Source organism: Camellia sinensis, chromosome 1, assembly GCF_055761805.1.
Source record: "Camellia sinensis isolate YWXY chromosome 1, ASM5576180v1, whole genome shotgun sequence".
Lineage (NCBI taxonomy): Eukaryota > Viridiplantae > Streptophyta > Magnoliopsida > Ericales > Theaceae > Camellia > Camellia sinensis.
The window spans coordinates 20,514,302-20,658,480 of NC_138961.1; the positions used below are offsets into that span (position 1 = coordinate 20,514,302).

At 37.4% G+C, this 144,179-nt stretch overlaps 4 protein-coding genes, 2 long non-coding RNA genes and 1 pseudogene across 11 annotated transcripts; 1 reads left to right on the plus strand and 6 right to left on the minus strand.

Annotated features, from left to right (window-relative positions):
• Positions 1-32,737: 32,737 nt before the first annotated feature.
• LOC145792399 (uncharacterized) lies at positions 32,738-42,273 on the minus strand. The gene is made up of 3 exons (XR_014331802.1): positions 41,779-42,273; positions 39,850-40,532; positions 32,738-33,993 (listed from the first exon to the last, which is right to left on the minus strand). It is a non-coding gene; the product is annotated as an uncharacterized LOC145792399 (long non-coding RNA).
• Positions 42,274-43,943: 1,670 nt separating this feature from the next.
• On the minus strand, positions 43,944-44,483 carry LOC145822413 (uncharacterized). The gene is made up of 2 exons (XM_082919388.1): positions 44,297-44,483; positions 43,944-44,140 (listed from the first exon to the last, which is right to left on the minus strand). Exons 1-2 carry the CDS (start codon positions 44,481-44,483, stop codon positions 43,944-43,946), a joined length of 384 nt encoding a protein of 127 aa, XP_082775514.1.
• A 21,217-nt stretch (positions 44,484-65,700) lies between these two features.
• On the minus strand, positions 65,701-79,489 carry LOC114302844 (protein NUCLEAR FUSION DEFECTIVE 4-like; annotated as a pseudogene). Its single transcript, XR_014327661.1, has 2 exons — positions 77,760-79,489; positions 65,701-66,213 (listed from the first exon to the last, which is right to left on the minus strand). The product of XR_014327661.1 is annotated as a protein NUCLEAR FUSION DEFECTIVE 4-like (transcript).
• A 12,055-nt stretch (positions 79,490-91,544) lies between these two features.
• LOC114267501 (inositol diphosphatase DSP1) lies at positions 91,545-92,743 on the minus strand. Its single transcript, XM_082866535.1, has 3 exons — positions 92,509-92,743; positions 92,280-92,373; positions 91,545-91,670 (listed from the first exon to the last, which is right to left on the minus strand). Exons 1-3 carry the CDS (start codon positions 92,727-92,729, stop codon positions 91,560-91,562), a joined length of 426 nt encoding a protein of 141 aa, XP_082722661.1. The 5' UTR covers positions 92,730-92,743; the 3' UTR covers positions 91,545-91,559.
• A 17,448-nt stretch (positions 92,744-110,191) lies between these two features.
• On the plus strand, positions 110,192-113,094 carry LOC114321140 (uncharacterized). 5 transcript variants are annotated; one of them, XR_014327666.1, is made up of 7 exons: positions 110,229-110,679; positions 110,798-110,931; positions 111,017-111,107; positions 111,196-111,381; positions 111,632-111,733; positions 111,843-112,006; positions 112,705-113,094. XR_014327666.1 is itself a non-coding variant. In XM_082866553.1 (6 exons), exons 2-6 carry the CDS (start codon positions 110,906-110,908, stop codon positions 111,865-111,867), a joined length of 456 nt encoding a protein of 151 aa, XP_082722679.1. In that variant the 5' UTR covers positions 110,547-110,679; positions 110,798-110,905; the 3' UTR covers positions 111,868-112,112. The 5 variants fall into 5 exon arrangements, 1 of the variants encoding a protein (XP_082722679.1); XR_014327665.1 differs by having other exon boundaries at positions 110,235-110,679; positions 111,817-112,006; XR_014327664.1 differs by having other exon boundaries at positions 110,192-110,931; positions 111,817-112,006.
• A 3,451-nt stretch (positions 113,095-116,545) lies between these two features.
• On the minus strand, positions 116,546-118,748 carry LOC114321197 (protein NUCLEAR FUSION DEFECTIVE 4). The gene has a single exon (XM_028268345.2). The coding sequence runs from the start codon at positions 118,572-118,574 to the stop codon at positions 116,760-116,762; it is 1,815 nt and encodes a 604-aa protein (XP_028124146.2). The 5' UTR covers positions 118,575-118,748; the 3' UTR covers positions 116,546-116,759.
• A 15,174-nt stretch (positions 118,749-133,922) lies between these two features.
• On the minus strand, positions 133,923-136,131 carry LOC145789592 (uncharacterized). The gene is made up of 3 exons (XR_014327683.1): positions 135,572-136,131; positions 134,653-134,694; positions 133,923-134,308 (listed from the first exon to the last, which is right to left on the minus strand). It is a non-coding gene; the product is annotated as an uncharacterized LOC145789592 (long non-coding RNA).
• Positions 136,132-144,179: the final 8,048 nt, after the last annotated feature.

Genomic DNA, 144,179 nt, shown 5'->3' on the forward strand with positions numbered 1-144,179 from the left:
CAGATTCCGGCGGAGGTAGAGTTACGGCTGCCAACATCAGGGGAAAGGCCGTCTACTGTAAGGCCAAGGGAATTTTCCCTGTACGAGGAGGCGCTAAAAGGAGGGCTGAGGCTGCCACTGCTTCAAGTGGTGGTTGACGTGCTAAATCGCCTGGAGGTAGCGCGGGGGCAATTGATGCCCAATGCGTGGAAGATTCTGCTGGCCTGTGTGAGTGCGTGGCCTAAGGCGAATGGGGGGGAGGCCATGACGATAGACGAGTTCTTCTCGTGTTACAAGGCGTCGGGGCAGCAAGAAACTTGGGTCACCCTACAGGCGGTGATGGGGAGGGGGTTGGTGGCAGGGCTGCCTACGTCGATCAAGGGGTGGCGGCCACGGTGGTTCTTCGTGGCAGTTAATGGGGGGATGGGTGTACGCACCATCTGGAAGGTGCCAACCCGGTCGATGGAGTCGAGACTAGGGGCGGTGGCGGAAGAGAGGGTGAAGAGAGTGAAGGAGTGGAGAGAGAGAGAGAAGGTCAAATGGGACGATCTTGTCCAGCCGTCTGCACTGTTTGAGGCGGGGCTGGGACCGCAGCCGAAAGGTGGAGACCTCGGCCGGGCGGAGTTGAAGGAGAGGAGGAGAGCGCAGGAGGTAAAGGACCGAGCCGTTATGGCAAGGCCAAGAAGTTGATGGAGGCGCAGAGGGACCGACCGCCTCAACCGATCGCGCGGGAGAGGATCTGACCGCGTCCCAGGCCGTTGGGGAAAAAAGACTTAAGCAGCTTTGAGCCGCGGCCGCCGCCTGTAGACCATGTAAAAGAAAAGGCCAGAAAGGGGGTGGAGCCTCTGAAAAAGAAGAAGAAGAAGAGGAGTGCCCCAGAGGAAGCTGCAGAGGAGTCTGGGGCCAAGAGGGCGAAGGTGGCCCCAACGGAGGTGGAGGTCCCTGTGGCAAAGGACGCCCCAGAGGTGGTGGAGATCATCCCGATGGTGGAGGTTGTGGAGATTGCTCCACCAGTGCAAGTGGAGGCTGGGGTGAGTGAGGCGGCGCCGAGCGGAGGGGAACAGGTCCAGAAGAGGCCTGACTCCCAGGAAGGAGGGGTTCGTCTGGCCACGGCGATTTATCACGCGCGCGCAGTGGCTGGAAGGTTGGAGGGAGAAGAAGGCCCAACCAGGGCGGGGGCAGACCGCCTGGTGAAGATTGTGAAGGAGGGAGCTCTGCGCGCGGCATCTGGGTATAATGAGGCCGACCTGCTGAGGGGGTTATGCTCCGCCCAAATGGAGGTAACTACCTTGGCGGGGGCCCTTCTTAGGAAGGCTGGGGCTGCCAAGTTGAAGGCTGAGGAGGCCAGGGCCCAGTTGGCCAAATTAAAGAAGGATAGCGCCGACTGGAAGACTGCCCATGCCGATCTGCCAGCAGTCAAGTTGGAACTGGAGGACACACGCTGTAAGGTTGTGTCGCTAGAGTTCCAACTGGCTGGTGAACAGAAAAAGTTGGAAGAGTCTAAGAGGGCCTGCGCCGTGGCAATCGAGCGGCATGAAGAGGCCATGACCAGCAATGAAGAGCTGGTCAGGCAAATGGATGAAGCGGACTTCAGAATTGGAGATCTGTTGAAGGAGTTGGGGGAGGAGCGTGCCAAAGCAGAGGAGGAGAAGGGGAGGCTTCTGAGGGAGTGAGAGATGGAGAAGGCGAAGGCGGCGGCGGAGCTGGAGAGTCTGAGGAAGGGGGTGGAAGAGGAGAGGGCGACGACGGCTGCTGAAAGGGGGGCCCTGCAAAGGGAGCTGAACGAGGAGAGGGCGAAGGCGGCGTCTGAAAAGGCGGCCTACCCTGATCTATGCGTCGTAGCAGTAGAGCAATATAAAGGGTCCCCCGAATTTCAGATGGTGGTGGATGCTGCTGTCGCCAGGAGTCTGGCAAGTCAGGAGTCTGGGGGGGTGGGCCCATCAAGGAAGACTGCTGGAGGTAGGACAGAGGCAGAGGCGATTGAAAGGTTCCAGCAGCCAGACTTCTATAAGCACGAAATGGGCGAGTTCTGGGACAGCGGTTGGAAAATGTTCAAGCGCAGAGCTGAAGAGCTGTTCCCACACTTGGACCTTAGTAGTATGACAATAGGCGAAGATGATGTGGCCCAGACTCCCCTGGACGAAGGCGTTGAAGAAGAGGATCTGGCATCTAGCGAGGAGGAGTAGCCAAGGAGAAGAAAGACTGGGCGTGCTCTGTGTTTGTTTGTTTGTTTTTTTTTTTTTTTTTTTGTTTGTTTTTTTTTTTTTTTTTTAACTTGTAAACACATTGTAAAGGAGTGAATGAATGAAGGTATGGAGAATTTAACTGTAATGAAGTTGTGTACAAAGATTATTTAATTGTAATGGATGAATGTATAGCCAGTTGAATTTTGTGTATTGTGCTTATGTGGCCAGCATGAATGAAATGTTGTAACTAAAACTGGTCATAAAGATTGGGTCAATAAAAATATTGTGCAACGTGAGAGTTATACAAGTTAAAAAATTGAGAGTTAAAACTGGAGTTGTATGAAAATATTGTCAATAAGAATTTGTCATAAAATATTGTCAATAAAAATAATGCGATTAAAATATTGGTCATAAATTAGCCAACGTGAGAGTTAAAACTGGTCATAAAATATTGTCAATAAAAATAATGCGATTGGAGTTGTATGAAAATTGAAAAGATAATGGAAAAATTGGAGTAAGAGGCAGGTTGTAAATTGTAACAAAATAGTTGGCGAATAATCTGATCAGTAAATGTAATACGTGAGAGTATATGGAGAATTTAAGTAGGTAAAGACGTGGTCCTGGAACTGTGAAGAAGCTTCAGAATGTGACTAAGTGTTGAAAATGTGGTGCTGCTTGGTGTTGAAGTGCTCAGTCAGGCTGAGGCTGTTGAAATGCTCGGTCTGGCTGAGGCCTTTGAAGTGCTCGGTCTGCCGAGGCTTTGGAGTGCTCAGTCTGGCTGAGGCTTTTGAAGTGCTCGGTCTGGCCGAGGCTTTGAAGTGCTCGGTCTGGCCGAGGCTTTTGAAGTGCTCAGTCTGGCCGAGGCTTTTAAGTGCTCAGTCTGGCGGAGGCTTTTGAAGTGCTCGGTCTGCCGAGGCCTTTGAAGTGCTCGGTCTGGCAGAGGCTTTTGAAGTGCTCGGTCTGGCCGAGGCTTTGAAGTGCTCGGTCTGGCCGAGGCTTTTGAAGTGCTCGGTCTGGCCGAGGCTTTTAAGTGCTCAGTCTGGCGGAGGCTTTTGAAGTGCTCGGTCTGCCGAGGCCTTTGAAGTGCTCGGTCTGGCCGAGGCTTTTGAAGTGCTCGGTCTGGCCGAGGCTTTTGAAGTGCTCGGTCTGGCCGAGGCTTTGAAGTGCTCAGTCTGGCCGAGGCTTTTGAAGTGCTCGGTCTGGCCGAGGCTTTGAAGTGCTGCAAGTGAAAAAGTTATGGGAGCGACATAGAGACAGTTGAATTATGAAAACCGAAATCACCAGGCGGAGTTTGCATTATGTATAGAAAGGGAAATACAACGATATTGTCAATACAAAAGTACAAATTATTGATAGTAACGCTTCAAATGTTCCGCATTCCAGGGATGGGGCAAGTCTCAGCCTTCCATGTCTTGAAGTCGGTAAGTGCCTGGTCGTGGTCGGGTCTTCACAACGTAGGGGCCCTCCCATTTTGCTGCCAGTTTACCCTTGGTTGGATTCTTTGTAGCAAGAGTCACTTCTCGTAAGACGAGGTCCCCTACGGAGAACTCTCGTGGTCGGACTCGGCGGTTGTAGTGTGTTCTCATTTTCTGCTGGTACGAAGCCGATCTGACAGCAGCGGTCTCTCTGAGCTCTTCGATGAGGTCCAATTCTGTTCGGTGGAGTTCTTCGGCTGCGGCCAGATCCGGATGTAAAATCCTAGGGGTGGGCAAGCCGACTTCTACCGGAATAACCGCCTCAGCGCCATATGTTAAGCGAAAAGGGGTTTCACCAGTGGGAGTGCGAGCGGTGGTTCGGTAAGCCCAGAGTACATTTGGCAGTTCCTCAGCCCAAAGGCCTTTAGCAGCTTCGAGCTTGGTTTTGATGATTTTCAGAAGGGAACGGTTGGTGACCTCAACTTGGCCGTTTGCTTGGGGGTGACCGGGGGAGGAGAAGCACGGTTGGATGTGGAGATCTGCACAAAATTTTCTGTACTTTGCGTTATCGAATTGTTTGCCATTGTCAGAGATAATGGCTTGAGGGATGCCAAATCGGCAAATGATCGATTGCCAGATAAACCTGGTGGTGTTCCGCTCGGTGATTGTGGCAAGGGGTTCAGCCTCGACCCACTTGGTGAAGTAATCAATGGCAACGATCGCGAACTTGGTCTGACCTCGACCGGTGGAAAGCGGACCGACCAGGTCGATCTCCCACTTGGCAAACGGATAAGGGCTGCATAGTGTGATTAACTCTGTGGGGGGGCGTAAGGGATGTTGGCGAACCGTTGACATTTATCGCATTTGAGCACGAAGTCGGTCGCATCCTGATTGAGAGTTGGCCAAAAGTACCCAGTACGGAGTATCTTCTGGGCAAGGGACCTGCCTCATGAGTAATTACCACAAATCCCCTCATGGATCTCCTGCATTACGTAAGTTGCTTGCGCCGGATTGAGGCACCGTAGATATGGCCGGGAGAAGCCGCGTTTGTACAATATATCGTCGACAATGACGTAATTGGACGCTCGGGATCGGACTTTGGAAGCCTGCTGCTGGTCATCTGGGAGTACTCCTGTGGTCAAGAATAGGAGGATGTCGGATGCCCAAGGGATAGGTTCATTTTGAATGTATTGTACAGCTTGTAGATCGGGTGAAACGGCCGGGTGGTGTAGCTATTCAATGCGGACATCCTGGCTGAGAGTAGGATGATCAGCAGAGGCCAACTGAGCCATCTCATCTGCTTTGGAGTTTTCTGCCCGAGGAATATGCCTGATGTGGAAGGTATTGAAGAGGCGAGCAAGGGGGAGTGCCAGGTCTCTGTAAGCTCGCATCGTGTCGTCCTTGGCATCAAAGTCCCCCGTCATCTAACCGACGACGAGTTGGGAGTCGCTGAAAACTCGGAGATGGCTGACCCCTATGTCCTTGGCGATGCGGAGTCCTGCTATTAATGCCTGATACTCGACTTCATTGTTGCTTGCTTCAAACAAGAGACGGAGGGCACATTTGAAGAAGCCGTCCTCAGGAGAGGTGAGGATGAGGCCGGCACCGCTTCCTTCTCTTCGGGACGATCCGTCGACATTAAGAGTCCAAGAATGAGGATCTTCTGGCTCTGTTGGAGTTGGTAGGGGCGGAGGTGTTGTGGTCGGGGTCGGCTTGGTGAACTCCATGATGAAGTCAGCTACGGCCTGCCCCTTAATTGCTGTTCGAGGGCGGTAAGAGATGTCGAACTGGCTGAGTTCTACGGACCACTGCATCAGTCTACCTGAGAGTTCTGGTTGCTGCATGACCTTCTTCAGGGGTTGGTCGGTGAGGACCACAATGGAATGAGCTTGGAAGTATGGGCGGAGTCGTCTGGAGGCAATGACCAAGGCCAGGGACAGTTTTTCCAGCAAGGGGTAGTTCTGCTCCGCGCCCCTGAGAACCCGACTGATGTAATAGACCGGCCGTTGGATTAAGCCATCTTCTCTGAGGAGAGCTGCACTGACTGCGGTTTCCGATACCGCTAGGTAGAGGAAGAGGGGTTCGCCCGTGATTGCTTGGGAGAGAAGGGGGGGTTGGCCATGTACTGCTTTAACTGTTGGAAAGCCTCTTCGGATTCAGCTGTCCATTCAAAAGTCTTCCGAAGAACTTTGAAGAAGGGCAAGCACTTATCTGTCGCACGGGAGAGGAACCGGTTGAGGGCCGCCACTCGGCCCGTGAGTCTCTGGACTTCTTTGACCGTCCTAGGCGACTGCATCTCAACCAAGGCCTTGATCTTCTCAGGGTTAGCTTCGATGCCGCGCTGACTGACCATAAAGCCCAAAAATTTGCCGGACCCTACGCCAAAGGCGCACTTCTCTGGGTTGAGTTTCATCTGGTACTTGCGCAAAGTAGCGAAGGTCTCACGTAAGTCAGCAAGGTGATCGGAGGAGTATTTGCTTTTGACTAGCATGTCGTTGACGTAGACTTCCATATTCCGACCTATTTGGTGGTGGAAAACGGCGTTAACCAGCCGCTGATAAGTGGCCCCAGCATTCTTCAATCCGAACGGCATTACACAGTAGTGGTAGGTACCTCGGTCGGTGATAAATGATGTGTGCTCCTGGTCGGATGTGTGCATCAGAATTTGGTTGTACCCAGAGAAGGCATCCATGAAGCTGAGCATTTGATGACCGGCCGTGGCGTCGACCAGCAAATCTATGCGGGGAAGGGGGTAGCTGTCTTTGGGGCAAGCTCGGTTCAGGTCAGAGTAGTCGACACAGAGCCGCCATTTGCCATTGTGTTTGCGGATGAGGACCACGTTGGACAACCACATAGGATAGTCCACATTTTTGATGAATTGGGCCTCGAGGAGTTTGTCAACTTCGGCGGCTATGAGGGTGTTTCGCTCCGGGTGGAAAATGCGTTGCTTCTGGCGGTGGGGTCGAAAGTGGGGCTCGATGCTGAGGTGATGGGTTATGAAGTAGGGGTCGATGCCTGGCATGTCAGAATGGGTCCAGGCGAATACATCTCTGTGCTCGGTCAGTAGAGCAGTGAGGTCGGCCTTGACTTGGGAAGGTAATTGGCTGCCAATCTTGGCGGTTCTGATTGGGTTGGTGGGATAAATGTTAATTTCAATAAGTTCCTCTACAGGTTCACCTCTGACCAGCTCGTCCTCATCTCGGACGTCAAGCCCTTTGATGATCATGGCCTCTTTTAACTTGACTTCCTTGAGCGAGGCGACATAACACTCCCTGGCCACGGTCTGCTCTCCTTTGACAGTGTCGACACCGATATCGGTAGGAAATTTGATGGCAAGATGATATGTAGATGTGATGGCTTGGAAGGCGTTGAGGGCTGTACGGCCGAGGATGATGTTGTAAGCAGAGGGGCAGTCGACCACAAGAAAGGTGAACAACTTAGTGGTCTGCTGGGGGTGCTCGCCAATGGTGATAGATAGATCGATGGAACCGATGGAGGTAATGCGGTCGCCGGTGAAGCCGACCAGAGGGGTTTGGAGAGGAGACAGACTCTCTTCCTCAATCTTGAGCTGGCGGAAGCAATTGAGGAAGATAATGTCTGAAGAGCTGCCGTTGTCTACGAGGACTCGTCTGACTTTGTAGTTGGAGAGGATGGTGGAAATGACAAAGGGGTCTTCATGTGGGTAACGGACTCCTGTACAGTCAGTGTCGGTGAAGGTGATGGGTTCGATCCATTGTTTTGACTGTTTGGGAGGTCGGTCCACCGTCACCACTGCTTTGTCTGAGCCTTGTCTGATTTTTCTGAGTTCTGCCTTCTGAGCTGAGCGGGATGCCCCCCCGCAAGCAAGGCCCCCCGAAATGACTCTGATTTCTCCGACTGGTGGAGGGGGATTGCCCGGAGGCCGAGGCTGTGGTGGCGGGCGATCGTGGCCTTCGTTTGGTGGGGCTTGATTGCGGGGTGGTGTGCGTCGCCGATTGTTCTTGGGAAGGTCAGTTCTTTGCCTTTGTGCGGGGTGGGGGTCTGTGAATCGGCTGAGGCGGCCTTGGCGGATGAAGGTCTCGACCTGGTCTTTGAGGTTGATGCACTCGTCGGTAGTATGGCCATGGTCTTGGTGGAAGCGGCAGTATTTGGACTGATCCTTCCGGGTGGAAGGGTTTCTGGACGGTAGGGGCCACTTGAGGGGGTAGTCCCGCTGGATTTGATTGAGGACGTGCTCCATGGGGGAGTTGAGAGGTGTGTACCGCTCAAACCGACCGGGTGGTCTGGTCGGAGTCGGCCGGTCGGTTCGGGGGGGTCGGTCATTATAATGGGGTGTTTGGCTATTATACTGGGCGGTTCTGGGCTCGGAGTCTTTCCTCTTGTCTCTGGAGGTCGGATTTTTAGGGGTCGGCTCTTGCCGAGCGGCCAGGGAATCTTCAGCATTCATGTATTTCTGGGCTTTGGATAGTAGAGCTGCCATGGTGGTTGGAGGGTTTTTGGAGAGGGAGAAAAGGAAATCAGACGACCGCAGGCCGGCCATGAAAGCGGTGAGGATGACCTTATCGTCATTCTCCGCTACTTGAAGGGCTTCGGTGTTGAACCGGGTGACAAAGCTGCGGAGCGACTCCCCCTCGGTCTGACGAATGTTAAGGAGCTGGGTGGCTGGGCGTCTCTGACGCTGGGCTCCAATAAAGTGGCTCAGGAAGGAGTCACTGAGGTGTTGAAAGGTGGAGACGGAGTCCGCCGGGAGTTGGCTAAACCACAGCCGAGCTGATCCCTTCAGTGTCACTGGAAAAGCTCGGCACATGATCTCGTCAGGGAAAGCATAGAGGATCATGAGGGTGCGGTAGGATTCCAGATGGTCGACTGGGTCCGTCGTGCCATCGAAGGAGTCAACGGTAGGCATCTTGAACTTGGCAGGCAATGGTTTGTCGCGGATGAAGGCAACAAAAGGCGAGTTGGTGGTGACTGAGGGCTTGTGCTGAATGTTCTGCATGACCCCTTGTAGTTGGAGTTTCATAGCTCGGATTTCAGCGTCCCAGAGGGGAATGTTGTCGCCATGGTCGGTTAATGGAGGCTGGACACTGCTAGCTTCCCCCTCAGGAGCCAGTGCTGCGACTGGCGGGCGTGGAGGTGGGGGTGGTAGGTTTTCATGTTGGGAAGGAAGGGGCTGCGAGCCTTCTGGGTTAGGCGGAGGGGGTTGTGGAGCAGTACGGCCTGGGGTTATTCCTTGGTTGGGTGGGATATTTGGAGGTGGAACGGGGGGGTTTCTCTGGAGTAACGCATTGATCAGGGCCTGGTTTTGCTCTGCCATGCGGTTAATGCTGTTGGTGAGCTCGATGATATATTGTGGTGGGTTAGTTGGGTGGGAAGGATCTGTTTGGTGATCGGCGGCGTTGTGGTGAGAAGCCATGGACCTAGTCGTGACCATACACCTGAACGGGCAAGAGGGAAAGGTGATGGTGAGAGGGGAGGGCTCCGGCGGTAGTGAACACAACTAGCGCACGGATAAACCACTAAGTTCCCACAGACGGCGCCAACTGATGATACAGGCCGTCCCGAGTGGATGGGTCAGGCTAGCCCAGGTTCTTCAGGTTCTGGTTTCGGGTGGTGATTCCGTCAAATGACCTGCAAGCAAGTCCAAAGGGGAACGGGGCAATCCCCCAGTAAACCCTCCGGCGAGAGAATTAGTAGAAGGAAGACAGGAAAATGTAGCGAAGAAGATGGAGAAATGAAAAGCTTAACTTTATTCTTGTGCTTCTCTTGTTGCTTATATCCTTTGGTAATCATTTCACTGTCTTTTGTGACGTGCCCCCCTTTTCGCCGAAAGCCTGTGCCGTAGCTTACCTTGTACAGGGTGAGGGGGCTCTGTTCCGACGGGGAGGTGTTGTCGTAATAAATGCTGTGATGGGCTGCATTAATGGTGATGTGTTGTGGCAATAACTCTTCAGATCTTTGTCTGCTGATGTGGCCTGTGTCTCATCTGTCATGTGTCCGAATGCCCTTGGGTGATACAGTCCAGGTGGACTCCAGCTGTCCTGGGCTTTGCCAATTAAGTTATGCTACGGGTCCGAGGTGATGGGTTCGGGACGGTTTGCCGTGGGCTGTATGCCTCGTGGGCCTGTCCATGTCAAAAATAAATTATATTTATGATCTTTAAATTATGAGTTACATTTTAATTTGGCATTTTAAGTTTTAATTTTATCAATTTTGTCTTTGAAAATTCTATTTTGAATCAATTCGACTTAATTTTAAACAAATCATCTAAATAATTAACGGAATTATAATAAAATACACGCATATTTTTTTTTTTTTTGCGTTCATTTTGTCCCTAACATTTAGTTTTTTAAGTTTGGTGACAGAATATTAATAAAATAAAATTGATAAAATTAAAATTTTAAAGACTATAATGACACAATATATATATTTAGAGACCATAGTTTTAATTCATAATTATTTAACTCGAATTGAAAATTTTAAAGATGAAATTAACAAAATTAAATTTTAAAATATAAAATTGATATAATAAATATATATATATATATATATATATTAAGGACACTAGTCTACGTTATCCTTCACAATGTCTAATTAAAATGGAGAAAATTATAAATCAGTGAAATAGTGAAAAAAAAATGTTTGAATTTTTATGATGGTGTGTAGTTTTTTTTTTTTTTGTATACATAATCCTTCTTGTAACTAGTGCAATTTTTTCATGTCTATTAGAGTTGTACCATAAAAGATTTCATTCATAATATAATAATTTTTTACAGTACCATTTAGCTTGTTTGGTTTTGATTTCCAAAAAAACACTTTTCAAAAAAATTTACTTTTTTATTTTTCATATTTTTTTGTTTTCAATAATTTTTTTTAATATTTTAAGCAATTTTTTTATTTTTATTTTTAGACACACCTAATATAAATATACTTAAAAAACATAATATTTGTGAAAAAAATCTTTAAAAAATTCACTAAATACCAAAAATATAAAAAATATATATATGAAAATTCAGTACATTTTTTATATTTTGATGTATTTATTAATTTTTTAAAATATTTTTTCACAAATATTTTGCTATTTAGATACATCTAAGTAAAGTACATCTAAAATAATAAAAAAAATATAGCTTAAAATGTTAAAAATATTCAATAAACACACAAAAAAAAAAACTCAATTTTCATAAAACTAAATTAAGAAAACTGAAACCAAATACACTGATTGATTTGTAATTTTCCATAACAAAAATGTTGATGCTTTGGCACTTCAAGTTTTCATAGTAACAAAAATATTATAGATTCCAATGTCATACAAAATTTTATACGAAACACTACACCCATATGAGTATTTGATATAAAATTTTGTATCATTTTTTTGTAACATTTCATTATGGGGAAGAAAATTTGGACCCAAAATTTTATAAAACTGAATATGATTCCAAATTTTTTGGGCCCTTCAATTTTTGAAAAGGCAGATTGGGCCTTAACAAATTGGACTGGTTTTTTTTTTTTTTTTTTTTAGTACTAACATTCTGAGGGTTTAAATATTTTGGAGGGCCTATTTTTCATTCAAAATTTCGGCCCGAAGGGAGTTGCCTTTTCGGCCTATCACAGGGTCGGGCATGCTAACAGAGAAAATTTTAAAACTAAAAGCTTGTTTGGAAAGAATATATTTTAGTTAATAAATTAATAAACAATTCATTATCTTTGTTTTTATAAAAAATTTAAAAGTCATTAAAAAAGTCACTTTCTAAACAAACCTTAACTAAAATAAAATTGTTTAAAAATAATGTGGAAAAACAACTGATTAGTGGTGAAAAAAATAATAAAAAAATTTCAAAACTCACAATCTTAGATACAATACAAAATTCATTGCACACCCTTCTTTAGAGCCACACCCTTCACAATCTATCTTCATTTTTCATGGGAAAAAAAAATTAAAAAGAAAAACATCATTTTTTACTCATTTGTTATCAGCCATTAGATCAACACTTCAAACGATCACTCTACAAATTTCAATCTAGCGGATTCAGATTCCTTCTTTAGAGCCACCCCACCCATTTGGCTTGATAATTACTTGATATGTGAAATGGAAAAACTCAAAACACCTTTTTAAAAAACTAATTATTGATTATTCTCTAGGTTCATGAATTCGTTTTCTTTTCTTACAAAAATAAATTAAAAATTAGCACTTATTCAAATTTGTTTGACAAACTATTTTTTGAATTTTTTCTCGAAAACACTCATTTTTGGAAAATATTTTAAGTAGTTTTCCAATTTTTTGAAAATTGATTTTGCACAAAAAAAATAAAAACAAAGGGTTCGTTTGGTTTGTGTTTCTGAAAATTTTTTGGGAAATTTTCTCTACAAATAAGTTTTTAAAAGTAATCAAACCAAACAAATTTTCTCAAAAAAATTTCTCAAAACTTGTAAACCAAACAAGTTTTCCAAACAAATCTCTCTCTCACACACATCAAATCAATCACTTTTTCCAAAACTCTCTCTCAAAATAATTTTCCAAAACATCTTTTGAAAAAAACCAAACCAAACAACTTTTCGTACTTTTTATCTCTAAAACACATCTCTCAAACACAAACCAAACATTTTCAAATTTTGTATTCTTCTATTTTTAAGAACACAAAAGGGATAAATATAACACGAAAACTTACAATGATACCAAACTGAAGTGCATATGAGTCCTGTTAAAATGGACCCATCTAAATGGGTTGGGCTTTTTAAAACGGGCCGCTCAGTCATGTTTGGATGTCCAGAGCATCATATCAAATGATTTTTTGATGGGCTTATCCAAGTGCTAACCAATCTATAATGTGCCATTTTGGGAACATGGTAAAAAGCCACGTTTTTAGACATTTTGTCCAAAAATGTGGCTGCCAAAAATGCCAGAAAACCCATTTGGCAAGTGCCAAAAACGCAGCCGTAAAATTACAAATTAGGGCCTATGAAAAAAAATAAAAAAATAAATCTCTTATGTTGGGTAAGGGTATTTTGGTCATTTTAATTTGATTTGACACCATAAATAAATATTCAACTAAAAAGCAAAAAATCAGCTGTTTACCAACTTCTCAAATCACTTCCAAAAAAGTCAAAAACTTAATAAAAAATCAAAAATTAATTTTTTATCAACTTTCCAAAACAACCCAATGTGTTCGTAGATCCAGTCACTTCTACACGTTGTTGGGAGTTACTTGAAAACTATTTAATAATTTTTTCTATGGTACAATAAATGTGTGTACGAATATCAAGAGAAAAAACTATGCGGAATGGATAGATCTTTCGTACATATAATATTATTGTTGCTGTGGCAAAGGGACGATATTAGACTAAATAAGATTTGGTTAAAATTAGGGATGACAATGGATAATTTATCTTGTGAATATCTATGTATGAATTTTTTCCTCTTTTTCTTATCTATTGGGTAAGATAAGGGATATTCTTTAAATATCTACAGGGGATGGGTACCCACTAATTTCCCCATATGTTTTTTTTTTTTTAAGATCCACAACCAAAGCTAAATATACCTCCAATCTTTTTTTTTTTTTTTTAAGGTTCACAACTTTTTTTTTTTAATTTTTAAGATTCACAACCAAAGCTAAATATACATTCAATCTTATTTTATTTTATTTGGCTCAACAATAAAATCAAATACACATTAATTAACATTGTCACATTATTCTTGTCAAATTTTATGCATATCTAGAATTTTTTAAATTTATTTTAAAAAATTAAGGACACTATCTAGTGTAGGTTTCGGTTTGCTTTTCTATATTATTTTATTTTGTTGTGTATTGTAATTTTCAGAAAGATTTGCTTGTTCTGAAATTTTAATTAACGAGTATGAATCTATTTGTTTTATGTTATCACACAATTTATACAACACACGCACACACACACACACACACATATATATATATATATATATGAATGTATTTAAAAATAAGGAAATTATAGAGAATCAAAACAAGCATGAGTCGTGATTGGTTAGAAATGATGGGTACAAAGATTTATTTGCTAGAAAAACAAAAAAGAAATACAAAGTCTTACTAAATATTTTTTTTTTAAATTAAAAGAATTTTTCTTAGTTATGAACAGATTTAACTGAAATCAGCTTGTTTCCCAATGTTATGCTTCATTTATTTAGATAGAAAATATTTTTTAATGAAAAATATTTTTTATAAAAAAAATTAAAAATATACTTTTTTATATTTGGTGGTGGTGGTGATGGAACGAATGTGAAAGTAGAGATTGTTACATAGTGGTGGGGTGATGGCGGCAGTGATGATGGTAGTGGCTATGGTGATGGTAGTGTGACAGTGAAAGTGAGAATAGTGGTGATGGTGTTGTGAAATTAGTAAAAATTTAATTGAAAAAACATTTTTTGTTTTTCAAAAGTAACAAACAACAAAATTCGTGGGGGACTAAAGGAAGAAGATGGAGGATGGATTGGGTGTGATAATGCATAGATATCTTAAAATGAGTGGTTCAGATTTGTTAAAGGTATAATTAGATTTTGGATAAATTAAAATGAATGGTTCAAATTTGCTAAGAGAAAGATGGTTTAATGTCTAAAATGTTCGTGGCTAACAGATCAACAAACAATTCCTTATTTATGCCCTGATGCAATTTAATATAAGTCTTATAACACTTTCTTCAAACAGGTTCTTTCACATTTTATTTCTTCAAACAAGCTCTTATAACATTGTAATCAGGTTCTTATAACATGTAGGGGAGAGAGTGAGAGAGAGATGGTTGTAATTTTTTTTTAATCTTCCACGTTCTTCCACATTTTTTTTTCAATTACTAAAACTTATTTGATTGTCTCAAAATTATATATTTGATTATTATAAAACAAACTTTTTAATTAATTAATTAATGTGTATTTGATTTTGTTGTTGAACCAAATAAAATAAAATAAGATTGAATGTATATTTAGCTTTTGTTGTGAACCTTAAAAAAATAAAAAATAAAAAAAATAAATAAGTTGTTAACATTAAATATATTAAAAAAGAAAGAAAAAAGATTGAAGGTATATTTAACTTTTGTTGTGAACCTTAAAAAAAATAACTAAATAAATAAAAATTAAAAAAAATAAAAAAATTGTTAACATTAAATATATTAAAAAAGAAAGAAAAAAGATTGAAGGTATATTTAGTTTTTGTTGTGAACCTTAAAAAAAAAATGATTGTTAACATTAAATATAAAAAATAAAAATAGGGATTAAAGTGGGTTGGGGAAAATCCATACCCATTAAATAATGGGGAGGGTGGTACCCATGGGGAATGGGGAATGGGAAATGGAGAAAATTTATTATAGGGGAATGGAGATGGGGAATTAATATCCACCCCATTGCCCCCATTGCCATTCCTAGTTAAACCTTTTAATTTGGGATAATTAACTTTGATGTATGACAATTTCTATTGGAATAGTATTCTTTTGCAAAATTTTAAAAACATCTTTCTTGAAATTACTTATTCTACAATTAAACATGACTTACAATTTAAATTAAGATTAATTACATTTTTGATCCTCAAGTTTTGTCATTTTAGTCTCCAAAGCTCAAAACCCTTTAATTAACTACACAAATAAATAACAATGCCCTCATATTTTATCTAATGGTTCGTTTGGAAAGTAATTTTTTTAGTGATTTTTTTAATTTTCTTATGAAAAAATGTATAATAAAGTAGAAATAATGAAAAGAAAACTCACTTTTCGTATATTCTTTTAACATTTTAACTATAATAATCTGTTGTGAAATGAGGCCCAACATATGTTTTTGTTTTTTTTAATGTTGGGCATGTCCTTGATTTGCATATATTGATTTGAAATATTTTTGAAGTGTACAGGTTGTAAGAGGAGTCAATTTGAGCCCACTAAATTAATTAGGCCCAATAGTCCAAGGTTGGTGGGCCCGAATTTATCGCAAGTCCAAGATTGGTAGGCCCGGATTTATCGCCATCAAACGGGCTGAATCGCTCTAAGCCTCGAAAGGGTTCGGATCCACGAACTTAGAGACTTACTCGGCCTCAGACTCAAAAGGGTTCGGATCCACGAACCTAGAGATCCGAAGCACTTGGCTTCGAACGGATTCAGAAGCAATCTAGAAGTTGCTCCATTAATGAGTCCCAAAACACTTGCGGGCTCGGAGCTTTTCGGGATCTACACACCAGAACCATGGGCGTAATGGAGTTTGAACAAAGGACCCGATCCCGAGAACAGTGAGTGGAGATAAATTCACTCTTTGGTTAAACTAGCCTATACCTAGGTCGAGGTGGCACAACATCAGGGGGTTCATAAGACTCGGCAATATTTAGCGGCGGGGGGTCCTCTAGGACTACCTCAGCCCTTTGGGATGATTGGAGATAATTGGTTAGGTGTGGCTAAGAAGAAGGGTTCGCCGAGAGATTGATCTCCTCTTCGGGGTTTTCCTCATTCTCGGAGAGGTCACCTCCTCGGACAAGGTTGTTAGAGAGAATATTCCCCATGTGCCTTGCACATGGGCTCCATCATACATCATGAGGTGCCAATAAATAGCACACACCCATAACTTTACAAGGAATGGATTTTGGAGAGAAAACTCTTGGGAAAGAACTAATTTCCCTTCTCCATTATCAACCTTAAGCGTGAAAGTGAGAGATCTATGAGAGAGCATTGTCATTATTCTCTCTCTAGCTACTTTGTCTTCTTCTTCACCCAATCTCTTATCTCCATCATCTCTTTACTTTTGTGTTCTTAGTTGAGACTATTGAAGAATCTAAGCCTCTCATCATCTTCTAGAGAATTCAAATTTTTCTTCAAGGATCTTCGAAGATCTTCGAATTTTCCAATGGCGTTTTTGAACCCTCTCATACATTTGGTGACTCCGCTGGAGAGGCGGATTGGTTAATGGTCTCAACGAGATCTGGAACCCACACAACTCCAACAAGGATGCGCGGGAGAAAATGAAGTTCACCAACAAGGATTCTCTAATGGTGGTGATGACAGGACCATGGCTCCAAATCAACCACTTTTGCTTGAAGCCATTCAAGGACTTCAAAATACTCAGCAAGAGATTCTTACCACTCTTCAGAATCTCATTCAGACCATGTTGGTGATGAGTTCTAATTTTGCACCGGCGCCAAACGGAAATCAAACTGGTGGTAGAGTTATCCCCACCGGGGTGCAAAATCAAATCTAAGAAAAAGTAGGCCCCAGTCAGCTTGTGGCTCATGGCAACACAGCCGCAGTAACACATGCTCAAACCACAGTACGCGGTAGCAGTTTGCCCATACCTGGGCTCCATGGCGTGCCAAGCCAAGATCCAATGGTGACTAGGGGAGGTTCTAGTGTAATGAATAGCGTTCCGGTGACTGTTGGTGTCCAGGAAAATATAAGGGGCATAATGGCACAAAAAGGAGCTCTGCCCGTATCTAATCTTGTTACACCACTAGTAAATGTTGTTCAAGTACCAAGCGGGCTTCATTTGGTGCCAACAAAAAATTTGCAAGCACAACCTGGTATAACTGCGCCGTGCGATGGACTTTACTTGCCTCAATTCAATGTCCCATCACCAACTAGCTTGTCCATAGGCGCTGATGGCCAGTATTGTCAAATGTCCTCACCAATGATGAATTCGCAACACCAGAATGGCCAAGTTGCCCCTAGCTCAGTCTTCGGGTCCATAAGCCAAGTTCCGGGAGTACCACCATCAAACTCTCTTCCTTAACAGTTTCTCACTCTCGCTGATGTGCAAGCCATGTTCGATCTTGAACGGCGCAAGATGACTTTACCTTCTTTGCCTGATCCGGATGTTAAGCCACCTTACCCTATTGAGATGCTAAGCTATCCATATCCTGAGGGGTATACAGTGCCGAAGTTCATCAAGTTTGATGGCAAACAAGGAAATGCTCGAGAACATGTTGTGCGATTCATCGAGACTCTGGGTATATTTATGGTTCAAACCACGTCCTTCGGTTGGGAGAATTCTCTAAACCCCTCACTGACTGAGCATATAGTTGGTATGTTAATTTGGCCCCAAACGTTGTTCGAAGTTGGGAGAAAATGGTTAACAAATTTCACTCCATGTTCTTTCAAGTGGCAGAGAAGGTGACCACACTTACATTGTGTAAAGAAAAGCAGCGAGAGAGTGAAGACATCCTTGACTACATCAAAAGGTTTCAGGACAAAGCTGTGGATTGCCATGAAGTACTGTAGGAGAGTTATCTGGTTCAAATCTGTCTAGAGGGGGCATTGAGCAAGTACAAAATATTTCTAGTTAATTACAAGCTACCCACCTTCTCGACACTAATAGAAGCAGCTCAGAACATTAGCGCTCCTCAGGCTCAGGAGTCCGGATTTAAGGCCAGTTACAAGACTAGCTTCAAATCGTCTCGTGGACCTATTGTTGCTGCTACCTCTGCCCCACATACTCGAAAGTCGTAAGGAGGGGGTCATAGAGGCCAGAAGAGGAAGCAATATAATGGTGAAAAGGGCAATGTTTCTTATCCATGTGGAATCGAGGAGGTAAAAGCTCTAGTTAAGGAATGGGCAGCCGACAGAGAGCTAAAATTGCCTTATGTCGAAGAAATGCCATCAAAGAAGGACCGCGAGAGCCCTGAATTTTGTGTCTTTCATCGCACATTGAAACATCCGACAGAGAAGTGTTAGACTCTCAGGAAAATCTTCAGAGATAAAGTCGAGGCAGACGAATTGAGGTTCAAAAAGCAAGGGACTCAAGACGTCCGAGAACAACCATATCCTCAACACCAAGAGAAGGACAAGAATGTTGCTATGATAGCTTATGAAGGCCCGATGATTGAGGCTATTGCCAATCTCGATGACGATGATTGTTATCTGGACGACATCCTCGAGCCCGAGGGTAAGCAAGTTTATTATGGAAGTGTTTTCGATCCAGAGAGTAGAACCTTTATGACTCATAACGAAGATCCCTTTGATCTAGAAGGAGGAGAAGAGTACTATGGAAGAGGAGGACACCATGTTTATGTGGCATCTTATTTTGAAGAGACCGAAGAGATGGTTAACTACGAGCCTCCAAGAGTGGAAAAAGATCCGGATCACTATGCCAAAACCCTGTAAGACTGTGTAAAGTTCAAGCAATTCTTCGACTAGCTTGGACTTTCCAGGGAGGCAAGAACAGAAATCACCAAGTCTATTATTAATATAGCTGAGACACACCATGAGGAATGCATGTCAACTGAGGAATCTATCTCGAGGAAGGCAAAAGAGCAATCTAGTGCCATTACTTTCTTCAAGGCTGATTGGAAGTATCCTTTTTCTCACAATCACCCGCTTTATGTTACTGCTTTTATTAACGGGGTCAAGGTCAAAAGAGCCTTTCTAGACAGCGGAGCCTCTATCAACATTATGACTCGTGCTACCCTAGAGAAGGCTGGAATCTCTGAAGAACGCATCGTGAAGCAGCCGACAGTCATCACTGGCTTTGGTGGAGAAAGGAAAGTTACTATAGGATGCGTAACAGTTGATTTAGCCGTCGGAGAGATTCGCTCGGCCACCAAGTTCCATATTATCGATTCCGAGGCAAATTATCACATCATTCTAGAGAGGATCTAGATGCATAGATATGGGTGCTGTACCATTGAGTTATCATCAATGTGTTAAGGCTAAATGGGGAAAGAAGACGGTGACAATTCAGGCTATAGAAAGGCCTTTCGAGACCCATGAAGCTCATTATTCTGATGCCATCTACTTCACCGAATTGGCTATCGAAGAAATTTGCACCACCTCTAAGCCTCGGGGGGTCAAAATTCCTCATTGAGAGGATATCAAAGATGACAAGGAGCCAAGAGCAGAATTAAGTAAACGGGCGATGTCTCGACTAGAAAGTCCATCTATTCCTCGGAAGGTGATGAAAGTTCGGGAAGGGGGTAAGATGATGTACTATCTGTGAAGGTGAGGGGAGTCGGTTTCTTCAGCCACCGACTCTGAGTCAAAAGAAGAGTCTCCTGACAATGACATAGTAATAAAGCTTGAAGTGACTCCAAAATGCATGCAAGATGGGCTGAAGCCTCAGCCCGAACAACTTATTGAAATAGATTTGAGTGATGGACAAGATACACCAAGGCCGATATTTATAAGTTTAAGCCTTAGCCCAGAGAAGCGGGAACAGTTGTTAAAATTGATAAGCCGGTATTCAGATGTGTTTGCTTGGTCATATAAAGAAATGCCTGGACTAGATCCTGACCTAGTCTCCCATTATCTTGATGTGTTCCCAAACTCCAAGCCAATCAAGCAAGCTGCTCGAAAATATTATCCAGATCTTGAAGAGAAGATTAAGGAGGAGATTGAAAAACTTCAACAGGCTGGTTTCATCCGGCCAATACAATACCCTACGTGGTTGGCAAACATAGTACCAGTAAAAAAAATAATGGTGAAATCAAAGTATGTGTAGATTTTCGAGATTTGAACAAATCTTGCTCGAATGATGAATTCCATCTACCTCACATCAACACCCTTGTGGATGCCACCTCAGAATACTAGATGTTCTCATTCATAGATGGACTCAGCGGATACAATCAGATTAAGATGGCTGAAGAGGATGCAGAAAAGACTACTTTCAGAACACCTCTCAAAAACTTCTTTTATACAGTCATACCATTCAGACTCAAGAATACCGGAGCAACTTACCGAAGGGCTATGACTGCAATCTTTCATGACATGATCCATCATGAGGTGGAAGATTACGTTGATGATCTAGTGGTGAAATCCAAGAAAGAAGAGGACTATCTTTAAGATCTTGAGAAAGTATTCAAGAGGTGCCAGAAATTCAAAATGAGGGTGAACCCTCTCAAATGTGCTTTCGGGGTGACGGCCGAGAAGTTTCTCGGGTTTCTTGTACATAAGCATGGTATCGAGGCAGATGAAGACAAGGTCAAGTCTATCAGAGCAACGCCTCCCCCGCATTCTTAGAAGGAGTTAAAGAAGTTCCTCGGGAAGGTGTCTTATATTCGAAGGTTTATCCCAGCACTTGCAGAGATCTCTGCCCCCTTCGGCTCTTTGTTAAAAGGAGATGCTAAGTACGAGTGGAACCAAGAGCGCCAAAAGGCCTTCGAAGGAATCAAGGCGGCCTTGACCTCGCCTCAGACCATGATAGCCCCGCAACTCGAGGTGCCTCTAATGTTGTACCTAACCTCAACCCCCAAGTCTATAGGGGCATTATTGGTCCAAGATGTAAATGGAGTAGAATGCCCGGTATATTACATCAGCCGGAGGATTCGAGGAGCAGAAGTCCGATATACTTCGGTAGAGAGACATTGTTTAGCTATGGTATTCACCGCCCAAAAGCTCAGACATTACTTCTTAGTACATCAGATTCATATTGTTACTAGAAGTGATCCAATCTGATACCTACTCAGCAAACCTGTTCAAATCGGGAAGTGGGCAAGATGGTTGTTAGCACTGGGTGAATTCAAGATCACATGTGTAGCTCCCAAGGCAATCAAAAGCCAAGCCAAGCCATAGCCGATCTCCTTGCCCAATTTCCAAGTGGTGACTATGAACCAGTGAATGAAAAATTAAGAGGAGAGGTGCATGCAGCTATGGCTTCCGAGGAAAGCTTTTGGACATTGAGCTTTGACGGAGTAGCAGCCGGAGGAGAGAAAGGAGGAACCGGGATAGTCCTTACAAGAAAAAGTGAGGAAAAGTTATATTTGTGTTATAAATTGGATTTCCATTGTTCGAATAATGAAGTCGAGTGTGAAGCTCTTATTTTAGGCTTGATAGCAGCTGAAAAGCACAATATCAAGAAGATTCGGATTCGGGGGGACTCAAAGCTGATAGTGAAGCAAGTTTTAGGACAGTTCGTCTTAAAGTAGCCTGCCTTGGCCATATATCGAACAACAGTCCAAAGGCTTCTTGACAAATTTTAGAAGATCAAAATAGAGCATGTGCCTCGCTCCGACAACAAATTTTTAGATGCCCTTGCAACATTAGGGGTAAGAGTTGACATTCCAGAGAAAGAGGCAACAATTGTTATCAGGAGAGAACAGAGCCTTCAATAATACCCAAGGACAAAGACCTTTTAGAGGACTGGAGAGGAGAAGTCCTCGAACAACTCAGAAGCAAAGTTGGAAAACTGACTATGGCCAAGCTTGCCTAATTCATAATTATTCAAGGTGAACTTTACTTCTGAGGAGGTACCAGATTCCTAGCCCGGTGTGTTGGCTAACAAGAAGTAAGCTTCCGACTACAACAGATTCATGACAAGTCCTGCGGGGATGGGGATATTATTTTGTACAGAAGAATCCAAAGACAAGGCTATTATTGGCCCGAGATGGAGAAGGCTTCGAATCAACTATAGAAAGAATGCCCCAAGTGTTAGTCATACATCCGGGAGGATGAGAGTTGCTTTGAAATTGATACCCCTGACTGGAGACAAATCTACATTGACTATCTCAAAGAGGGGACACTACCTAAGAGCCCGAGGGACATTGCACACCTCAAGAGGAGAGCGAGGCGGTACTTTCTTGATCAGAACAAGCTTTACAGAAGAAGCATTGAGGGCACTCCCCTGAGGTGTCTCTCCAATGAGGAGTCGGATCTAGTCCTCGGAAGAGCCCATGAAATTGAGCATCAAGGAGGGGCTTGGCTGTTCGAGCAACTTATACACTTTGGGTATTATTAGCCAACCATGGAGTCAGATGCGTCCCATCACGTGAAGAGGTGCCAGACTTGTCAGAAACACGGAAATTTTATCCATGCTAAAGCCGTAAACCTGCATAGCATCCGAACGTCATGGCCGTTCCATACCTGGGCTTTTGATCTGATAGGGCCCATCTCCACACCTTCTAAAGGGTACAAGTGGATTCTCGTAGCTACGGAATTAAGCACAAAGTGGGTCGAAGTAATCCCTCTGAAGAATGCTACGGGGCCAGCAGTCGCGAACTTTGTCAAGGAAAATATTATTTGCCGGTTCAAAGTGCCGAACACCATCCTCTTAGACAACGGCACACCCTTCTTAAACAAATATGTAAAGAACCTCCTAGAGACTTACCAAGTGAACAATCACAAATCCACACCCTACTATCCAAAAAGGAACGGGCAAGCGGAGGCCACAAACAAGACACTGATAAGGATTCTGAGCAAGATGATGGATGAATTTGGTGGGACTTGGTCCGAACAGTTGATAGTAGCCCTATAGGCATATCGCACTTCAAAGAGAAAACCAACTCAAGCAACTCCTTACTCCCTTGTGTATGGGTCTGAGGCAGTGTTACCTATAGAGTTGGAAACATTATCTATTCGGATGGCTCTCGCCTCGGGGATGGTACTGGAGCCTCGAACCACCAGATTGGAAGCATTAGAGGAAAAGCATGACAGAGCTGTAAAAGTCATGAAAAAGTATCATGAGTCCATCGCCCGAGCCTATAATCAGACTGTGGTGCCAAGAAAGTTCGATGAAGGTGATCTAGTATGGAAGATTGTAGACCCAATCATGCGAGGACAACCCTTGCCCAAGTTTTCTCCAAAATGAGAAGGGCCTTATAGGGTGGTTCAAGCAAGCTTAAGCGGGTACTACAAGCTTGTAAGGGTTGAAGATGGCTTCCGAACTGGCCCGTTCAATGCAAAGTTCATCAAGCGTTACTACCCGTAGATAGATTCATCTATGTTGAAATTCATTTCATTCTCTTACTTTGTCTAAAAGTTGTATTTCCCTTACGTTATGAAAAAAGTTGGTTTTCTTTATGGTGCATGTTTATCCCTTCACTTGCAGTGAATATATTATACTTTTGTCAAGAAAGTTGAAGAATTAATGAGAATATTGTAGCTTTTATAAACATGTGCATATGATTGTTCTTTCCATTGCATCATTCAAAATAAATATTTTATTAAGTAGAATGAGAAACAATGCGAAAATCTCCAAACAGCAAAGATTTTGTCATTTCATTGCATTGTCCTAGATAAAACATTTTTGTCAAAAGGGGCAAGAAAGTAATACAAAAAAATTCAATCTCTCCTAAATACACCCTCGAAGAAGCTGTCTATCACATCTTCATCCTGAGCACAAACAGCTGAGTGTGCCTCTAAAGTCTCCAAGGCCCGAGCATAGGCCGACTCAAGTTCACAAAGAGTTGCCTTTGTCTCATCTATAGAGGTCCGATAAGAGGCAAGCACAGAGAAAACTTCTACCCGACGATTGGCGTTCGAAGCTATATCCAGGCACTTCCGAAGCCATGATAAATCCACTTGGTGACGCTCCATGTCAGAGATACCCTGGTACGCTGTCTCGACTACTTTTCCATTAAGATCACACCGCCGTTGCCTGTCCAAGCTATATAGGATAGTGGCAAAGGACTCGAGAAAAGCAGTCTGAATGAATGGACATTGGCAAGCAATTTAAGCAAAGGTCTCAGAGTAACTCGAATGCACAAGCTGTAGAACTGAAGCAAACTCAGAAGCTACCCAATAATGGAGAAATGATACTTTGCTAGAAGCCGAAGGAGGAACTGGGGCCGGAAAGGTACTAGTCTCAGGAATCTCCCCAATGTCTATCGGGTTAGATGAATCACCCGGAGGGGTAACTTTCGGCAGAGGTCCCGAGCCTGAGAATGCGGATCGATAAGGGGAAAGGCCAAAAGCATCACTATCAAAATGGAAATCACTGAGATTCAGATTCAAAACATTCGAAGGAACTTGCGATGAAGAGCCTCTAGCAGTCATCTCAAAGGTAGGTGTCTCCCATTGAGAAGGAGAACCATAAGGAGTCACAAAGAGAGTCGAAGCAAAGTTCGACAGGAGAAGGCAAAACACCGGTAGCAACCAACACTGAAGAAAAGATAAAGAAGTCTTATTAGGGGCAGGGAGCAGTAAAGCCATTTGAGTAAAAAGAATTCTCACAGATAGAAATATATAACAAACTTCAGGAAGAAAGATTACCTGAGGGAGAATCATTATGCAAAGCCAGGGCAACTGAAGGGCTCCTAGCATCAACAAAGTCACTTGGTCGTACAAGGGGCATCTGATCGATCTCAACATCTAATGATGCCAAAATAGTAGCAGACATCCCTAAAGAATGAAGGAAGCTCGGAGGATGAGAATCACCATAAGTACCAGAGCGAGTCTCAAAGACTTCTAGCATATCCACCTTCACACTATTCCTAGAGGCGCACCTCATCTCTACATTGCTTCCAGAAGCATGGCCTGTGGCATCAATTTCTGTGGCACCAAGCCCTTTAACAATCTCAGCATCAAAGCCACGGTTCTCAACAATCTCAACATCAGAACAGTGAGCCCCGATAACCTCGTCACCAAGATAGCGCTCCTCCACTGAAACTGAGCAATGAAGGGAGCATCTGACCAATGGAAAGGCATCCTTAGTCACGATAGGACGGTGACGATGCATACGTTGGACAAGGTCACAAAAATGATCAGAAGACTCAACCTCATCATCATCATCTATAACTGTTATACGAGGGGTGTGCATCTTCACGAGTCTTGTAGACAAAGGGAGGGTGTCGTCCAGGTTCGAGTCCGGCCCAGTGGAGGTAGCATGGTTAGTAGCCACGGTACTAAGAACGTCAGCAACCGCAGGGTCCTACTCAATAGGAGAAAATGAAAAGTGTTCATTTAAGAAGGTATAGTCGCAAGAAGAAAAGTAACTTCAAATAAAAAAAAAAGTTATCTGGTACCCGATGGAGCCTTTTAGAAAGGCGAGGAGTGGAAGGACTGGCATCAGAAGCCCTCTTGTGGGCTATCTTCTTAAGGCGGGTCGTCTGAGGACCAGAGGCCTTATTCAAAGGGACTGGCTTTGGAAAAACATTTGCCAAGCTAGAAGCAGACGCCCGAGCCGGAGGGTCAATCGGAGCAAATGAAGTGAAGAAACTCTCATACATATAATCAGATTTCCGGCTCTCAAGCAGTCGAAGAAAAGAGTCATTCTTATAAATCGGCGGAGGTAAACATATGGTCGGTCTGCTTTGGACAAACTCAATAAATGCATCAATATTCTTCCACCAATATCTCCTGAAAGACGGGGTGAAAACCCCTACTCGGCTCAAGCCTGGCATTGTCAAAAAGTCGGATATAGGAAGCACTGTGTGTACGAGTCTGCGAGTAAAATGCCCGTAGCTCTCCGAAAAAAGATAATAAAGGAGGTGCTGGTCCCAGGACACACTGGTCAAACCCGAATTGGCATGCTACTCTGTCAGGTCTGTAGACGGTGCTATCAACGCCCTCCTTATGCCATACTGGTAATGAACTTGGACGAATCATCATCAGCATATCAACAAGGTATGAAGAGATACCCTTTAGCAAAGGAAATGACGCCAGGCAGGAGGAACCATTATAGATAAACGGTGTTGCCACACCCACCGGTGGGCATACATAAGGGCGTGCCACAAAGCACCGGGGATCATCCACCAAAGTATTCAAGGATAAGGTGGAAATGACACGTGACCAACGTGTGATCAACGACTGGCAAGACTTCGCTTTCTCAAATGTGCGAGACCCGTCAGTACTGAGCACGGGGATACCATCTTTATCCACTATCTCCTGAAGAACCTCTGCCTCAAATACAGTCGGAGTAGGGGCAAACTTTGGGAACCTCTCGAAGAAAAAACAAAGTAGGAACTGGCTGTGGATAAAGGAGACAGGCTCATATCGACCCACAAAACGAACCATGTCTCGATGTAGTAAATCCAACTAGTAATAAAGATTCCCAAGAAATAGCAGAGCCAAAGGAATCTGATCCCCTCTGAAGAGCCTAACTGCCAAGGGGAAGACAAAAGGATTGAGAGAATCCAGAGGTGTGCTCGGCAGAATGAAGAATGAAAGGAAACAAGCTAGAAATCCCAAAAAATAGAGCCTAGAGCCATACATCAGGCCGACCTCGTACTCCCGAGAATCAGGGTCAGCATCTCTAGCTAGGGGCTGAAGATCTCTAAAGAAGTGGCGGATCCATGCGGTGTAGGAGGCACGGTCCGTCCTCACTCGATTAGTCCTCCTCGCCGAACCATCAAATACGGAACTCTATTGACCACAAGCTTGAAGATTTAGCTTTAGAGATTGGATCAAAGAATCATCCTCGGAGGGTGTCCGCTCAGGGTAGAAGGCATCAGGGCCAGTCACTTCTAAACGTAGCAACATGAACACATTCTCGAGGATGAGCCCCATCTCATGCTAGCCAAGTATGAAAGTGTGTGTCTCGGTGCTCCACCGGAGAGCCACGGCTTCAAGGCTAGCATTGTTGCGGCGGATGGATAGTGATCGAGATATTTTCACTAGGATCAATAGCCGGGCCTCCTGAAGTCGCTGACAAAGGCCCCTGTCCGAGAGGACATCATTGACCCACTCCTGCCAACCAAAATGAGGGTTTGACAAGGCCTTGAACTACGGATAGTAGTATGGAAAGTCCCCTCGCTCAACCTTGAAGCGTAGCACCGAAGAAGGAGAAATGAGGGCCTCGTGTCTAGAGTCAGTGTCCTTAGAAAGACATAATAGAGCCCCCTTCAGAGACAGAAGAAAAGTGGTGGAGGTAGCCACTCGCCAGAACGAGTCCTTCCGACCAAAGTAAGGAGATTTCCTCCACTTGGATGCGGGAGGTACATCCTTCTCTTTCATGAGAGCCCGTTCTGATGACCCCAGGACAACAGATTTCTTTCGGGAAGACATATAGTTGAAATAACAGGTATAAATAACAAGGGGTCGACTGTATTAAAATTAAGAATATTAGAGTTGAAGCAATACATACAAACGAAATTTCGGCATTAACTATTTGTTTCTCTAAGAATCCACGAATTCAAGAAATTCTATGAGGAATTTTTACACTGAGAATTCAGGCACGATGTCTACTATTCTAAGGGTCGTAACAATCAATCATTTGATAATAACATTTGCATGCAACATGATGGGTTTATCAACAAGTTCAACCTCGGACGCCATCAACAATTCATTTTCTCGGGTATTCTTCAAATTCAATAAATTGCAATACCAATGTGTATCATCAACATATAGATTTCAAGTTTCTATCATAAATAAGAAGTGCAATGTCATAGGCCGTTATGTGATAAAATTCAAGCGGGTCATTTTCTCAAAATTACTACGTTTCATATTAAAGATCCAATTTATACAGGGCTCAAAAATTTTGATAGCGTGAAGTTCAATGGCAAATTTCAGACCTAAGATCAAAAGTATTTTATATTTCTCATCCGTAGCAAGATTCAATGGATCGTTATGCAAATTACAAGAATGTTCTTTCCAAAGTCGACATTCATAAGCCCAGAGTTTTCTCTCTCTATGTCAAAAAGGCTCAATTCAAGTGGCAAGTATTCTATTACAAGTGCAAAATTCAGTAGTAGTGGTTCAATTTATATAAGCAATACCCAAAAAAAAAAAAAAAAAAATGAAGCTCAATACTGAACAGGGTCTCATTCGGCCTTTTCTCAGTAATAAAGGTCAACAAGTTATATTCAAGTCAAGCCCCTCAATAAGGTTTCAAGTGCCACTGCATATTTCAATATGGCCAAAATCACAGTGCTTGAGCTAAAAAAAATGTCATTGGGATTATAGATTTTGAAATAACACTTTTCATAAAAGTTGCCACAAAATATATTTATATATATACAAGAGGAAAAGGGAGCCGTATTTCATACTCGCAAATCTGAACAGTTAGAGAGGTGAAGTCCGAAGCTGATGTTGGAAATATAAGTTGCAATCAGAGAGGTTTTACAGACCATAATCAACAAGATTGAGCTAGGCTAGACAAGACCACACACATTACGTTGAGTGGGCGAACGTGCGTGGTCAGCGTCAGACAAGTTGAGGCCGGAGGTAACAATGGTGTAGGAAAAAAGTTGGAAACCACACACGTCGCGTTGAGTGGGCAACGTGTGTGGTCAGTGCTGGAATAGTTGAAGCCGGTGGGGAACTTGCAGCAGAGCGAAGCCAACCGTGTTCAATGCTGGACAGTTGAAGCCGGAGGCAACAGTGGTGCCACAAAAGAGTCGACAACCACACACGTCATGTTGAGTGTGCAAGGTGTGTGGTCTGCGTTGGAACAGTTGAAGTCGACGACGGAGTTCCAGCAGAGAGAAGCCAACAGTGATCAGAAGTGGAACAAAGAGAGGCTAATGGGGGCTTGGTCGGAGCTGGAGCAGCAAGAGGCCGACGGCAGCTTGGGCCACAACGATGTAGTCGTGTGCAAGCAAAACTAAGATCTGGGTAGTCCGTGCTCTAAAAAAATATATATCATAATCAATATATATATATATATATTCGAAATGCCTACCAAAAGCAAAAATGAGAAAAAAATCCAGTGGCCATGGGAATCCATAGCGAGTTGTGCCAGTGTTGGTGCGCAGTAACGACAGCTCAGGTAGCATTGCTGGCGGTGCGTAGAGCTGCGGTGAAAACCACACACGACGCGTTAAGTGAGCGACGTGTGTGGGTGGCGCCGGATAGCCGAAACAGGAGGCAAAGTCGCAACAGAGAGAAGCCGACAGTAGTCGAGCTCGGCAGTCGAAGGCTAGAAACGGCTGTAACGTCGCTGAGGAGTTGGCGTCGGTGCTGGTCAGTGAGCTCCGGAGTGTCTAGATCTAGGTCACGACGTTTGCAATGGTTGAAACTGGGACAAGTTAATAGTGTTGCTTAGAGTTGCGACGACGAACGGCATGCAAGTTGTGATGGTCCTCAACGTAGGGTAGAGCCTCTATGTTGCTAAAGAAGGAAAGCACCACAGTTGCCTTTAGTATTGTAGAAGCAAAGTTTTCTTGAGGATAAAGAAGCTGAGTCTCTCGATATAGAGAGAGAAAGTGTATGCCACTGGGTTTCAAAGAAAAAAAAGAGAAGAAGGTTGAGTGATTTCGGCGGCTGAGCAAAAGAAAAGTTTATAAGGTTTAGGGTTTCAGCAATACTAGGTATCATGAAAAGTCTTTCATAAAAATGATTATAAAAGATTTGTGACCTTTAGATTGCACTTAGAATAAAGCACCACATACTAATTAAGATAATCTAAGAGTCACAAATCTTTTATGATCATTTTCATGAAAAAAATTTCATGATCCCTAACATTTCTCCTAGGGTTTTGGGCCCTTTCTTGAAATAGAAGAAAAAAAGGGTGTGATACGTGGAATATGCCCTCAGATATTCTATATATATATATATAAAGGGCCAAGCATTTTATGAGTTTGCAACAGTGGGTTTCTGCTATTCTAGAGAGAGAAATCGAATGGGTCATGATGTAGGATCTGTTTGTTTTCAATGGAAAGATTATTTATGGGGTTTGAAATTTCTGGAGAAATGCCCAAGAAAAGCAATATGTCTATATATTGTAAAAAAAAAAAAAAAAAAAAGTCCACTATTGTGATTTGTTTATTTTTAAGGAAAAGAATTATTATTATTATTATTATTATTTTCTTTGGGCAGCTTAGTTGGTGTTGTATTAATTAAAGGTTGGTGAAGCATTAAACAATTCAAGTTTTGATTTTCTTTAAAAAAAAAAAAAAGATTCTTTATTATCTTTATTAATTGCCAATCTTATCCATAAATTGCGGTGGGTCATCAACTTTATCCATAGGCTCCACCAAGACAACATATTTCTGGGGATGTGATACGAAGCAAGACCGAAGAAGTGACAATGTGCATGTCCGAGAAATTTAAAAATTTCTCATACACACAAGGGGCAAATGTAAGAGGACTCAATTTGAGTCCACTAAATTAATTAGGCCCAATAGTCTAAGGTTGGTGGTCCCGAATTTATCGCAAGTCCAAGATTGGTGGGCCTAGATTTATCGCAATCAAACGGGCCAAATTGCTCTAAGCCTCGAAGGGTTCGGATCCACGAACTTGGAGACTTACTCGAGCTCGGGCTCGGGCTCGGACTCGAAAGGGTTCGAATCCACGAACCTAGAGATCCGAAGCACTTGGCTTCGAACAGATTCAGAAGCAATCTAGAAGTCGCTCTATTAATGAGTCGCAGAACACTTGCGGGCTCGGAGCTTTCCGGGATCTACGCACCAGAACCATAGGTGTAATGAAGTTCGAACAAAGGACCCAATCCCGAGGACAGTGAGTGGAGATAAATTCACTCTTCGGTTAAACTAGCTTATACCCGGGTCGAGGTGACACGACCCTGGGGGGTCCATGAGACTCGGCAATATTTAGCGGCGGAGGGTCCTCTAGGACTACCTCGGTCCTTTGGAATGATTGGGGATCATTGGTTAGGTATGGCTAAAAAGAAAGGTTCGACGAGAGGTTGATCTCCTCTTCGGGGTTTTCCTCATCCTCAGAGAGGTTACCTCCTCGGACAAGGTTGTTAAAGAGAATATTCCCCATGTGCCTTGTACATGAGCTCCATCCTACATCATGAGGTGTCTATAAATAACACACACCCATAGCTTTACAAGGGATGGATTTTGGAGAGAAAACTCTTGGGAAAGAACTAATTTCTCTTCTCCATTATTAACCTTGAGAGTGAAAGTGAGAGATCTATGGGAGAGTCTTGCCATTATTCTCTCTCTAGCTACTTTTCCTTCTTCTTCACCCAATCTCTTATCTCCATCATCTCTTTACTTTTGTATTCTTAGTTGAGACTATTGAAGAATCTAAACCTCTGATCATTTTCTAGAGAATTTGATTTTTTTTTCAAGGATCTTAGAAGATCTTCGAATTTTTCAACGGCGTTCTTGAACCCTCTCATACACAGGTCTAGGTCAATATTTGTCCTCCCACTACACAACTTTCCAGTTCATTCCCTGCTTTAGGTTTTGTGTTTTTTTTTTTCCCAAAAAAAATATATAAATCTTCTCAAAATAAATAGCTGTTTATGAAAAAATTTATAAAGTTTTCATTGATCTAAACTTATTTTTAGAAACACATACAGATTTGTTATTTTCCTTTTCTTTTTTTAAAAAAAAATTAGTGAAAAAGTAAAAAAGTGAAAATCTGTCGTATCCTGAAATTTCTTTTTCATGCTTCAGTTAATTGTGAAGCATTTACAAAAGAAAAATGCAAACTATAAAATCTTATACAGGGTTTGGATAAGCAGAAATTTGAAAGTTCATTTTATTTTTTGGATGTTAATAGTGAGCAATTTAAAATTTGGTAGAATACACTCCGTGTGGTGTAGGGGTGAGCATGGTCCGGATTGGACCGGATTGGGGTAAAACCAGGACCAATCTGTTATCTACGGTTCTTGAAAAATTGGAACCAATCCAATCCGTTTAAATCATGGAACCAATCCGAACCAATCCATTTAAATACGGATTGGATCGGTTTAGGACCACGGATTCACATAATTAAATAACAAAAATATATATATATATAACACTTTAATTTCATAAAAATATAAACATAGCGCTATATCATTTCCATAATAGCAACATGTTTTTCTATAATAGTGACATACTGTTCTTGAATTTAAACAACCATAAGAAAATACAAACAAAAGTAATAAAATAAGATATTATACGATTTTAGGTTTGAGTTTAGATTTTATATAGAATAAGAGAAGATACTATGGGGGAGGATGTATAATAAAAATATAGACTATTTGTATACGGTCCGGATCGGTTCCAATCCGGAACCGTGGGGTTCAATCCGGAACCAATCCGTGGACTACGGATTTTTAATTCTTCAATCCGGAACCGAACCGCGGATTCAAAAAACCAATCCAAACCTATCGGATTGGACTGGACTGGATCGGATTACGGATTTCACGGATTCCTTGCTCAGCCCTAGTGTGGTGAAGTTTTTGTTTGAGTCCTATTTTGAAAGATAAATTATTAAAAAGAGTTTTGAAAATTAAAAATTTATTTGGTTATGAGTTTTGAAAATAATTTTGAAATAATTTGTATTTTTTTTATAGTTGAATAAATTTTTTGTGAGAGAAAATTTAATTGATTAATGTATAGAATGTGATAGAATGAGAGAGGAGAAAGAAAAATTGGTTGATTGATTTATTAATATAAAAAAAGGAGAGAAGAGAGAGAAAAAAAATAATTTTGAAAAGAGTTTTAAAAATTGGTAAATCAAACATGTTTTTAATTTTTTGATCCAAATATTAATTTAAAAACTAAATCAAACGATACCTTAACAGTGGAATAGAGGAAAAAAATTACAAAAATATGATTGATGCGAGTGAATTTGTGGTGGAGTGCAAGTGAAAAGATATAGGATTGCAAATCTCATTCGCACCCCTCCATGTTTATGTACTAGGGTATGCCCGTGCCTGAAGGCATGGTGAAAATATTGTTGGAATGAAAATATAATTGAATATAAGATTATTGGGTTAAAATGTAATTTATTCAATTTTTTGAAAAAAAAATTGAGGTGAAAATATAAATAAATGATCCGTATGATTTTGGATTTTCAAATGAATTTTATAATTAGATTTTTCAAAAGTGTTTGTCAAACTTAAAATTTTGTTTGGTTGTATATATTAAAAATAATTTTTACAAATTTAAAATTCAAAAATTACCTAGTTTTGGAGTTTCCAAAAATAGTTTTTAAATTTTTAGTGAACTTTTTAATATTTTAATCAAAATATTTTTCACTTTTAGATCCACTCAATTTAAATATTTTGCAAAATTATAAAATTTAGAGAGATGTAACTTAATAAAAAAAAATTAGACTCTCCTTGTCTATAGTACAAACTTAACGATAAACATATAAAAACTGTCCAATTGAATTTAACAATAAATTTTGCTATAAATTTTTATTTTTAAATGGCAAAAAATGGTATGGTCCATGATTAGTAGTGGTGGAGGCAATGTGATGGAAATTGCTACAATTTATCAAGAAAATGTAAAAATAGTGATGACACAATTATTACCTTAGCCAAGAAAACGTGAAAAATAGTGACGACACAAATGCAAACAAAGACCAGATCACAAAATATTTACTATTGTAGTATTTTTGTTTATTTAACCCATTTGCAATTTGTAACAAAAAATAAGCACTTCATTACCTTGGCCAATAGCAGTACCCAAATAAATTTCTATATTCCACATTTTTTTAAATAGTGAGCTTTGGTTGAAATAAAGAAGAGAGATCTCATGGCTATAGTTTTGCATCAATTTTAATCTAATGGTTGAAATCTACCAATTTGTATGGTTTGGTGGTCAGTTTACTGTGCAGAAAATTAAATAAATGAAATAGTGAGAAGAAATAGTGCAAATTAAATAAATGAAATGGTAAATAAATCAATTTAAACATAATTTTTGCAAATTTATAGGTAAACGAAATAGTAAAAAATAAAGACATAAATGCTACGTAAAATTCAAGCACGACAAAAATATAAGATTTTAAACAAACAACAAAATGTAAGTCCCACAAACAATACAAATCAGATGAAATACGCTAGCCAATGCTCTGCAATAGAAAAAAATAAACAACAAATTAAGCATACCGGCCAGTGCTCTGCAATACAAAGAAAAATGCCAAATAACAAATTAAGCACACCAGCCAATGTTCTGTAATACAAAGAAAATGCCAAACAACAAATATTAGGAAGCAAAAATTAATGATTGCCAGAAAAATTATTGACACATAATTAACAACCTCCTAACACATATTTTAGTTAACAACCTACTTTAAGAATGGGGAAATTGAACTACTACAGGATAGAAGAAAAATTATAATTTTTTTATGTCTACATTAAAAAGGATAGAAGAAAAATTAAATACTCTCATAGAAATGTTTATCATTTTTCTCTATTGGCCAAAATGTAGAACTATTGCAGTACATGATTTTGTGATTGATTCTATATAGTAATTTTGCATTGACAATAGTTAATATTTATGGTTGATTCTATATAGTAATTTTGAATTGACAATAGTTAATTCTTATGGATTGTATTGCCCACTTTTCCTACTAACAACTAATGTATACCATAAAAAATAAAAAATAAAAAGAGTAAATTATAAAAAATATAAATTATACTACTTATGAATAAAATTTTAGCAAAACTTCAATATAGAAATTTAATTAATAATTTTCCATTTTAAAATGTGAAAAAAATAAGTAAAAAACTACAATAAAAATTTATAAAAAGTCTCACCACACTGTAACTGGATAATTACAAATATTTTTGCCTTATCTATATAAGTACAAATGCCTTTTTCAATACACATCATAAAAAATTATACTACACAGTAGCTTGTTTACTCGAAAGAGTAAAAAAAAACAAAGGAGTAATTTGTTTTTTTGAAAAAGTCCAAAAACAAAATTTAAAAAGCTAAATAAACTGGACTTTTTTGAGAGAGAGAGAGATAAGCCTAAACATTTTTAAAAAGCAGTTCAATAAAAAATTAAATTAAAAAACAGTTCACTAAAAGCAAAAAAGAAAAAGAAAAAAAAAAGGGTCATCATATAAAAAGGGTTTACTTTATAATGTTCCATTTTCCTTTCAATCAACAAATTCCCTTCAAATCCTAAATCCAAATGCAGCCTAGGAGGGGGAAAAGATAACTGTAAGAAGGTAGAATGACGTTTAATAATTGTCATAAAGAAAAATTAATCGACACATAATTAACAACCTCCTAACATATTTTAGTTAACAACCTACTTTAGGAATGGAGAAATTGAACTACTACATGATAGAAGAAAAATTATAATTTTTTTATGTCTTCAATATACATTAAAAATGATAGAAGAAAAATTAAATACTCTCATAGAAATCTTCATCATTTTTCTCTATTGGCCAAAATGTAGAACTATTGCAATACATGATTTTGTGGTTGATTCTATATAGTAATTTTGCATTGACAATAGTTAATTCTTATGGATTGAGAAGCAAAATTAAACCTCAACCCTAAAAATATTTACGAATCTATTTTCATGTTTGAATATGACCACTGATGATTAATGAGAACCTCAACCCCATTGATTATTAAAGAGAACCTTAATCCAATTAATGTTAACATTAACTCAGAGTTTTTTTGAAACCTCAACCCATTAAGATGAAACAAAAATTGATAGAATTTAATGTATAAAGAGGAATAGAGAATTGTATAGATATTGATTGTATTATTGATTGATGTGTTGTATCTTTAACAATGTTAGAAGCTCCTTATATAGGAGAGGATTACAAACCTGAATAGGAAAGTAGCCGAAAGTAGCCGAACACTAACTTAAAGTAATGAATAATAAAAACAAGTACTAACCTACTAACATCATTACAAGCACTAATATACACTAACAGCCCCCCTCAAACTCAAGGAGGATAAAATTAACCAACTTGAGTTTGGAGAGAGTAACAAAATAAAATAGGAAAATAAAATAGGATAGGAGACACTGTATGGTCGTGTCGAACCGTTGGTGAAGACACTGTATGGTCGTGTCGGACCGTTGGTGAAGACACTGTATGGTCGTGTCGGACCGTTGTAGCAGATAATGTCTGGACAGTTTACGAGGTCATGCCGGACCGATGTAGAAGCCAATGTTGTGACAGTTGACAGGGTCATGCTGGACCGACGTAAAAGCTAACCGGAATCAATGTCGGGACAGTTTATGGGGTCATGCCGGACCGTTGTAGAAGCTGACCGGAATCAACGTCGGGACAGTTTACGGGGTCATGTCGGACCGTAGTAGAAGCTGACCGGAATCAATGTTGGGACAGTTTATGGGGTCATGTCGGACCGTTGTAGCAGACACTGTGTGGTCGTGTCAGACCGTTGTTGAAGACAGTTTATGGGGTCATGTCGGACCGGTGTAGCAGACAGTTTACGGGGTCATGTCGGACCGTTGTAGCAGACAGTTTATGGGGTCATGTCGGACCGTTGTAGCAGGTTGTGGTGGTGCACCAAGGGGGCGACTTAGGGAGTGCGCCATGAGCGACTTATACATGCACCAAGGGGGCGACTTAGGGAGTGCGCCATGAGCGACTTATACATGATACTGGGTATAACCCCCCCTCAAACTCAAATAGGTGTGAAGATAGAAACCTATTTGAGGTTGAAACAAAGGGATTGATAAAGCTGACCGGTGTAGAAGACACTGTATGAGTGTGTATATAGGCTGCCCAAAAGATATACATGGATATAGATATCGAGCCCTCAAAAGTCGTGCCCTTAAAAGGTGTGCCCAATTTTTCAAAAGGCGTGCCATCAAAAGGCGTGCCCAATCCATAAAAAGGTGTGCCATCAAAAGGCGTGCAACTATCTTGGCTTGCGCGCCCGTTTTGTCGTCTGGCGTCAAGTGGCGCGCGAGGCGCAGATCTGCCTTGGCTATTTAACCAAGACGAAGGCTGAGGCTGAGGCTGAGGCAGAGACTGAGACAAAAAACTGCGAAAAACCTCTGAAAAAAAAACTCGTCGTTGTCTGAGAGAGAGACTCTGTAACACTCTGTTGCCCAGAAAATGGCTTCGTCTTCCCGTGGTCTGCTCACTCTCTTTCCCGACCTCAATGAGTCAACAAGAGAGATAACTGGTGCGGTGGCCAGTGAACCTCAACAAAACACCTCTGGTTTTGCTCCGTTGAACTTTCCGATGCGGTCTGTGGAGCAAAAAATGGCGGTGCAAACTGATATTGAGGCCAATCAGTATACTTTGAAGTCATGTGTGGAGACCATGACGGCGGTCACAAACTTGTCGCACCGGCTGCAGAGTAGGACAAATGAGGTGCAACAGTTAAACGCCCAGCTAGCTCTGCTCCAGCGCATGTATAAGGATGCGCGAGCAGAGATAAGTGTGTTAAAGGCGGAAAACAAGGAGCTAAAGCGGAAGGCCACCGTGATGTTCCGATTTGGAGGGCCACCATATACTGTAGTGGAGGAGCAGGGTGGAGTGATCGTGCCCAGTGGAGTGGGAAACACGGAGGCAACACCGTCAAGGGCCGCCCAGGATGGAGGCAAGAAGAAAAGACCGGCGGAATAGGCGAAGAAGTGAGGTCGGTGGGTGGCCGTCGGCAGAAAAGAAAACAAATCTTTGGGTGTTGTGTTTTGTTTTGTTTTGTTTTTTTTTTTTGGTTTGGATTTTGTTTTGTTTTGTTTTTTTTTGTGTAAAATTGTGATCGGGGTTGATCCCTGAAATGAATAAAATATGGTTTGGTGTGCAAAGCTTTTTTTGTTTTTTGTTTTGTTTTTTTTTTTTAATTGTGAAAAAAGGGAACACAAAAAAGATAAGATAAATAAATAAAAATTCTATTTTGTGGTGAGGGAGTCGGTGAGGGAGGTGCAAAAGGTGATTAAAAGAAATAAATAAAGAAAGAGTGTGATGATGGATATGGGTATAGATGTAATAAAGGAATGAAAAGAAAGAAATAAATAAAGAAAGAAAAGAAGAAAAGAAAATGGGTTTGTGCAAAAGTAGACAGAGTCGGTGCAATATATTATAATAAATATAGATATATATAGATATATATTAAAATAAAAGAAAGTTGAGTGGGTTGATTAAAAAAAAGGATTGTGTGTTTGAAAATGAAAAATAAAGAAAAGAAAAGAAAGGGGATCATGTGGTGAAAGAAAAAGGAGCTGTGGGTTTGAAAAAGTAAAGTGAGAGAGAGGAAGTGGGTGGATGAAATGTTTTCATCAGAAAGTGCATGTGTATTTGTTTTTTGTTTTTTTTTTTTTAATTTGTCGAGAGAGAGAGAGAGAGAGAGAGAGAGAGAGAGAGAGATGTATAGGTTGTGGCTAGTGTGAGTGACCAGTCTGTGGCTCTCATGCCGTGTGTAATGTGTGGGTGTATTGAGTGGTGTCTGCCATGTGCATGCGTGGGATGAGTGTCTATGGAGATGTGCTGGATGCTCTCTCTCTTTCTAAACTCGTGTGTGTGTGCTCAATGATGAATAGGTTGCTGCCGTGTGTCTGTGTATGCTGTGTGGGCTGTGGCAGTGTGCCTGAGTATGTTGTGCTGTGTCTTTTTTTTTTTTATGAACATTTGCATGGCTGTCCACCTCTCTCCTTGAAACATCTGTGTGTGTCACCCGAAATAAAGAGAGCTCTCCTCTTTTTCTTTCAAACCAACACCCAACAGAGGTACCCACCATGGCAGAGAACAAGCCAACAGAGATCAAAGACTTGCAAATTGTTGTTACAAACAAAGATGATGATTCAAAGAAGCAATTGGCACTCATTAGAAGCTCCATGGCCTGAAATGATGGTGTTGTGTCTGCTCTCTCTCTCTCTCTAAACCGTGTGTGTGAATCTGGAGGGTTCTTCCGGCGGAGGTGGTGGGGATCTGGCGGGTTCCGCCGACGGACATGGAGATGGCGGGGACAGTGCCGGTGCCGATGGCAGAGATGATGGAAGGCTCGGCGTGTTCCAGCAACCACCGGATGGTCTCGCCGTCGGACTTGTGGCGGAGTTCTAACACCAAGAGAGGACTGAGAGACTAGCCCATGTGTGTGTGTCTGTCTTTCTCCATGAATTTCAATACAGAGAGAGAGAGTTGAAGATACAGCGAAGTGAAGGTATGTGTAGAAAACTCCAGCGGGCAGTGAAGGCAAGGTTGCCGGCCGACTGCCCGCCGGTGAGAAAGAAATATAGGCTTAAATCTTATAGCTCTGATACCATGATAGAATTTAATGTATAAAGAGGAATAGAGAATTGTATAGATATTGATTGTATTATTGATTGATGTGTTGTATCTTTAACAATGTTAGAAGCTCCTTATATAGGAGAGGATTGCAAACCTGAATAGGAAAGTAGCCGAAAGTAGCCGAACACTAACTTAAAGTAATGAATAATAAAGACAAGTACTAACCTACTAACATCATTACAAGCACTAATATACACTAACAAAAATGATTGTTCACATGAAACCTATTTTCCATTAACCCTCATTTGAAACGTGAAACCCATTTTTCCATACTGAGCAACAGTAATGAAAAATGCAAATAAGAAGAAAACAATTTAGCATCAAAGACACAATCTAAAAGGTTCTCCAAAAGTTTGCTCTAAACCAGTTAGGAATACCTGGCATAACAAATAACTTTTTGAGCTTATGTGAACTTTTTTGAACTGAAAAAGCAAATAAGTTTGAAAAATGGAAAGTTTTACCAAATACCTAACTTTTCAAAGTACAACTGCTTAAGCATAAAATTCCAAATTTTAAGCTAAATAAGTTACAAAAAAAAAAAAAATGTTGCCAAATTACGTGCAAAGCCATGTGACAATATTTGATAGAAAATATTTTGCAAAGAGACATCTAATGGGAGTTGTTTACTTTCCAAAGAGATTAGTAATGATTTACTTTCCTCTAATTTTGCAGTAATACTAAGTAGTCTTCCAACGTTTTAATTTAGACAGTAGCAAACAGTTACAAAAGCTAACCATCAATAATGATCAACAACTTTAAATAGAAAAATTGCAGTTGCAAAGTAGGATCTTACAGGATGAAAGTTCAATGAGTTGACTGAATATATCTCATTGCCCTCTCTATGACAATTGAAAGTAAAATTTTTACTTTGTTGCGAATCATCGAGGTGGTGCACACCTACCCTTCCCTCAATTGAGCCAACCTGAAGAGAAACAATACCAAATTCAACAGTCTTAGAATAACGATCCACAGTAACTATAATATAACTGAAATAGTTACAAATTCACAATGAAAAAATTATCAAGTTATTTTAATGCACATAACAACACAAATTTAGGATGAGAAAACATGTTTAATTTGAATATTGGAAAGCCAAAGATAGAGCAACATATATAATGAACACGAAAACCTCAAGCAAACCTATGGAAATGATTCCTAGAGGAGAGCTATACCAATGTATCAGAAAAAGACATAACACAGGCTACAAAAATGAATTCATCTGATTTTTGAATAATCCAGGATGCATTGAGTCCAGTGCCGGTGCCAAGAAAAAAGGAAAGAAAAATAAATAAATCATGTATTTTTTAAAGGTATCACCTCCTTCATGTCTAGAGAGTATTACTATCTCATGAGACAACATCATGTAAAATGCTGAGCAACAGTAATGAAAAATGCAGATAAGAAGAAAACAATTTAGCATCAAAGGCACAATCTAAAAGGTTCTCCAAGAGTTTGCTCTAGACCAGTTGGGAATACCTGGCATAACAAAAAGAAAAGTAGGGTTAAAATGTAAATAATTACAAAATAACAAATCCAGAAGACAAATACATAATATTGCAAATAACCTTCTGCACTAATCAAAAAATTTCTAATGGATCATACCATGAAAGTCTGAGCTGTCCAGGTATAAATTGGATCCTATTTATAGTTTTGGACCTTAAACAATCTCCAACCATCTACGTGACAACTTATAAAAACCAAACAAATATAACCAAGCATTTTCATCTGCCCAATTTCTAGATATCATTAAAAATGTTATTATCCAAGACCAAGACACATGCAAATTTTTACTTGAATGCCCAAGAAGTGGCATGTGGAATTTAAAAATGTTATTAAATTCCACATTAGTCACAAAATGTATCAAATGCATTTTGAAATCACTCTCTGATGGGTTGGCTTTCTTCAAGAAGATTCATGAGCTTAGTTAGTTTGGTAAACTAAAATAAGCGCATGCCCTCTAATCTATTACCTACAGATTAAAGGTCTCAATTATTGGAATCACTAACTATTGTAAGATGAAACTCCAGTATTGGCATGTCAATAATGAACTTTACCAGTTAATAAAAATCAAGGAATAGGAATTAGCATGATCATACAACAAATCACTGGAGGAGCAAAGTTCAGTGAAGAAAGTTCAAAACTTTCAATTTCCTTTTTCTCATATACCAAACAACAATGTATAAGATTCAAACTTCCATTTCCTCTCTCTCTCAGCAATCAACAGCCAAACTAAAAAAAAAAAACAGAGAGAGAAAATCCAAAAAAACAGAGATCAAAGTACTAACCAGCCGAGAAACAGCAATATGCAAGTAAGAACAAAACACAATAAAAAATCAAACAAAAAATTGAAAAAGAACAAAATAAAAATCACAAAAATAAAAAATTATGACGAATCGTCATTTTGTGTCAACCCAATTAATGTTAACATTAATTAAGAATATACAAATCTATTTTTATGTTTGGTGAATAAAAATATGACTATTGATAATTAAAGAGAGTCCCAACCCATTTTACTAAGATGAAATAAAAATTATTCTTAACATGAAATCTATTTTTGTGATTGTTTACATGAAATGGGTGTTGAAAGCTCAACCCATTTGATAGAGAGAGAAGTGGGTGTTGAAATCCTATCTAACATTAACTCATTTAATTGAAAAAATTTGCTTCTTAAAAAAACAATGGGTGAAGCCAGGGAAGAGCAAAATAAATCTGAGTGCCTTACCTCAAACTGAAGCCAGGGAAGAGCAAAACAATGGGTGAAGCCAGGGCAAAGCTCTCTCAAAGTGAAGGTATAATCGTGGTATAAAGATTGAAAAGTTGGATGAGTGGGGAAGACGGGACGATGAAAAAAAAAGAAAAAAAAACAGAGGTAAAAAAATGAATGGAAAAACAAAAAGAATGTGAGGAGGAGCTTTCTTCAAAGCTTTGGTCTTCCTACTTCAGAGCTTGTTCCTTCTTCAGAGCCTTCTTCTGAGATTTGTTCATACAAACATACATATGATGTGAAGTGCAGTGGTTGGTAAGAGTTGATTGTTAAACAAATCTGGGCCATTGAATTATTTCTTTGATAAATCTAAACCATTGAATCTCTTTTGAATCTCAGCCATTGTTTTTAAATTAGACAAATCTAGACCATTGAAGATAGTTTGTGAGAGAGATATTTTTGAAAATAAATCTGAACCATTGCTTTTAAATTAGATAGATCTGGACCATTAATTTGAAAGATATTTTCAAATGAAGCCTTCCATTTTTATATAGATTTTCATTTGTTTTGTTTAACTGTTAAGTTATTCCTCCTTAGAATTTTAAAAATTCTCTTTTGGTCCTTGAAACAAAAAGCTGATTCAACTTGTTTGGTTTGAGTTTTTTGAATTTACTTTTCAAAAAATTAAAACATTTTTTTTTCATTGAATTTTTTTAATATTTTAATTATTTTTTTTAAAAAAAATTTAGATACACTTCAAAAAAGTATAATATTTGTAAAAAAAAAATATTTAAAAAATTCACTAAATACTAAGAATACAAAAAAAAAAAAAACGAAAATTCAGTACATTTTTGATATTCTTGTATATTTATTGATTTTTTAAAATATTTTTTTATAAATATTTTACTTTTTAGATACATCTAAATAAGGTGCATCTAAAAAAGTAAAAAAAATTGCTTAAAATTTTAAAAACATTCACTAAAAACAAAAAATTTAATTTTCAGAAAATTGAATCTAGAAAATTGAAACCAAACACAGTGGATCTTTTCGCTAAAATCAAGTGCACTTTTTGAGTGTTTTAAAAATTGGCTATTTTAGTAAGTTATTTTAATTTTTTACTATTTTTTTTTTTGGTTGATATAATGGAGGCCGTAACCCAAACTACAAGCAAAACACTACAGTCATGTTTGTTTGTTGCATCGATGGCTAGATTGGATTACTATGGCTATGGGTTCCACCTATAAGAGCATCAGCATCAGAGTCGCTACAACGACCTTGACGCTATTGTAGAGAGCCAAACTGAAAATATATTGATACATCAGAGTCGCTATCGGTTTCATTCATTTTGACAGAGCTACAGTTCCTCCTCTAATGAAGCGAGGATCTGTTCACAGGGTAATCAATTTTTTATTATATTTTCTTTCATGCGCTTCTTTCTCCTGCCAACAAGAACACTATCTCTTATACTACCATTACTGAATTGGAGCAAAGCTTCCTTGTATGTATGTTGTGAGCAGCAAAACTGAATTGGAACAAAGCTGGGGTCGTCCCCCAGGATGTCTCCCAGGATGTCCCATGAGGAAAAGAAAAATACTGAAATTTTGCTTAACCGGTCGACCGCCCGGTCGACTACCCTGGCTCCTGTGTTGCTACTGTTCTTTTGTTGCTCTGATGCTGTCTTTGGTCTTATTTTATACTTGTTTTAACATCATTTTGCACTCCAAAAATATGGTTAAACACAAGGAGCATTTAAGGATTATAATGATTTTAATTAAACTTTTCCAATTCAATTATAATCCATTTTTCATTACTAAAACAAATAATTAAAAACATAATACATTTATTTGCCACAAAATAATTAAAACATGAAACCTTATTCCTATGACTGGCTATATAGTTGCCACAAGTGCTCAACAAGATCTTATTGGAGTTAAGAATGAATTGCTCTGTTTCTGATACGGTGATTTTGTTGAATGAATTCCATAAGCTCGATTGTACGCTCATGTGACACTTGTGCCAAAGGGGTTTCATCGATTTGTTCAAAATCAATGTCTTGTGCTTCATTGTCATCTCGCTCATCCTCAATAATCATATTGTGCAATATTATACAAGCCTTTATAACAACTTTAATTGACTCAAGATTCCAAGATCGTGCAGGTTCACGCACAATTGCAAAAATGTGCTTAAAGCACCCCAAATGCATGCCCCACATCCTTCCTACATGCGTCTTGGGCCATAGCGAAATGTTTTTTCTTGTTTCCTTGTGGACATGGAATTGTCTTCACAAATGTTGCCCATGGTGGATATATACCATCAGCAAGATAATATCCCATTGTATACTCATTACCGTTGATGGTGTAATTGACTGGAGGAGCACGCCCTTAAGCAAGCTCAGTAAATACAGTAGACCTTTCTAGTACATTGATATCATTATGAGACCCAGGTAACCCAAAAAATGCATGCCATATCCAAAGATCATATAATGCAACTGCTTCCAAAATAATTGTTGGTTCATAGGTGTGACCAGTATACATACCTTTCCATGCAGCCGGGCAATTCTTCCATGTCCAGTGCATATAATCAATGCTTCCCAGGATTCCAGGAAAGCCACGACTTTTGCCAACTGCTAGTAGTTTAGCAATGTCATTGTTGTTTGGTGACCTCAAATACTGATCAAAATAAATTTCAACCACCGCTTTGACAAAATAAAATAGACTTTTCATTGCGGTACTTTCTCAAATCCTCAAGTATTCATCCATAAAATCAACTGCTACTCCATAAGCGAGCATTCTAAGTATTGCAGTCATCTTCTGAAGAGAAGATAAACCGAGCACTCCAGCACTATTTCTTTTCTGAACAAAATATGATTCATGAGCTTCTACCGCAGATTGAATACGGAGAAAAAGAGAACGTTTCATTCGAAACCTCCTCCAAAATACATTAGAAGGATATACTGGTGGATTAGCAAAATAATCTAGAAAGAGTCTTTGGTGACTTTACAAAGAATTGCGCCAAATGAATTTGCGGCGCTGATTAGAATTATCCGTGATCTTGATGAACTATTGACTGCTAGTCATTGCCCTTCCATAACAGCTATCCCAATTGTCTCCAACTCATCGTCAGAGTTAGAGTCAAAAAGAATCATATCGTCTAGCGAATGAAGATCCATAGAGAGAAAATAAATACAAAATGAGATAGCAAAATTAGGCTAATCTGGATGAAATTTAGATAGCAATTGGTTTTATTTATATTGAAATAATATGACCATTGGAATATGACCGTTAGAATATAGCCATTGGAATATGACTGTTAAAATATAGCCGTTGAAATATGACCGTTAGAATATGGCCGTTGGAATATGACCTTTAGAATATAGCCGTTTTTAAAATATGACGGTTGGAAAAAAATATATTTAAATTGAAAAAGATAAAAGAATAAAAAATAATATTTTAATGAAATAGAATTTTAAAATAGAGAGTTTGATGGAGTGTGTATATAAAAAAGAGGCTAGCTAAAATACAAAAGTGAATTTTGGGTTATAATTTGACTCAAAATTTGCTGAGACTGATGCGGATGCTCTAACTTGTTTGGTGATGATTTGGGAGGGGGGATTGATAGTGTAAGGGGTTTAGTAATCCCCTTCAGTAGCGGGATTAACTTGGTTAGATTTTAGGTGGGATTAGGAAAATAGTAAGCGAATTCAGTCTATTTTATATAAAAATTTTGTTTTCTTAATTTTATTTTTTTACCAAGTGCACTGGTTCGTTTTAGTTATTTTAATATAGAAATATTTTTTTTATTTATTTTATATAAAAATAATTTAATAATCCCATCATTAATATCTCTCACACTATCATAAAAACATACTTTTACTTAATCCTCTCCCAAACAATTCCATCAAACTTAATCTACCAATTAAACATGGCCTACGAAGAGCAGCTTCCTCTCAACTTGTTACTAGCTAGAGAGAGAGGCTCCCTCTCAACTTGTTTCTAGCTAGAGCCAGCTCCACAGAAGAAGGGGCTATTAATAGAATTTCAACTCCATCAACCATACCAACAGCAGCTTTGGCTAACAGGACTGCACAATGGTTAGTTTCTCTCCAAATAGAATGCAACTCACACTGCCAATTTCTCTTGAGCATTTCCCCAATCTCTTGGCAGAGTTAAAATATTTATATTTGGAAGGATAATTAAATTTTTTGTTGTTGGATGTAAAAAAAATTATCTTAAAAAGTGAGATATAGTTTAAATTCCATTATTACATATTAGCAATCATACTTCAAACAAATTACAATCACACACTATTTTTTTGAAATTTTTTCTGAATAATTTTTTTGAATTCATAGAATTGTTGGTTATTGCAATTTCAAGAAATGCCAGAGATCTTCAAAAAGTTGCTAAAAAATCCGTAAAATTTTAATTTTAATTTTTTTTATTTTTACAATACATAGTATTTTTATGCAATTTCTAAGGAAACAATATAGAATTGGATAGAAACATCAGGAACCAAACTATAGTGCTGTTTGGTGTAACTTATTATAAGTTAAAAGCTAATAATAAAAAAACAAAAATCAAAAGCGCCTCTTCCACAGCTTCTAAATAATCAGCTTTTATCAACTTATTTAAGTTATTTCTGTTTAATCCAGGGGTGCATGGCATTGTGTTTAAGGCCTAGGGTTTAAGTCCCCAGGTCATAGGTTCAATTTCCTTTCCCTTAGGCCAATTTCCTAGGCGAAGCATAGTTGGTTAGGAGGTTGAATCTCAAGTTGTCTAATCAGCACTCGGTGTGATTCAATGCTCCCCCGCTGTGTGAGTCCTGACTTAAGCGGAGCTTGTCTTGGGAGGTCGAGGCAAGTTCCCAGATTATAGTCTCCTCGCTTGGAACGGCTAACAGGACTCCCTGGTGATCTCTGCAATGGGCGTTGCCTTAGACCTACGGGAGAATAGGGAGGATTTTCCTGTAACAAAAAAAAAAAGTTATTTCTATCTAAAAAATAGTCTGGCACAGATTTTCAAATTAAAATGATCTATAATCATCCCTTATAATCCACACCAAACACCCTTATGTCAAACATGATTGAGATGACTTTTTATTTTTAAAATATTTAGAACAGTAAATATATTTTAATTGGATAACAAATTGTAAATAGTATTTTACATTGAAAACATGATAAATTCATTAAACTAATGAACAGGTGATGCACAAAATGCTATTTTAAAAATTGAATAAATTATAAATATATTTTTGAGATTTATTTAAAATACAGATTATTCACTGTGATTCAAAAAATTACAAATACTCCTTATTAGAATTTTTTATTTAACAGAATTAACTAAAAAAATAAAATTCATAATTACTCTCCTATTCAATAATAAAATTACCTAAACTATTAATTGAAACATATTTCTTACATCATTAAAAACTGTTAATTGATTTGATAATTTATTAATAAAATGAGCAATTTTGTCACGACCCCAAACCGCCCCTAGTAGTTTGGTGCCGTGATGGCCAGTAATCCGTAATTACCGAAGGCCAACTTTTCCAAAACTTAACACAATCAGAGTATGGATATAGGGGGCTCACAAATGCGGAAGCAATAAATCAAATACAAGTGGTCCATAAGAGCTGTGCGTAAATCAAAGCAATGCCAAACATTCCAATTAACTTTACAACTTGAATACAACAAGGTAAAAATACATGTTACATCTTGATCAAAAGGCTTCTCGAGCCGACATAAACAAAAATACAGCTAATACAAGTCAAGAAGCATGATTTTCAAGATTTGCCGACATGCAAAGCAGGGCATCGCCGACGTAAATACAAAAACAAAGCCGACATAAGCACGAATCCAAAACAAGCATCCAAAACGATCTAGGCGTCGCCGCCGTCCTACTCATCACCTACATATATATAGAGGGGTGAGTACAAATACTCAGTGAATGGTACTAATAATAAAGGTTTTGCATGAATATAGCCGAAGTCCTTCAAAACAAAACACATCAACTTTAGCAAGACGAGGGATGAACCGTATTCATCAATCAAATATTACAAGTATCCAAAAATGTTTACTGACATAGGTAAAGCAAGGGATGAACCGTATTCATCAGTCAAGTATCATAACATCGGCGAAGCAAGGGATGAACCGTATTCATCATTCAAGTATCATAACATCGGCGAAGCAAGGGATGAACCGTATTCATCATTCAAGTATCATAACATCGGCGAAGCAAGGGATGAACCGTATTCATCATTCAAGTATCATAACATCGGCGAAGCAAGGGATGAACCGTATTCATCATTCAAGTATCAAGGGCTGTACGATCCGTAATCGTTTGGTCAAAAGTACTGCGAAAGTTTAGAGTCCTCCAATACAAGGGACTTGTGCACTTGGTACCGCGAAAGTTTAGAGTCCTCCAGTACAAGGGACTTGTGTTACTTAGGCCCGTAGCCCGATTTAACAAGGACCGTATCCTTTTACACATAGTACTGCGAAAGTTTAGAGTCCTCCAATACAAGGGACTTGTGTTACTTAGGCCCGTAGCCCGATTTAACAAGGACCGTATCCTTTTACACATAGTACTGCGAAAGTTTAGAGTCCTCCAGCACAAGGGACTTTCCGAGGATAACAATCAAACAAGGCCATTTATTCATGCTTAGCAAATACCACGTCAAAACAACAAACAAGATTTATCAAAAGCAAGTGTAACATAGCTTTATTAGAAATACCACTCACCTAGTTCTTCAGGTGTAGACTCAAAGCAAATATCAAGGACCTACAATCACATGGCAAGTCACATTCTCAAAGCAAGCTCCATACACATGCAAATGATCTCGGCATTCTTGCCAGATCCAAGTCAAAGACAAAGCAAAACAAGCTGGGAGCTTAATCACTGCTCCCGTTTCATGGAAACACACTGGGTACCGTCCAGGACTATGCCGAGGTCCCGCTAAACAAAGTCAGGAAAAACCTGGGTTTTCCTTTGAAGAATATGAAGAACATGATCATTTGAAAGATGGATGCAAGCTCACAACTTGTTACAAAAATCTGAGTTTTCATGCCAAGAGTTCAAAACATATGGACCTGGGTACCCATTAAAGAAAGTCATGCAAGAACAAACACAAAACATGGTTTTCGTTCCAAACTTTTCGATCAAAATGAGACTTTCTTCAAGAACACATGGAAAACCATTTTCTTTTTCCAAAACCAACTTTAAAGCGATGCATGACATGCAACACAAATCCGATCATGCAATGCAGCTAGATAATCCATAACAACATTCAAAGTAGATCAAGAATCTTACCCCAAAGCTCGAATCTAACGGTTCAAGCCACGAAGATCAAGCTTGGAAGACTACTCTCACTCAAGAACTCTTCTCTAGAGCTTCTCTCTCTAAAACAAAGATTTGAGACAAGAAAATGATTTGCTTCAAGGTCTGCCGGCTGCCTTAACAATCAGCTCGGACACGTGGCGTTATCGGGTTGGTTCAGCTCCAAAAAGGTGATTGATAGACAAGACAAATCTCTGACAAAGCGTATGCAGCAAGCTTGGGTAAGACACATCGGCAACAAGATGACATCGGCTCAAATCAAGGATCCAGCAACAGGATAGCAAAACATCGGCTAGGGAGGACGACACTTGACTAAGCTATGCCACACCTTGGCCGGGGTGTGCCACATCTCGGCCTAGGCCATACCTGCCCAAGGACAAGGTTCACTAAGTGCGAAGCATCTCGGCAATGAATGCCCGAGGTGAAGATGGGGTTGAACAAGATCTTAAAACAAATCTAAGTACAAGGTTCAAAGGCGGACTAAGCTCAAGATGACCTCGGCTACGCACACACCGAACAAGGGACAAGATCACGCAAGTAATACTAACAAACAAGGCAAACAAATCCTTCCAGTTAACATAATAACGCAAGACCATGCAAGAATGTATGCAAGTATGACAAGAGTAAGGTGAGGGTTGTTACAAATTTGTTATGAAATTAGAAATCTCAAGGGATGGAATGTAATTTCTAAAACCACAGAGGGCGATTCGTATTTTAATCAAATCTCAGGATGTGTATTTGTAATTTACCCTTTAAAATTTAGTACCTAAATTTAATCCAATAACATTATTATTTATTATTATAAAAAAAACTCATTTTTATTTTCTTCTTTCCCATATAATAAAATTAGAAATAGATATGTATCCTGAAAATATATTATGAAATTATTCTAAAAGTGAAGTGGGGTGTGGATTCAAGTTACTGTTGCTTAGGTTATTAGTAGAATGAATACGGTACATTCATTTGATTTTCTTGATAATTTTCATGAATATTGAGAAAATTTATTTGCATATCAATAAACTTCGGCTCCGTTTGGCAAGAGTTTTTTTTGGCTATTTTAACCACAAAAGACAAAATAAGTTATTTTAGCCACAACAAATAAAATATCACATCTAACCCATAATCATTATACTCTTCTCTCACAAAAAAAGTTAAAAAAGTCAAAAAGTCAAAAAATCTTTTCCCAACCAAGCTTTTTAGTCCAAGTTAAAATAGTCAAAAAAATCAAAAAGCCAACTCACTCATCAAACGGAATATGTGTACCAAGAAAAACAAAGTGCATGCAAATAGAAGCACCCTGACATTGTTGTATAACTTGGCCAAAAATAAATAAATAAATAACATTATTGTATAACATTACAATAAAAACTATTTAACTATTTGTCATTCATAGAAAATTATTTTGCCAAGTGAAGTTTTGGCTAAAATAGTTAATAAAAATAAAATAGGTTAAAATAGTTAATAAAATAAAAAGGCACATTTAAATCATAATTATTTTATTTTTCTCTTACAATTATCAAAGGGTGTTTTGAGAAGATAGTTAAAAGTTGACTTTTTGATTTTTTTTTTTTTAACTTTTTGGCTTTTTTTTTTTTTTTTGTGAGAGAGGAAATTAATTAAAAGCTAGAAAGTGACTTTTAATCCATTTCTCAAAATAGGCTTAAATCAACTACCAAAAAAAAAAATCAATCAATTTTTTAAACATAATTTTTTTAATCTAGTTAAAAAAATAAAAATAAAAACTAATTAAAATAGTCAATTTTTCAAACGTGGTCAATCTTACAACTCCAACGTGATAGTTTCATCAATTGATAAATAAACCATAATATGTTTGGGAAGGGAGATTAGGGGTTAGAAGAGTAATGTTAGGGATTGTGCGAGTATGAAATAATTCTTCTCGTATAATCCTGTTAATCAAGTTTGCGCTCCTCCAAACGTCGTCACTTTACTACCTGAAAACACAAACGTGAGCTAAGCGGCAGGTGTGTTCTGGAAACCCCTCCAATGCCTAAGTCAGCACAATAGACAATAGACACAAAAGCTCTGTGAATTTAGGAACCAAAATTCTATTACCTCTCCGTAGGTGATATTGTAAGCTTTTATAGGTTCCGTGTGGCACAATTCTAGTAGAACTCTTATTCCTCCATACAGAGTCCTCCTAGGAATCATATTCCAAAAAGATAATGCTTATCTTTCAACACCCCCCTCACTGCTTAAACCAAGTGAGATGGTTTTACCTCGGTGGTGTGACAAAACGACTGAGCTATCATAGCCATGCTAAACTGGCTGAAATGACCGAGCTTTAACTAGCTCGGTTTTTCCCTTCACTGCGTGTACCTCAGGTTCTCCTGCTGAAACCGTGCTAACTATAACAAGCTTGGACCGAGCTAATCCGTAGCAAGGTCCTGAGGAAAACTAAAAATACCTTGGCTTAGAAGGGTATGGCCGAGCTAACTGCTATCACTCTGACCGAGGTGACCGAGCTAATTACAAGGCTCTTTTGGACCGGGCTAACTTACAAGGCTCTTTACTCAGCCCTTTCTTACTGCGGTCCACAGAACGGCCCATTATCCAGCTCGGCCCAATTTACTTATAAATTACCCTCTCAATTGCCCCTTAATTCCATCTGCATAGCATGATTGGGATTACCCGTTACCAGCCGAGCTTAAACCACCCGCTTTTTAACCGAGCTAAAATGCTGTTGGGCTACCGATTGGTACGGTTACAAAACGTTTCTTCAATCGCATTGAAACTGAATCGCTCCCATTCCAAGGACACGTGGCAAGCTGTCATTTGCCTAGCGTAGCTGTCACGCCGTTTTCGTACTTTGCAAAATTTTAACAGTCCCGCCATTTTCACTCTTTTTACACAAAACAAACCTTATGCTTCGAACCATTCACTTGCACTATTCATCTTCTCTCTCTTCTTGCTTGAACCTCCATTTCTACAACCTGCGAAGCTTGCACCCTCTTCACCATTTCGTGGTTTTAGATTTCCATCCTTGCGTCCTTAATCCGTAAATAACTCAATATTCTCTTGTTTTCCATTCATTTTGCAAATACACGAAATATAGATATATACGTACACATATATATCCCAAAGCATACTCTATATAAACACGTAATGGATGAGAACAGAAAAAGCAAGACCCCCAAACCATAGGTTCATGTTTTTAAGAGTACACCCTCTGGATTAAAAAATCACAATGCTTGAATCTGGAATCGTGGTGTGACCGAGCTAGAAACCTGTTTGGGCAATCTCATGGCTTAGGTTTAACCGAACTAGGGAACCTTCTAAGTGTGCACCCAGCCAAACTAGATAACTTTTCAACTGACCGAACTAAAACTTTATGCCGAACCTGCAATTTCAATAGGTCCAAGTACCTTTTGCTTTACTTAGCCGAGCTAGCGAACTGCCTTAAGTTTGCACAATACCGCACTAGAAAGCCCTAACCACCGACCGAGCCACAACTTGGGGCTAAACTAGCTCCCTTAGTCAAAACCGAACTAAGAATGCTACCCCAAATGCTCAATCGGGCTAAAGACCCTTGCTCAAACCGGGCTAAGTACAGACAGTATCCCACGTAGCCTAGCTAGGACTTTATTTATCTTGCATTTGTTTCTTTTAGCACGGTCCAACGATCTGTGCTTAACACCTTTCTTTTTCACTTGCAGACTTTGACTAGGTTGCCCAGGCACTCCTCTGACCGTCCAACCGAGATAACCGACCTCATCTCAGCACTGAGCTAGCACTTGAGGCTAATTTATACATAATTTATTTCCACATGGGTAAATATAGGTTTTTAGTAAACTCACCAGGTGCCATGGCCGAGTTCCGAAGGGACTACCATATCCCTGATGATGTTCATCTCACTTTAGCCGAACTAGACACCACACCCTGGGGAAACCCTGGCTTTGTTCCCTTTACCCTTCTTTCCATTGTAGAAACCGGACTTAGATTCCATGTACAACCTCTTCTCTGTGAGTTTCTTAGACAAACCAACCTCTGCCCTACCCAGCTTTCCACAAATTCATACCGCATAATAAATGGCATCGCCGAGCTAAACCGCCGGGCTGGCCTTAATCTCGGTTTAGCTGAGCTCTTCCACCAATATTCCATAGGTTCAAATGAAGATGGCTGGGTTTATTATTCAAGAATAAGGCGCCGGCGTGAAAAGATAATAAAGAATACCCCAAACAAGGATGTAAACGACGATGATTTCTTCTAGATTTTTGGGAACTTCGAAGACCAAGAAGCCCAGATCTCGGGCGAGCTGAAGGATCGTTACCTGCGTGTGCTTGCCACAGTTGAGGAGAAGAAGAAGGCTGAGACAACTGAGTTGGAAAAGAAGATTGACGAAGTGGAAGACCGCGGCTATAAAGAAGGCGAAACAACCTATATCCTATAGTGCGAAGCTGGCAAGGATTTATTTTTCAAGTGTGGGTGAAAGCAGCGATGGCACAGCTCGGTTACAGTCCTGACACCGAGGTCTTCCTGAACCCTCCTCCATACTTTATACCGAGCTACATGGAGGAGTATTCTCAAGCCATTCAACAAAAATTCCTTCAAACTAAGGATGATGAAGAAGAAACCGAGCCTAACAATGCCCCAGTCGTCAAGGATCCGACTGTTCAGTCAGCTCAGGTAAAGCCACCAGTAGAAGACTTGACAACCGAGCTACCAACTGAAATCGGGCTCCGAGTTGAACTGGATGCGGATCTTGATAACCTCTTTGCTTAGTCTTGTACTTTCTTCTTTTTGCTTTAGGAAAGAAACTGAAACTGTAATCAGGCTGAGCCCTACCTTTTGTACTTGTTTTGAACTTTCAATGAAACCTTCTTTTGTTCCAACTATTGTTTCGGTTTACATCCATGTTTGTACTTAATGTAATATAACATTCTCCGGCCGAGGTACCTATCCCGGTCTTGACCTTGAAATCTATCTGGACATACCTGCCAACCTCTTCAGCCTAGGTTTTTACCTCGGCTGAAGATCACTAAAAGTTGTTATTCTAGCCAACCACTCTTCAGCCTGAATCCTTATCTCTGCTAAAGAGTACTAAGTGTTGGTTTTTTCAGCCAACCACTTTTCAGCCTGGATTCTTATCTCGGCTGAAGAGTACTCAAAGTTTGGTTATTTCAGCCAACCACTCTTCAGCCTGGATCCCTACCTCAGCTGAAGAGCAATAAGTGTTGGTTTTTCCAGCCAACCACTCTTCAGTCTGGATTCCTACCTCGGCTGAAGAGCAATAAGTATTGGTTTCTCCAGCCAACCACTCTTCAGCCTGGATCCCTATCTCTGCTGAAGAGTAATAAGTGTTGGTTTTTCCAGCCAACCACTCTTCAGCTCATATTCTTATCTTGGCTGAAGAGAGCTCTAAGTTGGTTATTCCGGCCAACTTAGAGCGAAGTGTTTGGTTTTTCCAGCCAAACGTCCTGCAGCCTGGATCCTTATCCTGGGCTTAGGAGAGGTGTTGGTTTTTCTAGCCAGCCTCTTCAGCTCAGATCCTTATCTTGGCTGAAGAGAGCTCAAAGTTGGTTATTCCGGCCAACTTAGAGTGAAGTGTTTGGTTTTTCCAGCCAAACGTCCTGCAGCCTGGATCCTTTTCCTGGGCTTAGGAGAGGTGTTGGTTTTTCCAGCCAACTTCTTCAGCCCAGATCCTTATCTTAGCTGAAGAGAGTGCAAAGTTGGTTATCCCGACCAACTCTGCTTACAATGCCCTTAGCTCACTAAAACAACTTTTACAGTATGAAACAATTGTGCTGAAAAGAAACTACTTATTTTATTGAAAAATGGAAAATTACATGTACTTAAAAGAAAAGCTAAAAATAGAATAGTTTGAGACTGTCAGTGTTCCACGGCCTGGGAATGGTCTTGTCGTCTCCATCCTCCAAGTGGTATGCCCCTTTGCCAGCTAATCCAACCACTTTGTATGGTCCATCCCAGTTAGGCCTTAACTTGCCATCTCCGGGTACCAAGGTGTTTCCCATCACTTTGCGCAGTACCCAATCTCCAGTCTTAAATTGCCTCGGATGTGCTGTCTTGTTATATTTTCTGGATAACTCTTGTTGGTATGAGGCAATGCGAACTAGTGCTCTTTCTCTTCTTTCTTTTGCGAGATCGAGTTCCAAGGCTATGGCTTCTCCATTTAACTCTGGGTCAAAATTTTCGCTTCTGATGGTGGGGAGGCCAATTTCCAATGGGATTGCTGCTTCCATGCCGTAGGCTAAGAAGAATGGTGTTTCTCCAGTTGATCGCCGAGGTGTAGTGCAATAGGCCCATAAGACATGAGGAAACTCCTCAGCCCACTTTCTTTTTGTTTTCTCTAACATTTTCTTCAATCCATCCAAGACGACTTTGTTTGAAGCTTCGGCCTGGCCATTTGCTTGGGGGTATGCTGGTGTGGAGTTGTAGAACTCTATCTTGTATTCTTCACAAAAGCCTTTGAAGATTTTGCCATCGAACTGAGTGTCGTTGTCGGATATTAAAGCCTTGGGTATGCCGAATCGAGTGATGATATTCTGCCAGATGAACTTCTTCACATCTTTCTCCTTTATGGATGCTAGTGCTTCTGCTTCCACCCATTTTATGAAGTAGTCTGTTGTTGCAAGAAAGAACTTTCTGTTGCCGGGTGCCGTTGGAAGGGGTCCTACTATGTCCAGGCCCCACATTGCGAAAGGCCACGGGCTAGTTAATGGTAGAAGTTCTCTAGCGGGCTGATGTATTTGGTGTGCGAACTTCTGACACTTCTCGTACTTCTTGACATACTTCTCTGCATCTGCTTGCATGGAAGGCCACCAATATCCTTGCGAGATTGCTCTGTAGGCTAATGATCTTCCCCCTTGGTGGCTACTGCATACGCCTTCGTGTATCTCGAACAAGAATGCCTCAACTTTACTGGGATGGACGCATTTCAAGTAAGGTCCTGTGAAGGATTTCTTGTATAAGGCCATTTATGAGGAGAGCCAAAATCGCTGCGACTTCGCTCTAATCTTGTTGGCTTCTTTCTTATCTTGAAGTAGGACGCCGTCCTTTAAGAACACTATAATGAGATCCATCCAAGAAGGTCCTAGTTTGGCACAACATATTTCGGCTTCTTCGGGTTCTTCAATACTTGGTCTTGGCAGGAAGTTGATCAGTAATGGATGTGGGATGGATGTATCTGCCATTGAAGCGAGGCCTGCTAGTTCGTCTGCTCTACTATTTTCTTCTCGGCCAATCTGTTCTATCCGCACTACTTCAAACTTCATGATCTCCTTCCTGAGTAACTCTTGGTACTTAGCCATTCTTTCATCCTTTGCCTCGTAGTCGCCTGAGATTTGGTTTACAACTAGCTGGGAGTCACTGTAAACCATTAGCTCAGTTGCTTTCATATAGAGTGTTGATTTCAGGCCTGCTAAGAGTGCTTCATACTCCGCCTTGCTATTTGATGCTGGGAAGCCAAGGTTGACTGCCTGTTCCACTACTAGGCTATCTGGTGAGATGAGGACTATGCCGAGTCTTGCACCGTGCCTGTTGGATGCTCCATCCACAAAGAGTTTCCACATCTCTCCAACGAATAATTTCTAACAAGTTAAGGGGTCGGATGATGTCTTTGGGTCGTGACTACTACTGATGTTTTCTTCCAAGTCCACACCTTCTGTTTGCCCCTTACTACCTAACTGTACCAAGTTCCTATTTGTTGATGAGTCTTTAGGGCCTAGTGCAGCATGTTCTCCTTCTTCGTGCTTGTCTTCAGGCCTGTGCGATTCACAATGTGGCTGAGTATCTGGTATTAGGGGTTGCGTATTTACTGCGACGCTTTCTGTCCCCATTTCGATTGTTCTAGTTAAATCGACTGGGCAGATGTGATGGCTTCCTGGCGTGAACTCAGCCACAAAGTCTGCCAAAGTTTGGGCTTTTATTGCGGTTCTGGGCTGAAACTTGATATCGTACTGCCCCAATTCCACCGTCCACTTCAAGATTCACCCGAAAAAGTTTGCCCTCTCAAACAAAGCTTTTAATGGAAAAACTGTGAGAACGATTATGGTGTGGGCGTGAAAGTAATGCGATAGCTTCCTTGATGCCATCATAAAGGCTAAGGCCATCTTTTCCAATGGTAAGTACCTGGTTTCTGTGCCCAGCAATGTCTTGTTGACATAAAAGATGGTCAGGTGTTGGATTCCTTCCGTTCTAACCAACACCGCGCTGACTGCATGCTGTGAAACGGCCAGGTACAAAAAGAGCTCTTTTCCAGGTATTGGGGTTACTAGTAACGGTAGAGAAGACATGTATTCTTTCAATCTTTCAAGGGCGCAGTCGCATTCTTCATCGCATTCAAACTTGTCTTTCAGTGCTTGGAAGAATGGTCGGCATCTGTCTAACGACCGACTTATGAATCGGTTGAGTGCAGCTGCCATGCCTGTGAGATGCTGTACTTCTTTCACTGAGTTGGGCCTTTCTAGGTCCTGGATTGCTTTGATCTGGGAGGGGTCTTCCTCAATACCTCGGTTGGTCACCAGGAAACCTAGAAATTTGCCTGATCTTACGCCGAACGCGCACTTGGATGCGTTAAGGCGCAACTTGTGCTTCTTCAGGATCTGGAACATTTCACCTAGGTCCCTGAGATGGTCCTTCTCATCCTTGCTCTTGACCACCATGTCATCTATGTAAGCTTCCATTGTTCTGCCTAACAATGGTTCAAATATCTTGGTGATCATCCGCTGGAATGTTGCCCCTGTGTTCTTTGGGCCAAAGGGCATGACCTTATAATAATATAACCCTCTGGGCGTCGTAAAAGATGTGACCTCCTGGTCAGGCTCATACATAGCGATCTGATGGTACCCTCTGTACGCATCAAGAAAGCTAAGTCGGTTGTGTCCCACCGTCAAGTCTACCGGTTGGTTTATCCTGGGTAAGGGAAAGTTATCCTTTGGGCATGTCTTGTTGACTGTTTTGTAGTCCATGCAGACACGCCATTTTCCATTCTTCTTTGGCACCACCACTGTATTGGATATCCACTTGGGATAGTGCACTTCTCTGATAGCTCCTGTCTCTAGAAGGTTTCCCACTTCTTCCGCCACTATCTCGGCGTGGTGAAGTGCTAATCTGCGAGTGCGTTGTATAATTGGCCTGACAGTTGGATGGACGTTCAATTGGTGACAGATGAAGTTTGGGTCAATGCTTAGCATGTCATACGGTGTCCAAGCAAACACTTCGATGTTAGAGGTTAGGAATTCCACCGCCTCTATCCTCTCAGTGCTGGACAAAGACGAGCCAAGCAGAAAGAACTTATTTGGGTCTCTTTCATCTATCTTTACTTGTACCAAGTCCTCCACTGCCTTCTGTTTAGCGGCTGTGCCAACATCCACGAACAACTCATTGCTCTCAGGTTCTTCCACCATTTGTACATATCCTTTGGCAGCTCGGCTGCCATTTATTGTAACGAAGTATTGCTTAGATATAATTTGGTCTCCAAAGACCTCTTCAATTACTCCGGCTTCGTTGGGGAATCGTAATACCTGATGGTAGGTTGACGTTACTGATCGCATGACATGCAGCCATGTCCTTCCCAAGATTATATTGTAGGTGGAAGGGACTTTCAATGCCCAGAATTCCATCTGTTTTGTCATGCTTCCTGCTCTGACGGGGAGAATTATCTTGCCCATTGGCCATTCAGGCATTGAATTGAATCTGATCAGGGAGGACGTTGCAGGTGCCAAGTCTTTATCCTTCAATTTCAGCTGTTTGAAGGTTTCGTAATACATAATCTCACGTAAGCTCCCTTGGTCAATCAAAATCCGTTTGACGTCAAAATCCTTGACGCGTAGAGTGACGACTAGAGCATCATTGTGAGGACAATATATCCTCGCCAAGTCTTTATCTGAAAAGGATATGACATTCGTGGCCTCTGCTCTCCCCTTCTTGATGACAGGTTGTGCACTTAATACCTCTCTTAAGTGCTCAGCCTTTTTGATTGTGCCTCTGAGCTCACATATCCGCTCAGGTTCAAGTACTCCATGTATTACGTTAATCACGTCTTGAGGTGGAGCGTTGACTGGCATCCCATCTGGGATGTTGTGGTTCTGGGGGGCTGGCTGTGTCCATCCTTTTATGTATTGGTCCAGATGCCCACCCGCCACTAGCTTCTCCAAATACTGCCTCAATGGCGTGCAATATTCAGTGCGGTGTCCCTTTTCATCATGAAAGGTACACCGAGACCTCTCGTCATAGTCTTTTTGTGCTTCTCCCAACTTAGCTAGCCATTTGACGAAAGGTTCATCGTGTATTTCACTGAGAATTCGTTAGATCGGTTTTTTGAACACCGTAATGATGGCAGTGCGGACTCTAGCCACCTTTTGTTTGAGTCCTCTCTGTTGGCCCACCTGCCTCGCCCATTCCTGCTTGGGTGTTCTATCGTGTTGACTTTTGCTGTAGTCTTTTTATCTGGCATTGTTGTTGTGCCAGATTTGGCTTTAGCACGTGTGTCGTTCTCCTCCACCCGAATAAGCTGGTGTACTCTTTCCATCAAGGCCTCCATCGTGAGGGGGCGTCGTTGTGATTGAGTCCCTCAACTTGTTTCCGACTGGTAGCCCTCTTTTGTACTGCGCGATGGCAAGATTGGTGGGGCAGTCTCTTATCTGGTTGAAGGTCTCCCAGTAGCGACTATTGTAGGATTTCAGCGTCTCCTTGTCGCTCATGTCAATGAAGAGTAGCTGATCGATCTCTATTGGCGTTTTGGTATTCGTTCGGAACCTAGTCACGAACACCTCCGCTAATTGCACCCAGGAGGCTATGCTATCTTTTGGTGGCCTTTCGAACCAGGTTAAACCTAAGTCGCCAAGGCTGGATGGGAATAGGATGCACATCAAAGCCTCGTTCCGCTGGTATACAGCCATGACCTGGCGAAAGTGGCTTAGATGCATATAGGGGTCTGTCTTTCCCTCGTAAGTCGTAAATTTAGGCTGGATGAAGCCTGAAGGTAATGGTGCGTTCTCAATCGCCGGAACGAACGGCGAGCTATGTAGCCTTGCCAATACTTTATCTGTTGGTTCGTAAGAAAGGTGCAGTATTGGCATTCCTATCTCGACGCTTCCATGCATCCGAGGAGCCAACCGCTGAAGGGTTGAAACTCTGTGCGGGTCGCGTGCACTGGCATCCTCCTTCCACATTGCCCTTTCGTCAAGCACAGTTCGCAAATCAGACAATCTGGGCAACTCCGTCTGCCTGGATGACGTCTGATGCGTGCGCGAGGGCCAATAGATGCTTCCTTCAGTATATGACCTCTTAGTTCTCGTTCTTTCAAACCTGGAGTAATGAGTTCTGAACGTCCTTGTTTGAGTGTCGCCTATTCTAAGGCTCCTACTCTCTGCTTGTGATGCCATGGTGTGTCTACCACGACTTTTCGAGTGACGAGGAGGCGTACTGCCTTTGCGCCCCTCTCCTATCGCCACCCCTTTTTCCTTTTATCTGGCGCTTCATCAACTCCATGTCCGCCACCATCCTTCATATCAACTCATCCTGTTCCTTCACGCAATCCTCCAGAACCTGAAGGTCAATCCTCCGCCTCTGCCTTTCGAGGCTCTGAGAGTGATGGGGGCTGTTACCCCGCCTTCCCCTTGCATCCCTCCGGGGGTTCTATCGCTGGGGCTCTAAATCTGCCATGGGAGGGATGGAAGGCAAACCTTTGCACCTTCCACCTCTCTCTGGGGTTTGTCCATCAATGGCGGACTGCGGCAAATTTTCATTGTGCGTCATTGCGTCTAATCTAGCGAGGAAAACTTTGATCAAGAGGTTTTGTTCTTTCTGTGATTCCCACAGATGGCGCCAATTGTGCGAGCACGAAATAATTCTTCTCGTATAATCCTGTTGATCAAGTTTGCGCTCCTCCAAACGTCGTCACTTTACTACCTGAAAACACAAACGTGAGCTAACCGGTGAGTGTGTGCCGGAAACCCCTCCGATGCCTAAGTCAGCACAATAGACAATAGACACAAAAGCTCTGTGAATTTAGGAACCAAAATTCTATTACCTCTCCGTAGGTGATGTTGTGAGCTTTTATAGGTTTCGTGTGGCACAATCCTAGTAGAACTCTTATTCCTCCATGCAGAGTCCTCCTAGGAATCATATTCCAGAAAGATAATGCTTATCCTTCAACACCCCCCTCACTGCTTAAACCAAGTGAGATGGTTTTACCTCGGTGGTGTGACAAAACGACCGAGCTATCATAGCCATGCTAAACTGGCTGAAATGACCGAGCTTTAACTAGCTCGGTTCTTCCCTTCACTGCGTGTACCTCGGGTTCTCCTGCTAAAACCGTGCTAACTATAACGAGCTTGGACCGAGCTAATCCGTAGCAAGGTCCTAAGGAAAGCTAAAAATACCTTGGCTCAGAAGGGTATGACTGAGCTAACTCCTATCACTCTGACCGGGGTGACCGAGCTAATTATAAGGCTCTTTTGGACCGGGTTAACTTACAAGGCCCTTTACTCAGCCCTTTCTTACTGCGGTCCACAGAACGGCCCATTATCCAGCTCGGCCCAATTTACTTATAAATTACCCTCTCAGGGATGATGAAAAAAATATCATGAAAATGATCATGAAAGATTCTTCATCTTTAGATTACACACACAATAAAACACTACACACTAATCAAAAGATGAAAAATTTTCATAATGTATTTCATAATATTTTTTTCGTAATCCCTAATATTATTCGGATTAAAATACCCTCAAAGTAATAAAAAAAAAATTCAAAAAAAAAGAACCTATGCAAACAAAAAAACCAGCACAACCATCTGCAACAAGTCCACGCGGGGCGTTGCAGGGCTGGCTTAGGTACCTGAAAAGACGATTTTGCCTTTCAAAATTTTTTAAACAAGTGCAATCATTCAATCATCAAGGCTATTTTTGTCATTTCTCTTCTCATATCATTTTAAACATATTTTTCAATGTAATAATTAAACAAAAAATTTAACTCATTTTTTAAAAATTAAAAATTAAAATAGCTTACTAAAATAACTAAATAGTCAAAAAAAAGTAGTCACTCTCCAAACATCCCTAAGAGCATCTCCAACGATTCACCAATTTTTTCATCAAATCTGAGAAAAAAAAGACAACTTCCTCAATCTGATATCAGCCGCTCCAACGGTTGTACTGTAACTTGCATCAAAAGGTACGGGACGTCCAACTAGACGACCGGTCGGTCGATTGGACAAGACAACTAAATTTTTTTTCCCTCTATTTTTGTTTCCCGATTCATTTTCCATTTCTTTTTCTTCCATTAAATCTTTTCCATTTTTTTGTACCTCCAATAATGATTTCCTTCAAAAAATTGATATAAACACATTAATCTATGTACCATATACTAGAAAAGAGGTACGTTATATCTGCAACCAACCAGAACTGAAACTAGAGCATAATGAGTATCTCAAATTCTTACATGTTCACTTCATTTTCATCCTCTTCTTCTTTCTCATCCTCTGATGATGAGTCTAATGATGAAAAAATGGTCACACTTTTGGGGGTTTATGAAATAAATAATGCTACTATGATTCAGATGTTGTAATCAACTAATTGATCAAAGAAAAGAGGTGGTTCTGTTGTAGGACATAATTACATACGTCACGATCGATGGAAGGGTCATAAGCGATTGTTTGCAGATTTTTTTGCGGCAAATCCAGTTTATCTACTTGCAACATTTCGAAAACGTTTTCGAATGCGTCATCCTCTATATCTGCGAATTTTGAATGCCATTGAAGCACACAATCCATATTTTGTTCAAAAACAAGATAAAGCTCATATCCTTAGATCGTCTCCCCTACAAAAGATGACTGCAACAATGAGAATATTGTCATATAGAATGGTAGCAGATGCAGTTGACGATTATGTACATATTGGGGAAAGCACTGCAATTAAAAGTTTGCAACACTTTTGCAATTCAGTAATTGAAATCTTTGGATCAGAATACTTAAGATCTCGAACAACAACTGATATTGCTAGATTACTAACTGTTGGAAAGGTTTGTGGGTTTCCAGGTATGTTGGGAAGTTTATATTGCATGCATTGGGAGTGGAAAAATTGTCCAACGGCATGGCAAGGTCAATATGTAGGCCATCAGAAAAAGCCAACCATCATTCTTGAAACAGTAGCTTCATATGACTTGTGGATTTGACATACATTTTTTGGAATGCCTGGATCACACAATGACTTGAATGTGTTGGATCGATTGCCCTTATTTTCTGATCTTGCCCAAGGTATAGCTCCCCTTGTCCATTACACTATTAATGGGCACAGTTATAATATAGGTTACTACCTTGCTGATGGTATATACCCTTAATGGGCAATCCTGGTTCAAACAATCTCTTCTCCCCAAGGAGCAAAGAAGCAACATTTTGCAATGATGCAAGAATCAACAAGAAAGGATATAGAGCGGGCATTTGGAGTTCTCCAATCTCGATTTGCAATTATAGGTAGTGCCGTACGTTTTTGGAATCCGAAAATGCTTGGGAACATAATGAAGAGTTGTGTTATATTATACAATATGATTGTTAAAGATGAGAGAGAGGAGCATCTTGATTTCGATTATGATATTTTATCAACCAACTCACCAGTAGTACTAACAATGACTTCTAATCATTTATGTTTCGTCATTTAGATATTAGAGATAAAAATGCATATCATGTCCTCCACAATGATTTAATAGAACATATGTGGCATGACAGATCAACGACGAGACAAAGAAATACGATTTCGATTTGATTCACCGCTCAATTATGAATTAAAATAAACGAGTACTCGTTCCCAAAATATGGCCATGGTCTAACTATTACCAATAATGGGATCTTGAGAGACTGTCAACCGAGATCTACATAAAGTTTCATTTTCTATAATTGCGAATGCTTTGCCATGAGAAACACGAGAAGTTTTCGAAATAAAATGAATATCAGTGTGCTGCTCTGAAGTTTGTGATTCCTCAAACATTTCAAAATCTTTCATAATTTGAAGAAAATTCAGTATGATACAATATCCAACTCAGACAGTGAAATATATTGTAATGATATACACTAAAGCTGAGAAAGAGATAATATACATTGAAACTCACAAAGAAAATAAAAATTGTAATGATATTTTCAAACTGAAACTCACAAAGAAATATAGAAATTATAATGATATAGTGAAATGAAAAGATTGGTATATTTTATAGATCACAGCAACAGTAACTTTGTCAAATACTCTGCAACACCAACGGTAACTTATTGGAGCTGCAACTGTTGAACGGTTAATTTAAATTTAAATTGAAATCTATATATCATGCAACTTTTTCATGTTGCATTTTGATAGAAATTTAAATCTATATCAATGTCGAATTTATTCTTAGTGACACAAAAGCAACCAACTTTTGCACCAGTTCCAGTTCGCAGGCCAAACACTACATGTTGGACGACTGATGGGACAACCGGCGGGATGTCCAGCCGGTTGTCCGGTGGAATCCACTTCCACTGTAAACGTACAGTGAAATGGTGAAATCTGACTCAGCTCCTCAGTTTGGTGAAAATTTTGTTCTATTCTCAATTTGATATCATTTTGATGAAACCATTAGAAAGATAAAAGTTATCCTTTTTCATCAACTTAAAATTTGATAATCAATCTGATGAACCGTTGGAGATGGCCTAAGTGGGTCATTTTTTGTTTGTAAATTATAATAAATATGAGTCATCATTTGTCATCTGTATTTTTTTTTTGGTTACAAGATAGAATATTAGCTATTAGTAAGACCTTGTTTGGGAACAGATTATTTTAATAATTTTTTAACTTTTTGGCTAAAATATGAGATAAAATTTTTTATATATTTGGAATGACTTTTTGATTTTTTTTTATGAAAAGATATGTAAAAAAGTAGAGAGAAAAAAGAATTTTTGATTTTTTGTATAGGTTATAAGCTTTTTGATTTTTTTTAATAACTTTTTTATTTTTAGGCTAAAACTATAACTTCCTAAACGAGGCCTAAGAAGGTTATGATACGATATCAATATTTGTCGCTGCTCTATCTGCTTCAACTTCAGATCTCATTGTACCCGTAGGTAGGCTACTTGACAAAGAAAATACAAATCACTCTGTTTGGTTTCAGTTTTTAGAATTTACTTTTCAGAAAATTCTACTTTTTTATTTTTCGTATTTTTTTTTGTCTTCATTGAATAACCTTTTTTTTTAAAAAAATTAGACACACTTAACATAAATACACTTAAAAAGTATAATATTTGTGAAAAAAATCTTTAAAAAATTCACCAAATACCAAAAATACAAAAAAAAAATGAAAATTTAATTTAGTACATTTTTTATATTTTTGTGTAGTTATTAATTTTTTAAAATATTTTTTCACAAATATTTTACTATTTAGATACATCTAAATAAAGTGCATATAACAAAATTAAAAAATTACTAAAATTTTTAAAAATATTCATTAAAAATAAAAATAAAAAATTTAATTTTCAAAAAATTAAAACTAAACCCACTGAATAGAATTCTATGCAGCACATTATCACAAGAATTATTATTTTGAGTTTAAATCACCCACTTAAATCATAATTGATTATGTTTTGACTAGCATTACAAGATTCTGTCCAAGAAAATGGGAAAATTGAACATAAAATGGGAAGGAGTAAAAACAAACTGGGAGTTTTGCCATTCAAGAAACCACACTATATTATATGTATCTATGTATGTACCCTTGTCCTCCTAATCTGTCATTCTATCTACCCATCATCACATCCACCAATCTTCACCGCACTTTCGTCTCCGACACCGGTCCGGCCGCCCCATTTCCGGCCACCGCCATCTCCTTCTCCGCCTCCTCCCTAAACTTCTTATAAATATCACTCCTATAAAACTTCCTAGTCCTGATTACCAAAAGCACCGAAACAAGCGCTCCTAACACTGTCACCGCGGTGATAATAATGAAAGAAAGCTTAAAACAATCCACCCCAACACAATTCAAGTCCTGCCCGGCCTTCCTGATCGCCCCCTGTCGTTCAGCTTCCTTATCGTACAAATGTCCAGTGACTTTAACATTGAGTATATACGATCCAATTGGACTCGCCACCGATCCAAAATTGTATAATGTGGAGTAGTGTGGGGATATATTTCTTGGGTACCAACACGTGGCATGGCGACGCCGACGTGTTTGGCCGAGATGCCACATGTCATGGAAATTATGCCGAGGTGATCTCAAAGTTGCCGAGGTTATCTCCGAAGATATCGAAATCCGAGATAAGCGGATAAGGGACAAGAATCCTAGGACAAAGAGGAGACTTAGCCAAGATAAGGATAAAGCTCTTAGGGAGTTTATCTTTATCTCTTGAGGAATCCTAAGTAATCACTAAATTGAAGTCTATAGAAGTCATGCTTCTAGTAGGACTTGGATTGAGTTAACTATAAAAGAGAGGCACCCCCATGGGTCTAAGGTACGCAGTTTTATACTCAAGCTTGTGAGTTTAGCACTTGATTATCTTTGAGAGATATACTGACTAGATCGTCGGAGTGCCCCCGGGTGGAAGAACCACCGCCGGAGCCCTTTCTTTCTGTTACAGGTTACTGGAGCCATCTATTCTGCCGGTGCTCTCCAGCTGATTACTAGGCGGGTAGTGTGGTAAGAAAATTACCCACACAATGCCGTCTGTGGGAATCTTAGAAGAATAGATGGCCAGTGACGGACAAGGGGAAAACATTGGGGGCGAAACTCCTGCTGGGAGTGGTAGTCCAATCGACCTTGATGTTGAAGGAGACAACCACAGTGTAGATAATCATGACCAGGGCCACGGAGAAAAAGACGTCGGCCAGGAGGGCGACGCTACAAAAAGGACAAACCAAAGCAAGTACTACAATGAAGATAACCTTCAGGTTTGGAGGGATAGGTGCTTACGAAAGGATGAGGAAGTAAAAGACTTGGCAAACAAGCTGGCAAACCTACAGTCAGTGGTCAACTTCATGATGCAAAACAATGTTATGCAGCCACCGTACCCACTGCAAGATACACCGATGCCAGCGATTAATACCCAGAAGGGAGGAAGAAAAGCAATCCCCGAAGCCCCTCAGCACACCAGGAGTGCAAGCCACTCTTACCGACGTTCCAGGGAAGTCGGACGAGAGGAACCAAGGCAAGAAGAGTCCCGAAGGGCACATCGCATGAAGGATCCAGGGCCTAAAGAACATCGGCATGTTCCAGGGCAAGCGCTCTGCTTTGACGCAACCCATGGAGAAAGATCGAAACGGGCCCACCACGAGGCCGAAAGTAGTGTGCCGAAAAGATTGAAGTCCGGAGATAGCCGAGCTCCAGGTAGGAGTAAGGAAGACTTGAGGGACTACTTCAAAAGGAGGCAGCAGAATGTTGAAATCGAGGTGACTTCTAAAGTTAAGCCGAGAACACCATTCTCGGTGGAACTGGATAAATTTGAAGCACCAAAGAGATTCAGTATGCTGAGGTTCCAAATTTATGATGGTAAGTCAGACCCCAACTTTCATGTTGGACTATACCTGAATTCAATGGCATTATACAGTGGGAACGAGCCATTGCTCTGTAAAGTATTTCCCTCATCCTTTGGGGAAATTGCATCCGATTGGTTCCATAAGCTGCCAAAGGGAAGCGTAAAGACATGGGAAGGCCTGGCCGAGATGTTTGTAGCCAGGTTTGTGACGAACAAACTACAGCCCTTGAGGGTCGACACCCTGATGGCTTTAAGAATCACCAAGGAAGAAGGCCTTAGGGCCTACGCGAAGAGATACTACGAGGTGTTCAATCGAATACCCGAATGCAACCAAGAAGTGGCGGTCGTATCTTTCAAGAACGGACTGAAAGATGACTGCCCACTACGGAAGTCTTTGGCAAAAACACTGCCAAAAAGCATGGAAGAGCTCATGGTAAGAATTGAGAAATACGCCAGAGCCAAGGAAGACACATCGGGAAACAAAGAGATAAAGCAGGAGAAAGCAAACGGCTCGCCGAAGCGAGGCCGAGGTAACAACGGACCACCCAAACAAGAAACAGAATTAAAGGGCAAACAGGCAGTGACGACGATGTTCCGAATCCCCATCCATAAAGTCCTGGATCAAATACGAAACCAACCCTATTTCAGACCTCCAGCAAGAGCACCAGAGGAATTCATGGGAAGAAACATGGGTGGGCGTTGTGCTTACCATAATGAAGAAAGGCACCCAACCCAGGGTTGCAAAGCCCTAAAAGCACACTTAGAAGACTTGGTAAGGCAAGGCCATCTGAGGGACCTTGTTGATGAGGCCAGGACCAGAGAAGAACAGGCAAGATTGCCACAAGCACCAGCAGCTCCACCACCTCCAGCACAGCAACCACAGACAAGAGAACCAAGGGTGGTTAATGTGATCCACTCAAGGGTCAATGAGAACGAAGTCAGAGGAGAGACCCAGAAGGTAAGGCATTTACAGCATGTCAACCATATCGGGGAAAAAAGACCTCGGCCTGAAGAAATCCAAGGACCAATGATAACCTTCACTGAAGCCGACCTAGATATGGTCCAGCATCCACATAATGATGCCTTGGTAGTATCCCTCCAGGTTGGGGAATGCCAAGTAAAACGCATCCTAATAGATCAAGGCAGCTCTTGTGACATCATGTATATCAGATATTACAAGGAGCTGGGCCTTCATCCTGACGACCTGGAACAATCCAACAATCCTATGGTCGGCTTCAATGGAACGCCGACATGGCCACTAGGCGCAGCAAGCGTGGAAGTACAAGCCGGTACTAAGAAGATCAAAACAGAATTTATGGTAATTGACACACCCTCACCATATAACATCATCTTGGGAAGACCATGGTTGCACGCAATGGGGGCAGTTCCCTCAACATTGCATCAACTACTACGGTTCCCCACAGAGCATGGAATTGAAGAAATCAGAGGAGATCAACTGCAGGCAAAAAGTTACTCCATGGCAGCAACGAAGTCCACCTGCAACATTTGAGAGCCAAAAGAGGCAGAGATTGAAGACGAGGACATGGAGGTCCTAGATGATGTCGGCAAGGAGCCAACCGAAAAGAGTGAAGAGACACTAAAGAAAATCCTAGTCCAGGAGGGCAACGAAGAACGTTTCTTTCTTCTCGGTTCAGGCTTAGCCGAAGAAGAGGAAAGAGAACTGGAAGATTTTTTGAGAACCAACATCTAGGTGTTCGCCTGGACACCTTATGAAATGCCTAGCATCGACCCGAGGTCACTTGCCACAGACTGAATGTCGACAGGTCGGCAAAACCTGTGATTCAACGAGCCAGAAGACCGACGTTGACGCACGTCGAAGCGGTAGAAGAAGAAGTAGACAAACTTCTGGAAGCCAGGGCCATCTGAGAAGTTCACTATCCGACATGGCTGTCCAACACAGTAGTAGTGAAAAAGAAGAACGGTAAATGGAGGGTTTGTGTAGACTTTACCAGCCTCAACAAAGCCTGCCCCAAAGACAGCTTTCCTCTGCCCAAGATCAACCAACTAGTAGATGCAACTTCAGGACATGAAAGGATGAGTTTTCTAGATGCATACAGGAGGTACCACCAGATTGCCATGTACCCTCCAGACGAGGAGAAGACTGCGTTCATCACTCCTAAAGGCTTATACTGTTACAAGGTAATGCCTTTTGGGCTGAAAAACGCAGGGGCAACTTACCAAAGGTTAGTAACAAAAATGTTCAAGCACCTGATTGGCAAAACGGTAGAAGTCTACATCGATGACATGGTCGTGAAGACCAAAGAATCTAAGGGACATCTTGCCGACCTAAAAGAGATCTTTGATATACTCAAAACATACCGGCTCCGACTCAACGCATCAAAGTGCGCGTTTGGAGTTGGATCAGGTAAGTTTCTAGGTATCTGGTAACGAGGAAGGGCATAGAGGCCAGCCCAGACCAAATCAAGGCCATCCTAGAGCTGCAGAGCCCGACGTCGGCGAAACAGGTTCAGATGCTTACTAGAAGGGCCGCAACCCTAAACAGATTCATTAGCAGAAGCTCAGATAAATGCAGACCCTTCTTCAACTTGGTGAAAAAAGCCACAGACTTTCTATGGACAGAAGAATGCGAAACCGCTCTAGCCGACCTAAAGAAGTACTTGACCACAACTCCGGTTCTTTCCAATCCAGAACCAGGGGATGAACTGTTTTTGTACTTGGCAGTTTCAGAACACGCAGTAAGTGCAGTACTAATCCGAGAAGAAAGAGGGGAGCAAAAAGCGGTTTATTATGTAAGTAAAACCTTGGCCAGTGCAGAAACAAGGTATCTGCCGCTAGAAAAATTAATGCTGGCCTTAGTAATGGCTTCAAAAAAGTTGAACCATTATTTTCAGGCACACAAGATTGTGGTCCTAACAGAGCACCCACTAAAGTCCTTGTTACAACAAGGAGACTTAACAGGAAGGATAGCAAGATGGGCAATGGCCCTGGGCCAATATGACCTGGAGTTCAGGCTGAGAACAGCAATAAAGGGCCAAGTTTTGGCCGACTTCGTGGCAAAATTCACCCCAGAAACCATGGAACATCAGGCTCCGTTGAGTCAAGATGAGCAGCATCCCAGCAAGCAATGAGAAGCCCAGCCAAAGGCAAAAGAACAAAGGAAGGAAAAACTCAGACCCTGCAGCATCTACATCTGCGATTCATTCAGACTTTTCGTCGATGGAAGTTCAAACCGTCAAGGAGCGGGGGCAGGAGTACTGCTGATATCTCCTGATGAAGAAATAATAGAACAGTCCATCCGTTTGGGGTTCAAGGCCTCAAACAATGAAGCGGAGTACGAAGCATTAATTGTAGGGCTAAAACTGGCAGCAACAGTAGAAGCAGATGAGGTAATAGTTTTTTGTGATTCACAACTTATTGTTAACCAGTCAACAGGTGAATTTGCTGCCAGTGACGAAAGGATGTCGGCGTATGCAAAAGAGGTCATTAGTTTAGCAACTCTATTTCAGAACTGCCGACTACTCCAGGTTAGCCGAGATGACAACACCCACACCGACGCGTTGGCTTACCTGGCAAGTTCAATTCAGATTGGAAAAACAAGAACAATTATGATCGACTACATGTCGGGCCCGAGCATAGGACCAGAGAGCACAAAGCAGCAAGCAATGTGTGTGGACATGGAGCCAAGCTGGATGGATGCAATTATCGCATTCCTTAAAGAAGGAAAATTGCCAGAAGATCGTAAGGAAGCACACAAAGTTAGATTGAAATCTGGAAGATTCTGTCTGACAGAAGATGGACATCTTTACAGAAGATCCTTCACTGGACCCCTTTTAAGATGCGTACACCCTTTGCAGGTTGAAGATTTCCTTTATGAAATCCATGAAGGAATTTATGAAAGCCACGCTGGGGGCAGATCATTAGCCCACAGGGCCATTACCCAGGGGTATTGGTGGCCCTACATGCAAAAGGATGCTGAAGCCTACGTGAAGAAGTATGAACAATGCCAAAGGTTTGCACCTTTGATACATCAGCCAGCTGTTGACCTGAACCCAGTATCCAGCCCTTGGCCGTTCGCCCAATGGGGCATGGATCTAGTTGGGCAACTTCCCCAGGCAACTGGGCAAAGAAAATACTTACTGGTAGCAACAGACTATTTTACAAAGTGGATAGAGGCAGAACCTCTTGCCAAAATCCGAGATGTGGACGTCAAGAACTTTATATGGAGAAACATCATCACCAGATTTGGGATTCCAAGAGCAATAGTTGCCGACAACGGAACACAGTTTGACAGCAAACTCATCAAGAACTTTTGTGCAAAATTCAAGATCAAGAATTATTTCTCAACACCAAGTTTTCCCCAAAGTAATGGGCAAGCAGAGGCATCCAACAAAGTAATTCTGGATGGAATAAAGAAAAGACTGCAGGCAACAAAAGGAAAGTGGGTAGATGAGTTGCCCAACGTGCTTTGGGCATATCGGACTACACCGAGAAGATCAACAGAAGAATCCCTCTTCGCCATGGCTTATGGCACAGAAGCAGTCATCCCATTGGAGATCGGCATACCAGGGATCAGAACCCAATGAGTAGAGAATGGCACCAATGACGTACTCCTAGCCCGAGATCTGGATCTTTTGGAAAAACGAAGAGAGAAAGCTGCAATTCAGCTTGCAGTATACCAGCAACAGCTTGCCAGAGCTTACAACAAGAAGGTCAATCCAAGAGATTTTCAAGTCGGCGACCTAGTCCTGAGAAAGGTCGTCGGGAACAAGAAGGATCCCAGAGAAGGCAAGCTTGGCCCAAACTAGGAAGGACCCTACAGAATTACTTCAGTATTAGGCAATGGAGCTTATCGGCTTGAGGACAATGAGGGCAAAGCATTGCCCAGACCTTGGAATACTTGTAATTTGAAAATTTTCTATCATTAGATGTGCATCATTTTTTGGCCGATATCATCAATAAAGTCTTTTCAGAATTCTTTCAACACATATGATTGACGAAATTACATATTGGTGTTTTTGGAAACATGAACAATGAGAACCCAAGTAGAACTCAGGTTCACATTGGGGGCAGAGAGAAGACAGAGACACTTAACTCACTTGTTGAAATTTGTAGCAATTTACAAGTTGGAGTTAAGCTGATTCCTTATCTTCACTTGTTGAAATTTGTAGCAATTTACAAGTCGGAAGTTAAGCCGAGATAATTCCTTAATTCACTTGTTAAAATTTGTAGCAATTTACAAGTTGGAATTAAGCTGATTCCTTAATTCACTTGTTGAAATTTGTAGCAATTTACAAGTTGGAATTAAGCTGATTCCTTAATTCACTTGTTGAAATTTGTAGCAATTTACAAGTTGGAATTAAGCTGATTCCTTAATTCACTTGTTGAAATTTGTAGCAATTTACAAGTTGGAATTAAGCTGATTCCTTATCTTCACTTGTTGAAATTTGTAGCAATTTACAAGTCGAAGTTAAGCCGAGATAATTCCTTGATTCACTTGTTGAAATTTGTAGCAATTTACAAGTTAGAATTAAGCTGATTCCTTAATTCACTTGTTGAAATTTGTAGCAATTTACAAGTTGGAATTAAGCTGATTCCTTATCTTCACTTGTTGAAATTTGTAGCAATTTACAAGTCGAAGTTAAGCCGAGATTACTGTTTCTCTTCACTTGTTGAAATTTGTAGCAATTTACAAAGTCGAAGTAAAAGACGAGGTTATAGTTTGCACACTTATAGCAATCTACAGGATGATCTAACCAAAGGAAATGCTTAACACTTGTTGAAATTTGTAGCAATTTACAAGATAATGTTAAGCCGACATGTGATCATCTATTGAAATTTGCAGCAATTTACAGGTTGAGGTAAAAGCTAAATTGTTTAAACACTTGTTGAAATTCATAGCAATTTACAAGTAGATCAATGTTATAACTTGAAGAAAAAATTACAATATATATTAACACTTGTTGAAATTTGCAACAATTTACAAGTAGGTTAGACCGAGATCGCTGTTTAAATACTTGTTGAAACTTGGAAAACAGTTTGCAAAATTGACATTAAAACAATATATGTTTTACACTTGTTGAAATTTATGAAGAGTTTACAGATCTGTATCTTGCCGAAGTGAAGTTGGACGTTATTTCACCCGAGGTGCGTAACCCCGAGAAGATTATACAAAGAAAGCAAAATGGAAAAGCATGCAAAAAATTCTAAGTATAGAACTATGCAGAAGCAATCAACAGAAAATTACAAAGATTGAAATATCTATAGAGAAAACAGTTGTAGCTACATATTGAAGAAGGCACTACGGCCTACCAGAAGTAAATCGTCTTTACAGGAAAAGGCACATCGGCCATACAAAGAAACTTATATTGTCCAAAAAACAAAAAAGTACAAAGACATGGAAGTTATAATTCTTCAGCATCAGCAGCAATTTGAATTTGGACCTCGGCGGGTTCTTGAAAAGCTATTTCGGCAGCCTTCTCGGCCATGATCTCGGCATCAATTTCGGCAAGTGTTTGATTAAGACTATCATCGGTAGGAGGGACGTCAGATGATGCTTGTTCAGGAGTAGCCGCCTTAATAACCTCCTCATCCTCTTCGTGAGTCAGGTCTAGGATTTGATCATCCTGAGAAAGAGATTGGATCTCACCAGCGTCCTTGGGCTTCCTTACTAGAGCATCACCGTCATCGTTATCCTCATCTTCGGCTCCAAGCTCAGACTTAGATTCTTCTTCAACCTGACTTGGAGGTGAAAGAGGAGGAAATGGGAGAGGAACAGCTTCAGCATCGCGCAACGGCGAGTCATCTGGGATGTTGAGTTTTTTGGCAAGAGCCATCCAACCAAGGGAGAAGCCCCTGTTGCATGCCTGCTTAACTTGAAGTTTGTAGTCCTCAGTGACGTCGGCCATGCCCTAGGCATAGGCTTTCTCATCAGCTTCTTCGATTTCGGCTTTTTTTGTGGCCAGAGCCTTTTAAAGCTCTTTCTCAGCCTGAGCCATTTTCGATTTAAACTCCTCCTTTTCAGCTTCAGCAACTTTTCTAATAGCCTCAGCAGACTCCGCTTTTTCTTCGGCTATTTGCTGGGCCTTAGTAGCGGCCTCGGCCTGATCTTCCAATTTCTTCATCTTTGATTCAAAAGATTTGCTGTCCTTTTTTAGGGCAGAAATCTCCCTCTTCATGTCGACCACTCTTTGCCGATTTTCAAAAGATTGCATCGAAAATGAATGGGCGTGCTGGATGGCCTGAACGAAAAACAGAAGTGTTAAAAAATCCTCTAAGTATGAAGCAGAAAGAAAAAACAAAACAAGAAATACTTACTTGAACGGAGTGCTGGAGCATTAGCGCGTAGTTTTCGTACTCGTTGTACCCAGCATTTCGCTCCAGATCGCTTGGAAGGAGAAGAGCAGTACTAAGGGCGACATCGACATTAATGTCGTCGGCACTCTTAGTTGACATAATTGGCCTATCCTCCAAAGTCAACTTTGGTGCCCAGGGGACATCGGGTTTCTTGGACCCCAAAGTTGTAGCTGAGGCAGACCTCGGCTTCTTTGATTGGGTGGACTCAGAGGGCTGGGTCTCGGCAGACCTTTTTGCAGGAGCAGAAGAAGTCTTCTTACTCTCAGCCAGTTTTGAGATAGGCAAGCTATCCTTAGCCTCAACAGCCTTGGCCTTAGGCTGGGCCTTCTTGATTCTTTTTGGCTTCGGTGGGGGCATTGGTTGAGATGGTACAGCATCAGCATCAGTCGGGAGGTCGGCAAGGAGATTTTGGGCAATGAGATTTTGGGCAATTGGCTTTGCACGACCCATTTCGGCAGTTTTGACAAGGCGTCGCCGGCGTTTTCTTTTTGGTATTGGGATCAAGTATAGGGCCGAAGTGGATGGTTGATTGATTGGGTCAGATGTGGACTCTTGATCTGTTCGGGATGAAGAAGCGGTTATAGTTGTGACAGTAGGTGGAGAGAGGCTCTTCTTCTTTTTCTTCGGGACGTCGGGCAATGTGGATTTGTATGTCGGAATAAAGTTTAGTAACAGGGGAGCCTTGCGCTTGTGAATTGGAAGTTCTAGAAGCTTCTTTAAATCTTTTCTAGGGAAGAAGGATTGACGAAAGTTTTTGGGTGGCCGATGAAGATCTGCAAGAAAAACAAAACCAACATTAGAAACAGACAGAGTTTTTGAAAACTTGGAAAAGAAACAACTAAGTATTGGCACTGGGCTCTTACCCTTGCCCTCTTTAACTGTTCGAGGAAGAGGGTAGAGGTGAACATCTTCGTCTGGGCCAAATTCCCAATTTCCCGAAGCAATGACAAAGTCATCCCCGGCTCCCTTGTTGGAATCCGGGAGGTCGGCTACAATTTTGAACTCGGTAGACCTCAGCTTGAGGTAGTAGACATAACCTCTTTCCTTCAGGTTAAGGGGGCACATGGTATAACAAAATTGGATATCGGCAAGGGTGATCCTAACGTTCTCTTGCCTAGCCAGGGCTATGATACCATTAATCACTCGATAAGAGTTGATGGTAAGTTGCATAGGGTTCAACCTATAGAAATGGAGAACCTCGTGAAAGAGGAGATTGAGTGGAAGCCGGAGTCCACATTCAGTAAAGGCTACAATAGGAAAGGGCATCGTATAATCTGTGGGCATGATGGAATCACCATCCCCAGCTAGCCTAAGGTGAACATCGGCTGGGATGGAGAACTCCTGCCTAAAGTATTCAAGTTTTGTTGGGGAATTTACTCGATGTCTCCACATACCCATAACGTCGGCCTAAGTTCAGAAGGCTGTGTTTCAGAAAATAGGTGTTTCAAAAGGGTTGCTAAAGATTGAAGGTTCTGCAGACAAATCCCAAACCTAAAATTATAAAGACGAAGATCGAGGACACAGATCTGGTAAAAACACAAAAAACAGAGAACAAAAGCGAAGTTTCAGAGACAAGAACAGGGATGGGCTATCAAGAACACGAAGAATACAAAAGGGTTGAGGGCCAAGAACAGTAGTGAAACAGTGCAAGTGTTCATGGCATGTGAAAAAGTCATGAAATAAGACGCATTCAGGTGAATGATTCATGAATAGCACTTAAATAGAATAGTAATAGCAAGAAACTTCAGAAACAATCAAGAATTAGAAAAAGAGGGTAAGAGGGCCTGTTGCTTACCGGATAAAATGAAGCCGAAGCAATATTCACCGAGACCAGACGACAGTTGTAACAGTAGCGAAAGCTTCGCGGGAATGGAAGAGTAAGGATGGTCACAGAATTTGGGACTTAGAGCAATGGCAGATTCGAAGAATGCTAGAACTTTTAGAGAGAGAGAAAACGAGAAATCAGAATGCAAAAAGTGAAGAAAGGAAAAGGAAAAGAAAAGTTTTGTAAAAAACTTAAAACGGCGGCAAAACAGGGCATTTATTGCGCCTGGAGCACCGGATATGTCAGACGGCGCAGACGAATAAAAGATAGCTTTCAGGCGCGTCATAGACACGGGCCAATGAAGACAGAGCACGTGAAAGGAACGGTTAGATATGCATGACAGCTCATGCGCATGGTGGAGTTCATTTGGATTCTTGTTCTCCGAAGAGAACACATCGGCTTGAGAATGCATTATCTCGGCCAAACAGTTTTTGAACCACTATGCAGAAAGAAATATCGATATAGGTTCCATCACCTCAGAATGCCGAGGTAATAGAACCTAGGGGGCAGTTGTGGGGATATATTTCTTGGGTACCAACACGTGGCATGGCGACGCCGACGTGTTTGGCCGAGGTGCCACGTGTCATGGAAATTATGCCGAGGTGATCTCAAAGTTGCCGAGGTTATCTCCGAAGATATTGAAATCCGAGATAAGCGGATAAGGGACAAGAGTCCTAGGACAAAGAGGAGACTTAGCCAAGATAAGGATAAAGCTCTTAGGGAGTTTATCTTTATCTCTTGAGGAATCCTAAGTAATCACTAAATTGAAGTCTATAGAAGTCATGCTTCTAGTAGGACTTGGATTGAGTTAACTATAAAAGAGAGGCACCCCCATGGGTCTAAGGTACGCAGTTTTATACTCAAGCTTGTGAGTTTAGCACTTGATTATCTTTGAGAGATATACTGACTAGATCGTCGGAGTGCCCCCGGGTGGAAGAGCCACCGCCGGAGCTCTTTCTTTCTATTACAGGTTACTGGAGCCATCTATTCTTCCGGTGCTCTCCAGCTGATTACTAGGCGGGCAGTGTGGTAAGAAAATTACCCACACAAGTAGTATTTGAGTCCAAATACTTCGGATATGATTGCGAACAGCAATGGCCATTGAGCTCCGAAACAGAATCCGATTATGATTGATGCAATGTAGAGGCCGCTGGGGACGTTGAAGGCGATGAGGAGGTGACCGAGGCAAGAGAGGAGGAGGATGAAGGTGAGCATGAGGGGGCGAGGGAACTTGTATTTGGTTTGAAAGATTTCTGAGACGAACCCGGCGACAACTAGGCCGAGGTAATTCCATATGCTGACGAGTGATATGAAAGTACTAATGCTCCGTTTTGGGTATCCGGGAGAAGCTCCGATCTAACCGAGGTTGTCGATGGCGGTTAAAGTTCCTCCGACACCGCAGATGGTGGCGAAGAAGAGGATCAGCATGTCGATGCTGAAGAGCGCTTGGAGGATTGTGTAGTCATCGCCTCTGTTTGGTAGCTGGAACATGGTTCTCCAACAGGAAACTGAATCAGAATCAGCCTGTTTTTGTGATGTTGGTAGTACTAGCACTTCTCCACCACTATTATTGGTCGCCGATGGTGGTAAAATTGTTTCTGTATTTTGATTTTGGGTTGTGATAGTCAAATCAATGGATTGTGGTTGGAGTTGGAGTTGGGCTTCTTTTTTGCTCTTCCAAATACTATACTCTTCTTTTATAACTACCACGAGCGGTAAACACAGCAGAACGACTACGGCGGCAGCACTGCCACCGTATTCGCTCTGCGTAAAGTTAAACCTTTTCTGGAAAATGATCATAATCATTAAAAACCCGGCTAACCCTAGCGAAATATAAAGAAAATTATAGAAAAATTTTAACTCATTCGGGTGTTGAACCACTTTCATGATCCGAATGGTTCGTAAAAAGGCAAACAAAATTGCCGCTGGAAGCCAACCAATAAGTAAAATCAACGATTTCAAGTTGTCTCCATAGACAGCATGGTAGAGCTGAGTGATAATCGCTCCGCTCAACCCAACGAACCCCTTGAGAATGCCCAAAACAACGCCGCGGCTCTCGGGGAAGTTCTTGAACAAGTGACTAGAGCGCTGGTGTTGGCGAAGGATTGGGAATTGGCGCCGATGCAAATGTAGAGACACATTTGCCAGACTTGGGGAGTGGAGATTTTTTTGCTGACAGAGAGCCAAATCATGAAGTAGCCGAAGAAATTGAGAATGGCACCGATGGAGAGGACGACCCAGGGAGGAGTGACCTCATTGATGAGGCCCGAGAGGATGCCGACGTTGGCACCGAGGTCTTTGAAGAAGCTGAGGAGGTTGAGGGTGGTTTGGTCGTATCCTAAGGAGGATTTGATTTCGGCGGAGTAGAGTCCGAACATGTAGGTGGCTTCGGCGGTGGACATGATGAGGAAGGAGGCGAATACCATGAACCACCGCCCTGTTAGGATTTGGAGGGGTAGGGATTTCATGGTGCTGGCTGAACCACCACCGTCGGCTAACACCATTTTTGTTTCTATTTGTTTTGGTTGAGTTGAGAGTGAAGGTTTTTTTTTTTTTTTTTTTTTTGCTCTCTTTGCTTTTGGTGTTAAAAGAGTGTTGGAGTCCGGTGCTCAATATATAGAACATTTACACTCCTTTTGGACAGAGGGTTTTGGTCTGAAAAGAAATAAAGTTATGTTTGCATGGTTAGGTAAGTCAGAAATTGTGAGAGATAATAAAAAATTTATGTTTTTGTTTCTTAAAAAGAAACGTTTAAAAAGTGGGTTGATTTTTTAATTTTTTAATTTAATTTAAGATTAAAAAGTTTGATTTTGAAAGAATTTTTTATTATTTTATGAGAGAAAAAATGTAGTAATTATGGGTTGAATATGATATTTTGTCTTATTAAATTAAAAAATTTATTTTATTTTTTTGTAACTATTTTAGTCAAAAAAAAAAAAAAAACTCAAAACCAACTTTTCAGGCTAAAGTGACGAGACTTGGATGTAGCAAAAAAAATTTTAAATACCAAAATTACTTTTATAAAAAAATATAACTTATTATTATGAAAGATTATTTTGATAAAATAAAATAAAGCACTTTTTTTTATTATTTATTTTCTCTTATTTATTCTATTCAAATAAAAAAAATAAAAAATCATACCTCTTATTTTTTATTCATCTAAATATAATAATAAAAAATTATAATTATTTCTTTTCTTACCTCACCTTACTATCTAAACAGAATGAGAAAAAAATTGACCTTAAAAGTTATCCCACAGGAAATAGCTAAACATAATTATATTTCTTATTATCTCTTCTCATTTCAAGACATATTATTAATGTGGAATTTATTGCTTTGGCCGCTTTTAAGAAAGTATTTTATTTCATATCATTTTTCATATTTTTTATATATATTTTTTAAAAATATTAAAAAATTAAAAAATTAACTTTTAATTATTTTCTTAAAACACTGCTTTGTGTCCAGGGATCAAATTGGATAAATATATATATATATATACATATATATATATATATATATATATGATTTTATATAATATTACTCTATTTGGGATACAATTTTGTCACAAGAAATGTGTCCCACATGTGAGATAAGTCTTACATACGTAGGACTCACGTGTATGAGACCCATCTTTTGTGAGAATGTTGCATCTCATTCTGTATTTAGGCCTCGTTTGGCAAAAAGTCACTAAAAAAATCAAAAAATCAATAACTCATACCAAAAAGTCAAAAATTCTCTTTTTTCTCTACTTTTTGCACATCTTTTTGTAAAAAAGTCAAAAAATCATCTCAAACATACTAGTTTTTTTTAACTCAAATTTTAGCTAAATAGTCAAAAAGTTATTAAATTAGCATATTCCCAAACGAAGCCTTAGTTTGTTAATTAGTCCAGCTACATCCTTTAATTGAGGCCTTCCAATTCCACCCTAATGACGTGGCTAAGATTCATATAAAATGGTCTCACACTCCCTCTCGTATCTTTAACCTTTTCTAATTCTACATCATTGGAGTGAAATTAGAGGGGGACAAAATTAGGAGATTAATTATTTTTCTTTGTCATTGAGTCGACTTTCAATTTTTTTTAATTTGTCTATATATATATATATTGTGTCTAATTTTATAATTAATTTCTATATATAGTTCTATGAAAATTTTTTGTACTCTATATTTATCTAAATGAGGAGGATTCCCTTCCGTCTAGGACCCTTGGAACCTACCATGGGTTCCGTTTTGATTATTCGAACCATTCATTTTGTCAAGTATTTCGTGTATTTCGTCCATAAAAAAAAATTAAGTCGATCCAATACTGTAATTTATTCAATTTATTACATTTGTCACTAAAAAAATATATGATTTATTTTAAAAAACACAATTGTTGCGTATTTTTTTAGTGAAAAATTAAACAAGTTACAGTTCTCGAATCGACTTAATTTTTTTAGTGGATGAAATACACGAAGTGCTTTATAAAATGAACGATTTAGATCATCAAAACGAGACTAATGATAAGCACCATGAATCCAAACATCACCCTCCAATTTAAAATTTAGACCGGAGAAAATCATTCTCCTTATTTAAAAATTACTCAATAATTTGAGATTGTGCCGTTTGATATAATTTTGATCATGTAATTTTTTTTAAAAAAAAATGAAGTCTCGAATCTATTTACTTTCTTGAAGTAGTAAGTCTCAACAAAGTGCCGTGATGATCAGAAACTAGGAAAAATTAGTCTAGGGTTCCTCTCCCACTTTTCGTAATGGAAGAGATCCACAAAATTATTTTTTGATGCCTAAGATCCCTAAACTTATATCAGAGAAATTTGACTGTCTAGGGTCCTTCTCTCTCTCTCTAAACGTATCTATCTCCTTCTCGTCCAGTCAAATCCCAAAGGAATCTCATCTTTTTCATTGTGACACTATTTCATGCTCTTACTCTCTATACCTTTCGTTTTCAATGCGAATCTGAGCAATCTGTAGAGATATGAACCGAACTATGCTGTGTCCAGTGAAGTCACGCCATGAAGATCGCCGTGAAGGCGGTCTTCTACAGGGAGAGAATCCTCTGCGACCATGTCTTCTCTACATCTTCAAGAATCTCCGAATTTCTTTGCGAAGAACAACCTCACACTCAACATCACTCCTATAAACTGGATTGTTTAAGACAGATAAAAGCTACGACTACGAACTTTGATGCAGCAAACAAGATAGGGGAGGGTGATTTTGGCTCAGTATAGAAGGTAATGTATTTTCAAAATATATAAACTTGCGTCTGCTGGGAAGTGCAGATCTTAGAAAAATTAAGGTGATCCTTGAGTGATGGTATCAACAATTACAGAGTAGTCATTTTTTTATTATTAGAATCCACTAGTCATCCCTAATGATGCTTGAGCACAACATTAAAGTTTTCCTTTCACGAATGCAGGGTCTATTATCAGATGGAACAGTAATTTATAAACCAGAGAAAATTGGTTAAAATGAATCCAGAGAAAATTTTATAAATGAACCTAAAGAACTTTGAATTTGAAAATGAACCCAGAGAAATTTGATTTTTCTTTGGGTTGAACCCAGAGAAATTCTTTGGGAAGTCCAGAATTTCTCTGGATGAAATTGAATTTTCTTTGGGTTTGGACCAAAGAATTTCACTGGATTGAATTTTCTCTAGTTGAATTTTCTCTGGATTTGAATTTTCTCTGGATTGAATTTTCTCTGGATTGATGTTGAGAGACCTTAGACATTATAAAAATATTGAGTGTCCTTTATGCTATAAAATCATAATACCAGGGACCTCAAAAAAAAAAACCCCAGAAACTAAGGGATTATTTGGTAGGATTGATATAAGTGCATATATTTGAATAAGTATGTTTATTTAGGTCATATCATTTTTTTTATATTTTTGTACATCTTTTTGTAAAAAATTAAAAATTATACTTATTTAAATGATGCAGTGGGAACACTACATTAGGAGACCAAGTCTAAGGGAAGGCAATAAATGCTTTATATCGGAAACACGGTGGGTATTCTATGTACATTATAATTAAAGAAAAAATAATATAATTATATATTTTTTGAAGTATAATTATAAAATAAAAATATTATGATTAAGGGTAAATTACACTGACGCTCCTAAAATTTATATTTATTACAATTTTTTCTTTATCTTTTGGAAATTACATCTCATTTCCTGAGATTTAAAGTTTTATTACAGATTCTCCCTTTAGCAATTTAATTTTTTTAAATAGCAATTTTGCCTTTATTGGGTAAATTACATTGACACCCCTCACATTTTAGAAATCACAATCTCTTCCCTAAGTTTTAAAGTAACATTATCAATTGTCCCCTCGGTTAGTATTAGTTGGACAAAAAATTCATTGAAAAAAAAATTATTTGAAAATTTTTTTTGTTACTAAAATTTTTAAATTTCTGTTTATAAACTCATTTTTTGAATTTATGTTCTTTTCTCAAATTTACAAATTGAGACAATAATTTATAAACCAAAAAAGTTATCAAACAAGTTTTTATGACAGTTTTTTAAATTTTCATAAATATAAATTGAAAACTGAAAACGAATTGATTACCAAACAGGTCTCAAATGGTAAAAATGTCGCAAAATTAACAAATAATTAAAAAAGTTATCAACGTAAGAAATGACTTATCAAAATATTCTTAGGCTATGTATGGTTTGATTTTTAGAAAAAAAAATTTAAAAATTAAAAATTAATTTGGTTAAGAAATAAAAAATAAAAAAATAATTATCATTTAAGGGTAAAAAATAATTATCATTTTAACTTTTGGGCAGGTTATATACATATGTATGGCTGTTTCAATTTAATTTGTAAAAAACATTTTCTAACCACTCGAAAGATAAAAAAATTATATAAAAATGATAATTATTTTTTATTTCTTAACCAAATTAATTTTTAATTTTTAATTTTTTTCTAAAAATCAAACCATTCATAGCCTAAGAATCTTTTGATAAGTCATTTCTTACGTTGGTAACTTATTTAATTATTTGTTAATTTTATGATACTTTTACCATATGAAACCTATTTGGTAACTATTTCGTTTTCAGTTTTCAATTTATATTTACAAAAATTTTAAAAACTTTCATAAAAACTTGTTTGATAATTTTTTTGGTATATCAAATGGTTGTCTCAGTTTATAAATTTGAGGAAAAAACATAAATTCAAAAAATGAGTTTACGTTGGTTTTTAAATAGAAATTTAAAAATTTTACTAACAAATTTTTTTTTTCAAATAATTTTTTTTTCAATAAATTTTTTTTTTCAATAAATTTTTTTTCCAACTAATACTAACCGAGGGAGCAATTGATAATACTACTTTAAACTGTAGAGAGGGGATTGTAAGTTTTAAAATTTGAAGGGTGTGTGTCAATGTAATTTACCCAGTAAGGGCAAAATTGGTATTTAAAAAATTAAATTGCTAAGAGGGGAATCTGTAATGAAACTTTAAACCTCAGAGAGGAGGATATAATTTCCAAAAAGTGAGGGAGGGAACTATAATAATCATAAATCTCAATGGGTGTCAGTGTAATTTACCCTATAATTAAACATTACATAAGATATAATTAAAAATCTTATGAATTATAATTAAAATAATATCATAATTAAAAAAAATAGTTACAAATAAAGAAAAAAAAAATAACATTCAGTGTGTTTGGTTTGAGTTTTTTGAATTAAGTTTTTTGAAAACTGAGTTTTTTAGTTTTCATGTTTTTTTGTTTTTAGTGAATATTTTTAAAATTTTAAACATTTTTTTTTTACTTTTTTAGATGCACTTTACTTAGATGTATCTAAAAAGTAAAAAATTTGTGAAAAAATATTTTTAAAAATTAATAAATACATAAAAATATAAAAATATGCTGAATTCTCGTTTTTTTTTTTGTATTTTTGGTATTTAGTGAATTTTTAAAAGGTTTTTTTCCTTTTTTTTTTTTTACTTTTTAGTTATATGTATGTTAGGTATGTTTAAAAATTAAAAAAATTGCTCAAAATATTAAAAAAAATCCAGTAAAAACAAAAAAATACGAAAAATAAAAAAGTAGAATTTTTTGAAAAGTATTTTTGAAAAATGATAACCAAGCATAAGTATAGGTGCATATGATATACCCTTCTAAAGAGTGTATATAATAAAATTTTGGCTTTATATATATATATATATATAGAAAAATGCTATAAAGTCTCAAATTTTTTATTAAATAAATGATCAAATGTTTCATATGGGTATGGGATCCACAAAATTGCAGACCCCATACCCATATGGGATATTTGATCATTTATTTAGTAAAAAATTTAGTATCCCTAACATTATTTTCTCTCTCTCTCTCTCTCTCTATATATATATATATGTGTGTGTGTGTGTGTGTGTGTTGAATACTTAGCCCTGATTTGATTTTTCTTCTCGGCTAAAAAATCACAAAAGGATAAAACAAAAAGTCAAAAATCTGAAAAGAACAAAAAAAATTTGTCATTCTAAAGTCAAAAAGTCAAAAAAGCCAAACAAGAAAACCAAACAAACAAAAAAGTTTCGGACTAAAAAAATCAAAAAAATAAGTAAAAAATTTATTGCCAAACAACCACTTAAAATCAATAATTATGTGAAGACAAAAGGGGATAAGACGACTATAGAGAAGTGGTCATATCCATTTGAGAAGATTCTAAAGTGTACCTAAATGGTTGAATAATAATTTAAACATGCTAAATGTGCCCCTTTCTGGATTTGGAAAGCTCTAGTAATTCTAGTCTTTCTTCTTTTAATATAGGTTGAGGTTATTAATTTCTATCTTAAGGGATTGCATGCATGTAGGGGGAAAATTAAGCTACCAATTACTAGGATAGTTACACAATTACTAGAATAATTACATATGTATTTATGAGAAGAAAATCTAAAAAAGATGTATTTTTGTTCAAGGGATTTTGATGGTGTCATATTTTTAGTTATAAAAAAAACAATCCATTTGTTTGGATTTTTTTTTGTTTTGTTTTTCGTTTTTGGTATTTTTTAGAGTTTAGTGAGATGAAAATATAAAAAAGCCATAGATGAACAAGATTTAATATGAAGAAGTCTATGAACACATAATGAGATGGAAAGTATATAAACGAATAAGATTTTTTAAAATAGGACTAACTAACAAATATTGTAAATATTGCCTTCATATGTATTATATGTCTGATTTCATAATTGTTTTTTATATTTATAACAACTTCATTCACTACAAGAAAACGGAGTATAAAACATGGAAGCCGTTCCGACGGCGCGTTCCCGGTCGCAAAAAATGATCTTTTGCGACGGCAGATTAAACCGTCGCAAATAAAGAGCTTGAGCGACGGCGTTGTACCGTTGGTAATAAACCTACACGGAAGTGTAATAAATACGAAAGTATTAGCGACGGCGTTTTTTACCGTCGCACAAAAGAAATTTTTTGAGACAGCATAAGTTTGCTGTCGCAAATAGTGGATAATTTGTGACGGCAAATGTCCATCACAAAAAAATCCTTATCAAAACGGCATCGGTTTGTCTATAATTATTTATCATTTGCGACGGTGAAAAATGTACCGTCCCAAAAAGTAATAAAAAAAATTTGCCCCGCTCTCCTCATTGTTTGGCGCTCGATCATTTGGATCGAAATCCCTAAATCTTTAAAACATATTTTTTTTCCCCAAAATCCTCAAACAAGCGACGAACGATGAACGGCTGGTTGATAAGGACGAGCGATGAATGGCGAGCAGGCTCAATCGCTGTTGACGACGGCTAGCGGTGGTGCGGCGACGGCTTTCTCACTCAGCGTATGCTCTCTCTCTCTCTCTCTCTCTCTCTCTGTGTGCATATATATATATATATATGTATTAGCTGTTCAAAATATATATATATACATGAATATATATGATTAGTATAAATTATTTAGTGTAAATTTAGTGTAAAATATATTAGTGTAAAATTATTTAAATGAGTTGTAGTTGGTTAATAATCCTAGTCAGTGAATTATTGAAGAGTATACACACAGAATGAAGAGAAATTTTTCTAGAAAATTGGATAATTTTTAAATTTATTTCTTGATTCTTTGAGAGGTGCAAAACATTGAGAGCCACATTTTTTTAATTTAATTTATTTCTTGATTCTACAAAATGTCTACACCATTTATTTTTTCCATTGAGTAATTGAGACAGTTGACCTTGATCCGTGCCATTTTTAATGTATGATTAGATTAATATGTGATTAGTTTAAGAGAGCTGCATGTGTATTTGTGTAAGCATTAATTGCCAAAGATTTTGGTAATGGAATCCCTATACACAGCCCATAACAATATAAATTAAGAGGCAAATACTTGGACTTCAGTTGTGAAAAGTACGCAAAGAAAATGTGATACAGAATATATGGATGTGAAACAAAATTTATTATAGTCGATGAAAAATCTAGAAATCCCCTAGATGTTGATTTGTGATTATGTATCAATTTTAAGCAGAATATAACAATCCCAATCAAACAATCAAGACAAAGAAACACAACGATTTAACGTGGAAAAAACCACAGTTGGACACCTCCAACTGTGATAAAAAAACCACGGGCAACAGCCACAAGAACAATCCACTAAGAAGAATTAAAGGAATTACACAGGTATACTCTCAATTACCTAGCGAATCCACAACGCCTAATTGAACCAACCTCTATGTGCCTCTTCCAACCCCATCTTCACCACGGAATTGTCTTTCTGATGAGCCACTCCGGATTCCACCAAAGCTTCAGGCTCGAATTCTTCAGAATCCACAACTGAAGAATAACTCTCTCTTTTGTGTATAACAAACAAACCTTTGATGTACTCTCTTTAGATCATGAGTTGAATACTCAATAAAAACATCAAAGAAAACTCCCAAAGTATCCCCAGATATAAACCCTAGAAACCAAAAAGAAGATCTGGAGAAGTTCTCCTAAAATCTGACCCAACACGCGAATTTATAGAATCTGTCCCGCGATCTCCGCTCGAGCTCAACACAGCCCGCTCGAGCGGACGGACCAAAAACTGCGTGCGAACAAACTGAGATGCGCTCGAGCGTAGGAGCATCCGCTCGAGCGTAAAATCACACATTCCAGTATTTTTATAGGCGACTGCAGAGATGCTGAGAGCTTCCAATCCCCGCTCGAGCGTCACTTTCCCCGCTCGAGCGGGAAGGCCAAAAATGGAAAAACTGGAAAAATATAACATGATCGGACAGGCTACTTTGAATGCATTTTTGCATTTTGCTTCGGGGGCGCTGCCCCTCAACCCCGCCGTGGCGCTGCCCCGGACCCGCCAAGGGGCGCTGCCCCCTGGACCCCCGCGAGCTGACCGGGCAGCTCGATCCCCGTCATAATCAGCGAAGTGGCAATCTTGAAAGCTTTATCAACACAAACTTCTCTGAAAGGCTTGATTCAGATTGGATTCGCATCTAAACACTCAAAGTCTCACTGAAATAAAAATGCGAATAAAATTACAACTCAAAGGAGTTTTGTCAAACGGGATTGCCAAGAAATAAAACCTAACAGTCGAAAATACGTTCTCATCTATAGTTGTGAATATTTTATCTCACATTTGTACATTTTGTGTTCGATTCCTTTTATACACCTAAATTTTTTGTTACGACTCTAGTTCATTGTTAGTAATTGAATTGAGCTGAAAAGTATGTTTGGGAGTGAATAAAAAGGTATTAACATTCTAACGTCCTATTGTGTGGCCCAAAATAAATAAATAAAAAGATCAAAAGAGTTTGGTGAAAATTCTTTTCTTTTTTTTTTTATAAAAAAAAATATATATTTTTTTAAGTGCCCTTCTTAGGAAGATTCATGAATTAATTAAGAATGTTGTTATATATCACAAACAGCGAAACATATTCCTTACCTAAGTTTCTTAAACGACTTAAGATTTTTTTTAGATGTCAAGTTAAAAGTGAGAATGATATTTAATCTTATTAGACTTTTGAAAATTAGCACATTCGATAATAAGAGTATTTTAAAATTTTCTTTATGGATTTCAAATGAACTAAATAAGTCATGTAATATGACCCCATTAATAAATATATATGAGACCCATTATTATTTTTCTAATAACAAAAAAATCTAATAAGAAACCATATACTAATTTTTTTATTAATTAATACTCAAGGCAATGATAAAAAAACCACCCATATATGCCCCTTCTCTTTCAAAATTTATTGCAATTTTGTCACCTTTCACTAACACTTTGTCTTATTACTGTAGATTTTTTTTGTATAGAAGCATGCTTGCTTTGACAATCTAATACAAGCTTTAGTGTGGGGAAATCTATTGATAGAGAAGCACACACTTAATTCTCATCATCTGCACTCAATTTGGGTGGTGATGTTTGTATCTACACACTACACTTTCACCATTTTGGCCTTTCTGAGGATAAGAAAGAAGAAAAAAATGTAGAGTCAAGATTCTCAAGTGTTTATTCCACTACAAAAAAATTGACTTTTTGCCCGTCGCTAATACTCCTAATGCCGTCGCTAATACTTTTTGCGACGGTAAAATGACTTTTTGTGACGGCAAGAGGGGGGTCGCAACTGCAGGGGTTGCAAAAGAGTTTTTGCGACGGTAAGTGCCGTCGCTAATGTTTTGCGACGGCATTTTTTGCCTTTTTGCGACGGCACCGTGCAATCGCTAATAACGTTTAAAATGTCTTGACTTTTTTGCGACGGCCCTATTTTACCGTCGCTAAAAATGTTATTTGAGACGGTAAAAAATACCGTCGCCAATAGTCTTTTTTGAAAAAAAAACACTACTTTTTGCGACAGTGTGATGCCATCGCAGAAAATATAAAAAATATGAAATTTTCTATTTTTTGCGACAGTGTAATGCCGTCCCAAAAAATATTAAAAAATAATAAAATTTCTATTTTAAATAATAAAATTTCTATATTTTGCGACAATATAATGTCGTCGCAAAAAGTAAAACCTATAACAAAATTAATAAAAATATTAAAATTTTCTATTTTTTCCGACGGTGGTGCCGTCTCTCTCTCTAAGAGCTGATTATTTACATTCTATTCACAAAAACATCATAACAGAAAATAAAAATAAAAATTTAAATTGATCAAACCATCAAATTCAATATTTTACAAAGAACAATTAAACTGTACATGTTCATAAAAGCATATTTAAATTATAAAATTCACCCAAATCCTAAAAAAAAATAAAATAAGAAAATAAAATCTAAAATTCACCAATCAGCACATTGGATATTTAAATGCTCTTACAAAAATTAAAAAATTTCCAACAAGATCTCAATTTTGAGCCTATTTCAAAAATCAAGTTCCAAATTCCTTACTTCTAGAATCAGATCTTCCCCTCGGCAAAATTTATCCTTTTGACCTACAAATAAATAGATAACAGTTGCAAATTATAATCTTTTGGAGAAACCAACTATTTAAACACCAGTAATGAAGACAATGAAGACTGTGGAAAGAACACTTACGTTGTCATCAAGAACAACTGCATATCTCTCAATTGGAGAAACCAAAGCTTTCCCTGCTCACAAAAAATAATAATAATAATAATAAAAATAATAATAAAAATAATAATAATGGAATTCAATGTAGTCCAAAATAGTGTAATAAACTCTTATTGTAATATACCTGGGAAATTTTTTCATGTCTGATGGGAGTGGGAAGGGTTGGACTTAAAGGGTTCCTACCTGTCTTGGATTGTAGAATACACAAATTTATTTTGTAGGAACTCACATGCAGAGGGTCCATCATAAAGAATTGTGAGAAGAATACTAATATGTGATTACAATTAACTCTATATATGGTAGTTAATCAGGTGTAACGAAAAAAATTTTACGAAAAAATAAAAAAAACAGGGTGTAAAATATATAATTTTATATATTGTATGTCATATATATGAATATGTAAGTCAAAATTAATGATTTTTAAACTCTAAAGGAGGAGAATATGCATAATTCACATTGTTTTTATTTCATCATTGGATTATAAGTTATTTTATTCAAACTTGTAATGTGTTTCGTATTTGTCTAATTGTTGGGAAGTGTCCGATGAGTGTCGTATCGGACACGGTGTTGGACACAACACTCTCCCCTCTTAGAAGTGTATGTGCTTTTTAACTTCTCATCAAAACTCAACAAAATTAGAAATACAAATAAAGTAAATTTTGGTAAAACCTACAATGCTATGGCAACGTACCCCAGTAAATTTTGGTAGTGGGGAATCACCCAGATTTTAGACAAGAAATTGACATCATGAATCATGAGGAATACATAGTGGGGTAAAGCAACAAGCGTGATCAAGAATGGTAATCCGAAAAGAACCTTTCTCCCTCTAAATATATATCACAAAGTGTATAGTCATTATAAGAATCTCCTTTCTTAGACAAATTGATGGAGTCCAAAGCTAGGATAAGACCACATTTTATGCTTTCAAGGGGAAAAAAGTTGGTAATGGGGAATCACCCAGATGTTAGACAAGAAATTGATGTCCTGACCAAACATAGGGAAGTAAAGCAACAAGCGTGATCAAGAATAGTAAACCGAAAAGAACCTTACACACACACACACACACACACACACACACACACACACACACACACACAAAAGTGGATAGTCATTATAAGAATTTCCACCTATTTACCCATTTCAGAGTTCCTCTTTGCATAATCCAATTCAGTGATCAAGGATATTCAAGATAAATTGATATAAATTGATTTGAACAATGCTTTGATAATTATGGAAAAGAGCACTTGACCATAGAAATGAGTGTTTATAGTAAGAAAAAAAAATGATTACTTTAGATGGAAAACATTAATATATGTTAGCACTATGCAAGAATTCAATCTTCTATAACCTCTAATTCTATATTGGGATGTACTATTGTATTGCGTGAACTATGGCAGATGGACCGGATCCGCTTAGATATGCTTTTGGATAGAGAATGATCCTCCTAATAATAAAATTCAACAAAACACCAAAATAAATAAACAATAAGGTTTCTTTAATAGGAATACATACTAATATTTTAAGATTAACAACTATACTAAAACTTGTAATAGATAAAATTGTTGCAAGGTCAAACAAAGAATAGATAAACACCCCATATGTCCATATAGTCCAAACATTGTCATCTCATTTCAGCAATAAACTCATATACCTAAAATTCAAAGATTTCACATGGTTGTTCAGTCTTAAACAGTGAACTCAATCCACTTCACATAATGAACTGCATTATTACAATCCCCTGTTCCTCCACATCACAAAGAACAAGCATTCCATGTCACACTCAAATTACCATACCAAATCAAAAAAAATAAAAAAATAAAATTGATAATCTATACTATAGTATCTATACTATTAGCTTTTTATTTTTCCAATAATGCCTTTCCTGTATCGGTCAATTTCAATTACTGTTCTGCTAAATGATTTCTTTATTCATCAAATGGCCCCTCCATCATCAAAAATGTAAAATTACAAACAAATCGAGTTTGCACCCACTGCTAATAAGTAAAAAAGTAACACAAAAAATAAATAAATAAACAAAAATTACAAGACTTACCTTGCAACCTTCGATCCCGAATTGAAATAATTGAATCCCATTTGACTTGACAAACTCGGCATTTGCCTCCGGGTACGGTTCTGGACAAAGGCATCTGCAAAACCAAAGCCCTATAATCATCAAATCTGTATATAATCAACAAATTCAAATCATTCACTGACACATAATTTTCCAACACATCACTGCCATATAATCAATGAGGTTGAATTTTTTTTTTTTTTTTACTTACATGATGGAACGGAGGCCTAGGGATTGGAGGAAGGGGAAGTTGGCGGTGTCAGGGAAACCGGACCTGAAAATGCCATTGTCGACCATCGCGAAGTTCAGAGGAGGAATATAAAACCCGTCGTCGTCGGTGGGGTCGAAGTCGTCGAGGCTCGGCGGCGAGAGCTTCGTGAGAGGGTTGAGTTGTGGTGGTTCTACGACGGCGACTTCGATGGTTTTGCACATATCGCCACCGCCGCCGCCGCTGTGTGCATATTAGGGTTTTTTTTGGGGATTTTTGGTTGAGGGGGGAAAAACGAGCGGGAATGAAAAAGGGGGAAGGGATTAGGGATTTTTGACATTGGGGATTTTGGGTTTGGGGTAGGAGAACTCGAGTGGGAATGGAAAAAGGGGGGGATTGGAAATTTTTTTGAAATTTTTTTTATTTTTATTACAAATGAATATTTAAATAATAAAATGAAATTTTTTTTTTTGCAACGGAAGAATTGTTAAAAAAATTATTTTTTATTAAAATAATTTTTTTTATATAGTTGATGAATTTTATTTTTTTTTTACATTTAGTAAGGTTGAAAATTTATTTGTTTCATATTTATTTTAATGAATAAAAAATTATTATTATTTTTTTATTTGGTAGAAGTAGGGATAATATTTTCCATTAAAATAAAGTTACTTTTTTGTGGTCAATGAAAATAATTTTTTTGTGACTCATTTTTTTTTTTTATACTAAAAATCAAGAACTAATTTTTTGTGGTAGATGATAGAAATGGCAGTAGTGGTGAAAGTGGTGGATAAGAGGTGATAGTGGTGGTGGTAGTGATGGTGAATGAGATAAGTGGTGAAGTCGTGGTAGTGGTAGAGGAGATAGAATAGCGGTGGTAGATGAGAGGTAATGGTAGTAGTAGTGGTGGTAGTGGAGTGGTAGCGATGATGGTAGTAATGATAGTTGTAGAGATGGAGTGACAACAGTGGTAGTAGTGGAATGGCATTTGCAGTAGTGGTGAATATGGTAGAGAAGATGGGTGGTGAGAGAGAGATAAGTGAGAGACAGATAGAGAAGAGAGATAAAGAGAGAGAGAGAGAAAAACAGACAGAGACAAAGTGATGAGCGAAAGAGAGACAAAGTGGTCGCTAAAAGTGCATTTTCTTATAGTGGATCGATAAATCGAAAGGGAGCTCAGTAAATAGAGAAGACGGGAGTAAGAGAGTGAGCAACGCAAACAGAGAAAAAGATAGAGAGTAAGAGACAGAAAAAGAGATAGAGAGAGAAGAGAGATGAATGAGAGAGATAGAGAGAAGAGAGATGAACGAAAGAGACAGAGAGAGAAAAGAGATGAGAGAAGAGATAGATAAATAGAGAATATGAGAAGGAGAGAGTGAGCAAGGCGAACATAATGAGGGAGAAATAGACAAATAGACAAGCATACAGAGAGAGAGATGAGTGATGAGTGAGAGAGAGTGAGAGTGAGAGTGAGAGAGAGACAAAGAGAGAGAGATAGACAGAAAAAGAGACAGAGAGAGAAAGAGAGAGAGAGAGAGAGAGAGAGATAGAAGTAGAGATAGAAAAGGAGAGAGAAACAAGAGATGAGCGAAAGATAGACAAAAAAAGAGAGAAATAAAGCGAAAAGAGATGAACGAGAGAGATACACAGAAAAAGAGAGAGACATAGAGAGAAGAGAGACAGATAGACAAATAGACAGAGAGAGAAGAGTGATGAGTGAGAGAGAGAAAGAGAAGAGAGAAAGGAAGATGAAAAAATAGATGAAAAGATATAGACAAAGAGAGAAAGAGCGAAAAGAGATAAATGAGAAAGAGACAGAGAGAGATGAGCGAGAGAGATAAAGAGAAGAGAGATGAGTGAGAGAGACAGAGAGAGAAGACAGATGAGAGAGATAGAGAGAAGAGATATGAGCGAGAGACAACGAGAGAAAGAGAGAAAGAGAGAGACAGAAATAGACAGACAGACAAACAGAGAAGAGTGATGAGTTAGAGAGAGAGAGAGACAAAGAGAGAAAAAGATAGAGAGTGAGAGACAGAAAAAGAGACAGAGAGAGAAAAGAGATGAACGAGAGAGATAGAGAGAAGAGAGATGAACGAAAGAGACAGAGAGAGAAAAGAGATGAGAGAAAAGATAGATAAATCGAGGAGAAGCTCGATAAATAGAGAATATGAGACGGAGAGAGTGAGCAAGACGAATATAATGAGGGAGAAATACACAAATAGACAAGCATACAGAGAGAGAGATGAGTGATGAGTGAGAGAGAGTGAGAGTAAGAGAGAGACAGAGAGAGAGAGATAAACAGAAAAAGAGACAGAGAGAGAGAGAGAGAATGAGAGATAGAAAAAGAGAGAGAAACAAGAGATGAGCGAAAGATAGACAAAAAGAGAGAAATAGAGCGAAAAGAGATGAGCGAGAGAGAGACACAGAAAAAGAGAGATGGGCGAGAGAGATAGAGAGAGATATAAATAAGAGAGAGAGAGAAAAAAAAATAAATGAGAGAGATAGAGAGAAGAAAGATGAGCGAGAGAGATAAAGAGAGAAGACATAAGAGATAGAGAGAAGAAAGATATGCGAGAGACACAGAGAGAAAATGAGAGAGATACGCAGACAGACAGAGAAAGAAGAGTGATGAGTGAAAGAGATAAAGAGAACAGAGAGAGATAAATACAGAGAGACAGGAAGATGAAAAAATGAATGAAAAGAGATGTTATATTAAAAGAGTAAGACGACATCGTTTTATTTATTTTTTTTTGTGACAGAAAAATACCATTGAATTTATTCAAACTATTTTGTGACTGTATATATATGAAGCTGTCTCAAAACCACAATCACTATGTTAGGTTAGAGTTTTCCAAAAACTCTTTTGAGAAAATTATACTTTCTTGTTTTCCGTGTTATATTATTTTTACTGAATTTTTTTAATATTTAATTTTTTTAATTTTTAGACACACCTAACATAAATACACCTAAAAAGTAAAAAAATCTTTTAAAAATTCACTAAATACCAAAAATACAAAAGAAATACGATAATTCAATACATTTTTTTTTATATTTGTATGTATTTATTAATTTTTAAAAATATTTTTTCATAATTTTTTTTTTTTGGATACATTTAAGTAAAGTGCATCTAAAAAAAATATTTAAAAATTTAAAAATATTCACTTAAAAAAAAAACCACAAAAGTGACTTTTTGCGACGGTAAAAAATACCGTCTCAAAAAATCAGAGTATTTGCGACGGTAAAAAATACCGTCTCAAAAAACAGAGTATTTGCGACGGTAGAAAAATACCGTCTAAAAAAAGAAGAGTACTTGCGACGGCAGAAAATACCGTCGCAAATACTCTCCTTTTTTGCGACGGTATTTTTCTACCGTCGCAAATACTCTGTTTTTTGAGACGGCATTTTTTACCGTCGCAAATACTCTGTTTTTTGAGACGGTATTTTTTACCGTCGCAAAAAGTCACAGCAAGTGTACCGTCACAAATAGTTCCGTCTTTTAAGCCCCATTTTCTTGTAGTGTTCCTTCAAAACCAGGGCAATAGGACAGATCGATATATCCCTCATCAAGGAAACTTCTTTTGAGGACCACACGTGCAGACAGTCATATTCTTGCTCCAAGTATTTTCTTAACAATTTTCATGGAGGCATTGAATTGAACTAAAAATTGCAACTTATATATTGTGTAACATTACCAAAAAAACAAAAAATAGTTTTGAGAAGAAATTACCATTAATAACACCATCAACTCTATTAATTTCATTACCAAAAGTTTTACTAAATATCTCACATGGAGATTTATTCGGTCATTAATTTTAGAAGTTTTTGGGATTGATCAAAACTCAAGATATGTATGTAAATTTCAAAACTTAACATACAACTTATCTAATAATATCTAGTTAGTATGTTTGTTAGTGTCCCTATAATTATTAAATTTTAAAATTAATAATTTGTGATTACAATATCATTTTAAGTTTGAAAAGTTCCGTTAAATAAATTTTGAATTTATAATAAAAGTATGTTACTTTGTGTTTTGCAACATTTTTTTGACTCACGTGTTGTTGTATAAGTATTTCATTTTTTATGTTTTCTCATCAAATCGGTAAATAACTAACTGGAATAAAACTACCTACCTATTTGAGAGAAATTGGACGGATATGTATCATGGTACATGAATACGTAGGTATTATATTTAGAGTTACTTTGATGAGATATTTTTGTGGATGTGTAAAGATGATGGATAAGAGTTGGATTGATTTGCCAAATAGGATGTCGAGCGAATACATTAATGGGATTGATGAATTCCTTGTGTTTGCCTACACCAATAGGGTTGAAGGTTCGATGATCAGTTGTCTGTGTAGGAAGTGTGAGAATCGATACCATCTTGTACGAGAGGGTGTACGGGAGCATCTGATTTTGAATGGTTTTTTTAAAAAATACAAACATTGGATTAATCATGGGGAATCTTATGTATCTCTGCATGGTAATCGTGAGAATGAAACATTAGCTAATGTAGACATTTGGGATGATATGATTGGAATGATACAAGGGGCTATGGGAAATCCACATGCCGGTACAAGTGTTGAGGGTAATGAATCACAGGGGCCTGATCCCCATGCATCTGAACCCCAGCTCGGTCCAAATGTAGAGACTGCAAAGTATTTCAAACTTCTTCAAGATGCACAAAGTGAATTGTATCCCGGTTGTCAGAAGTTTACATCTTTGTCATTCATTGTTCGACTTCTACATTTGAAGGTGCTTAATCAGTGGACAGACAAGTCTGTTGACATGTTACTTGAGTTATTGAATAAGGCGTTCCCGTTGGCTGTGAAACTCCCGGACTCATATTATAAAGCTCAAAAGGTCACAACAGATTTGGGCTTCACGTATGAGACGTGGGATGCATGTCCCAACAGTTACATGTTGTTTCAAAACGAGGACGCCAATCTTGATAAATGTTTCATATGCAACAGTTCTAGATGGAAATCAAATGGTGATGGTGGTTCAAATGGTCCTAACAAAGGTGGCAAACGAATAGCTACAAAACAGATAAGGTATTTTCCTTTAAAGCCAAGGTTACAGAGGTTCTTTATGTCATCCAAGATGGCCAAGTTAATGAGATGGCATGCAGAGGAACGAACTGACGATGGTGTCTTTAGGCATCCTGCTGACTTCCTTGCATGGAAAGATTTTGACCGTCGGAATATTGACTTTAGTAATGATTGCCGAAGTGTAAGGCTTGGCTTAGCATCTGATGGTTTTAACCCATTCAGGACAATGAACATAGTTCATAGCACTTGGCCTGTTGTGCTCATTTCATACAACTTGCCGCAATGGATGTGCATGAAGCAACCATTTCTAATTTTATCCATGCTTATTGACGGCCTAAAAGGACCTGGTGACAAGATTGATGTGTATATGCAACTGTTGATTGAGGAATTGAAAGAACTATGGAATGAGGGTGTGTCAACATTTGATGCATCAACAAATCAAATGTTTCAAATGCATGCAGCTTTCCTATGGACAATTAGTGATTTTCCTGCATACGCAAACTTGTCAAGATGGAGAACTAAAGAATAATATGCATGTCATTGTTGCAATAAGGAAACCACATCATGTTGGTTGAAGCATAGTAGGAAACAATTATACTTAGGTCATAGCAGATTTTTACCTAGTGGCCATAAATTCCGGAAGGATAAAGTATCATTTGATGATAGTTGGGAAGTCAAACTCAAACCAAAATTGTTGTCTGGAACTGAGATGTTGCTACAATTAGAATCTGGGGGTATTTTAACCCAACACAAAAGGGATGACCTTAAGGAGAGGCATAGGAGACAAGTAGAGAAGGAGAAAGCTGGACATCGCACCCATAACTGGAAGAAAAAGAGTATCTTTTATGAATTGTCATATTGGGAGCACAATCTAATAAGACACAACCTCAGTTTGATGCATATAGAGAAGAATGTTTGTGACAATGTGTTGTGGACAATATTAGGGGTTGCAGGAAAATCGAAGGATGGTGTTAATGCTCAGCGTGATTTACAAGATATGAATATTAGAAAACCCCTACATTTGTAGTTAAGAGAGTCGAATAAAGCCTATTTACAACCAGCACAATTCACGATAACCAAGGATGAGACAGATTTGTTCTTGAAAGTGTTGATGGAAGTAAAAGTTCTCGACGGGTATTTATCCAATATATCACGTCGTGTGCACTCACATGATAGAAGTATTGGGGGTCTTAAGAGCCACGATAGTCATATTCTGATTCAACAACTTATTCCATTGGCTATTCGAAGATCGTTACCGGAGAATGAAATTGAACCCTTGATTGAATTGAGCAATTTCTTTAGACAATTGTGTTCCAAAGTGAATTGTGCGACGAATTTTCAATATATTCAAGACCGTATCGCTGTAACACTTTGTCATCTAGAGAAAATATTTCCTCCGACTTTTTTTGATATAATGGAGCACTTGCCTATACATCTAGCTGATGAAGCATTATTGGGTGGAGCGATTCAGTTTCGATGGATGTATCCAATTGAGAGGTATCTTCTTACCTTGAAGTAATATGTGCGTAATAGAGCTCATCTTGAAGGATCAATTGCTAAAGGATGCCTTATGAAAGAATGCATGAATTTTTGTGCACAATATCTCAATGATGTGGAAACCAAATCTGGTCGACCCGTGAGGAACTATACTGGTGATGATAATCTGGGTATGCTATTGGTGAAAACACAAGTTTTTATCTTGATAATACTTCTTGGGTACAAGCTCATCAGTACATCTTATTCAATACAAGCGCGGTTCAACCATTCATAAAGTAGGTTAAGTCACTCACTCAATATTTTATTATGTTTTATTGAATTTTGAACCAAATTTTTTGTATTGATAAATTTTCAATCTACACAGCAAACACCTTGAAGTACTTAAGCTCAAAATGCCTCGTGTCGACGATCATCAGCTTCGGCGTGAACATTTTGAAACTTTTCACATTTGGTTCAAGGAACATGTATGTATTTAAGTCTACAGATTCTAGTTACTTAAGTCGAACTACATTTTAAATTTTACATTTTTGTTTTAAATAGGTCCAAACTTTGTGAAAGACTACTGATGTCATATTTTCTGAAGAGATTATTCTATTGGCAAATGGTCCTCATAACCTGGCAAGGTGGTTCAACAGGTATATATTGAATGGGTTTCGATATCGTGTAAAGGCCATGGATTATTGTTGAGCCACACAAAATTGTGGTGTAGCTTTGAAGGCAGATACCATAAGTTATGCTAGTTGGAAAGACAAGAATCCTCATGTGGGGTTTGTGTACTATTATGGACAATTGACAAATATTGTTGAGATTCAATATTCCAATGAGAAGAAACATGTGTTGTTTAAGTGTGATTGGATTGATAACATTCACGAAAAGAAAGAAGATGTCTTCAATTTCACGTTGGTGAACTTCAATCATTTGTTGTACCGAGGTGATCGAATTACCAATGAACCTTTCATCTTGGCGTCCCAAGCAGAGCAAGTTTGGTATATTGTAGACCCATTACAACCAGACTAGTAAGTGGTGGTGAAGATGTCTCAAAGAGGTTTATTTGATATGAGTTCGACTGATCCACAAATTGAGCCATATGTGAGCCAATAATTGGAAGAAAATATAATGCTTCGTGATGAAGAAGTTGGTTAGGTGAGGGAAGCCGTAGAAGGGGAAACAGTTGATGTTCAAATAAGCTGATATTTAATCAACATCAGTAATTCAATTAAGGCCAAGGTTGTAGTTAATCATCAATTTCTTAATTTACTGTCTTTGTAATTGTATTAGTTCAATTAATGTCATATTATAGTTGATGACAAACCATTGTCTATGTTTCTAATGTCAATTAATGTTATATTGCTTGCAGATTATTATGGGAAGGAAGAGGAAGCCTGATCATCCCCGGTGCATGATGTCCGATGTGGTACATAACAGGAAATCAGTAACACCACCATCAGAGGAGGCATCACATCGGCCACCATCGGATGGGCCATTAGTGCCGCCACCATCTGACCAGCCATTGCAGCGACCACTATTACTGGCAGCACCATCAGAGGAAGCATCCCAGCGACCACCATTAGAGGGGCCATTAGTACCATCGCATCGACCATTATCAGTGGCACCACAGCAGCTACCATGTACTCAGCCTCCACACCTACCATCGGTACGTCCACCATCAGTGGCACCACAGCAGCTATCATCCCGACTAGAGTCATCAGCTTATGAGCCATCCGCAGGTATATAAATTTGCTTTGATTTGTATGAAAACTATTTAAATATACTTTTATTTATTCTCATTATATATAACTTGTTTATTCTCATTGTATTTTGCAGACCATTCAACTTCTTCACAGCCCACCTCAGGTATAAGAATTCGATTTGTATTCACATTATTTAAATTTGCATTTGTTTATTATCATTGCATATTTTTTATTGTTATTGTATCTCGCAGGTCATGTTAGTTCTTCATTAACCTTGATTAGGCGTGGTAGAGGATGTGCCAAGGGCATTAGGGAGTGGGTTACTGGTACAAAGCTGGATATACAATTTGATGAAAATTACTGCCCAATAGGGGATAACGTGTCTAAGTTAACTACTCAACTTGGCATTATTGTACGGAATTGTCACGACCCAAACCCGCCCCTGTAGGTTTAGCACCGTAACCGGCCAATAATCCGTGGATTACCATAAGCCTCTGAACAAATTAGCAAATAATAAGGGGCTGCGGAAGCAATAATACAAAATAGGCAAGGTCCAATGAGCTGTGATAACGTACATGGGACAGAACATTTCAAAACTTATTTATATATACATAAACATGCCAGTCCAGATACACAATATTTACAAGGTATTTATAGAATGTACTTCCCAAGATCTAACTTTACAAAGCATTCACAAGGACTAGCACGAGTACAAAAACAGCCATGGCATTAGGCTTCGTTCGGAACCTTCTCGGGAGACACAACAGTTGGCTGACAAAACAAAACAGAAGGCTGTCAACTCTGGCCCTGGTTATGTGCCGGCTCACCTACATACATAATATAAACTGTGAGCAAAAACCCAGTGAATAATAATAGAGTAAAGGGTTTCAATGAATGAGTTCGTACAGATTCAGAAATCATAATTCAGTTTCATATCAAAATCATTGTTTATCCAGATCATATACAGACAGAAATCATAAGTCATGATTAAGTTTACGTGATACATTCATTAGCATTAACAGAACAGAACAGAACAGAACGTATACACGTGGGGTTACGAATAACCAGTTCCATAAAGGAACCTCCGGATTCGGACAACAGAACAGAACAGAAGCTGAGCCCCCGTGACAGGGCCTCCGGTACGGGTAATAGAGTGCAGATAGAAATAAGTTCTGTAAAGGAACCTCTGATACCGGTTAACAGCTAACAGATATCACATGATGTTAAGGATGTCACGAATACATATCAAAAATTAAACAATCATTCATTGTACAGAACATATCATTGCGGAAAACAGATCTTGTTTTATCACACAGAAAATAGATACAGTTGAACATAACTTTACTAAATTATTACTCACAGTTGGCCTTAAATCAGACAGACGGAGTAGATTGATCACACGGTACGCAGCACGTGACCTACATAACACATAACGGACACACACTTGAAACACACATTCTAATTGCACAAAACTTACGTCGTTGGTTATTAGTGTGTTTTTAACCTTAAATCCTCACTAAAAAGTCTTAAACGTGGCCTAGGAATGCCTAGGACGGAATGAGGATGCAAAGATGCCTTGGAAAACATTTTTCAAAACTTACTGAAAACAGGGGTCTCGCTCGAGCGAGCTTGTCAAAACAGAGGGGTCGCTTGAGCATAGACTCCTTCGCTCGAGCGGTCTGTAAAAATGCACAAGTACTGGTTATTGAAATTTTACGCTCGATGCCCGCTCGATGCTCGCTCGAGCGTGAGACACAACCCTTCGCTCGAGCGTAGGTTTCGTCGCTCGAGTGTGTGTCTGCATGCACTAAAAACCTAAGAGCTTGCAATTTACACTCGAGCCACCATTCATTCGCTCAAGCGGAGCTCTGAACAAACGATGGTCGCTCGAGCCTGTAATCCTTCGCTCGAGCGAGGAAGCCAAATTCTGGAATTTCCAGATTTGCCTCCCAAGCTCAAACCAAGCATTCAACACCCCCAAACTCGACCTCTTGGACTCATTTTCTGGAAAACACTTGTAAACTCATAGTATAAGATGTTTTAAAGATCAATTTGTAAAATCAAAGCCCAAATGTGAGTCAATTAAACACAATTTCAAATAAAATATCAAGAACATAACTTAAATGTAACATGCATGAATTCTCATGACTTCTAATGTTCCAAAACATGATCCAAAACAAGATTAAGCTCAAGAATAGGATGAATTCATGGACTATAACAAAAATGTGGACATACATGTGGAAATTCATGAAGAACAACTCCAAAATCCAAGAATATGTGCATGCATGCATGAATTCACTCTCAAATCCAACTCTTAAAACCAATTCTAGACTTTAAACTCTAATCTCCCATGAACCATGCAAGAACTAATCTTAAATTCATAATTGAAAGGGAAATCTCCTACCTTAAGTCTTGAATTCCAAGTCTATGAGCTCAAATTTGCAAACTACTCTTCAATTCTTCCAATTCTCCAAGGAATTTTGTTGAAACCAAAGTTTCTCCTATCTCTAGCTCTCTCACCGACGGTCTTGGTCAAGAAATGGATGATAGATCAAGTCTCCAAATGTTTCATGAAGTGGCCCACTAATGGCAGTATGGTAGATACGTCCATCTAATGTAATTTAACTTATTTAATCAAATTTAATCATATCGAATCAAATTTCAACTAAATTTATCATAAAATCACATTAATTCTAATTAACACAAAACACTAATTAGTTTCGGATTCAGCCGCCGATAAGGCCTTCAATTTGCAGTTTAAAACATAAAACATGAACAGATCATTTTATGGCAAACAGATAAAAATACTAAGATAATGCAATACATATGCAATTTAATTTCGGATTCTTTCTAAATTACTGTTAGGCATAATTAATTATGGCTTAGCATTAATCGGAGGTCGGGGTTATTACAAAAATCGCAACATTGTTCCTCTTACTTTTCTTGACTGGAACAATGTGCCTGATGATATTGTTGATGCTATCTGGAAGGATGTGAAGGTAAAAGTATATTTTTGTCCAAAAATTCAAATTTCAAAATTGTGTTATTATTATTTAAACTTTGAAATTGTGTTTTATAGGACAATTTGAATATATGTCCAGAGGAGTACGAGCCAATCTACATGAAAAACTGCAACAGCATATGGAAGGATCACAAGAATAAGATTAAGGCTAAGTATTTCAAGCCTAGAAGTTCTGATCCTAATCTGAAGGATGATGTTCCTTTGCACATTGTGCCAAGCCAGTGGGAATAACTTGTAGAGTATTGGCGTACTTCCGATGCTGAGGTATACAAATAAGTTATATGTATGATATGTAAACATACAAATCATATTTATATACTTACATTTGTTGAACCTGTTATAGAAAATTGCAACTCGGAACGCTAAAATCGGCAAGCTCACAGCATAGCTCATACCACAGGACGTACTACTTTCGTTCAGATACGGCATGAGGTTTATATTTTATTGTTTTATTTTTATATATAAATAAACATTGTATATTTGCAAATTATTTGAATTCTAATTTTTATATTTCTAAAAAAATGTAGATGACCAATAAGGGAGAGCCTACTGATAAGATGAATGTTTGGCTTATGATACGTAGAGCAGATGACCCAGAGGTTATCCAAACCTTGGTAGTTTCCAAACACCTTTGATTGTATTTAAAGTTTATTTTTTATTTTTTATGTGTCAACCATCTTAATTTGGCATATACTTGTATGTCTTATTCAATACAGAATGAGTTTAATCGTCAACTCTCCATGCTACCTAAGGATTGTCGGACTTTGGAGGCTAGGAATGCCATTTTCCATGAGTTGATAGGTCATGACGGACATGCATATTGTCGCATATACGGGAGAACTGTGCCTCGGAGAGCGGTGTATAAAGATGGTGCTGGGCCATCACAGTCAACACCCCAGCCATCGACTATTGTTCAGATCACCCAACAGGTTCGTACGAAGCTAAGGGATGAGTTAAGGGAGGAGCTGCGAGCAGAGTTCTCTACACATTTATAGCAGATGAGAGCTCAGATGATGGCCTTTGTGTCACAGGGGGTGAGTGTAGATCCCAACAGACAGGTTCGATATAAATTAAATTGTTTGATAGTTCAATTTTCACACAACATTATGTATAAAATTCGAATATGATTAACACATTATGCATTGACTATTATAGGTTCTTGATGCATCGAGTAGCCACCGGACATTTAGAGAATCTGCAGAAGATGAGAATCCATATACACCACCACCAGAAGATCAGGTATAAAATGTATCTTTGCATTCTAAGCTAAAATGTATCTTTGCATTTTTTACATTCTAAGTTAAGAGACTTGTGGGAGAAGAAAAGACTGAAATCGGGTTCCCGGATTGGGAGTTAGAGCCGAATTTAGCACGAAACTTGGCACACACGATCGCCTAGGCATGAGAGACTTGTGGAAGAAAACGGGGCTCGAATCGGGTTCCCGGTTTGGGAGTTAGAGTTGGATTTCGGTCTAGGCAAACTAGTTCTTTAAGAAACTTGAATTCGAGGTGTTGACGGCCCAAAATCACCAAACGACGTCAGTTTAGCACGAAACTTGGCACACATGACCACCTAGGCACGAGAGACTTGTGGGAGAAGACGGGGCTCGAATCGGATTCCCAGTTTGGGAGTTAGAGTCAGATTTCGGTCTACGCAAACTAGTTCCTTAAGAAACTTGAATTCGAGGTGTTGACGCCCCAAAATCACCAAACGGCGTCGGTTTAGCACGAAACTTGGCACACACGACCGCATAGGTACGAGAGACTTGTGGGAGAAGACGGGACTCCAATCGGGTTCCCGGTTTGGGAGTTAGAGCTGGATTTCGGTCTAGGCAAACTAGTTCCTTAAAAAACTTAAATTCGAGGTGTTGACCCCCCAAAATCACCAAATGACGTCGGTTTAACACGAAACTTAGCACACACGACCGTCTAGGCACGAGAGACTTGTAGGAGAAGACGGGACTCCAATCGGGTTTCCGGTTTGAGAGTTAGAGCCGGATTTCTGTCTAACCAAAATTATTTACTAAACTATCTTTGTAATTATATAGTAGTTAATTTTTTATGTTTTTCTGTAATTAAAATATTAACACAATTATATTGTCATTAATTATTTTTATTTTGTTATTTTCAGATATTTCCTGAGTAGCAGTCTGCTTCTTGTGGAATGCAGGCGTGTAAAGATTATGACCAACTTTTGTTTTTGTAACCCACGAAAGAATCATGACGAAAATTTATGTTTTTGATTTACGTTATTTAGATTTGTGAACAACATTATGTATGTATTATGCAACATTATGTAGTGGGATAATTTTTATTTATGTATTGTTATGAATGGAACAACATTATGAATTTTCATTATGTGCCAACTTTTGTTTATGTATGTATTTATATTATTATGTAATTATCGATTTTTTTTAAGTTATTTTTCATTTAACACAGGTTATTTTCATATTTTTAATAATTTTATTACAGTTTTTTTTTTTTTTTGAGACGGCACCACACACACCGTCTCAAAAAGAAAATAGAACCAGGGTTTTTTGCGACGGCAGTAATGTTGTCGCAAAAGATAAGGGAATTAGTTGAAAAGGAAGACCTTTAGCGACGGTGTTATTGCCGTCGCCAATAGTACTTTAGCGACAGCATCAGGTGCTGTCTCAAATAACCCTTTAGCGACGGTATTTTTGCTGTCGCAAATAACCTTTTTAGCGACGGTAATACAGTGTCGTCTAAAAAAAACTCAGATTTTCACGAATTAATGCCGACAGAATTTTTCCGTTGCAAAAAGGCATTTTTGCCGTCACAAAAAAAAGGCGACGACGTTATGCCGTCACTATCACTAAAACCCTTTTATTGCGATCCCCCACTTGCTGTCACAAAAAATCAGTTACCGTCGCAAAAAACCTTTTGAGTTGATGTTTTAGGTATTTACGACGACATTTTACCGTCGTAAAAAAGTAATTTTTTTATAGTATAAAACGTGAAAAATATGACTCATTGAACCAATGCACGAATGCCGTCTAACATTTGATCCCTAAAAATGAAGTGCATGTCAATGAAGATTTGGGGTGCTTGTGCTTCTCGGTGAGGCCTACTCTAGGCTTATTAAAATGATTAAAATTATTTATTTTATAACATTTATTAAATAGTAGGTTATTTATATAAAAAAAATAAATTTATTAGAAATGGTAGTTACATGATCAAATTATATTGACCTTAAAAAAATGTCACAATCATCATATGACTACTGATATTTAATTAACGACATTTTTTCTCATTCATTTATTTAACTTTTTTACAAAATAAATTATTAAGATCATCTTAATAAATCTAGACTATTTTTTTTAACAGATAATAAGTCCAGACTGAGCCCACCAATCGGCACAAAATGGCTATTCTGCCCACCCCAATTCTGTTTATGAAACCCCAAACCTCCCATCATTAAAGTGCTACAGAACAAAAATGCTAAACCCTAAAAGTTTTATTAAATTTTTTATTAAATATCTTATATAGGTGTAAAGCTCATATTTATATGATTTATTTGATAAAAAATTTAATAAAATTTTTGAGATTTTTAACATTACTCACTATTAGGGGTGTTTAGTAGATGTTTTGATTTGTCAAAACCAACCGAACCGAACTGATCCGTCGCATTTTGGACAAATACATAATGGTGAGCGGGCGGTTACGGATTGATTTTTTTCAATCTATCTTGTTTTGAACAGATGGCCGATTTGAGATTCTTTGGCCGCAACCGAACCGCTAAACTGCAAGCACCCCTAATAAGTTGTAAGATTTTATATTTTCAATTTATTTAGATATTTTGTTTATGTTTTCAATTGAAAAAGAGTTTAGATATTTTGTTATATTTTTAATTTTTTTTCAATTTGAAAATCCTTTTAATCAAATGACAAGTGTTCATATTTGGTATTTTTGTGTGAAAAATATAAGGTTTAATTTTGTCATTTAAAAAAAAAATTAAATTAAATAATTTTTAAATAAAAAAAATTATGAAATAATTTTAATAATGCATGATTTTTTTATATATATTTATTACCTTTTGATTATATTGAGTTCGATTGTTATTTAAAAAAAATTATTAACAAATTATTATATTATCTTTAAAATTTGTTGAAGTTTAAATCGTATAATCAATTTACATCAATTTATCAATTTGCCCAATTCACTCCATTTATATACGCCAACTCAAAATACGAATTGATGTTTTTTCAATTTGCCAATCCAAATCGCGAGCACGCCTGCGCCACAAAATGTGGAAAAGTTTGACAGTTACTGCCATCTAATATGATGATAACTAATTGATGTTTTTTCAATTTGCCAATCCAAATCGCGAGCACGCCTGCGCCACAAAATGTGGAAAAGTTTGACAGTTACTGCCATCTAATATGATGATAACTAACCACGAGAGTCAACAACCTATAATTTTTCAATAAATAAACAACAATGATTCATCCCACTAAAAACATTACCATTAATAGCACTAATGCATTAAAAAAATAAAAAAATAAAAAAAAAACACAACTCCAAGACTAAAACATCACATCATTAATGGCGAGACCCACTCCCACCTAATTAATAAGAGCACTAATTAGTGCTCCCAAGCATTTTTCATAAATAAATACTCTTACAATATCAACTTAGCAATTGAGACCACATAGATTCGATATGTAAAAAGATTCTCTTGGGGACTAATTTATATATATTTATAGAAACACACAATTTGTGATGTTAATTATATATCTATTGTAAATGAAGGGAGAGTTGTTGATAAATTTTATATGTTGAAATTATATTTTTGTGGATGTTCTAAATAAGTGTATTTTTTGATTTTTTATAAAAAGATATGTAAAAAAGTAGAGAAGATATGTTGATTGATGTGACTCAAAAAAGATAAAAAAATAAAAAGTGTGGACTTATTTAGTCTTCCCAAACAAGGCCTTAGTCTTAAAAAAAACAGTCATGCTACGTAGCTCGAAAGCTACGTAGCTTGAATCCCCCTAATCGAAAACGTTGCCGTTTTTCTTTTTTTTTTTTTTTTTTTCAAAAGCAGAAATCAGGAGGAAGAAGGAGAGGAAAGGAAAGGAGAGGAGGAGGAGGAAGGAGGAGGAAAATGACTGGAGGGGGCCTAATAACAGGGGAGGAGGAGGCGGGGCTGGAGGCGAGGACGGCGGCCGGAGTTGGAGCTGGAGCTGCTGCTGCGACGAGCTGGCGGCGAGGCGATGACGGCGGGCCGGAGCTGCGACGACGGCGGGGAGCTGCGACGACCACCAGCTGCTCCTCTTCGCCTCTTCTTCTCTCTCCCTCTCTCTCTCCCTCTCCCTCTCCCTCTTCCCCTCTTCTTCTCAGATCAGTTTCAGATCGAAAATGGAAGGAAAAAAAAAAAAAGAAAAGAAAAAAAACCTAATGCCCAAAACGACGTCGTTTTGGGCATTAGAGGGATTCGGGGGGCAAAATCCTTGAGCTACCAAACATTATTCTAAAAAAAATTTGTGATCTCTTTAATCTTTTGTAGTGTAATGATTCATTTGTCATTATAATCTCTTTAATTGTTATTGTTCGTTGGAGTATTACGTTTAGAAAAAGTATACTAAATTTTTTAAGTGTTACGTTGGAATGATGAAAACATGATCTAAAAATTGGATCCAACTTCCTTAAGATGGTGTTCTCCAATGAAGAAGGGTAGAAACGTCCGCCAAATCATGGCAAAATTTAAAATATGATTTTACAATAAGATTGTTAAAACAAACATGACCTATCAGCTTATTAAAAAATTCATATAACTAATTGGAGTACCCTAATTGGAGTAACCAAGTCTCATATGAGAACTATATGATAATTTTCCTAAAAGGGTCACAATTTTGGAATCATCCCCACCAAATGGTTTCTATCCCTTGTGGGTTCTTCTTTCTTTCATTTTTTAATTACATAACAATTGTTCTTGTGAAACAAATTAGACCCCCCAAAAAAAAACTTATCCTTGCTACTTTGGAACCAATTTTTGCAAAAAAAATTTATGTTGATATATATCTCTTTTTTGTTAGGTTTTAATCTTGACTATTGGTGAACAAAATAAAATAAAATAAAATAAAATAAAACCTAAAGACTCTAGAAATTTTTTTTTTTTTTTTTAAAGCATGTTGCTTGTTAAAAAAAATGATAATAAAACAAGACAACTTTTAAACTGAACCAAACAAGCGTTTGCATTATCTTCTATATTTTTTTAAATTACAGTATCATCAATTTATTTAGGTAAAATTTTTAACAGTTAAAAGTGACACAAAAGGAAGGGATCTTTTAAATAAGCACACATTTTTATTTCCGCAGCCATAAAAAAAATATTATTTTTTGTTACGAAGTTATCTTCTTTTTTTTTCAATAACTGTTATGATGTTATCTTTAAGCACAATTACCATTGGGAATAAAATTACAAAAATCCTTTAAAAAAATCTCTATAGACACCCTTGCCCTCTCTCTCTCATCATAGCTGCTTTCCACCATCTTCTCTCATTTGGAAATGCTAACCTTACCATTCTAAAACCCCAACCCTAATGATAAGGTGTGTAGCAATGATGGTAGTGGAGTGGTGGAAGAGGAGTAAATAGGTATAGAGAATACTGATGAGGTTAAAAATGAGACAGGTTTGAAATGAAGTCAGTGTATAGAGAATACTTATGATTTGTGTCCGTAGGCTTAGGCTGCCCTGTTAAGATTTGTAAAAGAGATTCTATATTTGAATTTTCATGTTTGTTACATGATCTGCTAATGATCTAAAAAGTAAATGGATTCAGATAAATTGAGTAAATATAAGGAACAAATGGACAGTAGACAAAAACTGTTCCAATAAGACATGATCTATTGAGTGATTATGCAATCAGTCTCCTCAATAAAGAGTAAACAACTCTGTAAGATGTTCATCAAGCTAATATCAATTGATATATCTTATGGTTTGTATAAATTTTTAAATCCTGAAATTAGACAAAAATAATAATTACGCTGGTGGTATGGCCATTGTAACTGCAGTTTTCTGTTGTGTTGGAGCTCTTGCAATAACCAGTTCTCTACATCATATTGACAAGGACCTCCTTGGGTGGTGGTTATGTGAGCGACAGGTTAAATCTGGAGGTCTAAATGGGCGTCCTGAGAAGTTTCCAGATGTAGGTTATTCTTCTTTGAACTGAAGATTTTTCTTTGAATATTTTTGTAAGTTTTATTACTAAAGCTTCTACTATGTGACTGTAGGTATGCTATTCATGGTGGGTCCTTTACCTCTTGGAATCATTGGGGGAGCACTAGCTGGTCACAGAGTTGCAACTTTGGTAACTTGTATACTGTAAGAAAAATTTAAACTTGTCTTTGCATCAACAACACTGCAAGTTCCTTTCATAACTGAAGCAAAAAATCCACATCCACTTGCACAGATGACAAACAATGATTCCGTGGAATTTTTGATTGCCATGGACATCTTCTGGATTCTGATTGTGGACTTTGACTCCGAAGGGCGTTATCTCTTCCTCAATGCAATCGCAAATCAGATACGCAACCCAAACAACCATACATATTTCTTTTCCTATGTTCTTCTCTACTTGTTTGTGAATGCTAACAAGGTTAGTTTCTCTCTCTCTCTCTCTCTCCCTCTCTTTGTTGAACATAAATTACAATTTAGATTCATAGGATTTGTTTGCCTGCAAGTATAACCAGAAAATTTGAATTCCCCTGAAATGTTGTGGTTGAAACTGAGAGAATGAATAGTAATAACTTCTTGATCTTTGAGAATTACACTAGTTATGTCTAGGATTTTTACACTAGTTATGCGAAATGTGATTTGCTCACAGCTTCGCATTCCTTGTTGGATAGGAAATTATACAGGAGCAAATAACAAGAGTTTTGTTGGAAGGACTGATTGTGAATAGACCACATCCTTGGAGGCTTTTGATCACCTTCATTGAGCTCATCAAGGTAACTTCAAACCACCACCAAAGTGTTGTTTGGCTAGTCATATGTTCTCTTAAAATCTGTTTTTTTTTTTTTTGGTCATACAGAATCCAAAATACAACTTCTGGTGTAGGTCTTTCACTAGGTGTGCACCGTAGATTGAGAAACTTTTTAAATCAGTTTCGAGATCGTGTGGTGGGCCTAAATCTGTAGATGAATCAATGGTATCTGGTGGAATTTCTGATAGTGTGCACTGATTCTGGAAGATTGGATCTCTGCATTTGATGTCGGTGTAATGTAAGTTTTAGTGATTTTCTCATCGTAACAAACTACAGCTTTGTTAGATGACTGCCAGAGTAACACCAATTCGCACTGTTTGAATAGAATATTTGATTGTGGTTATTATGCAAAGCTGGCTGACTATTCCAAATCTTTTTACCTAATAAAAATAATCAAATACTTTCTAAAACCAGATTATAAGCTATCTATCCTTCTCAAATCTTTTTACCTATAAAAATAATCAAATATTTTCTGAAATGATGCATACAACGGAAGTCCACTTTCATCGAATTGCTTACAGACTAGCAATACAATTCTTTTGATGCCTCAAGTAATTAAACTAGAATTGAGAACCCCAATGTCAATTTTTTTGACTCAATTTCAGCCTCATTTCCTTTAGCCAATTGGTGTGTTAATAATTTCAAGTGTTCCCTAGAGGTTTGCCAAAATGAGAAACTCACATTTATGGGACCATGTATGAGATGCTATGTATGGTGAATTTGTATAAGGGTATGCAGGGCATTGCATTATCTATATGTCAATTTCTAACTTTCTCTTGAAAAAGGCAACCTTGTTTTGTAATTTCCAGTATTTGTGATGCAGCAGCGATACTAAATGTTTATTATGTAGGTAGCTGTAGGGCTTCAAGATCTTTTGGATGGAACAGTGACCAAATATCTTTGTTTTCTTTTCTAATTCTGTGTTTTCTGTCTCAGGTTTGTAACTGGGTGCTCTCGAGGACCTTTGCTTGGATTTAAATACCTTGAGCCTTTGTTCTGCATACGGAGGTGATGGTCCTTTTTTGAGTATTCTCTTAGGGCTGCTGGTAATGCTTCTGAAGAGGCTCTTGAAGTTGCTAAGAATTTTTTAGTACAAAGATATGGAGGACACAAACCTGAGTGTTGATGCAATTAAATCAGCCCATGATGGTGCACTCACAAGAAGATATTTGGCTAAATTTTGTATGGTTTAGAACTTAATGATAGTTTTTTTTGGATAATTTAGAACATTTTGGATTGTATAGACATTTGTTGAATGTTCATAATTTATGGATATAGTTTCTTTTTGATGTTTCAAATAATATTTTGGCGGTTGATTGATGTTTTGTGATGTTTGTTTGTAATATTTGTTAGATTGTACAAAATTAGTCAAATAGAACCTTCTAAATTTTAAATTTAAAAAAAAAAAAAAACTACATATTTTATGGTAGGCATAATAAATCGTTGTATTACATATTTTACGGCGTACAATTAGTGTCGTTATTTGTCTCACCAATTAACGGCGTGCAAAATTAGTCATAGAAAAAGTAAAAACGACACATTTTTAACGGCGTATTATAGCATGTCGTAGAAAAAGTAACAACGACATACAAAATATGTCGTTAAATGTTTTTAACGGCGTACAAAGCATGTCGTTAAAAGTGAATGACTTTCCATGACTAGTCATAATATTTTTTTTGATCAGCAAAGAAAAATTTCATTTAAACAGCATGAAATTAAAGGTACAGGAAGAACAACTCCTCTGCAACCTCAAAGCCGAACACCATGGCTGGACATCTCCACGCTGCTACAACTCCCCTGCGCACCACCTACACACCCACAAAACACCCACCAGGTTTCCTTCTAAACTCACACCCAGCACCCACGAGCACCCACGCCAAAAGCCTCAGCAGCAGCCCACACCCCTGCTGCTTCCAAACTCCATAGCCACCAAGACTTCTGCAAACTCCACACCCACCGAACACTGACCATCCGCTGGGACACCACCAAACATTGGTAGAATTTCACCCCTCAAACTCTCACTCGAGGAGGAGCGCTCGAGTGAACACCGGAAAGAGCTGAATCGCCTACGAACCAGAGTGCACCCCTCAAGCTCCTACTCGCCAAAAGCGCTCGAATGAAAAACCTGGACTCCCCTGATAAATCTGATGCAACGGCAAGGTTGAAAAACCTGGACTCCCCTGATGAAACAGATGCAACGTCAACCGAAGACAAACCCGGACAGCTCCTAAAAACAAACCCTGCACGACCCCCTACTCACCAAAGAACACCCCCGCTGCAGCAAAAAACACACCAAGGTGGGAAGATGGAAGACTCAAGTTTATTGAAAGGAAAAACTAACAAGACCGCCGCCGAAACAAACTAGGCCAGCCGACCGCCATAGCCAAAGGCGGCGGCCGGCCAGCCCAAAGAAGAGGCCGGGGAAGGAGGTTTTTAGAGAGAGAAGAGCATGACTAGTCATAATATGACACGCGTTGCACATCGTAGAAGGGTTTTCACGACGTGCATTGCGCGTCGTAAAAACCCTTTTTTGTTGTAGTGATACTTTTATATTAATATGGGTGTATGTACTATATAAATAACATATGTCACATATACAATCGTATGGTGCTATAGAAGAGTAGTGGGAAGAGTGTGGTGCATAAGGTTTTTGGTGCGGGAGATTGGCAGTTTGAGTCTCCGCAAACGGATCAAATTGTTTTACAATGAATTTTTTTTTTGCACGTTTGACGTTTTTGGGGACAAAAGGTGTTGGTCGGCGATTCCTTGACTATTGGCAGCTAAAACATTGGTCGGTAAATGTGTAATTTTAAAAAAATATAATTGACTATTGGCAACCAAAATTTTGGTCGCTAAAGACTTGCTTTTTGGTGACGAAAGGTTTTTTGGTCGGCAAAACCCTCAAAGACCTTTCCCGACAAGGTTTTGGGAACAAACGTAGCGACCAAAATTTTTGATCGCAAAATGTCATTGGCGACCAAAAAACAGACAATTGGTGAATTAAAATAAACGAATACTCATTCCCAAAATATTGTCTTTGTCTGACTATTACCAATAATGAGATCTTGAGAGACTGTCAACCAAGATCTACATAAAGTTTAATCTTCTATAATTGTGAATGCTTTACCACGGGAAACACAAGAAGTTTCCGAAATAAAATGAATATCGATGTGCTGCTCTAAAATTTGTGATTCCTCAAACATTTCAAAATCGTCCATAATTTGAAGAAAATTCAGTAGGATACAACATCCAACTCAGATAGTGAAATATATTGTAATGATATACACTAAAACTGAGAAATAGATAATGTACGCTAAAGCTCACAAATAAAATATAAATTGTAATGATATTGTCAAACTGAAGCTTACAAAGAAAATAGAAATTATAATGATATAGTGAAATAAAAAGATTAGCAGGGTAATTTTGTCGAATACTCTGCAAAACTTATTGGAGTTGCAGTTGCTGAACAACTAATTTAAATTTAAATTTAAATTTAAATCTATATATCATGCAACTTTTTCATGTTGCATTTTGATAGAAATTTAAATCTATATCAATGTTGAATTTATTCTTAGTGACATAGAAGCAACCAACTTTTGAACCAGCTCTAGTTCGCAAGCCAAACACTGCATTTTCTGTACATGCCGGACGACCGGTGGGACAACCGACAGGATATCCGGTGGAATCCACTTCCAACGTAAACACATAGTGAAATGGTGAAATCAGACCCAACTCCTCAGTTTAGTGAAAGTTTTGCTCCGTTCTCAATTTGATATCATTTTGATAAAACCGTTGGAGAGATAAAAGTTGTCATTTTTCATCAAATTTAAATTTGGTAATCAATCTGATGAACCATTGGAGATGGCCTAAGTGGGTCATCTCTTGTTTGTAAATTATAATAAATATGAGTCACAATGTGTCATTTGTATTTTTTTTTTTTTCCCAAGATAGAATATTAGATATTAGTATGACCTTGTTTGGGAACTATTTTAATAATTTTTTTAGCTTTTTTGTTAAAATATGAGATAAAAAAACTTATATATTTGGAGTGACTTTTTGATTTTTTACGAAAAGATGTGCAAAAGTAAGGAGAAAAATGAATTTTTGATTTTTTTGTATAAGTTATAAGTTTTTTGATTTTTTTAGTAACTTTTTAACTTTCAAACTAAAATTATTAATTCCCAAACAGGACCTAAGAAGGTTATGTTACCATATTAGTATTTGTCTCTCTCTTTGCTTCAACTTTAGATCTCATTGTACCCGAAGGTAGGCTACTTGACAAAGAAAATACAAATCACTTTGTTTAGTTTCAGTTTTTAGTTTTTTGAATTTACTTTTCAGAAAATTCTACTTTTTCATTTTTCATATTTTTTTTTTTGTTTTCATTGAATTTTTAAATATATTTTAAGAATTTTTAAAAAAAAATTTAGACACATTTAACATAAATACACTTAAAAAGTATAATATTTGTGAAAAAAATCTTTAAAAAATTCACTAAATACCAAACATATCAAAATATATATATATTTAATTCAGTGCATTTTTTATATTTTTGTGTATTTATTAATTTTTTAAAATATTTTTTCATAAATATTTTACTATTTAGATACATCTAAATAAGGTGCATATAACAAAGTTAAAAAATTACTTGTAATTTTAAAAATATTTACTAAAAATGAAAATTTCAATTTTCAAAAAATTAAAACGAAACACACTTAATAGAATTCTATGCAATACATTATCACAAGAATTATTATTTTCAGTTTAACTCACCCACTTAAATCATAATTGATTATGTTTTGGACTTAAAACTAGTACAGTATTACAAGATTCTGTCCCAGAAAATGGGAAAATTGAACATAAAATGGGTAGGAGTAAACACAAACAGGCTGTTTTGCCATTCAAGAAACCACACTACATGTGTATCTATGTATATACCTTTGTCCTCCTAATCTGTCATTCTATCTACCCATTATCACATCCACCAATCTTCACCCCACTTTCGTCTCCGACACCGGTCTGGCCGCCCCATTTCCGGCCACCGCCATCTCCTTCTCCGCCTTCTCCGCCTCCTCCCTAAACTTCTTATAAATATCACTCCTATAAAACTTCCTAGTCCTGATTACCAAAAGCACCGAAACAAGAGCTCCTAACACCGTCACCGCGGTGATAATAATGAAAGAAAGCTTAAAACAATCCACCCCAACACAATTCAAGCCCTGCCCGGCCTTCCTGATCGCCCCCTGTCGTTCAGCTTCCTTATCGTACAAATGTCCGGTGACCTTAACATTGAGTATATACAATCCAATTGGACTCGCCACCGATCCAAAATTGTATAATGTGGAGTAGTATTTGAGTCCAAATACTTCGGATATGATTGCGAACAGCAATGGCCATTGAGCTCCGAAACAGAATCCGATTATGATTGATGCAATGTAGAGGCCGCTGGGGACGTTGAAGGCGATGAGGAGGTGACCGAGGCAAGAGAGGAAGAGGATGAGGGTGAGCATGAGGGGGCGAGGGAACTTGTATTTGGTTAGAAAGATTTCTGAGACGAACCCGGCGACTACTCGGCCGAGGTAATTCCATATGCTAACGAGCGATACGAAAGTACTAATGCTCCGTTTTGGGTATCCGAGCGAAGCTCCGATCTGACCGAGGTTGTCGATGGCTGTTAAAGTTCCTCCGACGCCGCAGATGGTGGCGAAGAAGAGGATCAGCATGTCGATGCTGAAGAGCGCTTGGAGGATTGTGTAGTCATCGCCTCTGTTCGGTGGCTGGAATATGGTTCTCCAACAGGAAACTGAATCAGAATCAGCCTGTTTTTGTGATGTTGGTAGTACTAGTACTTCTTCACCACCATTTCTGGTCGCCGATGGTGGCAAAATTGTTTCTGTATTTTGATTTTCGGTTACGATTTTCAAATCAATGGATGGTGGTTGGAGTTGGAGTTGGAGTTGGGCTTCTTTTTTGCTCTTCCAAATACTATACTCTTCTTTTATAACTACCGCGAGCGGTAAACACAGCAGAACAACTACGGCGGCAGCACTGCCACGGTTCTCGCTCTGCGTAAAGTTAAACCTTTTCTGGAAAATAATCACAATCATTAAAAACCCGGCTAACCCTAGCGAAATATAAAGAAAGTTATAAAAAACTTTTAACTCATTCGGTTGTTTAACCACTTTCATGATCCGAATCGTTCGTAAAAAGGCAAACGAAATCACCGCTGGAAGCCAACCAATAAGTAAAATCAACGATTTCAAGTTGTCTCCATAGACACCAAGGTAGAGCTGAGTGATAATCGCTCCGCTCAACCCAACGAACCCCTTGAGGAGGCCCAAAACAACGCCGCGGCTCTCGGGAAAGTTCTTGACAAGGGTGACTAGAGCGCCGGTGTTGGCGAAGGATTGGGAATTGGCGCCGATGCAAATGTAGAGACACATTTGCCAGATTTTGGGAGTGGAGATTTTTTTGGTGACAGAGAGCCAAATCATGAAGTAGCCGAAGAAATTGAGAACGGCACCGATGGAGAGGACGACCCAGGGAGGAGTGACCTCGTTGATGAGGCCCGAGAGGATGCCGACGTTGGCGCCGACGTCTTTGAAGAAGCTGAGGAGGTTGAGGGTGGTTTGGTCGTATCCTAAGGAGGATTTGATTTCGGCGGAGTAGAGTCCGAACATGTAGGTGGCTCCGGCGGCGGACATGATGAGGAGGGAGGCGAATACCATGAACCACCGCCCTGTTAGGATTTGGAGGGGTAGGGATTTCATGGTGCTGGCTGAACCACCACCGCCGGCTAACACCATTTTTGTTTCTATTTGTTTTGGTTGAGTTGAGAGTGAAGTTTTTTTTTTTTTTTTTTTTCTCTCTCTTTGCTTTTGGTCTTAAAAGAGTGTTGGAGTCCTGTGCTCAATATATAGAACATTTACACCCCTTTTGGACACACAGGGTTTTGGTCTGAAAGGAAAGAAAGTTATGTTTGAATGGTTAGCTAAGTCAGAAATTGTGTGAGACAATAAAAAAGAATTTTTTTATTAAATTTATGTTTTTGGTGTTGTTAGGAAGTGAGTTACCTTTAGATTTTTCGATTTTTTTTTTATTATTTTAGTTTGGGTTAAAAATTTTGATTTGATAAAGATTTTTTTGACTTTTTTTATTTTTTTTATAAGAAAAGAGTATAATGATTATGGATTGAATGTGATATTTTGTTTGTTGTGGCATATTTTGTCTTTTATCACTAAAATAGCCAAAAAATTAAACCATTTTTGCAAAGGTACCTTTAAAAAGTGAGTTGACTTTTTAATTTTTTTTGTCTTTTTTTTATTATTTTAATCTAGAATTAAAAAATTTGATTTGGAAAGAATTTTTGACTTTTTTAATTTTTTTGTGAGAGAAAAAATATAATGATTATGAGTTGAATGTAATATTTTATTTTATTAAACTAAAAAACTTTTTTTTTTTGTGACTATTTTAACTAAAAAAAACACCTCAAAACCAACTTTCCAGGCTAAAGTGACTAGACTTGGATGGAACAAAAAAAAATTTTAAATACCAAAATTACTTTTATGAAAAAATATAACTTATTATTATGAAAGATTATTTTGATAAAATAAAATATATATATATTTTATTTTTTTTCTCTTATTTACTCTATTCAAATAAAATAAATAAAAAATCATATCTCTTATTTTTTATTCATCTAAAATATAAAAATAAAAAATTATGATTATTTCTTTTCTTACCTCACCTTCTGTCTAAAGAGAATGAGAAAAAAATTGACCTGTGTGCTCATAAAATCTTAGAAGTTATCCCAAAGGAAATAGTTAAATATAATTATATTTCTTATTATCTCTTCTCATTTCAAGACATATTATTAATGTGGAATTTATTGCTTCGGCCACTTTTAAGAAAGTATTTATTTTGGATCATATTATTTTTTATATTATATATATATATATATATATTAAAAATGTTAAAAAATTAAAAAATTAACTTTTAATTATCTTCTTAAAACACTGCTTTGTGTCCAGGGATCAAATCGAATAAATATATACATATATATATATATATATGATTTTATATAATATTACTCTATTTGGGATACAATTCTGTCACAAAAAATGTGTCCCACATATGAGATAAGTCTTACATATGTAGGACTCACATCACATGTATGAGACCCATCTTTTGTGAGAATGTTGCATCTCATTCTATATTTTTTGTTAATTAGTCCAGCTACATTCTTTAATTGAGGCCTTCGAATTCCACCCTAATGGCGTGGCTAAGATTCATATAAAATGGTCTCACACTTCCTTCTCGTATCTTTAACCTTTTCTAATTCTACATCATTGGAGTGAAATTAGAGGGGGACAAAATTAGGAGATTAATTATTTTTCTTTGTCATGGACTGAACTTTTAATTTTTTTTAATTTGTCTATATATATATATATATATATATATATATATTTGTGTCTAATTTTATAATTAATTTCTATATATAGTTCTATGAATAATTTTTGTACTCTATATTTATCTAAATGAGGAGGATTCCCTCCCGTCCATGACCCTTGGAACCTATCATGGGCTCCGTTTTGATTATTCGAACCGTTTATTTTGTCAAGTACTTTGTGTATTTCATCCAAAAAAAAATTAAGTCGATTCAATAACTGTAATTTATTCCATTTATTACATTTGTCATTAAAAAAATATATGATTTATTTTAAAAAACACAATTGTTGTATATTTTTTTAGTGATAAATTAAATAAAATTACAGTTCTCGGATCGACTTAATTTTTTTAGTGGACGAAATACACAAAGTGCTTTATAAAATGAACGGTTCAAATCATCAAAACAAGACCAATGATAAGCCCCATGGATCCAAACATCACCCTCCAATTTAAAATTTAGACCGGAGGAAATCCTTCTCCTTATTTAAAAATTACTCAATAATTTGAGATTGTGCCGTTTGATATAATTTTGATCATGTAATTTTTTTTAAAAAAAATGAAGTCTCGAATATGTTTACTTTCTTGAAGTAGTAAGTCTCAACAAAGTGTCGTGATGATCAGAAACTAAGGAATATATTTGAATAAGTATATTTATTTAGGTCATATCATCTCTTTACATTCTTGTACATCATTTTATAAAAAATTAAAAACTATACTTATTTAAATCATTTTAAATAACCCAAAAAAAATGATGGAGTGGGAACACTACATTAGGAGCCCAAGTCCAAGGGAAGGCAATAAATGCTTTATATGGGAAACACGGTGGGTATGATTATAAATTAAAGAAAAAATAATATAATTATATATTTTTTGATGTATAATTATAAAATAAAAATATTATAATTAAGGGTAAATTACACTGACACTCTTGAGCTTTATATTTATTACAGTTTCTCCTTTATCTTTTAAAAATTACATCTCTTTTCCCGAGGTTTAAAGTTTTATTACAGTTTTTCCCTTCAGCAATTTAATTTTTTTAAATATCAATTTTGCCCTCACTAGGTAAATTACATTGACACCCTCATATTTTAGAAATTGCAATCCCCTCCCTAAGTTTTAAAGTAGCATTATCAATTGCCCCCTCGGTTAGTATTAGTTGGGCAAAAAATTCATTGAAAAAAAAATTATTTGAAATTTTTTTTGTTAGTAAAATTTTTAAATTTCTGCTTAAAAACCAACGTAAACTCATTTTTTGAATTTACGTTTTTTTTCTCAAATTTACAAACTGAGACAATAATTTATAAACTAAAAAAATTATCAAACAAGTTTTTATGACAGTTTTTTAAATTTTTATAAATATAAATTGAAAACTAAAAACGAAATGGTTACCAAACAGGCCTCAAATGGTAAAAATGTCGTAAAATTAACAAATAATTAAATAAGTTACCAACGTAAGAAGTCACTTATCAAAATATTCTTAGGCTATGTATGGTTTGATTTTTAGAAAAAAAAATTAAAAATTAAAAATTAATTTGGTTAAGAAATAAAAAATAAAAAAATAATTATCTTTTAAGGGTAAAAAATAATTATCATTTTAACTTGGGAGCTTTTTTAGTAAATCCATTCTCTAAGAGTCCTATTCCATTAGACCAATAATGTTTTGTAATATTCCATCAGGTCCTATTTCATACTAAAAGACTGATAGACCCTCAAACAAACACACGCCTATCTTTGAATCAAATAGTCATCTCTCTCTTCCCCTCTCTTTTTGCAAAAAATCATGTACAATATCTCCACTATTCCAAAAATCCAAAACCGAATTCCATATCGTCTCAACGCCCAGAAGACTTTCCTTGATCGCATCATTGCATCGTCTTCTTCGTCATCCCTACACCTTCAGTCGCTGAAATCATGGAAACCACCATTGTTGAACATCTGTAAATTCTATCTTCGTCAAAATCACCATCGACAACCATTTGTGACAACGTAATCATCGAAAAGGGCAAAAAATGTAAGTAATCTAATCATTCTTGTATGCAAACCCTAAATCTCTTCTTCAACAAACAACATTATGAACTTTCACCAATATCCCCTATTTTTATTCATACAATAGATGGAACTTCAAATTGTTATTGTTCATGCCCTAATCGTTAATTTGAACCCTCAATCCCTATACCCAATTATATGGGTTTTTTCACCCAAAAACATTACAGTTGCCATTATATTATGTTGAAATATGTGAACATTCAAATGGATTGAAAGATGTTGGGCCAATCAAATTATTTCAGATGTTATTGTTATTGTTGTTGAAAGATGTGACTATTCACATGAAATTGAAAATTGTTGGGCAAGCAAATTGTTTTAGTTGTTGTTGTTGAAAAATATGAACATTCACATGGATTGAAAAATATTGAGCCAATCAAATTATTTCAGATGTTATTGTTGTTGTTGTTGAAATATGTAAACATTCACATGGAATTGAAAATTGTTGGACAAGCCAATTGTTTCCGTTGTTGTTGTTGAAAGATGTGAACATTCATATGGATTCAAAAATGTTGGGCCAATCAGATTATTTCAAATGTTATTGTTGTTGTTGTTGAAAGATGTAAATATTCACATGAAATTGAAAATTGTTGGACACACAAATTATTTCATTTGTTGTTGTTACTGTTGTTGAAAGATATGAATATTCACATGGATTAAAAAATGTTGGGCCAATCAAATTGTTTCAGATGTTATTGTTGTTGTTGTTGTTGAAAGATGTACATTCACATGGATTGAAAATGTTTGGCCAATCAAATTGTTGTTGTCAACCGTAGTGAATATTCACATAAAAACAAAGAATCATGGTTTAATTTCCTTATATTAGATGTTGTTGTGATATATAATTATGTTGTGAACATTCACAACATGCGTAAATTAATTAGACACTTTGTGAACATTCACCACTATATTTAGAAGAAATATATCACTTTTGTTATCCTATGTTTGAAACCATATTTCAATTTTGAGGTTGTACTATAAAATTGGCATAACATGATTGTAGTAAGTCTGTGTATTATTAGCCAAATTAATAATGTGAATGTTCACAACATCCTTTAATCTATTTGGGTTAACATCCACATATTCTTGAATGTTGTTCATCAATATATAAACACACATTGATTTTTACACACACACACACAATGCACATTGTGTTTTTGTTGACATAATGAACATCCACATCCATAGACAGATGTGGATATTCGCATCCATTCACACAACTGTAGACATTCACACCCACGCACACAACTGTGAACATTCACATCTATGCCAATGTTGTGAATGTTTACATTTGTGCCACTATTTTAATCGCATAAGCCTTGTCTTAATTTTTTTTATGTTTTATTTTGCAAATATTGCCCATAAGAAAACCTCAAAGCAAAAAAGAGATGAGTATCATGTCAAAGAAGAAAGCCCACATGCAAACACTAGCAACAATGTTGACATGCAGCGGGTCGACCCACCGTTTGTGTCTTTTCGTTCTCCAACCATTCCACCGTTATCGAAGCGTTGTCGGCTATTGGAACCATACTCCAACGAAGAAAAAACAACGCTGTGAAGATTTCTATTTATCAAAGTGTATCAACTCAACATGGAGACCAAATGTAAGCACCTTTTTTTCCCCTTTTTTGTGTAATCAAATTACATTTTTTTTGGTCCTAATACAAACTTTCTCACATGTTGCCATTATTATTTTTGGTCCTTGTTGTTCATGATTTTGTCGTTATTTTCCCTCTTTTTGTTATTGTTGGTATTGTTGAAATTATGTAAACTCCCAAATTTGTTGCTTTCCTAGAAAACAGAAAATTGGCGTTGTTTCGGATATTGTTGTTGTTGGCATGATGTCAACATTCACATGGGAACATGTCTTGAATAAATTTGTTACATGATTGTAAACATTGTGTCAAGCAAATCTCCAAATAAAAACATTTCTTCTACTTGTAGTTCAATTTTGACATGAACCTTGACATTGTGAGCATTAATGTTGTTCATATTTTTCCACTTATTATTCACATCATAGTTGTGTACATTGAAAATATGTGGTTTGTGGGTAATGAATGGGTGATACTGTCATGTTGTTTGGTTGTTTATAGCCACTATGAATATTTACATTGGTGCTATTTGCTTATAAATGTGTACATAAAATCATTGTCATACTGTGAATTGTTGTAACCAAATGTTGATGTGAACTTTAACATTCTCTTCTATACACATAGACATACCTAATATTATATGGATGTTTAAATATTAACATTTTGTGTGACCACTACTATTTGTACCCTAGTAGTAATGTGAATATTCACATCTCCAATGATGTGAATGTTCACATTGCTATGTTTGTTACTTAAATACCACTTTGTTGCTTTTGCTTATATGAATATCGTTGAATGTGAACATCCACACTGATTAATGATGTGGTGATGTCAATGTACATGCATACCCTACAAATTCTATTGAAATCAAATTTAATGTTCATACAAACACTCACTATTTGTGCATGCCCATGTAACAGATGTTGCATCTAAATTTTGCACAAAAAGGAAGAGGGAGGATTATTATGTCAAAGAAGAGAGCATGCCTCTAGAGAGCAACACCCACATCGATATGCGAAATGTCAATTATCGATCAAACATTACAGGCTTAGTAAAACCGATGAGAAGCAACAAGTTCTCGAATTTTCAACTGGACTACTTGAGGCAAACTTCGTTGTTCGATAGTTGGGGTTGTCCACTATTCACTAGCTATACCATAATACAATGCTAGTTTTTTTTTTTTTTTTTTTTGTAACTTTGATAACTTGCAGTTGAAAACACTTGATAGCATATATATAAATCAATGATATACTTCTCACATGCTTATGTCTTTTTATGGTATATTTGGTGTTGATGTGTTGCGTGTGCTAAACAATATAGACTGTGAACATTCATATTTGTTTTCTTATGTTGAAGTTTGTGTGAATGTTTACATCTTAATTTATGTTCAATAAATGTGAATATTTAAATTATGTCTTATGTTTATTGTGGTTGACTACCGATGTTAATATTCACATTGTACATTAATTATATGTATGATCATATTAGAATAAACGTGAATCTTCACGTCTATATATTGCATTGTGAATATTCACATCAAACTGTGGTTGACTACAAATGTTAATATTCACATTATGCATTAATTAGGTGTACGACCCATGAACAAACATATCTTAATTAATGTGAATCTTCACATTTATTTATTGCATTGTGAATATTCACATCATGTTCGTGTCTAAAACAAAATGGTCCTTGAATATTCATATCATCAAATTGCATAATGGTAATAAACACAACAAAAACATATACACCATTCAATATTATATAAAAGTGTAAATATTAACATTAATTGACAATACATATGACAAAATTCTAGTACAAAAAATCAGAAATCCAGAAACAAAAAAACCCAAAAAATCTCAAACTCTCCAAAAACAAAAAAAAAAAACCATCACCCACATTCTCATCTTCATCATTATCACTACTATGCAATTCCAACATTACATCAATCGAACAACAACCTCTGCATGTTGAACCCTTATTGATTTGGCAAGTAAGAACATACTTTGAAGCCCATCATCACTGTCCAAAATAACACCTATTAATCCCAAGTAGTCGATAGAACAATGAAACACAATCAGTAAATAACACGCTCCATTTTTTACACACACACTCCACAAAAAGTGAACAAGACAGAGCTTGCACCACATTTATTACAACAGTACTACACCCATATGAGCACACCACCAACATGAATGTATCCATATGTTGCAAAAATATAAAAACCAGGAAATGAATAAACACAGTATAGCCAATGATATGTGAACATTTACATTGTTCACATATTCTGAATTATGTAACCAAACAGAGATGAAACAAAACAAGAAAGTGAATATTCACATCATTTTTGTATCTAAATAAATATTGTGGCTTGTGATTATATGATTGAATACAATGGTCTGATGTGAACTTTAACATTTTGCATAGTGGCAATTAACACAGTGAAAATATAAACACTATTCAATATTATATGAATGTGTGAATATTCATACTGATTGATAAAACAAATAACAAATTTCCATTATAGATAATGTGAATATTAACACTGATTAATAATGCAGTTAACAAAAAAATCAAAATAACTGTATATGCAACTTTTCACCAATGATCTATCACAATCAATTTGTTCAAACAACTGTATATGCACCTTTGTTAAATATCCGAAACTCAAACACCAAAAATATACATGCATTACTAGTAAAAAAATCAGAACCTCATTCATCAAACATGCACTTGCATTACCCATGTATTCTAGAAAATGCACATGAATAAAAAACAGAGCATGCAATCCTTCACATAAATGAACATGCATTCATAAACAAAATGATACTAACCTTGAGAAAGAAATTCTGTAATCGTTCTCCACCTCTGATCAATGACTGATCTCCAACAATTACGTAACGAACCAAAGCACACAAAAACACCAAAACTCCAAAACTGAATCAACGAAAAAATAGGAAACGTGTTATGTATTAACACAGTGTGTGTGTGTGTGTATATATAAGGGCATAATAGTCCAGGTAAAAATATAAAATTAGTAAAATGGACCTTATGGAATAAAAAGAAAATTATATAGGACTAATCAGGTTATAATATTCCTTTCTGGACCTAATGGGTTATAACAACTCTAAAATAGATTTATTAATAAAAATCCCTTTTAACTTTTGGGCAGGTTATATACATATGTATGTCTGTTTCAATTTAATTTGTAAAAAATTATTTCTAACCACTCGAAAGATAAAAAATTATAAAAATGATAATTATTTTTTATTTTTTATTTCTTAACCAAATTAATTTTTAATTTTTAAATTTTTTTCTAAAAATCAAACCATTCATAGCCTAAGAATATTTTGATGAGTCATTTCTTACGTTGGTAAATTATTTAATTATTTTTTAATTTTACGATGTTTTTACCATCTGAAACTTATTTGGTAATCATTTCGTTTTCAGTTTTCAATTTATATTTCCAAAAATTTTAAAAAATGTCATAAAAATTTGTTTGATAATTTTTTTGGTTTATAAATGGTTGTGTTAGTTTATAAATTTGAAGAAAAAACGTAATATTCAAAAAATGAGTTTACGTTGGTTTTTAAACAAAAATTTAAAAATTTTACTAATAAAAATTTTTTTCAAATAATTTTTTTTCCAATTGAATTTTTTTTTTCAATGAATTTTTTTTCCAACTAATACTAACCGATAGGGTAATTGGTAATGCCACTTTAAACCTTAGGGAGGGGATTGTAATTTTTAAAATGTGAGGGGTGTGTGTCAATGTAATTTACCGGGTGATGCCAAAATTGGTATTTAAAAAAATTAAATTACTGAGAGGGGAATCTATAATGAAACTTTAAACCTCAGAGAGGGAGATGTAATTTTCAAAAGGTGAAGGAGAGAACTATAATAAACATAAACTTCAAGGGGTGTCAGTGTAATTTACCCTATAATTAAACATTACATAAGATATAGTTAAAAATCTTATGAATTATAATTAAAATAATATCATAATTTAAAAAATAGTTACAAAAAAAGAAAAAAAAAACATTAGTATAGGTGAATATAATATACCCTTTTAAAGAGTGTATATAATAAAATTTTCGCTTTATATATATATATATATATATACATATAGAAAAATGCTATAAGTCTCAAATTTTCTATTAAATAAATGATCAAATTGTAACGCCCTCAAAATAATAACAATAAACCCATCAGATAAGACATAAGTATTACATGTTAACCTCATAACAAAATGCCCTACGGGCTTACAGCTTTCCAAGTTAACACTTGGTTACAACAAAGAGTTCTAACTCGTTTACACATTAAGCCCTTGGCTTGAAATTACATGTAATACATCAAAAGTAAAACGACAAAACTATGCCCGCCACTAGCCTCCCAGCTATGTCCTTGGAGGTGGCATGCTTCCTGTACCTGAAAATGATATTCCCATATAGGGTGAGCCACAGCCCAGTAGAAATACACTAAACCAACCATGGACAATGACTAAAACATTAGCAATTGATAGTTGGTCAACGCTGATACAATCACATAAATTACATATTTATGTCAACGACTTACAAGTCCCAATTACTTTTCATTTTCCCTTTTTCAACAGATAAGCATGCTAGCTCTATCATCATTTCCACAGATATGTATAAAAACTATATCTCACATTCAGATAAGCATAAAAGCTATATCCACATTCTCAACAGATATGTATATCAACAATATCCACAGATAAGCATACAAGCTGTATCCACACTCTACAACAGATATGTATATCAACAATATCCACAGATAAGCATACAAGCTGTATCCACACTCTACAACAGATATGTATATCAACAATATCCACAGATAAGCATACAAGCTGTATCCACACTCTACAACAGATATGTATATCAACAATATCCACAGATAAGCATACAAGCTGTATCCACACTTCACAAAGATAAGCATATGAGCTCTATCTTCACTTCTCTAGACAAGCATATGAGCTCTGTCTACGGAGTTCATCCCCTATCTCCTCCCAATACCTATCCGGTTTAGAGGTACATCCCCTATCTTCCCCTAAACCGCGGAGTACATCCCCTATCTCCTCCCAATACCTATCCGGTTTAGAGGTACATCCCCTATCTTCCCCTAAACCGCGGAGTACATCCCCTATCTCCTCCTCTACACATAACGTATATAAACACATTGGTTCTATATACAATCACACAATACACACAATTAATGTATTCTATCAACCGTCAAGTTCCATGACACATTCCATTGGTTAGTTTCCGTTTACCTAATCATCATGCATTGTCTACAACAATCTCGACTATCCTCCACCGATAGCCCAAAGCAGTTATTTCTAAAACAGAAAATAAATGTACAAATGGATATTCAATCAACATTTCATTTCCTCATTTCTCACCAATTAATTATCCCAATTAATTAAACAATGTAATTAGGCCATTTTCCATAATTACCATTTCAACCCTTAGGTCCCATTTTCATCAATGATTCAACAATCATTCTATTTTTCTATGCCAAACATGCATCTAGGTTTATTATAAATAAAACCCCAACTTTTGTAAAATTACACAAAAGCCCCAAACTTTCACAAATTTACCAAACCAAGCCCAACATCTCAAAATACCAAAATTTAAAGACAAAACCCATAGAGAGGAGTAGGATATCCCTACCTCAAATTCGGAGTCCCAAAGGAGAAGACGACAAAACCCAACGTGCTCCAAAACCCGAGATTTTCAGATTAAAATGAAGCCCTCGACGATCAACAACTTTTTTGTAAAGGCCAAAGGTGAGTAAATCACTCCTACTAGATCAAAACCTAAAGAGAAGGTAGAGTCTAGAGTGAGAGGCTCAACAATGGTGATTTTGGAAAAGTAAGAGAGAGAAGAGAAAGTAAAAAGTGATTTGAAAAGTCACAATTTCGGGACTTTAACCCAGGTCTACGCTCGAGCGTAAAACACCCCGCTCGAGCGTCCACTCACAGACTTCCGCTCGAGCGGCCAACCGCCCGCTCGAGCGCAGAATGCACTCGCCCAGCACTTTCGCAGAACTAGGCCTCCGCTCGAGCTCCCAACCCTACGCTCGAGCTCACAACACTGCACAACAAGATACTGGATGGATGTATTCCCCGCTCGAGCGCCAACACCTCCGCTCGAGCGGACAGGCCAAAAATCTGGGCAACTAGTTTTGGTTTCTAAACTCAACCAACCTGTAACCAACCCGCCCAACACATCCTATAACTCAAATACAAAGTAAGAAAGGATGTAAACAAGATAATAAACAACTACCAACATCCACGGACACATGTCCGGATCACTGTACAACAAGGGTAAACCCGGGATCGCTATACAAATATTTCACATGGGTATGGGATCCACAAAATTGCAAACCCCACACCCATATAAGATATTTGATCATTTATTTAGTAAAAAATTTATTAACCCTAACATTATTCTCTCTCTATATATATATGTGTGTGTGTGTGTGTGTGTTGAATATTTAGCCCCGGTTTGGTTTTTCTTTTAAGCTAAAAAATCACGAAAGGACAAAACAAAAAGTCAAAAATCACAAAAGGACCAAAAAAATTTGTCATTTCAAAGTCAAAAAGTCAAAAAAGAAAACCAAACAAACAAAAAAATTCCAGACTAAAAAAATCAAAAAATTAACTAAAAAAATCATTGCCAAACAACCACTTAGAATCAATAATTATGTGAAGACAATAGGGGATAAGAAGACTATAGAGAAGTGGTCATATCCATTTGAGAAGATTCTAAAGTATACCTAAATGGTTGAATAATAATTTAAACATGCTAAATGTGCCCCTTTCTGGATTTGGAAAGCTCTAGTAATTCTAGTCTTTCTTCTTTTAATATAGGTTGAGGTTATTAATTTCCATCTAAAGGGATTGCATGCATGTAGGGGGAAAATTAAGCTACCAATTACTAGGATAGTTACACAATTACTAGAATAATTACATATGTATTTATGAGAAGAAAAAAAAATTAAGAAGAAAATCTAAAAAAGGTGTATTTTTGTTCAAGGGATTTTGATGGTGCCATATTTAGTTATAAAAAAAACAATCCATTTGTTTGGATTTTTTTTTTTTCGTTTTTGGTATTTTTTAGATTTTAGTCAGATAAAAATATAAAAAAAGCCATAGCTGAACAAGATTTAATATGAAGAAGTCTATGAACACATAATGAGATGGAAAGTATATAAACGAATAAGATTTTTTAAAATAGGACTAACTAACAAATATTGTAAATATTGTCTACATATGTATTATATGTCTGATTTCATAATTGATTTTTATATTTATAACAACTTCATTAATATAGAACATGAAAAATATGACTCATTGAACCAATGCACAATGCCGTCTAACATTTGATCCCTAAAAATGAAGTGCATGTCAATGTGCCTGTTTGGCAGAAATTATTTACAGCTTATTTCAGCTTTCAGCTTAATTTAAGCTATTTTGATGTGTTTGGTTTAGCTTATAGCTTATAGCTTATAGCTTTGTGGAAGTTAGAAATCAGCTTATTCTTTGAGTGGGGCAGGAGATGCTTTAAGAATAAGCTGGAAATCAGCTTAAGCTGGAAATTATAAGTTATAAGCTGTTTAGGCATAAGCTATAAGTACTTTCCCACAGCTCTACCAAACAGGGCTAATGAAGATTTGGGGTGCTTGTGCTTCTCGGTGAGGCCTACTCTAGGCTTATTAAAATGATTAAAATTATTTATTTTATAACATTTATTCAATAGTAGGCTATTTATATAAAAAATTAAATTTATTAGAAATGATAATTACATGATCAAATTATATTGGCCTTAAAAAAATGTCACGATCATCATATGACTACTGATGTTTAATTAACGACATTTTTTCTCATTAATTTATTTAACCTTTTTACAAAATGAATTATTAAGATCATCTTAATAAATCTAGACTCATTTTTTATAACAGATAATAAGTCCAGACTGAGCCCACCAATGGCCACAAAATGGCTATTCTGCCCACCCCAAATCTGTTTATGAAACCCCAAACCTCACATCATTAAAGTCCTACAAAACAAAAATGCTAAACCCTAAAAGTTTTATTAAATTTTTTATTAAATATCTAAAGCTCATACTTATACGATCTATTTGATAAAAAATTTAGTAAAATTTTCGGAATTTTTAACATTGCTCACTGTTAGGGGTGTTTAGCAGATGTTTTGATTTGTTTAAACCAACCGAACCGAACTGATCCGTCGCATTTTGGACGGATACATAATGGTGAGCGGGCGGTTACGGATTGATTTTTTTCAATCCACCTTGTTTTGAACAGATGGTCGATTTGAGATTCTTTGGCCGCAACCGAACCGCCAAACCGCAAGCACTCCTAGTAATTTGTAAGATTTTGTATTTTCAATTTATTTAGATATTTTGTTTATGTTTTCAATTGAAAAAGAGTTTAGATATTTTGTTATATTTTCAATTTGTTTTCAATTTGAAAATCTTCTTAATCAAATGACAAGTGTTCATATTTGGTATTTTTGTGTGAAAAATATAAGGCTTAATTTTGTCATTTTAAAAAAAATTAAATTAAATAATTTTTGAATAAAAAAAGTAATGAAATAATTTTGATAATGCATGATTTTATATATATATATATATATATATATATATATATATATTATTAGTGTGGGCATATATTTTTTGAATGACAACACGTGGCCGAGGTGTCACCGAAGTGCCAGCCGAGGTACCACGTGTCCTGGTTATGATACCGAGATGATCTCAGTTAGGCCGAGGTTATCAACAAGAATACCGACATCCAAGATAAGCGGATAAAGAACAAAAGTCCTAGAATGGGAGGATACTTCAGTTTGGGTAAAGATGAGACTCTTAGAGAGCTTATCCTGGTCCTATTGGGAGTCCAAGATTAGCAGTAATCCTGAGTCCATTGGAGTTAGGCTTCCATTGGGACTAGGATTGAGTTAGCTATAAAAGATAGGCACCCCTATGGGTCTAAGGTATGTCTTTTTATGCTCAAGCTAATGAGTTTAGCACTATTGATTATCTTTGAGAGATATTGAGTATTGACTTGATCGTCGGAATACCCCCGGGTGGCGAACCACTACCAGAGTCTTCTCTTTCTGTTGCAGGTTAGTCAGGTGCCACTACTACAAAAATAGATAAAGATCACACTTTTTTTGTGTGATGTTTGTTATTTAATCACACCTTTTAAGTTTTATTAAAGTGTGATCTTTGGGAGTGTGATTAAAAAGGGTCATTTTTAATCACACTTTTTAAGTGTGATTAAAAACATTTAGATCACACCTTTTAAGTGTGATTAATAATATTTAGATCACACCTTTTAAGTGTGATTAAAAACTAATAAAACCTGTGATAATAAACTTTAGATCACACCTTTTAAGTGTGATTAAAAACTAATAAAACCTGTGATAACAAACTTTAGATCACACATTTAAAGTGTGATTAATAACATTTAGATCACACATTTTAAGTGTGATTAAAAACATTTAGATCACATTTTTTAAGTGTGATTAAAAACTAATAAAACATGTGATAATAAACTTTAGATCACACATTTTAAGTGTGATTAATAACATTTAGATCACATCTTTTAAGTGTGATTAAAAATATTTAGATCACATCTTTTAAATGTGATTAAAAACTAATAAAACCTGTGATAATAAACTTTAGATCACATCTTTTAAGTGTGATTAATAACATTTAGATCACATCTTTTAAGTGTGATTAATTACTAAAAAGATTCGACATATTTGAAGAATAATCAATATTATTTTTGTACGCGCATTTCAAGAATATAATACACACTATATACTATACTTTAAATCATAACCACATATTCAATGAAATAACATCATATATTTCATAAATGAAAGTTAAATATGTTCAAAAGTATATACAAAGGAATTAAATAAAAAAATTTAAACTGTGCTTACATATATTAAAAAATAAAAATGAAAAAAAAAACTTGAAAAATTAAGTCCTTGAACTCTTTGACCATATTTTGCATCTCTCCAAGAAATTTCTAACCTGAAAAATAAAAACACAAATTAATTCAGACACCACTAGAAACATATGAATAAACTAATTATTTGTAGAGATTGTTCTAGCCTTACAAAAGATAAAGTCCGACTAATCACATTTGTGTGGATTTTGGGTGGATTTCTGTGCTGTCACATTTGTGTGCATTTAAATTTACAAGTAGTTCTAACTTATTTTTATTAGCTTGATTTGAAGATCACCTTAAATTCAACATACAAATGTAGTAGATGGGCTAAATTTCATATGGTTTATCAATAACGCAATGTACAAACTACTAAGCATTATAGTGAGAACAAGGTTGATACCATCTTTAGAGCTGTCAGGTAACTCCTTGCAAGATTGCTTCCCCAAACGACATTTCTGCAAAAATGAGACACCAAATACTATGCCTGTGAATACATTAAAGATTGTTATCTATAGAGTCAGCAAATGAGCAAAGCTAGTTACAAATCAACAGAATGAAACTGAAAAAGAATGGTTCAAATTGGTATTCAAATGTTCAACCCCTTCCAGCACGAAATCTCAAGGAGTCTTTTCTTTTTCTCATATTTTCCTTTGTGCTTGTGAATAGGTAGGGTCATGGGAAAGAGGTTTGACAATTGAGCATGTCAAACAAACAAAACTAGAGAACAATATCAAATTATATGCATACAAAAAAATTGGAAACAACAAAAGATGTGATTTCAAGTGATAAAGGGCAAGACCTTTTACCCCCATTGTTCTCATAATTGTCTTAGGTGTTGCTTCTGCAATTCACATTAAAATAAAATTCAAAATTAGCTCACTACACCAATATATAATTTCGGAAAGAATTAATCATGGGAGATGTAACCTTGCAGTGTACAATAGTCAGCCATAGTAAAATGATCTGTTAAACAAGGCATAAATATGTTGCAGGATCCAAAAACAAAATGTACTTGGGTTTGATCCCAACAATACAGGGGTTGGCTGGAAAGTGATAGCATCAGTTCAACCAAACGTTTAAAAGAAAATCTGTTAACAGAAGGCTTTGAAGCGCAATAAATCACTTTCTTTAAAACAATATTTGCTCCCACTCAATCAAAGTTTACTAATAGGTTCACTTTCTATCAGAGTTTACCAAGTCCAGGTCTCATCCATTAGGCCAAACCCTTGGCGTTAACAGACACCTTTAATTAACAATTACGTGTTGATCAGACATGCCTATTATAATTTACATTTAAAATTTAAAACGAAAAGTCAAGTGTTTCACACACACTGAGTAATCTGTGTACCACCATGCCAGGTTAAGGATTAAGGCATGAGGGTCAAAATTAGCTTTAATTTATTATTAGAGTGCTGTGTTGACAACACCTGCTCCAGAACCATCAACTTTGAGAATGCACATCTCTTAATCTACTTACTCAGAGATCATGAAATTTGGTCGAAGTGTTCCTTATTAAGTCTATTTTCAAATGCCGCTAGTCGCAACAAGTCAGATTGTGTGTAAATGGAGTTATGATCTAAACAATGCATGGAACTCATTTTTGACAAAAAGACAGAACAAATGGGTGAACTGCAAAAATCATTATCTCTTAGACATACTAGAATAAGAAATTGTATACTGTCATAGACATACAAGAATAAGAAAGAGTAAAAAGGTACCTTTATCCTCAGCATCTCCATTCCATTTACCAGAAGTAAAGTTCCACTTCCCAGCCAAGTTTTCATCTTTCTTCCAGTCAGATTTAACCCACCGATTCTCCCAGCCACCATCTTAAAAAAGTACAACAACAAAAACACATAATGAGGATGAATGTGAACCCAGAAAGTCCCAGATGCTTTTATTAAAAAAAAAAAAAACAAAACTGCTTATTAAGCAATTCACTTCCTAAAACAACGGACAACAAAAAGTCAAAAGCACAACTATATATATCTTTGTTTCTAACTTCTCTTCACCAATAGCATCTTGTTGATGTTAAATGTAAGCGCAATAGAGGTAATGCATTCATACGTAATGTGTATTGGGGGATTTATATATAGGGAACACATACAAAATGTTTAAGCTACACAGTTGTTGATTTTTTACTAATTAAAATTGCAAATTAAAGCTTGTGCATAGGTAATTTACTCTTCTTTCATTTGAAACAATCAATATTCACAAAATCAAACTACAGGAAGCAAACACAAATCCAAAAAACAATACAGATAAGGCAACACAAATCAATTCCTCAACACATCCACTAAACAGTCCTAGTTCCAAATGAATTCTGAAGTAAAAAAACAAACTAAAGCACTAGACATCAAGTTTTTTGGGAGAAACAACATCAGAGAATTTGGAGCTAATTTCTCGTACAAATGCCAATCACCAACCAAAGCTAAACCAAAACCAGATAAGATAAAACCAAAGAATTTGGTGAGTTCGTCATTTTAATCCATTATATCTACTACCATGTCATTGAACTTGGTTTCTAAATTTGATCACCTCTCTAAGGCTTACTATAAGGCTTAGTTGAGGTAGAGCTTTTTCAGTAATTGTTCACTTTGGTTGTTATGCTTCTAGAAGGTATTTAAGGATTTGGAAGCTGGAGTTATTTATGCTCTGATTTTTTAATAATTATCACTAAATAAGATATATCATATGATGATTCATATAAATAGTAATATAAAAAGATAATGAAAAATTAATAACATATAACATTGCTACAAAAAAAAAAAAAAAAACAAATAAAATACTTTGATGTTTTTTCAAAAAATAGCATACTTCACTGACAAAAAATAAAACAATGTCATCGTGTCCAATTTTTTGCCATACATTCTACATCGTAAACATGGCCATTCTCTTGATGTTAATCACTGAATTTCTATTGATCAACTAATGCAGAGGAAAACTAAAATTACCCAATCTCATAAATTACCTAAATTCGTACATAGCTATAAATTATAAGCACTTGATTCATGTTATGAGTAGTGATCATGGCTGTGATCTTATGGGTACATAAATGACATCTTCCATGCAATTAATCCAATAGGTGACACCTTAGCCAGAGGAAGAAAGGATGGTCCAGATTTGAGAACTTCAGTTGAAAGCCATAGACTCCCTGGCACAGTTCTTTTACCATTTTGAATATTGATTGTCCATATGACCAAGGGACACTACCCATCTTGACTATGTCCTATCATGATGTTGCCACATGCCATCCAAAGGGAAATTCCAGCACATTAGTACCTCTCTTGCTCTCTTTCCCTCTGTCTCTAGAAGTGCTTATAAGAGGGAAGGGGACAAACATACCAACAGCACCCAGAAAAAGAATATATACATATAAATAATAAGGCTTTGTTGGATTAGACTACAATAAATAGTCAGGATTTTATGTGAGAAACTATGTAAGTGGTTTGAAATCCTAAACAATTCAAGAAAAAAGGGAATTAGATGCGAGAGTTTAAAAATTAGACTGCAAGCTTCCTTGGCCAAATGACTTGATAGTCACCAATGCCACATAGTCCTAATAATTCAATTAATAATAAGATAATTAGATTTTGTTTGTGTTAAGTATAACATTACTGTAACTAGATGTTGCCTTGACCATATTTTGTTGCATATCCAACAACAATTTATTATGGCTTACAAGAAGAGACTGTTGTATATGATAGAATAAGAAGAGACAAAAAGACATTCCCCTGCTACTTGAATCACTCCAAAAGACCAAAACAATCAAAATTGGCATCCCTTATGGAGTCCATAAGAACTACACATTCATGAGATCACGGGTTTTCAGAAAAGAAATTCAGAACCTTCATGGCTTTAATCCAAGCCAACTCACAACAACTGCAAAGTTCCCACAACACAACAAATTAGGCTTATGGACCATCTTTTTTTTTCCTTTTTTTTTCGAGTCTCTACATCATTAAATTCTCTACAATACTACGTACACAAAATTTTTACTAAAAAATTTCAATGTATGGTTCGGATTCATTGCTTCAACATACAAAAGTTAAATTTGAACCGTACATTAATAATTTTGGGAATAAAATTCTGAGCATAAATTCTTGGTGTTTGGCTTTTCTGTTAAATTATGTGGGTGGGAGGTAATGCAGAACACAGCAGCGCATGAGGATGGATTAGCAAGAGGGTAAGCAGTGGTGCTAAGGACATCAGGGACTAAGGCTGCATTTTATAACTGCAGTTTTTATGGTGATCAAGACACCCTTTATGATCACAAGGGCCTTCACTATTTCAATAATTGCTTCATCCAAGACTCTGTTGATTTCATTTTTGGCTATGGCCAGTCCCTTTATGAGGTCAATCAGACTTATTCTACTACTCTTTTTTCCATAGGAAACTTGATATGCCTTACCCAAACTTACCTAAAATCACACATGAAATTGTATCCTAATTGATCATTAAAACAAGTTGAAAATGAAAAATCAAATATTTCTTGCAAATTTGATTTACAAATGGCTTCCACAACTTTTTTATGTTGAAAATGATACACAATAACCTCATTTGGAATGCTATTTCAAATGTATTTCTCAATAGACACAACCATGCTATCATAAATTCTTTGGTCACCCATTCAATTCACAAAAAAAATAGCAGAAAATGCCTTTTCTACTATGGTAGTCCTCCTAATAAGTAACAAAGATGGGCACTTCTAAATTACCACTACTTAAACTGTCTAATTGCTCTCAATTACAATATTCAAACTGAAAATTTATGCAAAATACAAGATGCCCATAAAGAACCAATAACATGGCAAGCACATGGAAACTAAGATGAACATAACCTTTGAATACAAAATATAGTCCAAAGAAATCACATATGGGACACTGCGTGTCTCATTAGTTTCAAAAAATTAGGGAAAATATTAATTCTAAAAATTAGGGAAAACAAAGATAGAAAAATAGAGAAATTGAGTGAGAGAGAGGACCATACCTGAAAATAGAAAAATAGAGGAATCGAATAAACAAAGTGCACCTTCTTGCTCATGCAATATGGAAAGCAATGTGTTTCTTAAGCAAACCAAGTACAAAAGCAAACAAAAAGATCATTAAACATGATAACAACTTCATCAACCATAAAAGATATGGGAACAAATATCATCACTTTCTCCTTCAATAAAGTTAATTAATCCAATGAAAAGTTACTAATAACTACGCTCTAATAATTTTCTCTCATGAAATAAGCAAAGAATAAAACATCGTAAATCTTCCAAAAAGAAATTAATCAAAATTTATTTATAATGAAAACAAAATCATGAAACCCCTGAATCAAAAGGGCAAGAGGAAAAAAAAAACTAGTTCCACAGATATTGGGACAAAAATTTCACAGGAATTAATTGCAATTTTTTTATAATGAAATGATGAAACCCCTAAATCAAAAACATAAAATCACAAATCACCACAAATTGACAAATATATATATGTGTGTGTGTATACACAAACAATAACAATGAATTCAATCAAGTTTAGTGAATGTAATAAAAGATAAAGAAGAGATGTAGAACAAAAATGAAGGTGAAAAGAAAAAATTAATAGAGTAAATTACACAAACACATATATAAACCATGAAACAAAGTAGAGATCTTTTACTTGAGGGAGTCGAATTGGGAGATTAAGAGCGAATTTGGAGATCACAGAGGGTCGTCGATCTAGAGCATCAGATTCAAGCATTGAAGATCAAAAATAAAAATAAATAAATAAAGTGAGAGAGAGAGAGAGAGAGAGAAGAGAATAATCCATGATCCCTTTCCCTATCCAAAGGTTGAGGGGAACCCTGAATTCACAAAGACACTTCAAGTATCAAAAGAGAACAAAATATACATAAAGGAATAAGTAAATATGATTAAAACTCTGAAATCCCAACCCAAAGAGTACCATTAATTAAAACCAAATTCGCATGCCAAAAATATATATATATTAAACAAAGTTCAAACATTCAGATACTTGTAAACATCAACAAATAGAAATTATGTACAGATTTGCATATGTTAACGAACCTGGATCACCAATTCTCGGGTAGGGCAGATACAGAGCGCCTGAGGAGCAGTGAGTTTGGGATCAACACGGCTCAACATGCCAAGCACGAAACAAGTAGTCTTGCCAGAACCATTGTGTGCCTGAGCGATCAAGTGCTTGTAAGGAGGGTTCAGAATCATAGGCAAACTGATCGTCTGGATCTTACTTGGCCTCTCAAACTTCATCTCCACATATAAACCCTTCAACAAGTCAGCAGACAGATTCAATTCTTCGAACAGGTCTGCTTGGCCTCCGAACAGGTCTACTTGCATACAGGACAATTTCTCTTCTTCCCATTTGAACAGTACTCGAACCATTGTTGAATGCTAGGGTTTTTACAAAGGTAAATAACAGAATTTTCAATCGATTAATGTGAATAAGTGTGTGTATATATATATATATATATGAAATATGAATGAGTGATGACTGACCAGAGCTCGTGGAAGACGTGACCGCAAATGGAGATGGATTGAAGGTCTTCGACGATGGGTATGAGATCTTTGTAGCAGATTGAGCATATGGTCTTCGCAAATGTGTTGCCGCATACCATCTCTCCGCCTCTCTCTCTCTCTCCGCTCTCCGTCGTCTGCCGCCGCTCGATCGATCGATAGAGAGGGAGGGATAAGAAGAGATTAGGGTTTTTTGGTTTAGGGCGCGCGGCGGGGAACAGAGCGGGAATGGTAAAAAAAAAGGGGGGAGGGGAATGGAAAAAGAGGGGGAGGGGGAAGAAAAAATCAAAAAAAAAAAAAAAATTTAAATTTAAATAATAAAATAACGCTGTTTAATTTATTTATTTTTTGCGACAGGGATTGCTGTTGCCAAAAAATTTTATTTTTTGTTAAAATAAATTTTTTTTAAAAAAATTTATTTTATTTTAGTTACTAAACTTGAAAATTTATTTGTTTCATTTTTATTTTAATGAAAAGAAATTTATTATTATTTTTTATTTGGTAGAAGTAGGGGTAATATTTTAATAAAAAATATTGTAATGGTAGTCGTAGTGGTGAAGTGGCGACCGTGGTAGTAGTGGTGGTAGTGAAATGGCATTTGCAGTAGTAATGAAGGTGGTAGAGGAGATGGATGGTGAGAGAGAGAGATAAGTGGGAGACAGATAGAGGAGAGACAGAGACAGAGTGGTGAGCGAGAGAGAGACAAAGTGGTGCTAAAAGTGTATTTTCTTGTAGTGGATTGATAAATCGATAGGGAGTTCAGTAAATATAGAATACGGAAGGGAAATAGTGAGCAACGCGAACACAGTGGGGGAGAGAGAGAGAGAGACAAATAGACAGACAGGGAGAGAAGAGTGATGAGTGAGAGAGAGAAAGAAAAGAAAGAAAGGAAGATAAAAAATAGGTGAAAATACATATATATAGAGAGAGAGAGCGAAAAGAGATAAACGAGAGAGAGACAGAAAGAGCGAAAAGAGACAAACGAGAGAGAGACAAAAAGAGATGACCGAGAGAGCGAGAGAGAAAAAAAAAAGAGAGAGAAAAGAGACAGAGAGAGAAGATAGATGAAAGAGATAGAGAGAAGAGAGATGGACGAGAGACATAGAGAAAAATAGAGAGACAGACAAACAAAGAAAAGTGATGAGTGAGAGAGAGAAAGAGAAGAGAGACAGAGACACAAAGAGAATGAGAGAGACGGACAGACAGAGAAGAGTGATGAGTGAGAAAGAGAGAGAAGAAAGACAAAGACACATAGAGAAAGGGAGAGACAGTCAGAGGAGATGGAGTGGCAGTGGTGGAGGAGAGATAATGATAGTAGTAGTGGTAGTAGTGGTAGTGGTGGTAGTGGAGTGGTAGTGATGATGGTAGTAATGGTAATCGTAGAGGTGGAGTGGAAATAGTGGTAGTAGTGGTGGTAGTGAAATGACATTTGCAGTAGTGGTAAATGTGGTAGAGGAGATGGGTGGTGAGAGGGAGAGATGAGTGAGACATAGATAGAGAAGAGAGATAGAGAGACAGAGACAAAGTGATGAGCGAGAAAGAGACAAAGTGGTTGCTAAAAGTGCATTTTCTTGTAGTGGATCGATAAGGAAAATGCCCTAGATTCCTAGTGGGAGTGACCCCCACCACCCTTACTGTTTTCTGATTGGTTCAAAAAAATTTATTTATTTATTTATTTTCACTCTTACTCTCACAGCCCCCCACGTGGAAGTAGGGGTGCTGAGGGTCACCGCCCACTGAGGGTTCCCAACATGGTTGGATCGATAAATCGAGAGGGAGCTCAATAAATAGAGAAGAGATGAGGGAGAGAGTGAGTAAGGCGAACACAGTGAGAGAGAGAGAGAGATAGACAGACAAACAGACAGGTAGACAGAGAAAGAGAAGAGTGATGAGTGATAAACAGAGACAAAGACAGCGAGAGAAAGAGATAAAGATAGACAAAGAGAGAAAAAGATAGAGAAAGAGTGGGACAAAAAAAGAGAGCGAAACAAGAGATGAGCAAGAGATAAACAAAAAAAGGGAGAAAGAAAGCGAATAGAGATTAACGAGAGAGAGACATAGAAAAAGAGAGAGAGAGAAGAGAGATGAACGAGAGAGACAGAGAGATAAAGAGAGAGAGACAAAAAAAAAGAGAGAAACAAAAGATGTTCGAGAGATAGACAAAGAGAGAGGGAGAGAGAGAGAGAGAGAGAAAGAGATAGAGAGAGAAAAAAAAAATAGCGAAAAGAGATAAACGAGAGAGAGACAGAAAGAGAAGAGAGTTGAGCGAGAGACACAGAGAGAAATAGAGGCAGACAGACAGAGAAGAGTGATGAGTGAGAGAGAGACAGAGAGATAGAGAGACAGAGACATAAAGCAAAAGAGACAGACAGACAGACAGACAGAGAAGAGTGATGCGTGGGAGAGAGAAAGAGAAGAGAGACAGAGACACAGAGAGAAAGAGAGAGAGACAGACAGATAGACAGACAGAGAAGAGTGATGAGTGAGAGAGAGAAAGAGAAGAGAGACAGAGATAGAGACAGAGAGACAGGAAAATGAAAAAATTGATGAAAAGAGAAATGTTATATCAAAAGAGTAAGACGACGCCGTTTTTTTTTTTCTTTTTTTTTATGATAGAAAAATACCATTCAGTGTGTTTGGTTTGAGTTTTCTGAATTAAGTTTTTTGAAAACTGACTTTTTTGGTTTTCGTATTTTTTTGTTTTTAGTGAATATTTTTTAAATTTAAACATTTTTTTTACTTTTTTAGATGCACCTTACTTAGATGTATCTAAAAAGTAAAAAATTTGTGAAAAAATATTTTAAAATTTTAATAAATGCATAAAAATACAAAAAATGTACTAAATTCTTTTTTTTTTTTTGTATTTTTGGCATTTAGTGAATTTTTAAAAGTTTTTTTTTACAAATTTTTTACTTTTTAGGTGTATTTATGTTAAGTGTGTCTAAAAAGTAAAAAAATGTTTAAAATATTAAAAAAAAATTAGTAAAAACAAAAAAAATACGAAAAATAAGAAAATGTATTTGGTTGTGATTTCAAATCACAATTCCACACCTTAATTCAAGCATGGTGTTTGGTTGTGATTCTCAAATGATGTTTTGAGAACTCTACATAGAACACCTGCGTTGTTCTGTTTTTGACAGACACGTTTTTCCTTTTGTTGGGGAAAATCTTGCTTGGCGGGACGTCCGGCCGGTCGTCCGGCCGGCTGTCCGGAACAGTAATTTTTTTTTTTTGCAATTGATTTATATAATCGAAAAAAATATTTTCTGAAATTTTTAAAATTTTTTATGTGCTTTAAAATAATTTTGAGTTGTATGTTTAGTTATGAGTTGTAAATTTCTATATCACATATCAAATGTCACATCAACAATTCCCCACTCAAATTAAAACTCTTTTCAAAACTCTTTACCAAACAAATTTTTTACACTCAAATCATAATTCAACAACATACAAACTCAAAATACAACTCATACTCTCAAATTACATTTACAAAACACAACCAAACGTAGGCTAAAATTTTCAGAAAAGTGTTTTTTGAAAAATGGAAACAAGCAAGGTGATTGCATTTATTTAAACCATTTTGTAACTATATATATGCAGACTCAAAAAGTCACATTTTTTTGCGACGGCAAGTTGTGCCGTCTCAAAAAGGCACATTTTTCGCGACGGCAAGTTGTACCGTCTCAAAAAGTCACATTTTTTTTTGCGAGACGACAAGTTGTGTCGTCTCAAAAAGTCATTTTTTTTACGACGGGAAATTATGCCGTCTCAAAAGGTCAAATTTTTTGCGACGGCAAGTTGTGCCG

Excerpts from the sequence above, each read along its gene's own strand:
- LOC145822413 (XM_082919388.1), bottom strand. The coding sequence starts at position 44,483 with ATGAAAAGTCTATTTTATTTTGTCAAAGCGGTGGTTGAAATTTATTTT. Across the intron at positions 44,141-44,296 it reads TTGCCCGGCTGCATGGAAAG|GGCGTGCTCCTCCAGTCAAT; the intron begins GTATGTATACTG and ends AGCTTGCTTAAG.
- LOC114321197 (XM_028268345.2), bottom strand. The coding sequence starts at position 118,574 with ATGGTGTTAGCCGGCGGTGGTGGTTCAGCCAGCACCATGAAATCCCTA.
- LOC114267501 (XM_082866535.1), bottom strand. The coding sequence starts at position 92,729 with ATGTGCAAAACCATCGAAGTCGCCGTCGTAGAACCACCACAACTCAAC. Across the intron at positions 92,374-92,508 it reads CTAGGCCTCCGTTCCATCAT|ATGCCTTTGTCCAGAACCGT; the intron begins GTAAGTAAAAAA and ends TTGGTTTTGCAG. Across the intron at positions 91,671-92,279 it reads TCGGGATCGAAGGTTGCAAG|GAGGATCATTCTCTATCCAA; the intron begins GTAAGTCTTGTA and ends TTTTATTATTAG.
- LOC114321140 (XM_082866553.1), top strand. The coding sequence starts at position 110,906 with ATGGGCGTCCTGAGAAGTTTCCAGAT. Across the intron at positions 110,932-111,016 it reads GTCCTGAGAAGTTTCCAGAT|GTATGCTATTCATGGTGGGT; the intron begins GTAGGTTATTCT and ends ATGTGACTGTAG. Across the intron at positions 111,382-111,631 it reads TGTTTGTGAATGCTAACAAG|GAAATTATACAGGAGCAAAT; the intron begins GTTAGTTTCTCT and ends CTTGTTGGATAG.